Source organism: Primulina eburnea, chromosome 9, assembly GCF_022965805.1.
Source record: "Primulina eburnea isolate SZY01 chromosome 9, ASM2296580v1, whole genome shotgun sequence".
NCBI classification, from domain to species: Eukaryota; Viridiplantae; Streptophyta; class Magnoliopsida; order Lamiales; family Gesneriaceae; genus Primulina; species Primulina eburnea.
Window position 1 is genome coordinate 4,120,643 of NC_133109.1, and position 144,179 is coordinate 4,264,821.

A 144,179-nucleotide genomic window follows, 5' to 3' on the forward strand; every position below is an offset into this window, starting at 1 on the left:
GTCCATCAACTGGTCGAAATCGAACCACTCCATGAAAAAAATCAATAGTTGCTCGATTTGTTGTCAAGATATCCATGCCAACAATACAATCAAAGTCGTGCATTGAAAGGTCAATCAGATTCAGAAATATCACATTATCCTAATATATCAATACACAATTATGTACAACTTATTCAGACAGAATAATCTTTCCTGCTGGCGTGGCTATCGATAAAGTATCATACAGTTGAGTACACATAATATCATGAGATGCAACAAATGCATGAGATATAAATGAGTGAGATGATCCTGTATCAAATAAAACACGTGCAGGATAATCTCAAAGCATGCAAATACCTGCAATAACACTGCCAGAAGCTTCTTTTGCCTGATCCTCAGTCAAGGTGATCGAGCAAAACTTGCACTGTGGAATCCTTAATAAAAATATGGTTTTGTATGCTCAAAAATTAATCGCAAGTGGACGATGTCAAGTAATAGTATAATGTACGCAAGTACGAGTATCATTCCACTGAAGACTATATTTGACAATTATTATTTCGAGTTATCAAATCTTTAGCAACAAAATTTGAGTGATTGTTTTATTACAACTAAAATTAAATAAAACTCAATGACCAAGTTCAAGAATTAAATGCTGAAACATATAGGCTAAAACGATTAATTAAATTTCAGTGGAAAATTAATTTGTTGGGAATATCGGTTTACCTACCCCTCGTTAATTAACTAATTCGTTTGATAGTGATTTACGCTTCAGAAATGATTTCCTATTCCATTGAACACTCTCTCGAGCTATGCCAAACTAATTCTACTCAGTGAAGTAATGAAATGTCTTTAATTATTTGTCAAGAATGAATCGCATATCGATCAATGAAATCCCCTAGTTTTCACCCGACTGAACTATGAATATCGGCGCGTATCCAATTTCATATGTGATACGAATCCTCGTACGAATGAAAGGCAAGCACGACTATAGAAATCTCACCCTCAATTCAATAACAAACAAGGAACGATTATTTTGTCCCGATCTTTTGAAACAAGTAACGATTTTGTGATATTCACCTCTAAGAGATTATAACTTAGCAACAAATATCAACGATAAAACAATTGAATTTCAAACGAACCTTCAAAGAACTTGTTTTGACAATCCGTGCAAAGAACAATCGACAAACGCCACAAAGATGAAAATCTTTGATAAGTTTGATTTGTTTTTCTTCTTGTGAAGAACAAAGCTAAAAGCTTTGAAAATTGAGAGAACCTCAAGATTTTCTTATATCATTCAATGGTATTTCGTTCATAATGTTTACAATGATTAAATAGACAAAACAAAACAAGAAAGGTATGTGAAAAGGCTTAAATAAGATAACTAGCAAATTTGACACGGAAGTGCGCCAAAGGTCTGCGGGTGCGCTGCAGACTGGACCGCGGGTGCGGTACAGTCTCGGAAAAAAAATTAAAAAAAAAATTTTTTTTTTTTGCAAGACCGCGGGTGCGGCCCTGTTTTGAGCGCGGGTGCGCTAGACCTTCAGCAATTTCACTTGAATAACATTCCAAAGACCTCCAATATTATTCCCATGAATCCCAACCTCCTCTAATTTAGACATCCAACTTGTAGGACTTCCTTGATAGCTCATCACGAGTCCTTGAAGTGCATCTTTAAACTTCTTGCTTCGTCCCCTCGTTATAGGTCCTTCGGTATATTCTTTGTTGAACTCCACCACTTGCTTGAATATGCTTGATTCATAATCTTTTATCACAATCAAGCTTGAAAGTCTGAAGCAACAACACATCTTAAATCTTCCCCCAAACGTTTGCACACGGTGCCTAGCCAGATTCATATCATACTCTCCTTCTTCAAAAAGATTTGTCCTCAAATCTTGTTTACCTACACAAAAGCGAAGCAAGTTAATAATAACAAGAAGTATATTATCAACATGCTTACCTTTAAGCTCAATATTATAGACATTTTCATTTACTCGCTCCATCAGCACTAGAAACCACAACTTCACGGTCGCCTTCCAAATGTATTCATCAACCTCAACATACATCAAATAACAAATCACACCAAATGATAAAATATCACTAAGGATCACAAATATCAGATTCCTTCCCTTCTTAGACCTAGTTAGCAACATAACTAATTCCATACACTTGTTCGACCATATTTCACTAGGAATAAGATGTAATTGATGCAACACATAAAAATCAAACTTAGATGCCCTTTCCCCATATCCAATGCACCCTTGACTACACCACTTAACATATTTCTTCATATGCAACCAACACATATAATCATGTGTTTTATCAAAGATAAATACACCACTATATGCATCACCAGTACATAACTCATGTAATGAATTTAGAATGAACAATTTATCCTTCTCAAAATTGTATTCATTATTTTCATAAAAATTTTTACGTGCAATGCATGTTTCACAATTCCAATCAATATACCTTCTCATATGCAACCATAGTAAAATTTCATGCATCATATCTATGGCTCTAGTTACTTCATGGCTACCAATCAAACAAATGTCATGTGCCTCAATATCAAGTAACAACTCATGCAATATGTTATTTATCAAATCACTACGATATGCTTCACCATCATATAATTCATTCAATGAATATAACATAAACATTTTATTCTCCTTAAAAATACATTCATCGTGAACATAGAAATTATCATGCTCATCCTTGCGCATCTCAAAACCAACAAACAAGCATAAATCATGCAAATAAAACACACTAAATGTACTATCCATGTAATCATTTAACATCTCATGAAGATTTAAGCATAATGCATACAATTCATGGCCATGACTAAGTTTTATCAATTTGAAAGCTTTTGAGAAATCAAAATCAGTAACATTTGAAACTAAACTCGATCGATGCCACACCACTCTCACCTCCATGACTCCTCGACAAAAACGCTAATTCAAAGTTAGATCCTTTGTACATCACATTTTTGACACTCACTCCAAATTCTTGAATACAACACAACAACGAATTAAGATAAAGACGAAAGTCATACCTCATGGTTTTTGCGTTGGCAACTAACCTTACATCACCTTTCTTAGTTCCAAATTCATATGGATCATCCCATTGCATTCTCACACCAATAACACTATCTCGCCTCCTCATCATGACTTCATCAGATTCCTTCAAAGAAGAATTAACATCGCTCGGGATTGAACCGGCTATATCATCACAATGACAATAAACCACTTTGTACAAAGGTACTTTAAAGGGTTTATTCAAAAATACATAAGTCTCAACCTCACTCTTTTTAATCTTTTGGGCCTTTAATTCATTTTTCTTTTCTTTTTCTTTGGCCTCTTTTTCTTTTCTCTCTTTTTTATTTTCTAGGACCATCTCACTCTTTTGATCTCTCTTTCTTTCGGCCATTTTAATTTCTTTTTCACTCAATTCAATGAATTTCAATTGATTCTCAAGAACAACATTTGGATTCAATTGAACACATGAAATATTTTGTTTCTCAACAAATTTATGTACAATAACTTCTCCTTTCCTACTCTCCTCCTCCATAGTAGACAAATCACACATTTCTTTACCACTCAATGATTCACTTTCCACTATACACAATTTAACATCAATAGACTCATCAACTAGTGGAATACTATCATCAACAACTTTCTCAACCACAACCTCAAATTCATGTTCAAATTCTCCAACAATCTCAACCTCCACTTGAGATTTAAGTTCAACCAACGACTCTACTACTGTCAGCTCCTTACGTTGACATTGGTTAGTATCATGCCCAAATTTTAAACACCAACAACATATAATATCTAAAGTACTAGAATTTGAGTTTTTACTTGTACCTTGATATTCATATTTGCTAGCTTCACATCTCGACTGCTCCATTGGACTAGCAATGATTTTCTCTCCCCGGTTGCTATACCCACTACTCTCCTCACATCCCCTATCATCATCACGATGCAAATACAATGATCTATTCCCTCCAAATCTTCTACGTCGCCTATCCTCATCATATTGCCTATCATGTATTTCCTCTTCTTCACTCCGCCTATACCTCTCACGTAGAGGCTTAAACTCCTTCTCCCATATTTTATCCAACCCTTCTAACATTGTTTGAAATTGACGATCGTCAACCATTATACATGCAAGAAAAGGTTAGTATAAAACAATAAAAGAAAAGTTTCCTCACCACGAATCCTCACTGGTCACTCCAATGAAAATTCACTCGAATATTTTTTTTTCTCACTACAAAATACTCACCGATCACTCCAAAGAAATAAAACTCTCACTCAAGTGTGTTCACTCGAATTTGATAGTTCTCTCTAAGATGTGCTCAAGCTTTGTACTTGTATATCAAACCAATCAGACTCAACTCGTGGACACTCGCAACTGTCTCACTTGGACTGCACAAAACAAAGAACGATAGAATAACACAGATTTGAAAACAGAACAAAGGATAACAAAGGATAACAAAGATCTGATAACATAAACGAAATTTATGTTTTTCTTTTCTTATATATAAATATTTGACGATAGAAACAAAAAGGATAACACAGATCTGATAACAGAACGGATATTTTTTTTATTTTTAGACAGATCTGAAAATAACAACAACAACGATAACTTACTTGAATTCAATGAGCCAAAGCTCTGATACCAAATGATACGAAGCCAAGTACGAATGAATAGCAAACACGATTATCGAAATCGCACCCTCAATTCAATAACAAACAAGGAACGATTATTTTGTCCCGATCTTTTGAAACAAGTAACGATTTTGTGATATTCACCTCTAAGCGATTATAACTTAGCAACAAATATCAACGATAAAACAATTGAATTTCAAACGAACCTTAAAAGAACTTGTTTTGACAATCCGTGCGAAGAACAATCGACAAACGCCACAAAGATGAAAATCTTTGATAAGTTTGATTTGTTTTTCTTCTTGTGAAGAACAAAGCTAAAAGCTTTGAAAATTGAGAGAACCTCAAGATTTTCTTATATCATTCAATGGTATTTCGTTCATAATGTTTACAATGATTAAATAGACAAAACAAAACAAGAAAGGTGTGTGAAAAGGCTTAAATAAGATAACTAGCAAATTTGACACGGAAGTGCGCCAAAGGACCGCGGGTGCGGAACAGTCTCGGGAAAAAAAATTAAAAAAAAAAATTTTTTTTTTGCAAGACCTCGGGTGCGGCGCTGTTTTGAGCGCGGGTGCGCTAGACCTTCGGCAATTTCACTTGAATAACATTCCAAAGACCTCCAATATTATTCCCATGAATCCCAACCTCCTCTAATTTAGACATCCAACTTGTAGGACTTCCTTGATAGCTCATCATGAGTCCTTGAAGTGCATCTTTAAACTTCTTGCTTCGTCCCCTCGTTATAGGTCCTTCGGTATATTCTTTGTTGAACTCCACCACTTGCTTGAATATGCTTGATTCATCATCTTTTATCACAATCAAGCTTGAAAGTCTGAAGCAACAACACATCTTAAATCTTCCCTCAAACGTTTGCACACGGTGCCTAGCCAGATTCATATCAATATGTCTATGTAAATTGTAGATCCACGAACTATGCTACTCGATCCTATCACAAGCTATTCTCTAGAACTTACTCGCACTATAAGATTATTATTAAAGTTAGCTACACTTTAATAATTATAATGAAAACAATAGCACAATCAAGAAGAAACCAACAATTGAAATATGAATTAACTAAATTATAGTTTGGGACAGGATCCCCTTAAATCTCAACAAATATTGTTGTTTAGCTACTCGAATTCATAGTAAAAATAAACACAACAATGTTTAAAAGATAAAAACTAAATTATAAATACTAGATTTGATGAAAAACACGAAGAACGATGCCCGGAAATCTTCGAATCTTCAACTTCAAGCGCAAAATCCTCTCCAAGGCTCGTGGTGGCTGCTCAATAGTGTCTGAATACCCCCAAAAACGTCCCATCTCCCCTTCCATATCATCCATATCAAGAAATAAAGGAAGAAATCGGTCAAGAAATCTGTCCAAAATTACAAACGCGCTCGGGCGGATGGCTTGCGCAAATCTTGCATTTCAATTTTTCTTTGACGCGCCAGGGCGGACATAAGTTTATGACCGGGAGGATGACTCTCGCACAAATCTTTTTCTCACACCTTGAAGGCGCTCGGGCGGACATAAATGTGCGCCCGGGCGGATGACTCTCGGATTTTTCCCTTTATTTTCAATTTATTAACAACTCACCTGTATTTTCAACCAAGAGTCTTATGAGCAACAAGAAAACATAAATTATGCCAAAATAACACAAAATGCATGCTATGTAAACGATAAATGCAACACAATGAGCTATCACATAATAAGAAAAACACGTAAAATCCACATATATCAACCCCCAAATACTAACCTTTTGATCGCCCTCGAGCAAAACAAGCGACATGACAAAACAAAACATGACACAATGTAGTTCGACAGTGAATTCATAGTCATCAATTTGCCTCAGCGAAACTCGACATATTCCCTTATCAATCAATGTAAAAGCACAACTCTTCGCACTTTCCTTGATCAAGACATTATTTCAAATAAAACCTGAACGTGTATGTGTGTGTCGTTAGTCCTAGCATCATAAATGATAGAGGGATCCATTCTCAACCATTGTCAGATATTTAAATCATCATGTTAGTGTAAATCTTACTCTCATTTATTCTTCTGCACTCAGTAATCACCAGCAGCGCCTTATAATTTTTCTTCTTTTTTTTTGACTGAATTGGAATACAGTAATAAAAGGACTATGTTATAACCTTTCACTTCAGATTCAAATCCATGTGTTTTACATTTTTATCCAGGAATAGTGTTTCATTCTTTTATTCGGCTCCCCGGTACCTTACATCTCCAACTTTAGCCAGGAATAGGATTTCATTCTTTTATTCGGCTCCCCCACACCTTACATCTCCAGCTTTCTCTTTTTTTTTAAACACTGCTGATAAATACCTTCAAACATCTTTGTTCCCCACTTTAGTTTGTAATTTTCACCATCTTATCATGCATGCTTCTAGTTCTAATATTCGTGCAAAGAGAATTCAACGTTTTAAATAAAACATGTGTTTTTACCACAGTATGTGCTAAAGAAAGGCGATTACACGACAGACAGGGCATGTCTCATAACCTCTTAATCATCATTGGCTAACAAGAACTACTTCGAACACTGTCGGCTGACACACACCAATGCAAAAAACGACTAAAACTCAATGCCAACATATAAAACAAACAAAACACCAAAAATAAAAACACGAAACAACACCCATCCACCCCCAATACTAAAGTCGAGCAGTGTCCCCAATGCAATAGACGATAGAAAAAGAGACATAGAGTGAATAACTGTAGTAGCCCGAATCCCAAATTGGGTAATTAACGGATTATTGGTGATTAAGAAGGTTTAATGTGTAATTTTGACCGAGTCATGATCGGACGGACCGAAGATGGTTCGGTAGCAACGAAGTGTTCGGAAGGTCCGAAGTGAGTTCGGTGGATCCGAACATGAGGTGTCAAGAGTCGATGGACACGTGCATGATCGGACGGTCCGAAGTGTATGATCGGAGGATCCGATCATGAGCTGTCAAGAGCCATTGGACACGTAAGAGTTCGGACGTTCCGAAGAGGGTTCGGACGATCCGAACATGGCCTATAAATAGTGGTCGGATTTCCTCATTTTGACTCGCCAATTCAGAGAATTCCATAGCATTTCAGTCGTTTCTGACAGGTTCTAGTCTTGTTCCGAGATTTGGGCACTAGCGGGGAGCTGCTGGTCTTGTAGCAGAGCTGTGCTCTAGTTAGGAGCTAGCGGCATCAGCGGGCTAGCGACGGACGAAGGTTTGGAATTTTATCAGTATTTATCTCAGGATTATCTAGTTAAGTCTGGTAGATAAGTTTAGTGATGGTTTTCACTTGATGAATAGGCTTGGTTTAGACCTGTTGTCTGGTTGTTCCAGTGGATTAGGATTGCTGTGATAGAGGTACGAAAGTACTATCCGAGATATCCTGGTTGAGTATACATTCATATATGTGTTGCATGATTATGTGGTGCATTGATATATGTCATATGATGCATGCTATTATGTCACGTTTATTACTGCACGTTGCATTTCATGTTGAGCCGTATTCTCCTTCGAGATAGCCTTTACTGTTGAGCTGTATCTCTTTCGAGATAAGCTATATCTTGGGGCCGCTCAGCCCTGTCTTGTGGACGCATGGACACCGAGAGTACACAGTGGCCGACGGGTCGGGAGGGCTTCGGTGGTCCGGGACATTTTAGGTCCACGTCTGTCTTGTAGTGGATGCAGTGACCCAGAGGTTGGACCGCGCGGCACTATCCACTTGGCGCCTCTAGACTGAGCATTGTTGAGATCCTTTTGTGATTCCTGTTTCTTGACTACCCCGGTATCATGATCATAGCATGTGCATTTCATATAGGTCTGTATACTCATACTTTTGTACTGGGCGTTCTTATCGCTCACGTCCTCGGTTTTGTTTATTCTTGGACACCCCATTCCCTCGGGGCAGGCCTCAGGTTGGACAGCTCAGGAGGAGCAGGAGGAGGACGTTGAGTAGCTGGTTGGTTTAGTTTATCGGTATTGTTTTGATTCGATATGGTTGTATTGGGTATTTTTATTTTGAGTTATTCTAGACTTCGATTGAGTTGTATAATCGGTATTTTTGTTGACTTTTTCCGCTGTTATCTCTGATTATTGTTAATTAAGTTAATTGCATGCTTAGTTCTTGCCTAGTAGGTGATTCTGGAACGGGTCACTACATTTATGGTATCAGAGCATGCGTATGATTTTGGAATATAGATTCTGTTTTGGGATTTCCGTTGACCATTTTACTAGTTTCCCATTCTATCTTGTAGCGATGGCTGACCACTTTGGTGATGAGAGTAGTCAGGGGAGTGTAGGTCGTTGGGGCGACCAGGACGATCGTAGGCGGCATCGTGACCATCGTCATCGACGGAATGGTCCTAGGCGTTTTGATATGCATCGTTTCATGCAGATGGGGCCTAAGCCTTTAGTTGGCGGTGAGACTCCCGATGATGCTGAGGATTGGATAGAACGCATGGAGAGTTGTTTCCGTGCATTCCAGTGCACCGAGGAGCAGAAGATGGAGACCCTTAGTTTTCTTCTTGAGGGCCGTGCTCGCAGGTGGTGGCGATCGACTTCTGCGCCGATAGTTCAGTCGCAGGGTAGAGCGACGTGGGCCGATTTCCGTGCAGCGTTCATGCAGCTGTACTTTCCTCCAGCCCTTCGCCAGGCCAAGACGATTGAGCTTCTGAACCTTAAGCAGGGGAGTATGTCTGTTGATGAGTATCAGCAGAAATTCTTCGAGTTGTTACCCTTCGCTCCTCATATCAGTGGCAGTTCTGAGGCCAAGTATGATCATTTCCTTCAGGGCCTTAACCAGGAGATCTTTGATCGAGTCACTGTCTGTGATAATCCTACTTCGTACGATGGGTTGGTGAACCGGTGTCGCCAGGCAGAGATCAGTCTCCAGCGTGGTAGGGCTATTTTTTCTTCTAGACCTTCGCATACTTTGAGCCCTCGACCTCAGTCTTTCAAGAAATCTGGTTCTTCTTCTTCTGGATCTGGATCAAGGTCTAGCGGTGTTGTTCGCTTTGGTGAGAAGAAGGATGCTTGTGTGCATTGTGGGAAGAACCATCCATCGGAGCAATGCCGAGTAGCCGCAGGAGCTTGTTATCAGTGCGGAGAGATGGGGCATATTAAGAAGAATTGTCCTCAGTTGCGAGGTGGAGCAGGATCTGGTTCTGGATCCCAGACGACTGTTCAGCAGAGAAGGCAGGGTCAGGCAGTGGGTAGTTCGAATCTTCGACCTCGTGCCCAAGGTCAGGTTTTTGCGCTGAACCAGGATCAGCCTGGGATGTAATTGTTATACAGTTGTAATGAAGAATATTTGCAGTGTATTACAATGGTGTTTTATTCTCTTGCCTAGATTTCGAGGACGAAATCGTTTTTAAGGGGGGGAGAATGTAGTAGCCCGAATCCCAAATTGGGTAATTAACGGATTATTGGTGATTAAGAAGGTTTAATGTGTAATTTTGACCGAGTCATGATCGGACGGACCGAAGATGGTTCGGTAGCAACGAAGTGTTCGGAAGGTCCGAAGTGAGTTCGGTGGATCCGAACATGAGGTGTCAAGAGTCGATGGACACGTGCATGATCGGACGGTCCGAAGTGTATGATCGGAGGATCCGATCATGAGCTGTCAAGAGCCATTGGACACGTAAGAGTTCGGACGTTCCGAAGAGGGTTCGGACGATCCGAACATGGCCTATAAATAGTGGTCGGATTTCCTCATTTTGACTCGCCAATTCAGAGAATTCCATAGCATTTCAGTCGTTTCTGACAGGTTCTAGTCTTGTTCCGAGATTTGGGCACTAGCGGGGAGCTGCTGGTCTTGTAGCAGAGCTGTGCTCTAGTTAGGAGCTAGCGGCATCAGCGGGCTAGCGACGGACGAAGGTTTGGAATTTTATCAGTATTTATCTCAGGATTATCTAGTTAAGTCTGGTAGATAAGTTTAGTGATGGTTTTCACTTGATGAATAGGCTTGGTTTAGACCTGTTGTCTGGTTGTTCCAGTGGATTAGGATTGCTGTGATAGAGGTACGAAAGTACTATCCGAGATATCCTGGTTGAGTATACATTCATATATGTGTTGCATGATTATGTGGTGCATTGATATATGTCATATGATGCATGCTATTATGTCACGTTTATTACTGCACGTTGCATTTCATGTTGAGCCGTATTCTCCTTCGAGATAGCCTTTACTGTTGAGCTGTATCTCTTTCGAGATAAGCTATATCTTGGGGCCGCTCAGCCCTGTCTTGTGGACGCATGGACACCGAGAGTACACAGTGGCCGACGGGTCGGGAGGGCTTCGGTGGTCCGGGACATTTTAGGTCCACGTCTGTCTTGTAGTGGATGCAGTGACCCAGAGGTTGGACCGCGCGGCACTATCCACTTGGCGCCTCTAGACTGAGCATTGTTGAGATCCTTTTGTGATTCCTGTTTCTTGACTACCCCGGTATCATGATCATAGCATGTGCATTTCATATAGGTCTGTATACTCATACTTTTGTACTGGGCGTTCTTATCGCTCACGTCCTCGGTTTTGTTTATTCTTGGACACCCCATTCCCTCGGGGCAGGCCTCAGGTTGGACAGCTCAGGAGGAGCAGGAGGAGGACGTTGAGTAGCTGGTTGGTTTAGTTTATCGGTATTGTTTTGATTCGATATGGTTGTATTGGGTATTTTTATTTTGAGTTATTCTAGACTTCGATTGAGTTGTATAATCGGTATTTTTGTTGACTTTTTCCGCTGTTATCTCTGATTATTGTTAATTAAGTTAATTGCATGCTTAGTTCTTGCCTAGTAGGTGATTCTGGAACGGGTCACTACAATAACAAAATGAATGCAACATAGCTGAAACATGCAACAGAAACAGAAATAACTAAAATGATCTAAATGAAATGCAAGAAATAAAAAGAAGGGACAGAAGTGACTCCCCTCTCAATGATCATCCTCCTCATGCTCCTCTGGGGGAATGACGCCAGCTTTCGGCTCAGGTGCATCGGCATAGTGAAACTGAAACGGTGGCGGGAAAGCTGGCATATGGGGTGGCATGAGCGCCGGGTCAATACCAATGTGGCTCAGGGACAGATGCAGCATGACATCAGTAGCGGTCTGATATGTCTGACTCACAGCTTGCCACTGTAACTGATGGTCAGCGAATTCAGCAAATTATTCCATCTGATCCTGAAGAAGGCGACGTCGAGGTCGCAGGCCGGTGGTGGGGGCTGCTGTGGCAGTGGATCGAAATTCAAGCTGTCCCAAATAGGGCCAAAATGCGGGAAAGCCTTCCGCCGTACTGCCATTTTCTGTAGCCAGCTAGCATCATCAAGGGCCTTGGTCGGTGGCAACCATTCATCATCATCCTGAAAAACAACCACGGCGCCCGCACACAACTCGGTTATAATGTGGGGAAAGAATAACGCCACATTCGGATTGTGAATACTCAGCTGGATCTGTGAATGAATAATTTTCCCCACATTGATTGGCATATGGGTTATCAATGCGTAAAGCAACACTCCCCTCTCCCTCTGTACTTTGCTAGTGTGTCCGACTGGCATCAATCGTGTGGCCAAAAATTCATACCACATCACAGCTAGAACTAACAAATATTTCTCGGCGAAACAAGTGTACGATCCATGTGTCTTCCACGGAGACCCCGGATAGCAGATATTGCGCATCATCAAGTCTAAGTCGGGTTCTGCAACCCATGCCATATACACCGAATCATCCACAACCGATGTCTCAAGCATCCTATTAATTTCCATCAAACTAAGATCCAACAACTTCCTCTCACAATTGCTTTTTGATCGCTCCTCTCAGCCGAATTAGCTTAAAACTCCCTCACTACTGGCACCACCGTGGCTTGCGGTTGGCTACAAAATTTTTCCCATTTTCTATTCTCAATTTGATTTATAATAAAGATGTATTGCACAAGCTAGAAACCACGTTCTCGAATCGGAGCTCGATGTATTTTTGCATGTTCATAGCGTTCCCTAGCATCAGTATTCACAAATAACTGGGAATTGTGAGATGATGACGAAAAGCATCGTGACTTACCGGAGCTTTCTTAGGCGCCATCGTTAATGATTTGTGAAGAACAAGAAGCTCGGTGTAGGAGGCGTGTTGTCGGAAGTCAATGGTGGCCGGCAGCTTCAGCGGTGGCCGGAAAACAAAGTGGTGGTAGGAATTCGTTCAGCGGTGGCCGGAAAACAAAATGGTGGTAGGAATTCGTTCAGCGGTGGCCGGAAAACAAAGTGGTGGCCGGAAAATGGACTTCTTGATGCTTGGTGAAGGTGCTAATACAAGATTGTACCTGAAATTTGCACAAAACAAGTTATTTGAGTGAGATTGAGAGAGAAGGGGCGGAAAATCGAAAGGAGGCGGCTAGGTTTCGAATGGGGGAGAAGAAAAGAAAGTCTGTGTTTTAAAAATTTCCGCGACCCGTGCGGGTGGACATAAGTTTCCGCCCGGGCGGATGTGTTGCGGCTTTTTTTAAAAAATTTCAAACAAAGGGCGCTCCTGGGCGGACATAAGTTTCCGCCCGGACGGATATGTTGCGACTTTTTGAAAATTTTTGTAAAAGGGACGCGCATGGGCAGACATGCTTCACGGCTTTTTGTAAAAAAAATTTGAAAAGTGGCGTGCCCGGGCGGACATAAGTTTCCGCCCGGGCGGACCTCGTTCTCTGCACCCCAATTTTTTTTTAAATCGAAAAAAAGTAGAATAAATAAATAACGAGAATAGTAAAATAGAAATAAGTAGGGAGAAGAGGTAGTTCTCAATTTATAGTCGAGAGCAGGACTGTCGGTCAGTTTCAGTTTGGATTGTCTTGGAACCAGGAGATTCCAAGTTGTAGCTCAATTAAGCCACCCATGTAGTGCTTCAGTCTCTGGGCATTGATCGTAAATGTCCCATCTTGTAGTTCTACGGCTCCCGATGGGTATACTTTAGAAATCACAAATGGACCAGACCATCGTGACTTCAATTTTCCGGGAAATAGTCACAACCGGGAGTTGTAGAGTAAGACATTTTCACCTTCCTTGAATTCCCTTTCAATGATCCGCCTGTCATGAGACTTCTTTGTCTTTTTCTTGTATGACGGTGCGAGATCATATGCCAGATTCCGAAATTCCTCCAACTGATCCAATTGAAGCAGACGTTGTTCACCTGCATCAGTAAAGTTAAAGTTTAGTGCTTTTGTTACTCAATATGTCTGATGCTCTAACTCTACAGGTAGATGACATGCTTTACCAAACAATAACCTATATGGTGTAGTGCCTATAGGTGTTTTGAAAGCAGTCTTATATGCCCAAAGAGCATCATCTAACCTCACTGACCAGTCTTTCCAACTGACACCTACTACTTTTTCCAAAATCCGCTTGATCTCTCGATTCGACACTTCCACTAGACCACTCGTCTGGGGGTGATAGGGGGTAGAGATCTTATATGTGACACCGTATTTTCTCAAAAGTTTTTCTAAGAGTTTGTTGCAAAAATGGGTGCCACCATCACGAATGATTGCTCGTAGTGTCCCAAATCTGTTAAAAAAATTTAAAAAAAAAATTCAGGACCACTTGAGCACCATTAGTAGCATATGCTTCTGCCTCTATCCACTTAGACACATAGTCAACCGTCACCAAAATATACTTTTTCGTGAACGAACTGGGAAACGTCCCATGAAGTCTATCCCCCACACATCAAAAACCTCACGCTCAAGAATATTATTTAATGGCATTTCATGACGGCTAGAGATGTTACATGTCTGCTGGCATTTATCACAGGTAAGCACATAAGAAGGAGCATCTTTAAAGAGGGTGGGCCAATAAAAGCCACATTCAAGTACCTTAGATGCCGTCTTTGTTGGTCAAAAATGACCACCTACCTCACGGTCATGGCAATGATTGAGAATTTCACCAAACTCTTCCTCTGCAACACACCTTCGGTACCTTCGGATCATAGAATCTGCACATATTTTGAACAAGAGGGGTTCCACCCAAAAATAATATTTCACGTCCGAAAAAAATTTCTTTCTTTAGTGAAATGTTAAATTTGGGGGGGGGGGGGGGGGGGGTGTTGAGCTTGTAACAAGAAAATTTGAAAAGTTTGCAAACCAAGGACAATTTCTCACCGCTAACAGCTGTTCATCCGGGAACCAATCATCTATCTCATTGTTTTCACAATTTTTACTAACGTGCTCTAGCCTAGAAAGATGATCAGCTACCACATTTTCTACACCTTTTTATCTTTCATTTCGAGGTCAAACTCTTGGAGAAGTAATATCCACCTAAGAAATTGTGGTTTGGTCTCTTTCTGAGCAAGCAGATATTTAAGGGCAGAGTGGTCCACAAACACAATTACTTTCGACAAAACAAGGTATGAATGGAACTTGTCAAGTGCAAATACTACTGCAAGTAATTCTTTTTCAGTGGTGGAATAATTTAATTGTGCTTCATCTAGAGTCTTACTTGCATAGTATATAGTGTGAAATACTTTGTTCCGCCTTTGGCCAAGGACAACACCAACCGCAGTATCACTGGCATCGCACATGACCTCAAAGGGTAGATCCCAATCTGGTGCCACCAAGACAGGAGCCGTCACCAAGCGCTCCTTCAAATCCTCGTATGCCTGTAAACAGTCATAATTGAAATCAAAAGGCACATCTTTCATAAGTAAGGAAGATAGAGGTTTGGCAATTTTTGAAAAATCTTTGATAAAACGCCGATAAAAATCGACGTGGCCTAGAAAACTTCTAACTCCCTTATGGATGTCGGCGGTGGTAAGTTCTTGATAACTTCCACTTTTTCCTTATCCACCTCTATTCCAGGCTGTGATATCTTGTGCCCCAACACTATGCCTTCTTGTACCATAAAATGACACTTTTCCCAATTCAGTACCAAATTCGTCTCCTCACATCTCATCAACACCACATTCAAATTTTGTAAATAGTCATCAAAAGTTGCACCAAAGATAGAAAGTCATCAATCAATATTTCAAGAAAGTTTTCAATCATATCATGGAATATGGCAGTCATGCAGCGCTGAAATGTAGCAGGGGCATTACAAAGACCAAAAGGCGTACGACGAAAAGCAAAAGTTCTATAAAAACAAGTGAAAGTGGTTTTCTCTTGGTCCTCAGGTGATATAATGATTTGATTATACCCGGAATACCTATCTAGAAAACAGTAAAACTCATGCCCCGCTAGTCTCTTTAACATCTGATCAATAAAGGGAAGGGGAAAGTGGTCTTTACGCATAGCATAATTTAATTTCCTATAGTAAATACACAATCTCCACCTCGTGACCGTCCTTGTGAGAATAAGTTCGTTCTTTTCATTAGTGATCACTGTAATACCACCTTTTTTAGGCACACACTGAACAGGACTTACCCATGCACTCTCAGATATATGATAGATAATACATGCATCAAGTAGTTTGATAGTTTCTACTTTTACTACCTCTTACATCTTTGGATTCAATCTTCTCTGAGGTTGCACAAGAGGTGAGTACTTTTCTTCCATCAATATCTTGTGCATGCAGACTGATGGATTGATCTCATTTATATTTTTCACCTTCCATGCAAATGCACTCTTGTGCGCTTTCAAGACTTTCAGCAGTTTTTCCTCCATCACATCTGTCAAATGAGAAGAAATATTCACAGGAAGTTTATTATTCTCACCTAGATAGACATATTTCAGATGTGGAGGTAATGACTTGAGTTCCAGAGTTGGTGGTTCCTCTAGGCTTGACTTCTGAGGGATCAAGTCTCTTCGATCCCCCAAGTCCTCTATTTCATCTTCATGGGCCTCTTCTATTGATGGTTGGCATTGAGGTATGTCAATATTTTGGCTTTCTCTGCATCCAATTCGTCTTCTCTCAATTCAGTAGTGAGAGTAGCTTCCAAAGGGTCCCTAAGAGCATCATGTACATAGTTAGACATAAGATAATCAAAAGCATCAATTCTATAACAACTATCAGAATGCAGTGTGCTTAAGAACATTAAAAACGTCAAAAGTAATCTCCTCTTCTCCCACTCTCAATCTCAACTTTCCTTCTTGCACATCAATTAGGGCCTTGCCAGTTGCAAGGAATGGTCTCCCCAAAATCGAAGGCATCTCCATATCTTCCTCCATGTCTAGTACCACGAAATCTGCAGGAAAATTAAATTTATCTACTTTCACTAGCACATCCTCAATCACCCCTCGTGAATACTTGAGAGATCTGTCTGCTAGCTGTAAAGACATCCTTGTTGGCTTAGGTTCTCCCAATCCAAGTTTCCTAAACACAAACAAAGGCATAAGATTAATACTCGCACCAAGATCACACAAAGCTTTATGAAAAACAACATCACCAATCATGCAAGGAATAGAAAAACTCCATGGGTCTTTAAGTTTCGGTGGGATTTTGTTTTGCACCAAAGCGGAGCAACTTTCAGTTAGATTTACCATCATGTGATCCTCCACTTTTCTCTTGTTTGCTAAGATATCCTTCAAAAATTTAGCATAGCTAGGCATTTTCATCAAAGCATCGGCAAAAAGAATATTGATATGCAATTTTTTAAATACCTCAAGAAACTTACCGAATTGTGCATCAAGTTTTGCTTTTTTAAATGCTGCAGGGAAGGGATGAGGTATAACAATTTTTTATTGTACAGTGGGTGCTGGTGTAGAGTTAGAAGACTTGCCTTTTGATGACTCAGTTTGTTCATCCCGTACTTGAACTTTTTCTGTCCCTCTAGACTTTAAAATCTTTCCACTCTTCAACTCAATGGCATTCACTTGCTCTTTTGGATTGGTCTCTGTGTTACTTGGCAAGGTGCCCGGTTCCCTACTTGCTATCATCTTAGCTAACTATCCAATCTGATTCTCTAGCCCCTTTATCGAAGCATCTTGGTTTTGGAGTCTAGTTTCAGTGGACGAGATAAACTTAGGGGGTGCATTCAACGTGAGAAATTTATTGACTTTTTATGACTTTTGTAGATTTTAAAAATCTAGATGTATTCAATCAAGACTTTTGCGTACTCTATAGAAGTCTTGTGGTATTTAAAATAGACTTTCATGGAGTTTTAAAAAGTCAAGTGGTATTCAACATTGACTTTTATAAACTCTATAAAAATCTATAGGTATTCAAATTTTTCATGGACTTTTAATAACTCCATGGAATTCATTGACATACAAACATTTAAGTCTAAGGTACAACTACAAATTGTAAAAAAATTGTATTTGGTTCAGCCCAAAGATTTGAATGAATTTTTAAAACTTCTAACTCATACACAAGCTATTTATTTTTCTCTCTGTCGCTTCACATCACATCTCTTCCTATCTTCTCTCCTCTCATCTATTTCTATCACTCTTTCAAATTTTCGAAGTGCATCTCTATATATATTTTCATCTTTCTTTTTCAAATTTTTCATTTTTTAGTTGATTGTTCATTTAATAATTTTTTATTTTAATAACACGGGAAATTTTGAATTATAGAATTGATTTTGTGATTTTTAATTTATGATTTATACAAATTAATGTAATATTCAATAATAATAAAAGATGATAAAAAAATTGTTTCTTAATTCTTAATAATTGAATAGTCTCGTAACAACCATTATTTTTTAAATTCATTTTAGTATTTTCAATTAATATGTAAGCTATGATATTTTTATACAAAATTATATTCACACAATAATAAATAATATTATTTTCACATGTATATTATCAATTTAAAAAGAATGTTACATGTTAATCAATTAATGTATTTTAAAAAATTTACAAAAATGCATATAAATCCACATATATACACATGTAAGGATTAAACGATTTAACTTTTAAATAAGTAAATTTATTTATTAATATAAATATTGAAAATAATTTCAAACTGAATATGTTATATATGTCAATTAATTATTGGTTCAAAGAAATTAATAAAAAAAGTAATATGTTATAGTTAAGTACAAAATTTATAAAATTCTATTAAAAAAATCCACAAAAGTCTATAAAAATCTTGCAAAAAAGTCTACATAAATCAACATAAATCTGTTTATAAATCTGTGAGATTCCATAAAAGTCAATAAAAATTTATCAAATCCATAAAAGTCTATCATTTAAAAAAGTCATTAAAAGTCATCAAAACTCTGAATTGAATACACCCCACTTACAAAATTTGAGGTCTTCGGTAAACAATCTGGGTATAAGGAGGGTAAAAAAAAAATCTCGTCACAACACGCCGCCGCAACCTCCTCCGCCGCGCCGCGCCGCCACACCAAGATTTTAAATGCACGACAGCACAAGCACCGTTGTAGAGAGGGGGAGAGATGGTGGCGAAATAGCATTTTGTGGGCTTGCAACGAGGGGGTCATGTTTGCTAGTGTTGGGCTTTGACTGGGGCGACTCGAAACTTCTTTAATTGGGCTGAGCCCAATAAATATAGGAGCATCGGGCTTCAAAAATTATCCGTTTCATAAATAACCCATTTTTTAAAAACTAGGAAATATATAAATATTTGACAAAAGAAACATTGTATAAGAGCTGAAAAACCATATTTTTTTTCTCTTATAAATTTTTTTAAAGAACAATCCACTTTTTTGGGAAAAAAAATATATCATTTTAAGTAGGGTGTATTCAATTCAGAGTTCTAATAAATTTTGGAGTTCTAGTCAAATTTCATTATCAGCACTTAGCATAACTCTAACGTTTCTTATTTTAGGGTATACAATAAATAAGTTTATTTTCAAAATAATACACGAGAAAGACATAAGTCTCGGTTCTTTTACTCAAGCATACATAATATTATTACATAATAATCTTTTGTAGAGGAGGGAAAACTTGTTAGTTACGATATTACAAAGAAATATTACAAATTTATTTGAAAGAAAATTGAAGAAATAGTCCATGACTTCAATTTCATTATTTCTTGTATTTATAGAAATCTCTCTCTCCTTGGATTCAAAACCCAGACTTCAAAAATTGTATATAACTTTTTGAACTTGTGAGTTGGTGCTGACGGTATCTTGTAGTGAGTGATCCACTAGTTAATGGTCCAATATTCCATTAATTAATGGACATATAATTTTTTGGTGGTGATTCACATCCCACCTGTCTTTTAATTTATTTCTGTCAGAAAATCTTTTGTTTTTGAGGTTCCCGTGGAAATTGTTTTTTGTGTGGTCCCTCACCACTTGGTCTGTCTGTGCAAGATGTTTTAGATCAAAAGTGCAGTTTTCCTCTTTTAATAGTTTTGATTGACCTGTTGTGGGGACCCGGACGCTAATTCATTCCTTAATTATCTTTAGGAATGTGGCATCCCGGTGTCCAGATGTGGCATTCCTATATCTTTCTGTCTTCATCTGCCAGTGATTTAGACATTTCAATACAAATTCTGAAATAACTGATTTCATTTGTTTATATCAAAACTGTCTGTTCGAATTATCACACTTTTTCTGTTACCAGAATCGTACTGAATCTACTTCTGTGTGCATCTGACAATACCTGTCATTTCCAATTCGAAATATCCGACACCAACAATCAATTAATTATATAATATAAAGCATTACCTACCTGGTAATCTGATTGACACCCTGTTCTGACTATCGAAGTCAAGTTCTGAACAGTCTGATCAAATTTCTGAACTGTTGTAATTTTCAAAATCAGCTCTGAGTTGGCTTGAACTGTATATAATTCCCGACGATTCATAACAATTGATATCAAATACGGATTCAGAATAACAGCAATATCGGATCGGATACAAAATACTAATCATTTAAACTAATCTAGTAAACTCATAATACACAATTCCTGACATTTCTAAAATTCTGCCATTTCCAATGTCGTTTTCAGCCACTGATCACGGTCTCAAATGTGCTACAATCAATCAGTATATAATCTTTAGATATCACAGACTCTGAATACAATTTGTTGAAATCAAGATTTGTATCCGAACAATTCTGTATACAACAATCTCAGTTCCCAGAATATTCAATAAAAATTTCAACTGTCGATTCAATTCAATCATACGCTGCGAATATATCAAAATATCATAGATAAAACGAGCATAAAGTCATCAGAACACTTCTGAAAACAAGATTTATCAACTCCTACACATAACTGAAGTATGTTACCGAGAAACACATAATCAGATGTAACTCTAACTCTCAGGCAGTAAATCTTTTAACTGACATTTCAATTCTTTCAATTCAATCAACATCATTCTGTACAGAATTCTAAAATGAAACCCATACCTGATATCAAATCAAAGCTAAAATCGCTCTCCTTGATATAAGACAAACCCGGAGTTTCATTTGGAACACTATAGCAACTCTCCTGCTATTGACAGTTCATTCTGTTGGAAACTTAATTCCGGCGTTTGACAAAAGACTCAACTGAATTCAACAACTAAAAGCTACCAACTGATCGACTTAACTGAACCAAGCTTAACTGATATTTCAGCATATAATATTTCAGCAGATATTCTCGCCAGTTCATTCTCGCCAACTGATCAGCTGATCTTTCAGCTGTACACGTCATAAAGTGAAAACGACAACCGACAAATAGTACAGTCTTCTGCGAACTGGTAGTGGATCGCCGCATTTCAGAATGAGCAGTGTACGAATATCAGAGCGTGTCGACATGGCAAACAACGGTTCGAATATTCAAACATTATTTAATGTTACCGTTACAAGGGAAGCCTATAAATAGTCGAGGATAGCAGCTGAAGACATATCGATTATTATTCATCTCAGTTTACTTGCTGTTACGCTGCAAAAACACACTCAGAAATCAAAAGCTCACTCTTACCAGTTTTATCAGTAGTTTTCAGACTACATTATCGAGCTAAAGAGAGCACATTGTAATCGTTGATAAAATTATATAAGTTGTGCTAAGATCAGTTACGATCTGTCAAAAGTTGTATACTAAGAGTTTCAGTTTTGGCAAAGTGATAAGTCCATACTGAAGTGGGTCAGTACATTGTTTGTATTTGATCAAAGTCTTTTAGTGAATATCCTATCTTCGTGATAGAAGGGGTGACGTAGGAGTTATTCAAATCTCCGAACATCCAGAAACATATCGTGTTATCTTTACTTCAGTTTTTCATTCTCAGTTAGATACTCTATCATTCATTCAGTTTATTTTCCGCAACTGCATTTTCAGTTTAACTGATTGTTTTTTATCATTGGGATATCTGGTTCAGTTTGTAACAAAACTGAACTCTCTTCTTCAAAGAATTTGACAAAATCGAGAAGTGTTTATTCAACCCCCCCCTTCTAAACACTCTTAGTCTATTAACCGATCCTATCAAGTGGTATCAGAGCGAGGTTTATCCTATCAAAGACTATCTATACTCAACTTGCTCACTATGTCTTCATTCAACAAGATTCCTATGTTCTCTAGAGAGGATTTCGATGATTGGAAGATCAGGATGCAGGCTCATCTAGCTGCACAAGACGATGACATGTGGTATGTCATAACTGATGGACCCATGAAGATCTTGAAAGCCAATACAGCTGTAGCAATTACTGAAGGAGCACCTCACCGTATAGAGAAGCCAAGAGATGAATGGACTACTGAAGACAAGAGAAAAGCGAATCTGGATAATGTTGCAAAGGACATATTGTATAAGACACTGGACAAAGTAACGTTCAGTAAAATCAAAATGTGCAAGACTGCCAAAGAAATTTGGGAGAAGCTAATTCAACTCTGCGAAGGCAATGAACAAACCAAAGAAAACAAACTTTCAGTTGCTGTGCAGAAGTTTGACAATATCAGAATGAAGGTGGGAGAAACAATGCACGAATATGATGAAAGAATAAGTTGTATCATCAACGAACTAAATGCACTTGGAAAAGTGTATACAAATAAAGAAGTGGCATTAAAAGTGATCAGAGGATTACCCAAAGAATGGGATGTCAAAACTATGGCAATGAGAGAATCTAAGGATCTGAACAAAGTTGAACTGCACGATCTATTTGCTGACCTAAAGGCATATGAGTTTGAACTACAAACCAGAGAAGGAGAACCATCCACCCCAGCAGCAACTACGGCCTTAACCGCTGTAAGAAATGAACCAACTGGCTCAGTTGAGAAAGCTGCAGATCAAATAAGCAATGACGCTATGTCATTGTTCATCAGGAAGTTTGGAAGATTCATGAGGAAAAATCAAGGAAATTTTCAAAAACACTATCAAAGAAACAACTCCAGAGAAGAGTCAAGTGCATGCTATAATTGTGGAAAACCAGGCCACTTTATTGCTGATTGTCCTAAGCCTAAAAAGGACAGTCAAGTTTCAACAGAGAGAAAGAAGAAAGTGTATGAGCATAAGAAAAGATCTAAGGACGATAAGAAGCCTTACAGAAAGAAGCATGAAGTACTCCTAGCTGAGGATAGCAAAGCCAAATGGGCAGAGACTGACAGTGATGAGTCAGAAGCAGAAACCTCATACAGTTCTAGTGAAGAAGAGGAAGAAGTCAAGTGTCTGATGGCTGATGAGACAGAAGATCAATCAGACAATCAGCAGGTATTCGACTTTAGCTCAACTGATTTCACTAGAGAAGAGCTTATTTCGACTCTTCATGACATGGTCAGCGAGTATCAAAAGCTTGCTCTATCATTTGATAAAGCCAGAGCAAAGCAAGATGATCCCAAAGACAATAAAACACAAACTGATGAATCAGTTGATATGTTGAGTCTAAAAAGGGAAATTGCTGAACTCAAAAATAAAAGAAGCAAGGATCAATTAATGATTCAAAAATTGTTGCTTGAAAATTCAAAGCACAATGAGCTTATTCAGGCTTGGAACAAATCGTCTGATGCTTTAACTGTCTTACAGAATTCTCAGAAATCAGTTGATGATAAAACTGGTTTAGGATTCTGTAGAAAAGATGATTCGTCTTCCCAAGATACTCGACCAAAACTGAATATAAACAAAGGAAAATATATTCACTTTGTAAAATCAGTTATGGAACAGGAACAAGCAGAGCCGAGTAAACTGATTGAACAGCCATCTCAGAATATGAACAAGGGCAAGAGATGTGGCATTGGGTATAGCCCAAAGGGTGAAACTGACTCATGGAGTCAGCAACCAAAAACTTTCAGCAGAAACTATTTAAATGGGCACTCAAACTACTACAACAGTAAGCCAGTTCAGAAAAGATACCGGCTGAACAATCAGTTGAAAAAGGGCAAATCACATATTGTATCACCCACACATCACATACCACACACACACAAACAAGGAAGGACCATATGGAATACAGCAACTGGACGGTCAGTCAGACTGATCCAAGTTTGGATTCCTAAAGGACTAATCAACTTTGGACCCAAATAAACAAAGGGTACCACAATCTTATTTTGTATTTGACTGCAGGTAACAGGTACAAGCACTGGATCTATATGGTATCTAGACAGTGGATGCTCACGCCACATGACAGGAGATTCAAGGTTATTATCTCAACTAGTCAAATACACTGGACCAAACATCAGTTTTGGAGATAACTCGAAAGGTAAAACTGTGGGTAAGGATAAGCTTATCCATGGTAACTTCACCATTAATGATGTTTTGTTAGTCGAGAATCTTAAGTATAATCTGATAAGCATCAGTCAGTTATGCGATAATGGATTCTCAGTTCAGTTTGACAAACACTCATGTTCAGTCAAACGCTCAACTGAAGAGATCATTCTAACTGGAAAAAGGTGTGGAAACACTTATAAAGTCAGCTGGAATGATCAACCTTATGCACCAGTATGTCTTATTGCTTCAAAATCTTCGAAAAACTGGTTATGGCATAAGAGGTTAAACCACTTGAATTTCAAATCTATTGCATATTTGAGTAACCATGATCTTGTTACTGGACTGCCCAAAATGGATTTTATCAAAGACAAAATTTGCTCAGCATGTCAGTTTGGTAAACAAATCAAATCTTCTTTTAAGAACAAGGGTCGTAAATCTTCTTCCCGATGCTTAGAGCTGTTACATATGGATTTATTTGGTCCAATACCGGTGATGAGCTTAGGGGGAATGAAATACACCTTGGTGGTTGTTGATGACTTTTCAAGATTCACTTGGGTTTTATTTCTCAAATCCAAGGACCAAACTGCTGATCAACTGATTAAGCTTTTCAAAAGATTATCAAATGAAAAATCAGTTGGAATTGATAGAATCAGATCCGATCGAGGAACTGAATTTATCAATAAAACTCTTTCAAATTATTTAGAGAATACCGGAATCAAGCATGAGCTTTCAGCAGCTAGAACTCCTCAGCAAAATGGTGTAGCTGAAAGGAGAAATCGAACTCTCAAAGAAGCTGCTAGAACAATGCTTGCTGATTTTAGTATATCTCAAAGATTTTGGGCAGAAGCAGTGAACACTGCGTGTTATACTCAAAACAGATCAATGATTAACAAGAATCATATGAAAACACCTTATGAGATCTGGCATTGAAAGAAAAGCGTGGTTTCATATTTTAAAATATTCGGCTGCAGATGCTTTATACTTAACAATGGTAAAACCCATTTAAAAACTTTTGATGCTAAATCTGCAGAGGGAATATTTCTTGGTTATTCTTCAGTAAGTAAAGCGTATAGAGTCTTCAACAAAAATACCTTGAATGTTGAGGAATCTATTCATGTTGTATTTGATGAATCTGCTCTAACTGATAAGCCAACTAATATAGTTGAGCTAGCTGATAGACTTACAGACATAAGCTTGGATGATGATGATGATGATGAAGAAGACGTTCACGTTAATCAAAGCAATCTCCAAACACCTGAACCTGAAATATTAGATCAATCAGCTGAATTGGGAGTAAACCTTGACAATCAGTTAGTAGAGCCAACTAGTACGAATCAATTACCAACTGAATTAGCCCCAACTGAAACTGAGAACACTCAGTTACCCATTGAAGAAGTTGCTGATGAAGAAGCACCAAATGCTGAACTGAAATGGAAGAAATCACACCCTCCAAACCTGGTAATAGGTAACCCATCTGATCCAGTAAGAACCAGAAATCAGATGCTTAATTTATTCATTCATTCAGCTTTTGTATCTCAAATAGAACCAAAGAAAACTGACGAAGCTCTTGCTGATCCAAATTGGTTAAATGCCATGCAAGAAGAGCTAAACCAGTTTACCCATAACAATGTCTGGAACTTAGTTCCAAGACCAATTTCTAAAACTATTATAGGTACCAAGTGGGTGTACAGAAACAAACTGAACGAAGATGGTTCAGTTGTGCGCAACAAAGCAAGATTGGTAGCACAAGGCTATAGGCAAGAAGAAGGAATTGATTATGACGAGACATATGCACCAGTTGCAAGACTGGAGGCAATCAGAATATTTCTTGCCTATGCATCCTTCAAGAACTTTAAAGTCTACCAAATGGATGTGAAAAGTGCCTTTCTAAACGGCCAGTTGCAGGAAGAAGTCTACGTCGAACAACCTCCAGGTTTTATCAACCATAAACTTCCTGATCATGTGTATCATTTGAACAAAGCACTGTATGGCCTTAAGCAAGCTCCAAGAGCTTGGTATGAAACCCTTTCAAAATTCCTAACTGATCACGATTTTTCTGTTGGATCAGTTGATAAGACTTTGTTCAAATTTTCTAAGGATGATCATATCTTACTTGTTCAAATTTATGTAGATGATATTATTTTTGGGTCAACTAACCCCAAATTATGTAAGAAATTTGCCAAGTTAATGCAGGATAAGTTCGAAATGAGCTTGATGGGTGAGCTGACATTCTTTCTGGGTTTGCAAGTGAAGCAATTGGATTCAGGAACCTTTATCAGTCAAACCAAATATACCAAGGAATTGCTGAAGAAATTTGGCATGGAATCATGTTCAGCAGCAAGCACTCCAATGAGTTCATCAGTTAAATTAGATTCTGATCAAGGGGGAATATCAGTTGAGACGACACTCTACAAAGGTTTAATAAGTTCATTATTGTACCTAACTGCAAGTCGTCCTGATATTGTGTTCGCTGTATGCATGTGTGCAAGATTCCAAGCTAATCCTAAGCAGTCACATTTCTCTGCTGCCAAACGTATATTGAAATATCTTAAAGGCACGCAAAATGTTGGCTTATGGTATTCTAAAGACTCATCTTTCAGTTTAGTTGGCTATTCAGATGCAGATTATGCAGGATGCAAGCTTGATCGAAAAAGCACAAGTGGATCTTGTCAGTTTCTAGGAGACAGACTGATCTCTTGGTTCAGTAAGAAGCAAACATCTATAGCAACTTCCACAACTGAAGCATAATATCTTGCTGCTGGAAGCTGCTGTGCCCAACTGTTCTGGATTCAGCAACAACTGAAAGATTATGGTGTTGATGCAAAGGAATCACCGATATTCTGTGACAACACGAGTACAATCGCTATAACGTATAATCCAGTTCTTCACTCCAGAACCAAACACATAGATATCAGACATCACTTCATCAGGGATCATGCACTAAAGAAGAACATCAGATTAGAATATGTCTCAACGGAACAACAAGCAGCAGACATTTTCACCAAACCACTGGCTGAGACTAAGTTTTCTCACTTCCGCAATATACTTGGATTAATTGATTTATCTTAATTAATGATCATTGTTCGTAATTTGTTGATTAAGCTTTATTGTTGTTTTACTGAATATTTAAGTGAGTTGCTTATTCTTATGAACTCTTAACTGATGTCAGCAAGTGTGTATTGTTCTTATGGTTATGTTTCTAACAAATCATTGCAGGCAGAAATAAAAGAACAACGACGATAAAACATAATAAATATTTTATTAATAAGGAGAGGAGCCGGTTACAATGTCACAATTTTTTCCTCCACAGAATCTATCCACAAACTCATCCATGCAGCTAGTGCTGAGGAAGAGGTTTTGCAGAAATCATGGGAGGCAGCGATGCGGCGGAGGATCTCCAGCTCCTTCAGGAGAAAGAGCTTTTAGAGATAACCTTCTTTAAAAAGGTCCACCCCCGCAGGAACCTCTAGGAGCTCCCGCACCTCTCGAAGTTGGGCCCTCCGCCTGAAAGTGGAGACCCGCCCAGAGTAATACAGGAACTCCAGCTCCTGAATCTCTTCCCAGTAACGAAGGCTAGTGTAGAAGACTTCATCTTCTATGGACTGCTTCCTAGCTTGCAGAGTAAACTGAGCGTCACTTGAGCTTCCAGCTTCTGCCATTCTCTTTATCTTTGAAAAATTACTTGCTGAGATGAATTTTGGCTAACCCCTTCACTCTTATTTATAGGGCAAAACAAAAGGAGGGAAACGAAAGGACATCTCTCTGTGACGTTTGCTATACCAAGCACCATACTCATCATTAATATTTACTGTCTATTGCCGTCATTTTGCTTTAATAGATTAAGGGGGAATAATGGTTCAAGAGGTTAACTGAGAAGACAGTCGTTAGTAAATTCTCGACTGAAAGAACTCAGTCTTATCAACTGACCTATCAGTCGACTTTTTCACTAATCTTCTCATATAAGTTAACTAATTAAACCAATTTTATTCCAAATCAAATGACGTGACCGTCTGCTAAACTAATAATGACTCTTGATTTTCTTTACGTGGATTTATTTTAACCACTCAAATCGTACACACGATTATAGCACACGTACATACTTTGTTTCTTTCAAAAATTCTTTGGACTGACACGTGTCCAGAACTTGAATGGTCACGTACATATGTACTATTACCCGTCTCTTTTCAGTCTTACTTTTCGACTACTTCAAATTCTCCTTAGGGCAAGAACTACCTCATTCCTCGAATTTTCTTTCAGGAAATTTATCAGTTATCAATGGCAACTCAAATTCCCGCTTTCATGCTAAATGCTATGACCATCAACTTTGGATCTATATTATCCTTCGGCGATGCTGAAGTTCAGAAAGTATTTCAGAAGCTTGAAGTTGCTGGTCTAAGAACATTTTTGGGACAATCTTCTCAGGATATCTATCCCAAAGAACTTCAGGATTTCTACTCTTCTGGCGTGATTGATTCTGAGGGAAATATCAAGTCTACTATCAATGATCAGTTACTGATCATTTCTGAAGACTCTCTTGGTGATTTATTTCTTTTACCTTCTGAAGGTATGGCACAACTCTCAGATGTCAAGGCGTCTGATATTGAAGAGATGCAAGTCTCTCTTTCTATTGATGGACGAAAGATTAAGGTCTCAGATCCTAAGAAAGAACTGAAACATGAAGTTCAACTGCTGGCTGATGTGATTGCAAAAGGAATTTTGGCAAAAGCAGGATCATTCGCTGCTCTAACTTTAGAGAAATTTCAGGCCATTACCGTTATTATGGCTGGTCACAAATTTAACTGGAAGCATCTCATTTTTAATGTTTTGAAGAATATGTTTCTGTCTTCTAAACAATCCAAGGGTTTTGCGGTTCAAATCAGTTATTTACTGAAAGCTAAAGGCTTAGTGGCTGAGGACTCTGAGAGAACATCGAAATTTAAGGTGTTCAATGCAAAGAACACAATGCCAATCAAATCCAAAATGGACTTGACCACTACTCAGTTTGTGAAAATCAAACAGGAAATTGGGACTCAGTCAGCCGCTCCAAAATCAGTCAAGAAAACCAAAACGTTGGCTCAACTGAAGATTGCCAAAAGAAAATTGGTTTTGAGTTCATCAGAATCAGAAAAGACTCCATCACCTCACATTGTGAAGAAGCCAAGAACTCAAAGGGTTAAAACAACTTCTGAGGTAACCATTCCGACTGACAAAATGATTTCCTTCACTGATCAGCAACCTATAGAAGCAGTTCCTCTGCAGATTATTCCACAAGATGATTCAGCAAGTACAATAAAAAAATCGGTTAGGACGCAAGCTCCTGTTACTCAAATATCTCGACCAATTGGTGTGGCACCTGCCAGACCTAAAGGGATAAAGTTTATAGAACCGGTAGAATCAACTCGAACAGGACTGGAAATCCCTCATATCTTGAGTGGTGATAAAGGGAAGGAGAAATTAATTGTGGAACCCAGACCCACAAACCCAATTCAGACTCATATTGATCTCGTATGGGCAAAAGTGAACAGTTTTGCTGCTGCAAAGACTAAGTCCTATGACGCTTGGGTAGCCTATCGTACTGAAGTTTTTGCCAAGCAACTGAAGGAGAAGTCCGAGCTGAGAAAATTCATCAAGCTGGAGGCCTTCGTTCTCCGCACGGTCAAAGCTGCATCTATTGCTCAAGCCTTGGAGAGAAAAAGCTATTTCTTTGATCAGCTGAGAGCAAAGAAGTTGGCTCAAATTGTTGCTAAACTTAAAAACAACTACTTGCCAACTGCCCCTACTGCATATGCTGATCAAGCTGTAATCACTCAGCTTGACACTGATCTTATGGGGATACTATCTCGAATCAAATTTTGGGAGTCGGATCAAGAACTAGTGGTCTACCAAGGAGATTCAGATGATGACAATGAGGAACAAGTTGAAAAAGCATCCTCTGACAAAACAGCACCATCATCCGCCTTAGTTCTGGTTCCAACTGGAGAACCAGTTTCTGATAAGCTTCCTTCCCACCTGTTGAACAACTACTATATACTGAAGCTGAGCTATCTCTTGCTCACATTGATGAAGTGATTCAAGCAGTGGTAGAGGAGTCCCACTTTAGTGCACCAGTTAATGATCCAGTTGATCACTCTGCTGATCAAACCAATCCAAAGGTCACTATTACTTCAGTCGAAATTGTTCCACCAGACCAATCTGCTGATCAGGTCTTACAAATTGATATGCCAGTTGAATCAATCGATCATTCACTAGAGGCATCAGTTCAGGTTGTGTCACCATCAACTGTCCAACATCCTCCCTCACCATCTCAAGATCAAGAAGAAAAGACTGCTGATGAGACTCCGGTTCAAGGGACAATAACTGGAACTGATACTTCAGTTCAGCCAATTGCTGATACCAAGTTAACTGACCAAGTCTTGGTCATTTCTCAGCAAACAATAAGTGAACCAAGCACTTCTCATCAAACCAATCCTCCATCTTCAGCAGATTTTGATCTCATTTTTGAGGAAGTCCAACATATGCAGGACAGCATGAATCAAATAATTACTGCCATTTCCAAAATTCAAAATACGCAACTTTCGCACAGTGTGAAGCTAGACGATAATCAGGAATCCCTCAAAAGACTGAAGGATATCGAATCTGCTGTTACCGCTCTTTCTTTTGCAGTTAGTGACATTCAGAAGAATAGAGGTATCATATCCAGTCTGACTGCCACTCAAGAACTTATTAATCAACGCGTCAACAGTGTGGAATCGCTTATGTCTCGGAAAATTGATCTACTGCAAGTCACATTGTCTACTGCTATTGAAAATATGTCATGCTCTGTCACGGTTCTTTCTTCTCACGTTCGCAAGCTATCTGACAAGATGGAGCAGTTTGACAAAAAGGGGGAAGAGCAGAAGAATTCTTAGTAGTACAGCAGTATTGATTGTATCAGATTTCTATTATTTCAGTTGTTGATCTTATTTTATCTACTATGCAGAATTCAGTTATTTATTCCAAGTTTTGTCAAAACACCATAAAGGGAGAAATTGTTGGAAACTTAATTCCGGCGTTTGACAAAAGACTCAACTGAATTCAGCAACTAAAAGCTACCAACTGATCGACTTAACTGAACCAAGCTTAACTGATATTTCAGCATATAATATTTCAGCAGATATTCTCGCCAGTTCATTCTCGCCAACTGATCAGCTGATCTTTCAGCTGTACACGTCATAAAGTGAAAACGACAACCGACAAATAGTACAGTCTTCTGCGAACTGGTAGTGGATCGCCGCATTTCAGAATGAGCAGTGTACGAATATCAGAGCGTGTCGACATGGCAAACAACGGTTCGAATATTCAAACATTATTTAATGTTACCATTACAAGGAAAGCCTATAAATAGTCGAGGATAGCAGCTGAAGACATATCGATTATTATTCATCTCAGTTTACTTGCTGTTACGCTGCAAAAACACACTCAGAAATCAAAAGCTCACTCTTACCAGTTTTATCAATAGTTTTCAGACTACATTATCGAGCTAAAGAGAGCACATTGTAATCGTTGATAAAATTATATAAGTTGTACTAAGATCAGTTACGATCTGTCAAAAGTTGTATACTAAGAGTTTCAGTTTTGGCAAAGTGATAAGTCCATACTGAAGTGGGTCAGTACATTGTTTGTATTTGATCAAAGTCTTTTAGTGAATATCCTATCTTCGTGATAGAAGGGGTGACGTAGGAGTTATTCAAATCTCCGAACATCCAGAAACATATCGTGTTATCTTTACTTCAGTTTTTCATTCTCAGTTAGATACTCTATCATTCATTCAGTTTATTTTCCGCAACTGTATTTTCAGTTTAACTGATTGTTTTTGATCGTTGGGATATCTGGTTCAGTTTGTAACAAAACTGAACTCTCTTCTTCAAAGAATTTGACAAAATCGAGAAGTGTTTATTCAACCCCCCCCCCCTTCTAAACACTCTTAGTCTATTAACCGATCCTATCACATTCCCTGATAGGCTCAACGTCAGTAATCACTGAATACATAAGGAATTACTCCATTCCTTTCGATAATCCTCAAGTCACAAATAATATGGGTATCCAAGGAATTATAAATCAAAATCCTTACCGCATATTAAGTCCTTCCTCGGCCATTTCAGGTCCGAATCTTACCATCTCCTGGCAAGAATTTACAAAGGCTCTGGATTTGGTCAGCAAAACCATATCCATCATGCAGTCAAAATCCGACAACCCAAGTACAACACAAGCTATAATACCATCTAATCCAATCTCATTCTCATCCTACTGTAGTATATGATATTCACAGAATTCACTGATAACAATCTTTTCCTCCAAAAGATAAAGGACTCAATACTACAGTACACACAGACCCAACATATACAACATATATCAATGCAATTCAGTCAAAGATAATCGTATGGAATGCATTAGTATATATCGATACATATGCAACGTAGTCGTAAAATATCAGTACCTGCCACTGTATCATCGCGTGTGTCCTGGGTCTGTCTCTTGATCCTTACAACTTGATGATTCAGCTCCATGAAATCTCCGGAAGCCTTTCTGTGGACAAACTCTAGCAAAGTGTCCAGGCTGTCGACAGATACGGCAACTACCAGTCACTCCCTGGCATTGCTCTATGGGATGTCTCCCTCCACAAGTTCTACAATAAACTCCAATATAACTCGGGCTAGAACCACTGGAGCTAGATGAACCACTTGGTCTGCTTCCTAACTTCTTAAACTGCTTCTGTTGAACTTTCAACTGCTCTTTCTTTCCACCACTGCTGCTGCCAATCTCTATTCTGGAAGGCAGTTGTTGTGGTATCGGTGTTGGAAGAACATATAAAGCTTTCTTTTGTCTCATCAGAACGGTTTCTGCTCTCCTGGCTCGATTCAGTGTATCAACAAAGTTATTCGGTTGTTTCACTTTTACCAGTGTACGTATCTCCGGATTCAATCCCTGGATAAACTGATCAGATATAGCTATATCATTTCTAGCTACTTGAGGAGCAAAATGTAACAAGGTGAAGAACTGGGCCAAATTCTCTTCGATCTTCAACTGACCCTGTCTTAAGTTTGCAAACTCCGCACTTTTATCCTCTCTATAGGATAGAGGTGCAAATCTTAGATAAAATTCAACTTTAAAAATTTTTCACGTAATCACTGAACCCCTCTGTACCATAGCTTCCTTGGTTACAAGCCACCAACTCCTTGCGACTTCCCGTAGTTGATTCCCAACCAGTTTAACTCTACAATCATCTGTGAAACCCAGAAATTCAAACAACATTTATATATCCTCCAGCCAATTCTCACAATCAGCTGGTGCCTCAATAGCCCTCAGAACCGGCGGTTGAAACGACTGAAACCTTATCATCTGTGTTTCCATCAAAGTTTCAGACACATCCATCTGATCAGTCGATGTATTACCTCGTTCTGGAATTCTTCTAGGAGGAATATCTGATAATCACAGATGTTAGTAGTAACAGGAGACAAATCCGTCTCAATCCCAATCCTGATCAGCTTACCTCTGATCAAGAATTGGTTCTGATCCAGTTTCAAATAATACACATTACCAAATCAACTCAGATATTCAGATAACATGTATCTTTTATAAACAATAAAAACATACTGAAACCTTAACATATACAATGTAATTTCCACATTATAATAACTCAATAACAAGCTAGCAATCACATGCAAGGAAAGAAAACTCATTCTACCCCGCTCACTAGCTTCTATCTCAGTCTCAAGAACCTACAGTTCTAGGACCTAATGCTCTGATACCACCTGTTGTGGGGACCCGGACGCTAATTCATTCCTTAATTGTCTTTAGGAATATTTAATCATTTATAATAAACAGGGTTTAAATTTTTTTTTTTTAAAATGTACAGCGGAAACGTAATGTAATTAAATTCAAATTACATATTCAACATAAACATACAATTATTGTATTATCTACAATAATCTAACTAGGTTCAACTACACGTCAGTGCTGAATCCTAAGTTGCTTCTGAGCCCGGATCTCCACGCTATCTAGTCCAGCCTCGTTCTTTTCTTGACCCTGATTCTATCCCACCTGTTGCCATGCACACATACAAACAAGACAACAGCCGGATAACTCCGGTGAGAATTATATTCCCAGTATAAATCAACGAAACATGCAATCATATAAATAATATAAAAGCATATAATAAACATCCATAACATATATTCAAATCAGAATATAAATCTATCTCAAGAATAACTCCTATTCTAGACATGTACCATTATCAGGAACATAAATCAATATAATTGTCAATTAAACTCATGACTCCACATTTTAGACTAGACTCAATCCTAGCCTAGGGATCCCGGTGTCCAGATGTGGCATTCCTATATCGACAAACAGTAATAGAAAAGACTCCAGTTCTATCCAAGTCGATATAACCAAACATCCAGTGTCCAGACGCATCCGTCATAGACTGTGGTCTATCGCCAATAAACTATCTTGTGACATTGTGCAATGTACCCGTGGTTACCTGCCACTATCAGGTACTTCTGTCACAAGATTACTCGTCTAATGCATATTCCTATAAATCCATAGAATAAGCATTTGATCAAATCATTAAACACAATGATAAACAATTAATAAGTATGTGATTTAGGGAAACTCAAGTACATCCTACTTGAGTCGATGTCCCAATACACATTGACTTATACCTTTATCTTCTCGGTCGGACGAAGACGAAGTCTCGAATTCAAATCTGTCCATATCAATCTGAAATAACAATATCGAATAGATCGTGTCAATATACCGCTTAATTCAAAGCCTGTTCTGATCAATACACAATCAAAACATAATCTGATCAATATCGAATCAAGACACAATCTAATCCATATCGACGATATCACGATATAATCACAATCACTACTGAGTCTAATCAATATCAATCCAAAATCTCATGTCAAATCTGTACAGTCCCGCAATACCGGCAATACAATATTAGTACAAACAAATCAACAATTCATCTGATTCAACTCTGACTAATATCAATATATCCAGTGATACAGTATAAATCAGATATCAATTCCAGTACTATAAACTCGATAATACCATAATTCTGATATCAAATCGGTATAATTACAATCAAATCAATTCTGAAAAATTCATAACAATTTCATACGGTATCTGTTCTCCGATCTGACTTCGATTATACGATGTCTGATGTCACAAGCACACTATATATAAATTCTATTCAATTTTGACAACCCCATAATTTCAAAGCATGTCAAAACGTAACAAAACTTACGTCCAGTTGTAGCTGTCGTCGATAGGAACGCGGTACTGTACTCAGATTCAAAATCAGACGGACGGAGTACTCGAAAATCTCAAATCTCACGTGAAGCCTCCTCGGTGCTTCCCTTCTCGATTCTGAGGGAAATTGCTTGTATATACGTGTATATATATTCACATGCATGAATTAAGAAACGTGGCTCGTCTCTTAACGCAGCACGTCTCGCGCTCGGGCGGACATAAAGTTCCGCCCGGGCGTGAAACACTCGGCCCTCGCAAATTAAACAATCGCGCTCGGGCGGTCAAAAACTTCCGCCCGGGCGCGACAGATTCGGGTTTCTCCCATTAGACACTGGCGCTCGGGCGGTCAAAAACTTCCGCCCGGGCGCCACACCTTCGGCCCAAATTTATACATTCCATATTCTTTGCCCAAATCTGATCTCGGAATGCCCCGGGTATAATCACATCAATTCATAATCAATAAATCATCTCAGATTATGTTAATCAAATTCTCGGGCATTACAATTTGACTGTAAAAATGGTTTATAAACTAGATCCGAATCAGACCCGTAACCGTTTCCGATCGAACCGACCGGTTCGGTTTTAAAAACACTAACATAAATAATTGGAGTTATACTTTTATCAATTAACATACGTTTTTATATACAATTGGTATGAGAGTCATCATTGTTAGATCATCATTAATTACAAACGGTGCAACTATTCATAGCAAGTTTATTGGTAAAATAATTGTATCTAATCGGAGACCGACATGTATGTCACTTACATTTTTGTACAATTTAAAAGATTTAAAGTAAATGTTATAGTAGTTATAATTTTGATAAATCTATAAATGTTTGATCTTGCAATATTTTGGGTTTTTTTCACTATTTATTATATTTTTTTCAAAAAAATTATTTAGCTAATATGTTTTTAAAAAAAAAAAAATTAAAATAGAACCTAAAATTTTGATACTTACATATTCCGCCTCTATCATTGGTGGGAAGTTTCATTTTTTAAGAAAAAATTATTGCCTCGCCTTTGACAGAGGCAGATCACTTATGTACAAACGAAATGTATTTCAAAATATGTATATTTATCAGTAGTTTACGAACATAACAAGATCAAACAAGTTGTGAAGCTTCAAGTTCGTGTTATAAATAGTAAACCTGGCCATGGTTCATGTCTGAACCAGACTCAAATCAGACCTTGCATGTATTCAACAGACCGGGTTATCTCCGTGACCATAACCACCCAATCGCGGGTCGTTTATGATTTATGGATCCGAAACCTGGTGGGCTAACTCGTCGATTTGGCATTTTTTATATATTTTAAAAAAAAATTAGCATAAATTCTTGTTTCATTGTTTGATTTTGATTTTTTATAACGCAATTTTTTTTATATTTGATATTAGATTATTTTTATAAATTGTTCAATGCAATTAAATAAACATGATTAAATAATTTGTCAACATTAATAAAATACTTACTATATCTTAAAGTCTTGTATTTTCACCAGATTATTTTCTTAACTATTTATTGACAGTAGAGATAAGAATCTCACGAAATCTCAATAATAAAATAATATATCTCAAATCCAAAATTAAACACATTGAATTGGTAGGTTTAAAAATTAAAATAGTAATAACTTGCGGTAAATATAGTCAATATTTGGACACTCAAAGGCCAAAGCTCTTTTTACAAATTTCACGAGGAAAAAAAATTAATTAAATAAATAAATAGTCAATTAAACCAACTCCAATATCAAATCAATGCAATCATTTTTAAAAATGTTTAATTCTTTTAAAAGAAATAATTTTTAAATTTTGTAAAAAAAAATTAAATTGAATCAGGCGGAACCAGGACCAGGACTCATAAGTCAATCGGAATCGAACTAGGACCATCGGTTCCATAACCCGGCCCTTAACGAGCCACGAACGGGCCTAGTTAAGGGTCGGGAATTTTCTCATCGGACTAAATCTGACCCGTGACGAGGTCTATATATAGGAATGCGAATTCGAGCGTATGATAATCAACAATCAGACAAGTTGGGAAGCTTCACAATTCATGTTACACATATGGGTGCAAACGAATCGAATCAAGTCACATATCACGAAAATTTGAAGCTCAAATTCCGATCGAATTTGTTTTATATGAGTTTGAACTCGATTCGAAGTCCGAAAATTATAAAACCTTTGTTGAATTCGATTCGAATTAAAGCTCGAGTTCGAGTTCGGGTCGAAAGATTTGAATATGTTCAAAAACTATTTCTCAAAATAGGTACTCGAAAAGCTCAATATTTATTTATGTAATATATAATTACATAATATTAATAAAATACTAAAGCTCGCGGGTATCAAAAAAAATAATTTGAGCTCGATTTCGACTCGAAAAAAGTTCGAACATATTCGAGTTCGAATCGAATCAAATATTTTTCGAGCTAACTCGAAATGCTCGTGAACCGGCTCAGTTCGTTTACACTTCTAATCATACATAAGAGTGCAAAATCGAGCAGATGATAATTAATTATTTTAATTTTAATGTCAAACACAAATTCATTCTACATATTTCAATTTTCAAATTCAAACTTAGTCATAAACAAAAATGAAAATCGAATCTATTCATTTTAATTAACTCTTACTTAACATGAGCAGAAATATTTAATTATATAAAAAATTATATGTTATAAAAAAATATTTTCATGCACTGCCTAAGGAAATCCTTATCTTTTTATGTATGTCAAACAAACAAATTTATAGAGAGAATTATTTTGGTACAACTATTAAGAAATTGATACATGAAAGATTGTAAATAATTTAAGAGTGAGTCTCATGTGAGACCGTCTCACGGGTCATAATCTGTGAGACGGGTCAACCCTACCCATATTCACAATAAAAAATAATACTCTTAGCATAAAAAGTAATACTTTTTTTATGGGTGACCCAAATAAGATATCCGTCTCACAAATTTGACTCGTGAGACCGTCTCACATAAGTTTTTGCCATAATTTAATTGGTGTATGATCTATGATAAATGATCCAATTAAAAAAATAATAATTTTACTCTTAAATAAAATTTCTTTCAAGTACAATTATTGTTATTAAATCCAACTAAATACACATTATTTTTCAATGTCATTTTATTTATTAAAGTGTAAAGTAATTTTTTCGCTCCAATATTTTGGTTATCATTTACCATTTTCAAGTATCGATTTAACGAGTTTATACAATCTGCCCGCTACTAACGATTAATACAGTTACTTCAAATTTAGTAAAATTTTCTTTTTAATTCTTGCAAGAGGCTTTAAGTTCACATAGCGCTTGCCGAATTAAAATCATACGAGTGACACAGAAATGAAACTTTAACCGCTCAGCAATCTTGTAATGAATTTCCACCTCACTTGGTTGAAGAAACAAGGACCGAAAATTTACCAAAACCAAAAAACTAGACACCAAATATTAAGTCCATAATTTTTGACACCATTGATTTGGCAGGAGTGGCTATGGTGCCAGCAGATTGTCGAGCACTGGGATTGCCATTCTGGAGATAGTGTGGATAAGGGGAGACTTTGAAGCCATTTGATTCTGAAATCGTATTTGAAGGTGTATGTGTACATGTCATGAACCCTTGATTTTTAAGCCTCTCGTTCAGTACATGACGTTGCATTGGATCAACAGGCTTCACTCCTATGATAAGAACTCCATTTATTTCTGAGCCGTTTCTTCTGAGCGCCTTCTGAGCATCGGAATGATTCTGCGTAAATATTTGCAATGCATATTAGATATAACATTCACTGGCAGTTGAACTGAATATACGCTACTTTCTCAAGTACGAATAAAAGCAGTAAAGCGAATCTCGACATTTTAACTCAGAAGGCAAAAAGCTTATGATAATCAACTCGAACAACTGCCTAACGCTTTGCCCGTCTTACTCATTGTAACAGTATTATTTACACTCATCCATAGCATATAATCTAGGAAAAAAGGAGAGTGCACCACTGCTTAGTGCGCTAGAATAACATACAAAAATACTGTACTTGAGTGAAGTGTACTGGCTTTTAAAATAAATCAAAATCTACTTTGAGTAGATAACTATTATGCATTGCACGATGTCAAAATGTAGAACACAACTCAGATACTTCAACCTCAAAACAATAGAAGTAACCCTTGTTTTTACAAGAATAACAAGATATTTCTCATGCAAGGTTCTAAAATTCGTTAGGCGCTAGTCGGGCGCCAGACCAACGCCTAGCGCCTAAGCGTGGACTAGGCGCCGCTAATCAGATTCTACGGTATCAACATAATAAATCACGTACTAGAACTTCAACACAATAACATTAAATTTAAAATGCGTTCAAAATAGTCCCTACATAATCTATTGTGTCATCTCAATAAAATGAGAAAAAATTCAGATGGATTGCTTGTTATTGTTACTCTCCAAATCTGTTTGATTCCAAGAAGCAAAATAAAGAGAAAGAATTATGCATTAAGAGCCGTAATATATTAAGAGCCATATATTAGTACTGCATAATTAGTATCCACCAACATCCACATATATCTTAAGAGCCATAACATATTATGCATAATTAGTATTTAACCCGTGCGATGCACGGATGAATGAAACGAGGAGATTAAGATAACGATAAAACCAGAGGAAATTGCTTAATAAAATGGTACCAGAATCAGTGATGAAAATTCTTCAAATCTGTTTCATGTACTTGAGATAGCAAAGGCAGATATATCAAGAAATGCAAGAAACCGAAAGAAAAAAGAGGTAGAAGAAAGACATCGCTGCTGCTCCACAAGACGGGAGATGTAAATATTTCCCATCAGGCTTGCTTCTCGATTTCTTTGGTGCTGCGTTAGATTTAGGGCAACCTCTTTTCAGCTTTTAATTGGGCTTTAAAATATTAAAACCCCAAACAATTTTTTTTCAAAACAAATCAGGCCTGTTTAAGGGTGTCCAGCCAGCCTATGCCAGCCCAGGAGCGCCCAGGCCCGTCCAGGAGCGCCTAGGCCCACCCGGGAGCACCCAGGCGCCTAGGCTGGCCGCCTAGCACCTTATCGGTGCGGTAGGTCGCCGCCTAGCACCCAGGCGGGCGCCTAGGACGCATTTTAGAACATTGTTCTCATGAAAGGTTTCAAGTTTGTGAATCAAATAAAAGCCTTCTCACAAAAAGAATAGACCACTCAGATTTAAATTAAAGCTCAAAGTTATGTCAAACGGAATGCTAATACAACAGCAAATTCACCTAGACCATGTCGATAAGAGGATACATTTTCAGATGTGCATAACCAAGCTAAGCAGCCTTCATTCACATCAAGCCAGGGAATGACAAGAGTAGAAAGAAGGATAATTCATTCAAACAGAAAAGTGAAGCACACAGACACTCCAAAGAGCTAATGATCTGAAACTAATAACAGAATGTAAGTGTCTGCTGCAACTTTTCTACAAACAGTTCAACACAATCACATGTCTTCCCCAATAGTTACCTAAAATGTGAAACTAACTGTGCCAATGAATTTAAAAACATGATGGACAACAGACAACCTGCTCATCTAACAACAAAAAATGACTAGTTTAGCTTCTAAAAACAGTCTCGAGGAAAATGTATAAAGTATAACACAGCTAGAAAACATGTTGCATTAGTAATAGTAGGAAAATAACCTGATACAAAATGTGCATCCAATTAGCTTCTCTCGGCCCAGGAATGTGCTTCAGAATCACGCCACACTTTTCGAACTCCCGAAGAACAATATTGGTATCAGCTGGTAAAAATCTGGAAAACAAATTTTCGAACTTGATCACAACTTTAAACACTAAAAGGCAATGACAGAAAAATGATATTTTCAAATCTAGAATTGTTTAAACATCAACCTCAGTCTCCTTGTATACAATGGGGTGGACAAATCCATGTCATGCTAATTCATGTCAATTAATACTCTTTAAAAATTTGAAAAGATCAACAACGTACATATATTACTTAAAAATTGAAATTTAATTAACACAAAGTCATAACAAAGAGGTTGAAGCTACTTTGCAAGATATAAATAATTATAGTGACACAATTGATATTAGTGGAAGTTCAAAACAAGGGGCCAAAAGGTTCCATTTACCAGAATAACAAGATCACATAAAAGCAGAATTTGATCAATTAAGTTGAGCTTGATCCCAGGGAAGACAGACAAGGTACATATTGAATAACAAAAATCTCAACAAAATTTAACATACAGCATCTCGAACAACAAATATCAGCATATTATAAAATCAAAGTCCATTGTTTACCAATTGATATACAGTGCATTCAAGGTGCTAAAGCATTTTAATAATAAGTCGGCATCATTAGTAGCTATTATCAGATACACTTGCATGATAACCAAAAGATTATAATAAACTCCTAAGAACCTGATACATATAATGTAAATGCCACTCAAACATAAAAAAAGGACCAAAATCATACCCATAGACAGTAACCCAAACTTCCTCGTTCAAATTCCCCACAGGTACCAAACTTTTATTCAGCTCGGGTCTTGCAACCTCCTTAGGCGGTGGCAGCACTAACAAGGCACCAGGCTGAACCAGACCTTCAACAGGAGAACCCTTTCCTTTGTCCTCTTGCTCTCCGACACCAACACTCTTCGGAGGTGACCACCAACTAGAATTCATCACAGGACTCTGCTGACTCTGCTGCAGTGGCTGCTTGCTGGTTCCAGCATACGAAGTGCTTACCTCAGACTTGTTCTTCGGAGTTGAAAATTCCCTGCTCATACGCTGCCCGGGTGTTCTAGGATATGATTTTAATTCCGGGGACACTGCATATTCCAGAATCCCTGATTCAGGAGAAAAGTCAGACCGGTCCTCGAGAGTAAAAACTGGTGGAGGAGGAAGATCAGAGTTGGCAAAATTTTCACGCCACAAGGCAGAAACTGTAGCTGCATGGCCGGGAGTACTGAATTTTCCCCCAGATCGTCGAGATGAAACAGGGGATGCTAAATCTTGAAAAAACAAAGATTGCCGCCCAGATCTGGGGTTTCTTCGGGCACTTGTGCTCATCTCTCTTTATGGGCCCTAGATACACACAAATTTATAAAACAAAAAAATTAAACATCCTAGAAATAAGACCACCATAAACAATATATATCATGTTTCATACCAGCAGGTAAACCATGTCTACTATCATCGAACAACCAGCATAACAAATTTAGGTCATTTCCAAATTCTTATCCAAAATAGTTGATTCCATGTTGTTTAACATAAAGCACCAATTATCACAGATTCACTACAATAACTTTTTTAAGATGCACGTGAGAATTCATAACAGCGACCTACTTTGCTCAAACACAAGCGCAAGGATAAATCAACAAACTCGCATCCATAAACTCTTCTAAAGTACAACAATACAGAAACAGCTGCACAATGAGCTGAGTAGCTAATACTAATTGCTTAATCCACTTAGTAATCCGAAATAACCAGAAAAGACTATATGAAATTAAACGACCATGGATATAAAACATAAACTGAGTAATGCAACACATACATATACAAAAAATAAAGCTAAAATAAAGCTCAAATGGCTGAATTCCTCGAAACAATATTAAAAATAGAAATAATAATTCAAAATTACGAACGCAACTATACTAAATACAGAGGAAGAATACCTGAAGCTCGTATATTAGCTTTAATGCAGAAGAATGATTTGGATTTTCAATTCTTGGAGAGCAGAGTAGGAGGGAAATTTGAGGAAACCCTAATTTCTAATTTACACTTCGTTTGAAGTTAACGCGTGAGCTCCAGGCATGAGTTCTGTCTGAAATTTTTCAAAATTCGACGAAATGACTATATTAACCTTCAAAATGTAGATTAATGGGCCCAAATTAAAAATGGGCTTCCTTGACCTCTTATTTTGGGCTCCACACTTTTTTTTTGACAAATGAGTTCCCCACACACATTCTAATGCCTATTATAATTAAGCCCAAGAATTCTAACAAAATTTCGAATCTATTTTTTAATCAAGTCATTTGAAATTCATACAATTGATTTGAAATCCTTCCACCAATTCAAATATTAAACATATCAAGCTCAAATAATCTGAATCCACACCTCAAATGATTCGACAAAAACTTGTGTGAAACGGTTTTATAGGTCGTATTTTGTGATATGAATATCTTATTTGGTCATCCATGAAAAAGTATTATTTATTATTGTGAATATCGGTAGAGTTGACATATCTCACAGATAAAGATTCGTGAGACTGTCTCACAAGAGACCTACTCCAAATGATTTATTTTGGAGTATGAATTTGATCTCGAAGTTGAATATAAAATTAGATGTTAAGTCATATTTGACTCGATTGCTTTTATTGTATATTTCAACTCATATTAAATATTGAATTTGGCCTGCTCGGACTCTTACCAATTAATGTAGCTAGCTTTGAATTATAATTAGGAGTGCTGATATAAATAATAAATTAAATTATTTAATTACCAAATCGTGCTCAAATATTATTCAAACAATTGAGATTAACAACTCACAACATTACCTCAGTTGGAGCTGTCACCATGAAAATACACCTAATTCTGTACTTTGACCAACAGCCTAATTCCACTTAACTCAAAATTGAAGCCCGTAATATGTTAGATAAAATTTGTATGAGATGGTCTCACGGGTCGTATTTATGAGACGGATCTCTTATTTGGGTCATCCATGAAAAAGTATTACTTTTTATGTTAAGAGTATTAATTTTCATTGTGAATATCGGTAGTGTTGACCCGTCTCACATATTAGGATCCATGAGACGGTCTCACATAACACTCACTCAATATATTAACTCTGCTTATTTGTTAAAAGAATGAAAAAAAACTGTTAGAACAAGTGTCCAGGTTTCACCCGATTAATCTTGTGAGAGGACGACCTCCCACGTCCCTAGGTTCATCTTCCAGGTAACTCCAGATACACTAAGAGTAGACGTTCGAGATGAAATCAACCACGAATCATGTCATCCAGAATTGATTCTATTTTCCAAGTATATCGGGCTATATATTACAAATCTCGACAAACTCTATTATCTATCATTTTAATATATATATATATATATATATATATATATATATATATATATATATGTATACATGATACTCCATGGATGGACCCACTCCCACTAGGCCCAAACCAAATTTGGGAGCCTGTCCCATCTCCAACCAAGGTGGAAGATTCATGACAGTCCCAGATATTCTCCTATAAATATCAAGTTTGAGCGTATGATTCATTCACGGTATTATTTTTCAGCTACACCCTTGGCTGATCTCCACTTATATCATCGGTCTCTGACTTGAGCGTCGGAGGGACTACGTCGGGACATCTTCTTTGTCCCCTTCTAATGGTCTTCTTCATTATTTCAGGCTTAGGACAATTTTGAAACCTGCGTCTGGACTAGTTACACTTGATGGAATCAGACCCTAAATTTTCCGTGAGTATATAAATATATATATGTGTGTGTGTGTGTGTGTGTGTGTTGTGTTAAAATAAATAGTAAAAGATGGAAGGGGATGTTAGTCGAAATATGTACGCACAAACTGAAAGGTACAAAGAAAACTGAAGTAGTATTGCAATAAGCAAAACAACAGGACAGTGCAAAAATAAATCAAACCGAGGCCTGTATGAAATACAGTGTCCTTAAAACAGATTCGTCCCCTTCGGTGTGTGCTACGAGAATGAACGTGGACGTCTGTTTCCCAGGATACAACGGAAAACCAGTAGTTCCGTAGCACAAGGCACCACCACGGCGAACTGAAAAAGTACCTGAACTTTATCACGAGAGTAGAACAACAACAGAGGAACAGCAGCAGCCGAGACAACAGAACAAACGAAGCTTCGAAAATTTGGGAGTGCAGAGAGTGTGTTGGATTATTTGAATGACTTGAGGCTGCACCTACATATAGGCATTCATGTGGACGGTTACGGCTGGCCATTCGAAAGGTCAAAGGTCAGCAGCTGGAACACCAAAAAGTCAGCAGTTACAACACCAAGGGTCATTTCAGTTTCGAGCACCAACTGAAACACCAGTTGGAACGCCAGCTGTGCCAGCTGAAACTGTTCCACAATATAATTTTCCGAAAATAAAATTAGCAAAAGCCAGGTGAGCCTCGGTGGGAAATTTTGCCTTGATCGGTCCGACATTCGACGCGCCCAGGTCGCGCACGTACGCCTGCACACAAGTCAAGCCTTTTTCCACTGCAAATCGAGCCCATGATTTGCACCCCCCTTGCGCCTGTGCGCGCGAGAGAGAGCTTCTTGACAAATCATTGTTACACCACCATAAAGTGCAGCTCAATATAAGCTCACCAATGCTATGTTCATTTTCCAATGTGGGATTTTTCCCACTTGCCATTTATTAGACCTTGCTTGCTTATCTAATTTCCCATTCAAAGATCAAGCCCAAAGCCCAATAAACCTCTAAGTCCAACAGGGGAGACAACAATAATAGCAACCATTGATCAAATAACATGGAAAGATCCCAAGACATAGACAACAATGCCATGTCTTCTTAGGTACTTGTATATAAATTATCCAAAGCATCCTCCACATCACATAACCAACCGCATGTGGTACCACCCAACCCCCCCCCCCCCCCCCCCCCCCCCCCCGACTTCACATGTATGTAATCTCCTCCAACTAATAATATTCCAAAAATTGTATATGTGTATGTACGTATCTGTTTATGCATATAATATTTGTATACATGTGTGTGTGTATATATATATATGAATTTTTTTGGGTACTACTTGGAATTTATATGTGCACATACATTGTACCGGAAAGTACGTCAATATTGTCATTTGGAAATAGTCTAATTTCAAAAGGAAAAAAAAATTAATTTCATGTAATTGAATAAAGTTTTACCCGTTGAGAAAATACATATTCAACCTTCGATCTATGGTTAGCGAATTAAATCAACTTCTTCGACACATAGGAGTTTTTTTTCTTTGGATCTAAAAAAAAGTCGTCTCATTTATTAAAATTGCGAAGTGGACACACTTTATATAATACTAATAATTGTACGTGCACATTAATTAGTATTTTTGCTTAATATGAAGAATACACTAATTATATCATTTTGACTTTACGAATAAAAATACAAATATCAAAAGTTCATAATGTGATTGAAGATGATACAAATCTAAGGTCAAAAATCAATTAGTACGCGCGGTAAAAAAAGAAAAAGAAAAAAAGAGAGAGATAGTGAAGTGCATATGGATAATATTTCGATACTTTAGAATAAATAGGGAAAATTATATTTTTTGTGACGTAATTTGTATTTTTCAACTTTTAATCTTTTTATTAGTTAATTCACAATTTTAGTTTTTTTCACGAGTTTTGACGTGACGTAAGATATATTCACGATGCTAGGTGACACGTCATCATTTTATGGTTCGAAAATCCAAATCATAATGTTACAATGTCACTTCTGATTAGATATGTCAAAATGGGCTGACGGGGCGCAACTCGTCATTAGGCGGGAAGGACCTCTAAATGGTCAATCCAGTCCAACATGATGAAATAGCGGGGCGGGCCAGCTTGCCCCGTTTGGGCTCGATCCATCTTGACCCGCAACCCAAACGGACTCAACCCATTTGGCCCGCCTCCAAACGAGCGGCTATTTTATCAACTCAATCCGTTCAATTGTTATAGCGGGACGAACCAGACCTAACCTAATTTGACAAGTCTACTTCTGATGTTGAAAAAATTTATGCAAATTAGTATAATAGAAAAATCATGAACTGTCAAGAAACATGATGAAAGAGAAAAACATCCATATTAGAAGATAAAAAATGCAATATTTCAAGAATAAATATAATCATTGAGTCGGACGCTCTCTTAATTGTCGATGTCTTGTGAAATGTGTTTGTTTAACGTAAAAAGTAATGTGTAATAGAGGTACTTGTGTTTCAGTGGTAAGTGTTGTGTGTGGTATTATAACATCTAACATAACATGTAGCGAAAAAATTCAACACAAAAAACTTTACGTAAATTGTTAGGACCAATGGAATCCGGATATCTCCACACTGGTATGATATTGTCCACTTTGGGTTTTAACTCTCATGATTTTGCTTTTGGAACCACCCAAAAAGCCTCATACCAATGGAGATATCATTCAATCTTTATTAACCCATGATCTTTCTCTAGATCTTCCAATGTGGGACTTTGGTTGTATCCCAACATAAATAAATTAAGACACAAAGAATTATGTACAAATATGTTTGTGGTGCCTAATGGCAAGAAATTCACTAAAAAAATATTTTCAGTTTATACAAAAACAATGCTAATAAATAACAACACATCAAAGGATTAAAGTGCATCCAAACTATCTATTACCAACATAATCAAACAACTATAGATGAAATATAGTTCCACGAACAAGTCTCCAACAACTTTTCAAATATGTATTGTGGTTAAATTTCTTAAACATTCTACGACAACAAAACAAAAACAAAGACGTGTAACACATAGAGTGTACCTTGAGTAGATGTCTACAAAACATGTGTTGGTTCAATAATTGTCCATATTTGATAGAGCGATCGAATTATTATTCTCTATACGTAATTCATGATGTAATGTTACCTAATTTGGTTTAACATAGATCTACTGTTTTATTTAAAAAAAAGTTATACAAATCGAATTGGTTGGAATTTAATTAATATTTTAGTTATGCAATAAAAAAATGGAGCTTTCCCAAGTTGACTAGGATATTAATTGTGGGTCCTGAGGAAGGGGAAAATGTATAGGATTTGGTAGACAGTTATACCGCGACAATAAAGACCAAGCTTAATTAGTTCTGATTTTACTTAGACACACGTTATTACATTCTATTATGAATATCGGTAGAATTAATAAGTCTCACAGATTAAGATCCGTGAGACGGTCTCACATGAGACCCACTCAAAATGACAAAAACTTGTGTGAGACGGTCTCACGGGTCGTATTTGTGAGACGAATCTCTTATTTGGGTCATCCACGAAAAAATATTACTTTTTATGCTAAGAGTATGACTTTTTATTGTAAATATCAGTAGGGTTGACCCGTCTCACAGATTAAGATCCGTGAAGCGGTCTCACATGAGACCCACTCATACAAAAATTATTTAGAATGGAGATAGGAGGAGAAATGTTGATTTTTTGGTTGAGAGACAGAGGCCCTCCATGTGCAAATTCCCAAACTTTGAAGAAATAGACACAATCTCCCCGCAATCCCATGGCCCATTGCTCCCTGATAAAAGCTTTGCACCCATTCCCATGATTGTAAGCAACTACTTTCCAGCTTCGTGTTTCTTCATCGTCACTCTTTTTTCTATCTTTCAAGATTGCTCTACTCCTCGTCTGGTTGAGTTAATTATCATTAATTCATGTTTTTAGAGTGTCATAGGATTGGGCTGAGACAATATTTTTTTTATCGAATCAAATGTTTTTTAGCAGTTCAAGCAATATATCAATTCCATCGTTGTTCGTTGGAAACTCCTGCGATGAATTACATCCACGGTCTCAACTCGAATCTAGAGAATGCTTCGATCAAACACCGTCCTCGTAGCGCCAGTCATGTGGCGAGAACGAATGGGCTTGAAAAAGAATTCTTTTTTGTCAAGGTAAAAATTTGTGTGAGACGGTCTCACGGGTCGTATTTCGTTAACCCGTCTGTAATGATCTTATATTTCACCTTTCTTGTTATGAAATATTGTTACTATTGTGAGTATCGAGGCGCATTTAAATATCATGATAATGCATTGATTGCAAAAGCTAGGAATAAAATGAATCATAACTTCTACTTCAAAATTCAAATATCTAAAGCATGGTGAATTAGGGGAAAAAAAATTAGTAATCTAATACGTGCTGGCACACTCATTCTATCATGTGCCTCACGTCACGACCGTTGATAAAGTCGTGATGGTGAACGAAGAACTCATCGCAGCCGTTGGATACGTTGAAAATGGAGACTTGACTAAGCAAATTCTGGTTCTGCTGTTTTTGGAGATCCTTCTGCCTTCGGAGCTCGATCACTTTGCGGTGCGAATTCGAATGCTTTGTGGTGACAAAAGTCGGGCTCGCGGCGGGTCGGTACTCGGGCACGAGTCGACCCGATTTGAAGCGGACCCCACAGGCGTTGCACAAGGTTTTCGGGCCCATCGGGCCGGTTCGCCATTGTGGGGTCTTCTCTGAAGCGCAGTGAAGGCATTTCCGGCCTGGAGTGTCTGCGGGCTGTTTTTTGATAGACGGTGTCGTTTTGTGGGTCGGGGAAGGGGAAACGAGGAGGAGGCGGGAAGACCAGTCGCAGGGTACGGCGCGTGAGCGTTTGCTTCTGGCTTTGCCTGGGACTGAGACATCGGTGGAGAAAATTGGTGGCGAGTGTGTGGTGGTGACGGAAGAAGAAGTGTCGGTGGCGGCGCTTTGTGCGGCTGCGGCGGCGGGCGCTGTGGTGTTTGTGGGGATGAAATGGAGTTCCTCGGTTGAGAAGGATTCTTCCACGAAATTCGACAACCATTCTAGCTCAGCTAAATCATCATACTGTAGAGGGAAAAAATGAAAAATAAAAAAAATGTCAAATACGAATTAAAATTTTGTGGAAGAAATTTTCATTACTGTAATCGCGGCTACATCTTTTTGAAATTTAACATTTTGTATCAGGAAAAATCAACGTCGGTGAGTACAAAAAATTGTGAAAAACGCGCGCATAACTCATACGGAACACATTCTCCATGCAGAAAATCGCAAAATACTGGAAAATTATCGAAGAAAAGGGAATCTAAACAACAATTACCGGAACACAGAGTTCATTGCTGCAAAACTGCGACTCGTTGAAGCTGCGGCAGCTGACATTACCGTTAACCTGGCCGTCGCCTCCGGAAACCGATGAGTTACAGCTGTCAACCGCGGTGACGGTGGATGAATCACCGGAATTCCCTCCCAAGCTGTCGAAAAACACGTCGGTCACAGTTTCATCCGCCTTGGAAAAATCCAGCAAATCATCCACCATGAAATGAACACCATTATTGTTCAAATTTCCGTTTTCAACAGAAGAAAATTCTCCATAACTACCAACGAAATACTCCATGAATGTATGAATTCAATCCTCCGATTTTCTGTATAAATTTTAAGAAATCGAAATGGACAAAAACAGAGCAACGGTAGAGAGAATAAAGGGAAAGAGCTTCTTTTGTAGAAGAAGAGTACGTGTTTTCAAAGCGAGGGTGAGGAGGGTGGGCTTTTGATGAGTCAGACCAGGGGCAAAACGGGAAATATAAAAAAATATTATTTAAAAATTCACTTCAATACTAAATGAATAATTTGTACTTAAAAAATAAATAAATAAACTTTGTTACTTTTCTTTTATATAATTAATAAATGCGTGCATTCAATATCCATTTAACGGTAAAGTATATCCTACCCCTGCGGGCACTGCCCGCAGGGTAGATCTAACGGCTCGGATTTTTCCGAGCCAATTTTTTTTTTTTTTTAATACATGGTGGTGGGCCCGGATCACTCATGTGGAGTGATCCGGGCCGTTCCCTTCCCGTGCAGGCACTGCCTACACGGGCAGGGTGAAATAATCCCCATTTAACCTACCCGTTTACATTGTTTAAATCATTTTTATTAAGCAAAAACTTGTATGAGACGGTATCACGAGTCGTATTTTGTAATACATATATTTTATTTGGGTTATCCATAAAAGCTAAAAGTACTACTTTTTATTGTGAATATCTGTCCGGTTGATCCGTCTCACAGATAAAAATTCGTGAAACTGTCTCACAATAGACCTAATATTTTTATTTTTAAAATGATTCAATTTCGATTACACGGATAATTGCAAAATAACTAATAATCAAATGAAATTGTATTTCATATATAAAATTAATTAATTATAAAAAAATTAAAAATATATTTAATTTTACTTTAATACCCTTTTGTTTTTTCTTTTCTTTTCCTTGTTTTTATCATTCTATCCCTTTTGTTTTTACTCCTACTTTTTTTGCGAGAGACTAGCAAGCAAGGAATAAAATGTGGAAATTATATATATTAGTTTTTTTTATTTCTTTTTTTAGAATACTCTATTTTAATTCCAATTATATAAATATTTTAATATAAAATTACATTAAATTTTGCATTTCATGCTAGTGCATATAATATATATAGCAAATGTAATAAAAACATTGCACTTGATTCATGCATTATTTAGGTAAATCAATATAAAATAAATATTATATATATATTCTTATATGTCAGGTATGTATGTATAAGCAAGTATATTTAATTTAAATTTTTAATTTTCAAGTGAAAAATAATTTATTAATGAAAATTGATTGAGCAAAAAATTACTAAAAAAAAAAATTTCAACCTTTTACCCTTGAGAATCGATCTCCCATGTTTTGTCCACGAGACTACACCACTAATGTCCAAGTTTACAGCTTGATTCTCTCTCTAATTATTTTAGCCAGAAAAAATAGCACTTTGACCATTTTATTTTTATTTAATTAGTTTTTTTAGACAAACCCATAATTAATATTTACTCATGTTATTATATTCCTTGACCCACGTTTAAGCACGATGGGTACAGCTTGTACTTAATCTAATGATATGGTCACCGTTGTTTTTGAGTGTTTACCGTGTCGTCTTAAAATCCAGTGAAATTCAAAATATACGAGAAAACAGATATTGTTTGGGTTCAAAAATGGGTTAGCTACCCATAGTAGGATCAAACGTCGGAATAGGAGGTGGTGATCCCTATTCTTTATTTATGATAGGAGATGACATACCGGGGTGAAGAAGGTGGTTTCATATGGAGGGAATGTAGGATCCCTTTGGTTGTTTGTAATATTTGTATTTCCCGCATGTTTTATCTACAGGTTTTTGCATCGTTTCGTCTATCAGGCCGATTACAGTTTTAAAAGTTATCTTTCAATGACTGAATTACTTCAACATCATATTAGAACAAACGTTTGGTGTAATAAAAGAGTTTGTTGATTGATTTATTCTTGTTATTGGTGTCAATTTATACATTAAAAGTGTTGGTTCACCATGACATGGAATGAAAGGTCACTTTTGGCTTAGTTTGAATAGTTACAATGTCTATTATTTGGCCAATTTACATCACATGTTTCATTTAATTTCATGTGCATTTACCATTACAAGTCCCACATATGACATGACATATGCTCCAAATTAGGAGATTAATCTTTCACTTATATGAATCATTTAATTTCTAAAAAATTATTAGTTTTAGATAATTTTAATTTTCTTTTTCCGTGTTATTAGATATACTAGTACTCTAGAGCACGTGTTGTCTGCTTGTTCGATCGTAGTTTTGTTTTTAATTTATTTTTGTTTCGTCAATATTTGTAATTAGGTTGTAGAATAATTTTTTTTTGGCAAAAACTTGTGTGTGACGGTCTCACGGGTCAAATTTTGTGAGACGGATCTTTATTTGGGTAATCCATGAAATAGTATTGCTTTTTATGCTAAGAGTACTACTTTTTGTGGTGAATATGGGTAGGGTTGACCCGTCTCACAGATTGATATCCGTGAGACGGTCTCACATGAGACCTACTCTTTTTTTTTTTGTAGTTTGAATAAAAATAGAAATAATATTATAGTTATAAGAATATGAGAAAGACATATCACGAACCAATCGATGTAGAAATATGACTAAATATGTACAAGATTTCTTTATTCTTTTAAATATTTTTTTTTAAAAAAATTAATTTAAATCAAACTATTTTAGTTATATAATAATCTAGGGTAAATATTTTGTGAGACGGTCTCACGAATCTTTATCTGTGAGACGAGTCAACTCTACCGATATTCACAATAAAAAGTAATACTCTTAACATAAAAAATAATATTTTTTCATGGATGAGCAAAATAAGAGATCCGTCTCACAAAATACGACATGTGAGACCGTCTCATACAAGTTTTTGCCAATAATCTAACATATGTTCAATATATTATTTTTTTGTTACATTTGTTTCAATATTTATACTAAGTATTTATATGTGATTAAATTTATTTGTTATATCAATATTAACATTTTTTTTAAAAATAAGATAACTTTGTTTTACTTAAACATGGCTAATTATTTTGGGATGAATATATTGAGTCAAACAAATTAAACCGATATCTAGATTGAGAAAATTTCAAATGCCAATCATCCCCTTAAAATTTTTTTTTTCCTTTGTATAAAAAAATCTCACTATAAACTCTACATATCTGTTTTCTTTCCCGGAGCCGCCACTTTCCAGAAATTAAATATTGATATTATATATGGCAAAAACTTGTGTGAGACGGTCTCACGGATCGTATTTGTGAGACAGATATCTTATTTGGGTCACCCATGAAAAAATATTACTTTTTATGCTAAGAGTATTATTTTTTATTATGAATATGGGTATGATTGACCCGTCTCACATATTATCTCACATTAGACACACTCTATATATAATATAACAATAAAAAAATATCTCTTTTTAATTTTAGTTCGTGGGGCCCAGCTAACCACGTGACAAAGATGAGGTTGCTTTGTCAGCCATCATGTGATACAGTGATAGGCCTTTAAATAAATCAAATTGCTCTCGATTATTTTATTATTTATTATTTATTATTTATTATTTATTATTTCTTATAAAATAACGTAAAACGATTCTTCGTACATGCAACTATTTAGCACTGAATTTCTTCCTTAAAGGCTAACCTATCATGGGTCATAGTCCAAATGCTCTCAATAATTTGTAGTTTAATTTGTAGTTTTTATACGATATCAATGTCCCAAGACGAGATTTCGAATTCGAAACTCAATCATAAAAATCTACTTCTCCTATAAAAAAACACAAATAAAAAAGGCCATTTTCGATTATGTGAACTAATCTTGTCTAGAAAATAGTCACTTAAAGTAACACACTAACACTCAAAGATTGTCACTTTAATACTTGAATTTCAAGACTCTAGGAAATACCATCTTCAACCATGCACAATACCATCTTGAACAAAAGACACTTCCAAAAAAAAACCTCATGAATGAGACGGAATGCCAGTAACTTGGATGTAAAAAGGGAACCATGCAGGAAAATGAGACTGACAAACCCTATACAGTGACATTTTCTAAAAGGAGTGATCACCGCGGAGATGGACACTGGTAATTTATTACCGATAATGAGTTCGTGTTTTTTACAGAGTAAATTTTAGATAAAAAAAACTCACAAATACATATCCAGTTACATTTTCTTACCAATAGGGTCCAGTACGAACCAATATTTCTTGAACACATGAAGCTTAAACGAAACCATTATCAATTAGCAAACTTCGGAGTTCGGCCACTAGACAAAAACCTATTTTTGTGTCTCTGAGAAAAGATAGTACTGAATATGCGCAGACAAAGTGAATAAACAGCCTGAAAATGATGTCCCATCAATGTTCTAGTTAATTGCGTTGCAGAAGTCTGCTTCTTCAAGTCAAATTAGTCAATAAAAAGAAGTCAGGTGAAATATCCCGACCCTGAGTCTCAAGCTAGTTGGAATCGACTTCATAAAAGCAGTATATGGAAACAGGATATACCTTAAAGCCTTAAAAAAGAAGATCCGGAAACGATCTAGTATAAAAAAATATTAGGAACTAAAAATTTCATGAGTCGACTGTAGTCACCTGCTGCCACTCTCCGTCCACTGCTTCTTTCCAGAGTGTCACAGTGTTTTGCCCATCAGCCACAGCAAGTATGTTTCCGGTAAGCGACCACGAGACCCTCCAAACAGGAGTCTTGAAATCCTTCAAAACTTTGCCATTCCATTGATCACCTTCCTTCAGAGAAGTCCATAGTATTACCTTTCCATCTTGAGAAGCACTTGCAATTGTTGACTTGGGAAGTCCTAGGTTTGGTGCCCAAGAAACATCCCGCACCCAATCGCTATGCATGCTCAGAGCTGGGAAGCAATCCAATCTCCAAGTTCCATTGTCAAACTTCCACACTTTCACCGTATTATCACAGCCACCGGATGCTAGTTTCTGAACAGGATCGAGTAGGCCAGTGCCTACTAGAGCACCAGGGGTGGTTGATGGGGCCCACGAGACAGATGTTACACCAACTGGATGAGCCTGGTCTATACGTGATTTGTCCCATCCACCATCAGGACCTGCCATGTAAACTGATATATTACCATCCGAAGATCCACATGCGAGACATAGGCCAAGTTCATGAGGTGCCCAAGATATCGAATTGACAGATGCTTTGTGATCATCGAAAACATGAGCCTGTATCCACTCGTTTTGATTTCCTTCCCTCCAAATGACAACCTTTCCATCATACGAACAAGAAGCAAGAAGCGACCCAAATTTCGGATGCGCCCATGCTACTTGCCAAACAGGCCCTTGGTGACCAGTTAAAGTAGCAAGATGCTGAGATCCCGAGTTCGTAACTCCAATGATCTTGATCGTATTGTCAGACGAGCCCGTAGCGAGACGTTTACCATAGTAATCCATTGCCACATCATGAACAACATCTTGGTGGCCAGTCTCAATCTTTTGTCCAGGCATGCTTGATTTCCAAACAAGTGCCACCCACAAATTGGATTACTGGATCTTTTGCTCCTACAGCGTTGGCAGGCCTTCAGTTCACAGCACTTTGAACAAACAAAAAGCAGTCGAATTCTATAATAGCAATTAAACTCTCGAATGACAGGAAAATATAATCCAACCAGAAGGAGAGAGGAAAAGGTCACTCTAAAGCAATATATAAATTCATAACAGATTAATCTGAAAAGCAACAAAATGCACAACTACCCGATTAAACGATGAATAAAAAGAACATCAACAACCTAAGTTGAAAGTTTCTTCGGTACTCCTAGTTCATTTTAATAATTCTAATTCTATACATCTGAAAGAGTAAACTAAAATGAATAAGTGGATATGAAAAGCTAAGAGGGAACGGGGAGATTTGGAACCTAACAGCTGCTGTAAAGAGTAATTCATTTGGGATAATGAAAAAGGTTCAAAAGTAAATAGTTCCAGAAAAGGTGAACCGCGTTCAACCTAGAGTTGAAAATCAGAATTCTTGTCTTGGTTCATTTATTTAATCGTTTTCATTTTGCATATTGGAAAGACTGCCTCAGTGCCCGAAATTTGGTTTGTACTTCAATTATCTATAACTAAAGGAATGACCAACGCTCTTCGTGAAGGGACTGACCTTGTTGCTGGCTTATATGCTCCAAGTTTAAGGATTGAGGCTGCTGTGGATGCTTAAACCATAGACAATCAGAGTTAAGTTTCAATCTTGACTCTCGAGGACAAAACTGGTGTCCAAGAGGGCGGTATCATTACGTACTCAAATACATAGGGCCGAGAAAGCGCGGAAGGAGGTTTAGTTACAAGATTTAGTGAGAGAAGTATCAAGGTCCAAGTCAGGGAGTTCCATAGTTCATCACAGTGCAAGTGAAACTTGAAAGGGAAGGAGAAGATTAAAATGAGTGGGAGAGAAGTTGTTCTGTTCTCTGAGAGTTTTGTTACTAGCACTGCTAGGGTGAGGAAGAGGAAACCTTGTAAACAGTAAATCTCTGGGAAAACTAAAATTACCATATATGATATTTCATTCCAGTCATAGTTACTTAAGACGCAAGGTGCACTAAGGCGCACAAGTGCCCTCACACTAAGCATAAATCGTTAGAATTCACATATTTAACTTGAATTTAACTAAAATTTATATACATATAAATAGATTTCACATAATATTAAACAATAATTAAAATAAAAAATTCATTAACAAACATACATTGTAATGTTCTTAAGAACATCAATTACCTAAATGTTAACCCTCTTTGTCTTCTTAAAGAAAACGTTAGATGAAAAATTGGATAGGTCTTGGAATTAAATTGCGGTAAAAAAAAACATAAAGAAAAAGAGTGCTTGCTAATATATTTAAGTGTTTATAAAATAAAAAATAAAGAGAGCAATGCACTAATTAAAGAAGTAATATATAAGTACTGTAATTGATATTGCAAAGAGAAGAAAAAAATAAGGCTGCGCAGATTAGTAGTGGATCGAGGAACAACGAGAGGCGGATACCATATAAAATACTGATTTACATATTACATATAGTAGATTTCGTCCTAAACGCATAATAACTGGTACCTCTCGCCAATAACAACAATTCCAAATAAATCAAATTTAGACTCAATAAGCTAAAATAAGACCAAAAAGACTACGTCGTTGACTGCATTCATTCAAATAACCAGAGAGTTCATTTCAAAGGACTTTATAAACACATCAACTCACAATCCCATCACGCTAATTGCGAAACCCTAACCCGATAGTTGCGTTATCAATCGAGTCAATCACGTAAGCTAAAAATTCCCAAAATTCAACATCACTACCAAAACTTGTAGAGACACAAATCATGAACGTCAAGTAATGAAATCTAATCTTGCTGAATAGACTAAAAGTATAAAATGAAATTAATCAAGAATCGGTAAGAGGTAAAATCTCCCACCTGAAACGTAATTGCGAAGCGCCTCCGGTTGGACTTGTCACTCCACTCGAGCGACAATTCACTTTTTACGGGAATGGTGAGAGCAACGACGTCGTATGGCTGTTGACTTTTGTCTAAATTGAGCTCGTTTAACATATTAGGCCACACCACAAACATCGGTTGGAACGGCCCACTAAGGTTTCAACCCGATAAATTAATAATGTGTGGATTAAAAGTATTATTATTTAGAAGAGGTATTACTAATCAAACAATTAATTTATGAAGTGAATTTTTGATCCAATAATAATTATATAAGTATATCTATGTATATATTCAACAAAATATTGTATTATTTAGTTCAATAAATTTCCATGTGAAGAAATACAAAATTTTCTAATATTTACGAAAATCATTTATTTCGATCTAAAAGGTGTTCAAAAATCACAAATGAACAATGAGATGTGTAAACATGGAACTATAGTAGATAAAAAGTTATAATAAAAACATATTTTATGATAGTATGATGTTTAATAATTTTTATACCTTTAAATAATTTATTAATTGTATCATAAAGTTGTTTAAGGGTTTCAAGAAAAAAGTATTATCTTATTAGTTTATAAAATAATAAAAAAAGTATTTTTTTATCAAGTGAAAATATATCTAATAGAGATAATTAGTTCTCTAATGCATTAGTTTAGAAGATATCTTGAATGATCAAATGTTCGAATTTTTATATTAAACTAGTAACAGAGTCATATCACTTGGTTAAATGTGATTGGGTGGAAGTAGTAACTTGAGTCCAGATTTCCTGTTCAGATTCGATAACTGAATACGTTTTTAATTGAGAACAATAAACGCAAAATCAACAAGAACAACCGAATACGCAACACACAAGACTTACGTGGTTCGATCAAGAATATGATCTACATCCACGAGAGGTGCTTTCACTATATTGAATCATTATACAATGAACAATCGCAATGTAATCTCTCAAATCCACTATTTTCTCTTCTATGTATTACAAAGAAAACTCTCTGTGTTTTGAATGAGAAACTTGTTGCCTCTTGTTCATTTCTTCTCGGATGATCTCAGAACTTCTTTCGCATACCTTCTGCATGATTCCATCTGCTTATATATCTCTCCATACCTGAGGCAATCCTCTCGATGGCTATAAGCTGTGATCAAGTGCCAGTACTGATCTTGTTCAACCACTCATCCTTATCCAACCAACTTTTAGTTGTTTTAACTGATTCTTCAACCGTCCAATGGATAGCTGACTTGGTTGCTGACATACCACAGTGTTGCTCAGCTACAACAATCATCTTCTCTTCTCTCTACTTGGGATTTAGCATTTTCTGTTGTTGATTGATTATGTTGTTAAATCTATTGCCCAAGTGGCTATCTCTACTGACTGATCCTTCACTAGATCATGTCACTTATATGCATGCAGGTACCAGCACCCTCTCCCACTCATTTTGACGAGATAATCTAGAATGAGGCTCAACTTCAGGAGACTAGTCACCCCGCTTGGGCAATAGATTTAACAACATAATCAATCAACAACAGAAAATGCTAAATCCCAAGTGGAGAGAAGAGAAGATGATTGTTGTAGCTGAGCAACACTGTGGTATGTCAGCAACCAAGTCAGCTATCCATTGGACGGTTGAAGAATCAGTTAAAACAACTAAAAGTTGGTTGGATAAGGATGAGTGGTTGAACAAGATCAGTACTGGCACTTGATCACAGCTTATAGCCATCGAGAGGATTGCCTCAGGTATGGAGAGATATATAAGCAGATGGAATCATGCAGAAGGTATGCGAAAGAAGTTCTGAGATCATCCGAGAAGAAATGAACAAGAGGCAACAAGTTTCTCATTCAAAACACAGAGAGTTTTCTTTGTAATACATAGAAGAGAAAATAGTGGATTTGAGAGATTACATTGCGATTGTAAATTGTTCATTGTATAATGATTCAATATAGTGAAAGCACCTCTCGTGGATGTAGATCATATTCTTGATCGAACCACGTAAGTCTTGTGTGTTGCGTATTCGGTTGTTCTTGTTGATTTTGCGTTTATTGTTCTCAATTAAAAACGTATTCAGTTATCGAATCTGAACAGGAAATCTGGACTCAAGTTACTACTTCCACCCAATCACATTTAACCAAGTGATATGACTCTGTTACTAGTTTAATATAAAAATTCGAACATTTGATCATTCAAGATATCTTCTAAACTAATGCATTAGAGAACTAATTATCTCTATTAGATATATTTTCACTTGATAAAAAAATACTTTTTTTATTATTTTATAAACTAATAAGATAATACTTTTTTCTTGAAACCCTTAAACAACTTTATGATACAATTAATAAATTATTTAAAGGTATAAAAATTATTAAACATCATACTATCATAAAATATGTTTTTATTATAACTTTTTATCTACTATAGTTCCATGTTTACACATCTCATTGTTCATTTGTGATTTTTGAACACCTTTTAGATCGATATAAATGATTTTCGTAAATATTAGAAAATTTTGTATTTCTTCACATGGAAATTTATTAAACTAAATAATACAATATTTTGTTGAATATATACATAGATATATTTATATAATTATTATTGGATCAAAAATTCACTTCATAAATTAATTGTTTGATTAGTAATACCTCTTCTAAATAATAATACTTTTAATCCACACATTATTAATTTATCGGGTTGAAACCTTAGTGGGCCGTTCCAACCGATGTTTGTGGTGTGGCCCAATCTGTTAAACGAGCTCAATTTAGACAAAAGTCAACAGCCATACGACGTCGTTGCTCTCACCATTCCCGTAAAAAGTGAATTGTCGCTCGAGTGGAGTGACAAGTCCAACCGGAGGCGCTTCGCAATTACGTTTCAGGTGGGAGATTTTACCTCTTACCGATTCTTGATTAATTTCATTTTATACTTTTAGTCTATTCAGCAAGATTAGATTTCATTACTTGACGTTCATGATTTGTGTCTCTACAAGTTTTGGTAGTGATGTTGAATTTTGGGAATTTTTAGCTTACGTGATTGACTCGATTGATAACGCAACTATCGGGTTAGGGTTTCGCAATTAGCGTGATGGGATTGTGAGTTGATGTGTTTATAAAGTCCTTTGAAATGAACTCTCTGGTTATTTGAATGAATGCAGTCAACGACGTAGTCTTTTTGGTCTTATTTTAGCTTATTGAGTCTAAATTTGATTTATTTGGAATTGTTGTTATTGGCGAGAGGTACCAGTTATTATGCGTTTAGGACGAAATCTACTATATGTAATATGTAAATCAGTATTTTATATGGTATCCGCCTCTCGTTGTTCCTCGATCCACTACTTTCTCCGAGAGCTTCCTCTGATGCCACCTACATTTCTGTCTCTTCTAGACCCAACTGTGATCATTCCGGAGTTCGGCTCATGACCATTTGTGATGTGCCTAACCTCATCACCATAAATGTTGGCTGCTGAATCCCCGCTTAAATAAAAACATGCCAACTATTCCACCGGGGACATGCGATTTAATACCCTCTTCGTTGGCCATGACCTTGTTGCTTTCATCTACAGTAGCAAATGGACCAACTCCAAATCCTGAATATTCTCTTTTGCCAAGATCAGCTTATTCTTAACACCATCACCCCTCCATTGCCACTCTCACAATGTTACTAGCCTCTTGGACCACCCACTTCGAAGTTCGACACTTACAAACTCCTCCTATGGTTGTATTATGTCTCTCAAAGAAATCCTGGGCCATCTAAACAAGGGTGAGAAAAACATTATGGAGTACATGCAAACCGCTAAAGTGATATTGATGAGCATGCTCTCGAAATTCTTAGTGGTCTTGGTGACAAATGCTCTCCACTTGTTTTTTCCGGCAAAGATCTTGAGCACTTGTTTTCTTTGATGAGCTTCATGAGAAGGTCACCAGTTCGTATCAAGCCTAGTTGAAACAAGTTTAATGTTGCAATTTCAATTTTCCTATTATGTGTTCAACGAATGAAATCAAAGTTGAATATAAAATGAAATATTGGAATCATAATTGTAAAAAATGTGTGCCTTGCGCCTACGCGCCTTGGTGCAGACAGACCTTGCAAGAGGCAAGCCCAGACGCACGCCTCTTGCAAGGCGCAAGCCGCAAGGCTTGCTTGTGGAGAGAAAAGCGTGCTTCTGTGAAAATTGTTTGTGTGCAATGTTTGGACATGCTTTATACCCTTTTGTACTCCATCCAGACATTAAAGCATATGCAGGGTAATCATTGATGGTCCACAAAACTGCTGCACGCATTAAGAAAGTATCATTACTCGATGCATCTCGAGTATTCACGCCTTCCCACAATGTTTTTAATTCTTCAATTAGTGGCTTAAGGAAAACATCCATGTCTTTTCCAGGAGATGTCGGCCCAGGTATTAATAAAGACAACATCATATTTTCTGACTTCATACACTTCCAAGGTGGTGTGTTATATGGAACAACCATAACAGGCCACATACTATAAGTCGTGCTCATGCTGCCAAATGGATTAAAACCGTCTGTTGCCAAACCAAGACGCACATTTCTAGGATCCATTGCAAATGCTGGAAATTTCACATCAAACATCTTCCAAGCGGAACCATCAGCGGGGTGCCTTAAAACACCATCATCTTTTAGCCGCTCAGCATCATGCCATCTCATTTCTCTTGCAGTGTGCCTAGAACTATACAAACGCTTTAATCTAGGAGTTAGGGGAAAGTATCGCATCACTTTTCTTGGTATTTTTTTCCCTTTCGTATTTTTGTCAACCCATCTACTCACTCCACATACAGGACAATTTTGAAGCCCAGCATTCTCTTTCCAGAAAAGAACACAATCATGTTCGCATACATGAATTGACTCGTACCCCAATCCCAGTTCACTTAGCTTTCTCTTTGCCTCATAGTGTGAGCCAGGTAATAATGCTTGAGGAAATGCCTGCTTCAATAACTTAAGTAACATATCAAAAGATTTGTTACTCCATTTGTTCAGTACTTTCACATGCATTAATTTTACCAAGAAATTAAGCGCCGAGAAATTTACACATCCTGGATACAATTCTTTCTCAATTCCCTTCAACATATCATCGAAATTATCAGTTTGCAAACCTTGATGCCGAATAGGCTCACTGGATTCTCCTATCTCTACCGGTCCAGTCAAATCAGCCAGAACGTCAATCATTTCATCTTGAGCATCAATATCAGATAAAACTTCATGCTCTATCGGTGGATGTTCATACCGCTCACCATGGTAGTCCCACACTTTGTATGATTGTTGTATCCCATATTTTATCAGGTGTATCTCTACTAAGCGCAATGGCTGATACAGATGATTCAAACAAGTATTACATGGACATCTTATTTTCCCCTCTTCATTCACGTACTCGATAGCTCGTGTTACAAATGTCCGAACACCATTTTTATATTCGAGAGAGATTCTATTTGTCACACTCATCCCACTTTTGTCAATCGTCATTCTGAAAAAACTAGAGTCAACGAATATATACATTAAGTTTCATTCAATGACATGAAAATCAACAAGATTCCATACATTATATTATTGTCCACCTAACAAATACATCACATCCAAACAAATTATTTACATTACAATTACCATTCATAAATTTCCGAACCCTAAGGACACGGAGACTCTAATCAGACATCATCATAGCCTGCATTCGCTAAACCATAAGTTCCAACAAAAATCTCGTACACCATCAGCCATTTAAAAGAACAAAAGGAAAAGAATAAGAGATCACCAATTGATTGCATATCACGATTCCATATCTTGACCCCACCCACATTACATGATCCACATGGAAATCAAAGAATATGACCAGTGAAACTATGTCCCATATATTCACACTACATCTGACTAAGATTCTCTCCTCAAAAAATAAAATATAATAAAGAAACACTTACCATTTATATATATATTACCTGCACAAACTACATTCCCTCTAAAAACTGTGTTCTCTCTAATCTACATCACCTTTTTTCTTGATTCTGTGAGAAAACCCAAATAAAACAGCATTTTTGTTTTCTGGGAAGGATGGATCTTTGAGATTCTGCATTGATGGTGGCAAGTCTTGATTTTTGGAATCCAGAAAATCTAGAGTTTTAAACATAATCTCATCTCTGTGTAAGTGCTATGTTTTCTGCTTCTCTTTTATCATGCTCACAGTTTCAAGTTTTATGCTTGCAATGAAAGTTTATTATTTTTTTCCAAAGTCTGGTTGAATCAAAACCTTAAAACTACTGGGAAAGATTCGGTATATTCCTCCCTGTGGCAGAAAACAAGAAGCAAAACATGCTGAAATAAAAGTCAAGTGATAAAAAAAAAGGCTTCAAGATTAACTGTGTGATCAAAATATTTCTTGAATCGGGTTACTTTCATGTTTGGATGCAACATAAACCATTCAAGAAGCAACAGAGGATTTGACAATCAAAGAATGGGAAAATAAATTAAATATCGTAATCGCCAAAACATAAAGAATAACAACAAATACCCTTAACAGTAATCATTATCCCACTAATATTGTAATCATTTGCCCAATAATCTTCGGTAGATGGTTTGATATTTGAAATAGAAAGTGCGTAATTGTATACTAAATCTAAATGTTTAAAATTTGACAATCAAAGAATGGGAGAATAAAATTAGCAGCTTTCTTCACCTCAACAGATTCGATGTCGATGAAATCCGGCCCTGCCTCTTCTGTTAACAAAAGCTCTCTGAAAATGCGTCACTGGAAGCCACTTCTCGACAGAAGAAAAGAACGTGAGGATTCTAGGAGGCGGGAGAGATTTGGGGATTCTAGGGATTTGGGGGAGAAGAGTGAGATGATGAAAATACTTATAATAAATAATATAAATTATAATTTTATATATAACTATATATATATACATATATATATATATATATATATATATAATACATATATACATATATTACACATAAAAAAATTAAGTTATAAAATAATAAATTTTACCAAACAAACACTGAATGAGTCAAAATAATAATGAAATAAAAGTTTTTATCATACGTGGGAGATGTTTCATTATAAATGTAACAAGTTTAAATTTTTTAAAATAATTGGCACAAAAATCTTAACGTAAAAACTCTCATTACATTGTCCAACAAGTCAATTTTGTGAGCAATATTTTTTTCGATCCGACACATAAAAAATATTTTTTTATGTCAAACGTATTATTTTTTTATTGTAGATATGAGTCGAGTTGAGAACTTCACTATATAATATCTGATATATGTTAATCAGTTGGTCGGTTCGGTTCAGTTCGGTTCAATTTGACACGATGTGATTTCAGTTTCTTGGTTTTCGATTTTAAAAACTGAAAACTTCGGTTTGATTTGTTTTATACAAAAATGGTTCGATTATTTCTATTTCATTTATTCAGATTGGATAATTATTTAAATTAGTAATTAAATAATAATTTAAAATTTTAGATATTATTTTTTAACTTAATTTTTTATAAAACATTAAAATCTAAAAGCGAAATGAATTTAAAAAATATTAATTAACTAAAAATTAACAAACTTATACATAATTCACTAAAATTTATTTTATAATATATATATAATCTATATAAAAATTAAAAAAAGTATTAACTTAAAATTTTAGATACTTTTTATCTGTTCGGTTTTGACACATAATCTGAAATCTAATAATTTAAATTTCATTTTTAGCATTTGTATCCCAACTCAGATCTTTTACATTCCTTCACATTGGTTGAAAAATAAAAGCTATTTGGCGACGCACAAAAGCCAAGGAGTCGAAAGGACACTCCACGCGTTAGCGACGTTGAGTGTATGATGCGTCGCGAAATGTACCAATGAAATGACTTTCCATCAAATACATTCGGCAACGCTTGCTACACGTCGTGAAATGATTTACCGATTTTGCGACGCTCTCAGATTATCTTTCTGCGACGCTTCAGTTGAGTCATGTTGCCAAAAGACCCAGAAAGTTGGTGGGAAAATTTCCCGCTACGTATCAGCGATGGTGAGTGTGCTCTATGTCGTCAAATGCTTACATTTCGTGACGCGTTAGCTTTGTCTTGTCGCCAAATAAACCAAAATAAAGGTGGGAAAATGAAAACACACGATTCGCTATTGCAGCGACGCTAAGCACATTATGCGTCGCCAAATGGTAGAATAAGACGACGTTCAAAATGAGGTGCGTCGCGATAGATCATAATTCTTGTATCGATCCAATCGCAACTGATTTGGTATCGGTGGATGCCACACATGGTCTGGAGCCAAAGATCCATCCAACTGTGATTACCTATCTAGTATACTTGCGCTTCGTTATGCATCCAACAATGCAACCGCCCAATCAATTCTCAACTCTTTTTGTAATCTATTAACAGAGTGTGTAATCTTACATAGCTCATACCAGATGGCCAAGACATCACTACAAATAATTCAAAATCTTCTTTAGACAACTCTTTATTGAATTTATACAATTTGGTAAAAATTGGATTAAAAATAATATCAAGATATTCGGCCAATCCAACGAATTTAGATAAGCTGTTTGGGACCCACAATGGGCAGCTTGTCATTTCCCATCTTACCATCTCTGCTCCTTTTCTCTCTGGTTCTCTCTGTAGTGTAGACGATCGTGGATATTTTGCTTTCCAATCTATCACCGATCGAATACGAGGAGGAATAACTCTGAAAGATGAGATAGATGATTAGCATACACATCGGCCAAGCGGGGATTCAAGTTGGGAATTAATGCTGGGAGCTCTATTTCCTTGAACACGGCGTTCATCCTGATTGGATGATGCCCATGTTCTTTTCTTTTTTGCTTTTTACGTTTGGGTCTTTCGCGTTTAACATAATTTCGTGTTGATTCGTGATTTTTGATGTTTTATGTTCCGGAAAGGCAAACGTTTACCTTTTTTTTTAATCTTGTTCTTCGACCATATGATTTCCCTTCTTTTGTATGATTTGATTGATTGATTGATTGATTGATTGATGGATGAGTGGTCTCTCGTTGAGTCTGATGTGGGCTGGAAAAGGGATGAATTTAACTTATTTATCCTCTGTCCCCAAGTGAAAATCAACCACAAAGCTAGCTAACCATTTTTCTGAATCTGAGATGATCACATTTTTGTCTTATTTGCTATCAAATGTTTTTCAAGTTAAAATTTTTTGAAATAAATTATTTGTGGATTTGCAGCGACGCTTTTGTTGGTGTGGCACATGATACTTTCAACACCTTCCTCAGCCAGACTAGCTCCGGAAAGCATCCCCCAAGAGCAATTTTTGTTGATCTTGAACCCACAGTTATTGATGAAGTTTGGACAGGGACTTATCGCCTGCTCTTCCACCCAGAACAGCTCATCTCCGGAATAGAAGATGCAGCCAACAACTGTACTCGGGGCCATCATACAGGTAAAGTAGCAATAGCATTGTTATTTGCATAGCTAATAATTCCTGTTTTCACTGACATATTAACGATGACGTCTTTCTCACATGATTGATAGCTTTAGTTTAGGTAATTTATACGTATCTAATATCCAGGCTTAATATGGTGAATTTGATTGGCAATACACAATTTAACTACAAGCCAGTGCTAATGTGATTTTGTAATAATGGTGTATTTGCAGTAGGAAAGGAGGTGGTTGTTCTTTGTCTGGCTAGAGTGAGGAAGTTGGCTGACAACTGCAAAGGTTTGCAAGGGGTTTTTTTTTTTTATTTTTAATGCCGTAGGTGGTGGTACTGGTTCAGGATTGGGTTCTCTGCGTTTGGAACGTTTTTCAGTGTACTAAGGAAAGAAGTCAAAGCTTGGATTCACTGTTTACCCATCACCTCAGATGCCTTGAAGCAGTTCTTGATTCATTTCATCTGGGGTTCCTTCTGTGGACCTCTCTTCTTGAAATTATGTATAGAGCAATATGTCACTTCTCTAGAGATAATTTTTTTTAATTCGTTAGCTATTACAATCTGAACTCCTTGTATCGGTATTACCGTATCATCACGCTTTAAGTCCGATAACTCTTAGCATGGACTTTAAGACAGATGAATAAAATTGTAATTTCGGGTTTCATTCCAATTGGAGGTCTACATTGCTGTTGTGGAGCCTTACAACAGTGTTCTCGCAACTCATTCCCTTTTTTAGCATACAGATGTGGTTGTGCTCCTGGACAATGAAGCCATTTATGATATATGCCGAAGGTCATTAGACATAGAAAGGCCTACATATACCAATTTGAACCAATTGATTTCCAAATCATGTAATCCATGACTACTTCTTTACGATTTGATGGTGACGTCAATGTTGATATTACTGAGTTCCAGACCAACCTCGTACGATATCCTCGGATCCATTTCATGCTATCATCTTATGATCCCGTTATCTCCTCTGAGAAAGCATATCATGAACAGCTTTCGGTCCCTGGGTTCACGAATGCAGTTTTTGAGCCATCGAGTATGATGGCAAAATGTGATCAAGACACAGGAAATACATGGCATGTTGCTTGATGTACCGTGGAGATGTTTTCCCCAAAGATGTCAAAGCTGCTATTGCTGCCATTAAAACCAAACATACTGTTCAGTTTGTTGACTGGTAAGTAAATTTCTTGTAGCTTTTGGACAATGGTAGCTGATGATGGCGCTTAATTATCAATTTGCGTTTGTTGAACCGTCTCACTTCTAATTTATGATGTTGCAATGTCCACGAATAATTACAATGAGTTGTTACATAAGATTACCCGTTCTGAAATCGGTTGGCCCGTGGACTCGACAGGTGCCCAACTGGCTTTAAGTGTGGAATCAACTACCTACCTCCAACAGTGGTGCCTGGAGGTGATCTTGTTAAAGTGCAACGAGTAGTGTGCATGATCAGCGACAACATAGCAGTCGCTGAAGTTTTTTCACGCATTGACTACAAATTTGATCTCATGTATGCCCATTTGTTCATTGGTATGTAGGTGAAGGAATGAAGGAGGGGCAGTTCAACGAAGCCCGCGAAGATTTAGCGGCTCTCGAAAAGGACTATGAAGAAGTCGGTGCCGAAGGTGCAGATGACGAAGAGGAAGGCGAAGAATAGTAACAATGATGCATTGACATCTTTGAAGTACAAGTTTGTTGAATTAGTAAGGTTGGTTACTCTCCCACCATTTGTGTTATTATATCTATGAATATCATGTTGTGTATTGCTGTTTACCAACTTCTGTGTGAAAATTTCATGGAACTTTAAAAAATATTTGATGTATGGTTACTTGGTGCTGGAACATCATATTCTATGGTTAAATGCAATCTAAATTCATAGAACAAGGAAGTAAACAGGGTTCGGCTACTGATCCAGCCGAACTTTTAAAAATTGTACAAACTTAGCTTTTAACAAATCGAAAATTTTTATGAACTAACCAAATTACTAAAAGTTTATAAAATGGTTGATTCCAACTTTAACGAAACCAAACTAGCCAAACCGAAATAGCCTAAATAGTCAAGATAAACTGAATTAACGAATCAAATTTGTATAAAACGTCATTTTTCTGAGTGCGGCTGTCATTATGTTTGGTTAGTATGATAGAGAATATGACTGCTGAATAAATATTAACATAAAGGTAATGGTATAATAATGTGTAAAGGACGAGACTTTAGTTGATTACAGATGTTTGTTTCATTCCTTGTTTGACTCATTTTCTATGAATAATTTGAGTTATAAATCATCTTATTATTCATATATATTGATTTGTGATCCTTATTTCTTACATCTTTCATCTCATCCCATTTCATGAGCCAAATGGTAAGTTATTTTCAAATTGTTATCCCATCATAACAACCAACTGATGCTCGCTATATGAGCAGAAATAGTTTCAAAATACCACTTTACCGCACTAATAATCAAATGCTTCATCTCCAAATGTGAAAGAAAGATTTCTCAATTATCACAGATGATGATTTTGCTACCACCAAGTTAGGTGAAAACAGATCCTAGCACAAAATGTAGCCGAACTAGGTAAAGTCCTAGAAACCACAGAGGTATCGGAAAACTTTGCACGAAAAGAAACAGAGAGAAGAACCACATTGTTGTTTGACACATATAAAAAGATATACCAGTCGTCACCAGGGCGAAGCTATCTCATACTTCTGGACTCCCAAGTTCATGATACAAACCGTGGTTATTCCTGATGAAGAAAATGATTAAAAAACAATTAGTGTCAATGATCTCACACACCAAATATATCTGCAATAAAGTAGACACGTACACTTAAACTAACTCACCAGTATGTGTCTTCTGGACAAAAAGGAGTAGATGCTAGTGATCACGTTAGCAGAGGCATTGTTAGACCATTATAGTTGGATATTTATCCCAAATGTAGGAAATGTGAAATGAAAAGGCATTACCTTCCAAGTATAGGTTATTTTGTTTTGTTGGTGTAGACGTGATGGATGTACAGTTGCTGCTTAAAGCAGTGATGGATGCATCATCACCTGTTAGAGGAGACAAGTCCTCAAAATATCTGTATGGAGCAGGATTGCAAGCCAGATTGTCATCATAACCAGCTTCTCCAGTGATAACACTTTCAGTTTTAGTCATCATGGCATCTCGGTTTTGAGGATCGACTAAGTTTTGAGGACTTCCAAAGTTTACATCATAACCGGACATAGAAACATTTTCTTCAAAGTACCCTGGGTTTGACGGTCCAGCACCAAAAGATATGGGATATTGTGGAGCAACAGGATTGGAAACATAACCGGTTCTTAGAGTCGGTGATGACAGGATTGATGGTCCAAACTCGGGTCGCTGCTGCATATTCACTGTTCTCAAAGGTACTATGTTTTGTGGAGCAGCAGAGGGTACATCATCAAAGCGTACAGAATGCATTTTGATATTTTGTCCATCACAAAACGGCGTATTAACAAATCCTTTTGGAGATGGCTGGATTGACGATACAAAGTTGTGACACACATGTGGTTTCTGCATATCCTCAGCTTTCAATGGAGGTGCACTTGGGGATTCTTGCTGCCCTATACACCAAGTAATGCTTAAAACAGGAGATATTATTCATTATATATATATATTTGTGTGTGTGTGTGTGTGTGTGTGTTGAGTTACTGACTGAATAGATTTACATATTTTAGCCATACTATATTATGTGCATCCGCAATATAATCCTCAAATAGATAAATATTTGTTGGTTAATATTAATAGATTCTTTATATAATTGGAAAACATGATAAAGATATTTTCCAAGATTAATTCACATGTGTATAAATATATATGTTTGAAAATAACATATTTTTGTCATGAAATTATTAAATAACTTGCAATCAATTGAATTTAAACAATCACAGGGCAAAAGTGTCACGCCCCGAGCCCGCACTGACTGTACAATGGGTCCCTATAGCAACTACTTCGTATTCGTCATCGTTTTACGAAAATGATTAACCCAAGTTGCTATAGAAGTCCATTGTAAGTCATTATAAACTCATTTTAAATATTTGATTTTTTCGATGTGGGACAAGGGTATCACAAAAAGTACTTTCATCACATCATTTTACACTCTCTCTTTATTTTCTATACAAGATATAATAGTAGTAGATGATCTAAGTGTTGATATTTCCTGGAAACACATTTCAATTTCTATGTCAAATTAAATTTAATCCTTGTGCTGACTTTAAATATAGTCTTTCAAGTGTTAACATCAAAGGGACGACTCTAAATATAGTATTAATATATTGTATCGATACTTATAATAGAACTAGTAAATAAAAAGATTTACATGGAAAATGGAAAAGTTTGGAGGTATATAAATAGAAAAGTATCTTACTATTTAAAGCGGGTGATGGATCGAATGTGTGCATCGTGCATAACCTACTCACAATATACATCAAGGTCGTCTGTTTTTCAACAAACATGTTGAATTTCTTTATTTGTTTTATCAGCACCAATCTACAATAATAAGCCCGGAAAAATTCTTCGTTTTCTTGCTCAAGCCGGCGCCAAACTGCAGCAACACAAACCATAAATCAAATATCATCTCCAGTACAATTTCACTATTTAAAGTTTTTGGGAAGCTACATGTAGGCTAGATGAGATTAATTCTTGTCTAAAAATATCGTCTAGGACGTATAGAACGTCGTCATGACCTCATGGGCCGAAATATGATTTATTTGATTCCGATATCTCAATTTAATTAAGTTCAAATTGCAGAAAAACGATCAGAGTAGCTACTTATTTCGGTTATATACGGATGGATCTTGTGATCAAACTGGAGAGCATGCATGCACTCTGATTTGTTCATGCTACGCTGGATACACCCCTCTATAAGATTCTGCACCTGAAATTAGTACATACATGCAAGGACGAATCAAATGTTAGTATAACTCTTGACATTCGAACAAAATTTCATTTTCTTGAACAAGGAATATAGATATGATCTTTCAGAAGCCTTATACTTACTTGGTTTATCAATCGAATCAAGTCGGCACCAGACATCTTTCTTAAATTCAACCAGAATTCAGGTATCTAAGTATCCAGCCCCAAGAAAATAATTAATAGTTGCAAAAAGAATCGTAGCAGAAATATTCAAGAACCACATGTATATATACAACAACGCTTTTCAATCAAGAATTCCATATCGATCCGAATTAAAACCTAAAAAAAGAAAACGAGAACGAACAAAGAAGATAATCCGCCATGAACATGTAATGCACACGTAAAAATATATTAAAAAAGAAAAAGACAGTGACAAATGAAAGAATCGAAACTCAGAAACATATTTCTCTTGCCGAATCTGTCAAAGCCGTTTATTTCTGAAAGTTAGGGTTCAATAGCTGGGAAAAACAAGAGTTTTTTGGCGATAATCCACCACGAATATGTAATGCACACGTAAAAATATAAAAAAAAAAAGACAGAGACAAAGGAAAGAATCGGAACTCAGAATTATATTTCAGTTACCGAATCTGTCAAAGCCGATTATTTCTGAAAGTTAGGGTTCAATAGCTGGGAAAAAATTTGCTAGATATCGAGATATAGTTTAACGAAGTTTGAATTTAGTATGAATCCTATTTGAATTTGGATGGAAGAATTAAATTTTGGAGGGATTCTAAGTTGAGTTCGTGTTTATATATTCTTAAATAATTAATTAATAAAATTAAAAACTAATAATTTCGATCTATTTATAAATTCAATTATAGATTATAAATTGAATAAATAATATTATTATGTTCACATATCCAAATTGTGAGTTAATATTAAAAATCGATTGGACTACCACTGGTGTATCTTTGCGCACAAGGAGATTCTCGCCCCAAAGACTCCTAGTGGCACAAGGACTCTCCCAGCCGAGCCCACCTGACCCTAACCATCCCTGGACCACGCCCCGACCCATCCCACGCCCTAGAACCCAAGCTGCGAACCCCTCGAACCAAGGACAGCAACCTGCGCGTACACCTTGCTGCCATCCTCACGTTTTTCGTGAGCCAGGACCCAACCGAGCCACCTCCTGAGCCCAGCCCTTCCTACCCTCCCTGGAACTTCCTAAGGCACCCTCTAGACCACCTAGCCCGCGCCCCTACCGAGCCGCAGCCCCCTTGCACAGCAGCTGATCGGGAGTTGCTTGGGGAGAGTCCTAGCTTTCGTGGACTCCTCCCCAGCCTGAACCACGAGTCCTAGCAATGCTAGGACTCTTCCTAGGACCTATCCACGACCCTTAGGACCCAAACCCCAGACCTGGTCGAGACCCAAGCCCCCGTGCAACACAACCGAACCCTTGCATCTTGCACAACCAACACAAACTCACGCTTTCTCTTTTTCTTTTCCACGGTGGTTCCAGCTTGTTTCTATTTCGTTTGCAGCATTTTTTGTGTGTTCTACGACCCCTAAACTTGTGTAAAACTTTCCACTTAACATCCTAATTCATGGCAGCCCCTTTAGATACGTATAAAACATGTTTTTGGCACAAAAATCAAGCTTTAAAAATACCCTTCGATGCATAAACGAAAATATAACAAAGTGTCACTTGTTTTTTATGCAAAACATGTTTAAAAAAATACGATGGTATGATGGATGATTGAAAGAAAGAATATTATGTACTTTTGCGTATTTATCGCACGAATAATCGTTGCCGATAGAAGAACGACGACGAGGAGGGCGTTGGCTTGATTATCCTTTGGAAGCTTCGAAATTTCCTTTCAAAATTACTGTGTGCGCCGTGTATTTGTCATGGAGAGAAGTTGTGATTCAACAGGAGAGTGGGCGTGGGGTTGTACTTGTAGGGTAGGTTATGGGGTGAGTTTTGAATATTATATAGTTAATTAATAACTAAACAAGCTTAGGCCCATTAGTGAAGTTAAGTAGGTCCATTAGTGTTTAATTGAAATATAAAACTTATTTTGCTTAATAAATTGTTTGTGTGTTTAATAAAGTTTGTGAATTTAGTCGGGTTGCCAAAACGTTCATGTTTTCTTTTGAAAATCCAACATAGATAAAATTACGTCCTGACGTATAAAATCACATCAAACCCCCATATTTTCAAAAATAAGAAAAAGCACCACTCTTAATTTAAATAATTAAAAACAATTATTTAATAATTTTTTTTATTTTTCAGTCATCGGTCTCCGTTCCTCGATCGCAACTCGAATAACCTTTAAAAATACATTTTAATGCAACCATATAGAAAAATATATTTTAAACATGTCAATATGCACAACATATTTAATCCATACAATCAAAACATTTAATTGAAATACACAAAGAATTTAGGCAAAAATTTGTATGAGACGGTCTCACGGGTCGTATTTGTGAGACAGATATCTTATTTGGGTCACCCATACAAAAGTATTACTTTTTATGCTAAGAGTATTACTTTTTGTTGTGAATATGGGTAGGATTGACCCGTCTCACGGATTAAGATTAGTGAGACGGTCTCACATGAGACTCACTCAAAAATTTAATAACTTGCGCATGTGGTTCGCGTGAACCTTAAATTTTTTGGGCGTTACAGAAACAATACAATAGTTTAAATTAAATTAATTTTTAATAATATATACGCTTTTTATTCTCAAAATAATATACATACTTTTGTAATTTAAATTTTATTTATGATAAATTATACATTTCTATGGTCTTAAGTTTCGAAAATTACGTTTTATATTCACGTAAATATAAATATTTACACATATTCATCCCTTTTTTCCCTCATTGAACTCAAAGAATAATAGAAATTTTAATTTAAATAATGTATAGTTTATGAATAAGTTCTATAGAATTGAAATTATGATCCAATATACAGATCGCATATTATAAAAAAAAAAAAGATGTTCCAAAATAAAGATATGTCCCCTGAATTGAAGATAAAATTACAACCTAAATAGCCTAAAACCAAGAAAAAAAAAATTATACCATTATATAAAAATTATACCATTATATAAGAAAAAAATCTTATATAAATTAGGATTCTAATTTACACACAAAACATTTGTGCATAATTTATTAGTATATATAATAGCTAAGTTTTTGAGTCGAGAGAGAGAAGAATCTCAAATCTCAATATATTCTTGTTGAGCGAGAATCAAACTTAAGAAATGACAACTCACACATCACAAAAAATTTAGAATTTTATTGTTTTTTTAAATTGTCATACGTCAATAAATTAGAATTTCAAGTTTTCATTTTATTTCTTCATCCATTTCTTCATGTAAAATAAGAATAAATATTTTAGGCAGTATATTTATTTAAATTTTAAAAATGTTTTCATTATTACAACACAAAAATTGTTGTAAGACGTTCTCACGAGTTAATTTTTTTTGAGAAAGATCTTCTATTTGGGTTACTCACGAAAAAGCATTAATTTTTATGTCAAAAGTATTAATTTTTATTGTAAATCTGAACAATCTTTTGTTTTCCAAATTGCCCTAACACCAACATTTTTTTTTTCAAAATTGCCACAACTTAGTTTCAATATTACCCTTCTCAAATTGCTCTAAAACTCCCTCACTGTTTTCTATCACTTATTATTAAATTAAACATGAAATTAATCATTTAATGAATGAAAAAATTTGACATAAATTATTATTATAATTTTACACACACAATGTTTGTGCATAATTTACTAGTATATATAATACAATACAAAAAAATGATTTTCCGCAGCACGTCATCAACAACATGCATTAAAAGCACGCTGCGAATATTACTTTTAACGTCGTGCACCCATATGTGCGCTGTTAATATTGTTGCACTTGACAGAAATAACGGCTGCATTAAAAGCACGCTGCGGATAGTAATATCCACATCGTGCATTAATGTGTGCTGATAATAAATTATATAAACGACAGAGTGCAGCTATATATGGCTGTTAACAACCTATGCAATTTTCGCAACGCACAATAAAGGCACGCAGTTAATAGTATTATTAACAGCGTACATGTTTATGTGCGATGTCAAAAGTAAATCATTTAAAAAAAATCGTGTCTAGACATTAACGGCAGACATTAATAGCACGCCGTCAATATTATTATTCACGGAATACATATTAGCACGCTGCAAAAAATGAGCGCGGAATTGCAATTTTTAAATTAGCGATGGTTGAATTAAAAATCATCTCGAATAGCGACAGTTAACGGTTTAATTAAAAATCTTCGCGAATAGCGACGGTTAAACCAAAAACCGTATCAAATTGTCTATAAATATCCGTATTTTCGATACATTTTCCTCCAAACCACTTCACAACACTTAAACTTTTTTTTCTTTTAGACGATTTTAGTTTCGATTTAGGGTACGTTTTTTCGTTTCAATTTTTAGTTAATTTTTTAAGAGTTAAGATCATGAGTATTGTTATCATAATCAGATTGTAAGTTTTTTTAAAAAATTATTAAATTATAAAAGTAAATTTTTTATTTTAACAAAAAAATTAGCGACGGTTTTTGAATTGTTGCGAAATGTAGACCCATCGCTAATTTTAAAAACCGTTTTAAACAGTCTCTAAATTAGCGACAACAGAGACGCTTTTTAATTGTCACTAATTAGCAACGGTTTGTCATTTTAGATGTTTTATGAACATTAATGGCGTACATTGCACGCTGCGGATAATTGTATTAACGACGTACATATGCACACCGCGGATGATAGTATTAACAATGTGTACATGTACGTCATAGATAATCTTGAACTTTCAACAGCTTGCAATGTGCGCAACGGAAAGAGAATTTACGCGCTGCGAAAAACCATTTTTGTTGTAGTAATAGCTAAGTGTTTGAGTTGAGAAAGAGAAGAATCTCACTATATTCTTGTTGAGCGAGAATCAAGTTTCAGAAATCAAAACTCACACGTCACAAAAAAATAGGATTTTATTGTTTTTTTTCAAATTTTCATACATCAATAAATTAATCTCAATTTTTAATTTTATTTCTTCATCCATTTTTTTCATGTAACATAAGAATAAATATTTTAGATGCAATGAAATCTCCCAATGGTATTAATCATCTAATTCCTTCAATCTTTTTAGGGGTGGGCAACGGTCGGTTTGGTCCGGTTTTACTCTACAATGGTTCGGTTTTTCGGTTTTAAATATCTCTAGTCCAAAACCGAACCATTTTATTACGGTTCGGTTTTTTTGTAGTACGGTTCGGTTTATACGGCCGGTTATATACGGCTAGATAAAATTTGTTACGAAATAAAATTATACGTCACTTTATGCCTTTAAAATCTAAATCATAGTATTTTCAAACATTTAATGTGTGAGACTTAATTTTTTATAAAAAATTAAAGAAATATATACAGAAAAGAAAAGAAAACTTCGACTGGTGAGAAAGAAGAAAAACAATCCGATTGAAAATTAAGAGTTAATGATACTAAGTTCTTAAATCTTAATAGGCCCGGCCATTATACATAAAAAGTGTTATACTTAAAAATTATATGACCCATTATACATAAAAACCTTATACTTAACAATAATATGGCCGGTTCAGTTTTTCAGTTTTTTCGGGGATTAAACCGAAAACCGAACCGAAAAACCGAATTTCATAAATTTTAGAACCATAACCGACCGAAAAACCGATAAAACCAAACCATTTAAACCAAATTATTCGGCTCGGTCGGTTTTTTCGGTATTTCGGGTTTTCTGCCCACCCCTCAATCTTTTCTCGACAAAAGTTGCCTGAGAAATCCAAGTTTCATCATGTGAACTATAATAATATGAATTTGGAAAATTAGTATCAATAGGTCCTTCATTGCAAGTATCTATTGAGTGAATTCCCTTACGATGATTCATAAACCTACTGGAATTTGCATCATCTTTCTGCCATTCTCAGTATATTTTGGAACCATTGTGTCCCACCGAGAGTGTCAATTTTTTTATCACAAAATTTCCGTGTGTATGCCATGCTAGGCACCAGATGCTGACAAATGTGAAATCTTAATTTTAAACCAAATGATGGGAGCTCCAAATCAATCTTCAGAATTTGGGTCCAACACATACATACATACATATATATACATATATTTATAATATCTGTATTATAAATTTTTATGGTTGGTTTGTTTATTTATTATTTTTTTATGACGATATGTAGATACGTATTGGATAAATCCTAAAACTATCACAAATTTTAGTTATGTCAATTGCACTGAGTAAACTCTGTGTGGCAAGCTCATTTAAAAACATGTTTATGGAGAGAATCGATCTTCTAACTATTGCTCAAAGTGCTCACATACTCCGATAACACGGACACCCCCTCATGGATAATTTTGATGGTTTGTTAATCTACATAATTTTGCATTTGAGTTAATAGATTTCAATAATGATTCAAATTATTTTTCGAAAACTCATAAATACGTTGAAAAGAAAAAAAAAGGATTATTTTTTCCTAAATAAATTTAACCAATCCTATTTCAAATATTCAAATTTATCATTCCATTTTATATAATCAATTAAAATAAATTTATTCTATTTCCTAAACGTACTTATTTGTTTGGGAAAATTGTAATTTACAACATCTATATATTTTATATTTTGTATTTTATATGTTGTCCAAATTGAGTGTATATCTTCCAACTTTTTATAATTTCATTTATATTTCATCTTAATGTGATGCGACACTGCACACATGAACATCGAGTCAATTGCTATAATCGAAAAATGATCATGTTTGCAAAAGAAACAAAATTAACAACGTAAAACTAACATTTAACAAAATAAAAAAAATCTAAATTACAAACAAAAAAAATAAAATATATAAAACTAAAATTACAATTATTTTCGATCATGTTAATGTTTTTCGAAATCTCTTAAATTTGATATCCAAAAATATATTGTTAAATATGAAATTATTTTACATCAAATTCACAGAAACCATCCATCAAGCCGTTGGCTCCAATCGAATCGACGGTCAAAAATTATATTTATTTTTTGAAACTCAAAAATTATATTTATAAATATATCGATACCAAACAAGCAAAATGACGCGCCTCCTTCAGTATAAGCGAAATCTATTTCTTGTCAAATTCTTGGTGCGTTTCTTTAATTATCTGTGAAGCCCAACGGGATATCTAAGTATTGCTACTCTTCTAAATCATCTCTTGTCTACTTTTTTCACTTCAATTCTACCAAATTCAATCCAATTCCAATTCTCGGCACGCAATTTTCCTCGTTCTTGATTCATGGTTCGATTAATCAATATGCCCGTCTTTCTTTCTTGGAAAATCAGCGACGTTTGCGTACATGCAGTCAGGGGCCAGCCGAAAAAGTATTGATATATTGTTTGAACGGACTGGTTCTTGAAAGGCGATTTAGTAGTTGAAATATTGCATTTTTAAAATGATTACATAGAGTTCTTTATAGACAGTTCATGTAGATATGTACCACTACAAGAAAAGTGGGTTTCCGCGGCGTACAATATGCGCCGCGGAAAGCTATCCGCAGCGTGCATTGCACGCTGCGACGCACGCTGTAAAGTTGAAAGCCGTCTTAAGTTTGACACTATTGGCGGCGTGCGATTTACGCTGCGGTTTAGTCTAATAACGGCGTGCAGAGTATGCTGTTGATAGCTAAACTAATGACAGCGTGCATATGTACGCCGTTAATACACTATCTGCAGCGTGCAATGAATGCCGTTAATGATAAAAGAACATCTAAATATTAGCAACGGTTTGTGACAAATCCGTCGCTACATATTAGCGACGGTGTTTAAATGTAGCGACGGTTTGCAACTGTAATGACGGTATTTAAAATTAGCGACGGTTGTATAAACCGTCGCTAAAATCTGCGTAAAAATAAAAAAAAAATTACTTTTATAATTTAGTAAATTTTTTAAAAAAATACAATACACCTATAATAAATAAACTCATGATCTTAATTAAAACACTTAAAAATTAACCAAATTTCGAAACAAAAAAACGTACATAAATCGAAGTTAAAATCGTATAAGAAGGAAAAATTTTAAGTGTTGTAAAATAGTGTGTAGGAAAGTGGAACCGAAATCGTATATTTATACACAATTTGCGACTATTACCGACGGTTTCCCAAAAATTTGTCGTTTGTTATATTGCAATCTGCGACGGTTTAAAAACCGTCGCAATATTTATATTAGCGACGGTTTCTGTAAACCGTCGCTAATTGAAATTTCGTAACATTTTCCACAGCGTGCTGTCGATGCAAGCCATGAATGCATAGGGTATTAACAGCGCACATTTTGGCACGCTGCGGATAGTAAGTAATATTACTTTCCGTAGCATGCGTTTAATGCACGCTGTTAATCAGAGACGGATCTACGCTAGGGCTATACTGGGCTGTAGCCCAGCCCATTTTTTTTTATTTAGCGACGGTTTTAGCGACGGTTTTGTGAAAACCGTCGCTACTTTTGCGACGGTTTTAGTAAACCTGTCGCCGATGGGGATCGGCGACAGTTTTATCAAAAACCGTCGCAAATATTAGCGACGGTTATTGCTAAAACCGTCGCTAAATTATTAAAAAATAAAAAAAAAGTGGATCGGCGGTTTTAATTAGCGACGGTTTATTCAATAGAACATCATTACCACTTTGATGTTTTTAATGCAGCAATAGATTTCATTTTGATGGAGTTAAATACTCGGTTCAATGAGTAATCGGTGAAACTTCTTTCTCTTAGTATAGCTTTAGATCCTAAAAATTCATTTGACTCATTTAACAGTGATGATATTTGCAAGCTTGCGAAGAAGTTTTATCCTGGAGATTTCACAGATCAAGAAATTGTTGTTTTGAAGTATGAATTGATACATTTATAAACTCGATGTGATGCAGAATTTAAAGGTTTCTACACTTGTTGAGTTGTGTCAGCAATTGACCGAGAGTGGACGGTCAAGTGTTTATGTTATGTTGACTAGATTGATTCATCTTGTTTTGACATTATCTGTGTCTACTGCCACTATTGAACGGGCTTTTTCAACAATGAAGCATGTGAAGACGGAACTTCGCAATAAAATGGAGGATGACTTTCTTGCCGATTGTTTGACACTCTATATTGAACGAGATTTAGCTAAACATATTGATGTAAATTCTATTATTGATGAATTTTATGTTTTAAAATCACGTAAGGCACAACTTCGTTGAACGATATGATGTACTTTTTTTTAATAATATATAACTTATCATATTGAGTTCAAGCCCACCCCAACTCTTATTCCTGGATCCGTCCCTGCCGTTAATGTATATGTGATTAACGGCGCGCATGAAAAGCACGCTGCGGAAAGTATATAATATTTACAGCACACATAAATGCACGCCGCAGATATTACTTTCCGCAGCGTGCTTTTACTGCACGTCGTTATTTCTGTCAAGTGTAACAATATTAACAGCGCGCATATTGATGCACGCCGTTAAAAGCACTATTCGCAGCGTGCTTTTAATGCACGCTGTTGATAACGTGCTGCAGAAAATTATATTTATTTTTTGAAACTCAAAAATTATATTTATAAATATATCGATACCAAACAAGCAAAATGGCGCGCCTCCTTCAGTATAAGCGAAATCTATTTCTTGTCAAATTCTTGGTGCGTTTCTTTAATTATCTGTGAAGCCCAACGGGATATCTAAGTATTGCTACTCTTCTAAATCATCTCTTGTCTACTTTTTTCACTTCAATTCTACCAAATTCAATCCAATTCCAATTCTCGGCACGCAATTTTCCTCGTTCTTGATTCATGGTTCGATTAATCAATATGCCCGTCTTTCTTTCTTGGAAAATCAGCGATGTTTGCGTACATGCAGTCAGGGGCCAGCCGAAAAAGTATTGATATATTGTTTGAACGGACTGGTTCTTGAAAGGCGATTTAGTAGTTGAAATATTGCATTTTTAAAATGATTACATAGAGTTCTTTATAGACAGTTCATGTAGATATGTTATTGGGATTTATTTTGTTTTTATTTTTCTTGAATCCGGGACAAGGGGACTTTGATGAGAGAAACGGAGGAAGAAAAGCCAGCGGATGGCTGCGACAAATACAAACATAGAAGTGATTATGAATTAGCCAAGGCTGCAGGTCTTCCTGAAATTGTGAGATCATATTGGATCATAAAAGAATATTTTGTGTATAATATCTTGTATATATGTCATGCTACATTAGTGGAGATATTTAGAACTAATTTTGTTATAGGCAGATTTTTAGGAATCATTTGTGATTACGATTACTAGAGACATCTCTATATATACTTGTAATATATATGAAATCAGTATGAATAAGAATTCTCTTCTTCTCAATTTCTTCATGGTATCAGAGCAGTGATCCTTACAAGCTGCCCATATTTTCTTAATTATTGATTATGGCAGATGCTATTGTTACCACTGGAGGATCGAAGGATATTGTTGATGGTGATGTCAACATCTCTCAAAAATTGAGTTCAGTATTGTTGAATGAATTCAATTATCTTCCATGGTCGAGAGCAATTACCATTGCTCTTGGTGGTAGATCAAGGTTGGGATTCGTTAATGGCTCTCTTCAATCCCCTGAATCAAGTTCGCCAGAGTATGAGGCTTGGCTATCAAAGGACCAACAGGTTATGTCATGGATTCTTAATTCGATGGAGCGTAATCTTGCAGAAATCTTCAACTATTCAGAATCTTCTTTGGATCTTTGGACCGCTGTCCATGACATGTATGGCAACCAAAACAATTCTGCCAGGATCTTCCAAATTCACAGGGAGATTGCAAACCTTCATCAAGATGGGAAGCCATTCGTAAGTTTGCTAGGGAGCCTGAAGAGTTTGTGGAACGAGTTGGAGATTTATAAACCTCCTACAGTTGACGCAGCTGTCTTGCGGAAGAGAACTGAGGAGGACCGAATTTTTCAGTTATTGGCTAGTCTTAATCCTGAGTTTGAGGATTTAAGGAGTCATATTCTAATGAATACTGAGTTACCTTCCTTCAAGAATATTTGTGCGACCATTCAGCGCGAGGAAGTATGCCGAAAAGTCATGACACACTCTATTAATCCCAATCCTCCGGATGTTCGTGCGTATATTACTCGCTCGTCCTCTGAAGAAAAATCTTACAAGGGCAAACGCCCTGATCTCAAATGTCAGCATTGCCATATGATTGGTCACTCGATTAATCGTTGTTGGACACTTCACCCAGAGTTGAAACCCAAATTCTCCAAAGATCAGAAAGGCGGAGGATATCAAAAACGAATCCCTGATCATAAGGCTCATGTGGCTACAGGCTCCATTGAATCTCCTTCTTCTAATCCTGTTGCTTTACTTAATGATTTCGCTAATTATTTACAAGATAGGAATGGTCAGGGAGCTATCCAAGGAGGAGTTATAAATCAAGAAAAAGATCAGCCAGCTGCACTTCTTAGTCAGTTTGCTAGTTTTTTGGCTGATACAAATTCTGATGCCAACCAAGGTATTCCGATTGCTTTTCTAACTGCTCTCGAAATTGATAGTTTGCATGATGTATGGGTCATTGATTCTGGTGCCACAGATCACATGTCAAATAAGTTGACCCATGTTTATGATTTTTGTTCTTTTGCTACACCTTCTCTGGTATCTGTAGCAAATGGGAAAAGTGCTCTTGTAAAGGGTAAGGGCAAAATTAAACTTGTTTCAAATACTATAGAGTCTGATGTTCTATATGTTCCATCCTTTCCCTTTCAGTTGTTGTCCGTTCACAAACTGACATCTTCGCTCAATTGTGAAGTTATATTTACTCCTCACAAGGTCATCTTTCAGGACCTCGTCACCAAGGAGATGATTGGTGAAGGATTTCATTTGCATGGACTCTACTACTTCTCTCCTAATTCTCAGGTTACCAAGGGATTTCAGGCTGTTTCCTCTCCCTTTAATGAGCAACTTTTATGGCACCGCCTTCTCGCACATCCTTCAAATAAAGTTCTTAGCAAAATAAATCAAGTCTCACATAAAGGAACACTTGACTGTGATATCTGTCATTTTTCTAAGTCCTCTAGGCTTCCTTTTATCTCATCACAATCTCGTACTACTCAGCCATTTGAGATTGTACATTCAGATATTTGGGGGCCTTTTTCCTCCTCTCTAGATGGATTTAGATATTTTGTAACCTTTATTGATGATTTTTCTAGGATTACTTGGGTGTACTTATTGAAATCAAAAGGTGAAGTTTTTGACTTCTTTAAGGATTTTCACATGTTGGTTACAACTCAATTTTCAGCTCATATTAAAGTCCTTCGATCTGACAATGGCACAGAATATGTGTCTCATAACATGACAAAATATTTAATTTCTAACGGAATATTGCATCAGACTAGTTGTGTCAATACACCTCAACAAAATGGGATTGCCGAACGTAAAAATCGTGACATGCTGGAGAAAACTCGAGCTATAATGCTTCAAATGAATGTCCCAAAACATTTTTGGTCTCATGGAATTCTTACTGCAACCTATCTTGTGAATCGCTTACCCAGTCGAGTGCTGGATTTTAAATGTCCTCTTGAAGTATTGCAGGACAAAGCACCTGATTTGTCTCATCTCAAAGTCTTTGGATGCACTTGTTTTGTACACGTCTCAACTACTCACCGTGACAAGCTTGATCCTCGAGCTGTTAAGTGCATATTTCTTGGTTATTCTCAAACACAAAAAGTATACAAATGTTATGACGTTCTCTCCAAGAAATTATATGTGACTAGAGATGTCCGTTTTGCTGAACAAATTCCATACTTTGTTGCCCCTAGTCAGGGGGAGAAGCTGCCTGAGCCATTTCCTCTGCCTAGCATTGATTATGGTCATCAATCTACTCAAGATCTACATCCTAGCCAAGCTATCTCAGAACACTGTGATAATCACTTGGATATCTCGAGTGTTCCTTCCAGGGAGGCTATTGTAGAATCATCCGAGCAAGTTCCTTCCCATACACAAGGTGATCCAATATCTTCCCGACGTAATCCTCCGCGGATGCGTCAACCTCCAACAAAACTGGCAGATTATGTTGCTCATACAGTTAGGTACCCTATCTCTAATTTTCTGTCATACCAACGACTATCATCTTCGCATACAGCCTTCCTTACAGCTATATCAAACGCTCCTGAGCCCAAGAACTTCCATGAAGCCAAATCCCAGGCCGTTTGGCAGAAAGCTATGCTTGAAGAATTAACTGCTCTTTCTGAGAACAAAACTTGGACTATAGTGCCTCTTCCTCTGGGAAAACATGCAGTTGGTTGTCGTTGGGTTTTTAAAATGAAGTTCAACTCCGATGGTTCTCTTGATAGGCATAAAGCACGCCTTGTTGCTCAAGGTTTCACCCAAAAATTTGGTGTCGATTACAAGGAAACTTTTGCTCCCGTTGCCAAGATGACCACGATACGAGTTCTTTTATCAGTTGCTATTAATAATGGGTGGCCTTTGTTTCAGATGGACGTCAAAAATGCATTTTTGCATGGCGATCTCGAGGAAGAAGTGTTTATGAAGCTTCCTCCCGGGCATCCTCAAAGTGAAAATCCTAACTTGGTATGTCACCTCCATAAATCAATTTATGGTTTGAAACAAATTCCCCGTGCATGGCACGCCAAGTTGAGCACTGCTCTTGAAGCTCTTGGTTTTAAAAGGAGCTCAGCTGATTCGTCCCTTTATGTCTTGCGTGGCTCAGTTGACACACTTGTGGTATTAATATACGTTGATGATCTCATTATTACCGGGAATAATACTGATTCTATTGCTCAGTTAAAATTGAAACTTCAGCATATATTTCCAATCAAGGATCTTGGTTCATTGAAGTACTTTCTTGGAATTGAAATGGCTGCTTCCAGCAAAGGGCTGTTCCTTAACCAGCGCAAATACATTTTAGACTTACTTCAAGATGCTGAAATGTTCAACACCAAACCCGTTGCTACACCTCTTGACAGCAAATTGAGGCTTACACCTACACAGAAACCCCTAGACTCACCAAGCCATTATCAGAAACTTGTTGGAAAGCTCATCTACTTGACTATCACGAGACCGGATATTACGTTTGCTGTCAGTCTTGTTAGTCAACATATGCATGCCCCAACCATTCAACATCTAGGCATGGTAAAACGAATCTTGCGGTATCTGAAAGGCACGATTGGTCGTGGAATAGTAATGACCCGTAATGGTCACACTAATATTATGGGATATACCGATTCTGATTGGGCTGGAAATGCACTTGATCGTCGTTCTACTACTGGTTATTGTATGTTTGTGGGTGGTAATCTGGTGTCTTGGAAAAGTAAAAAACAACATGTGGTCGCCCGATCTAGTGCTGAAGCTGAGTATCGTGCGATGGCTTCTGCAGCATGTGAACTCGTATGGCTTAACCGTCTTCTTATAGATCTAGGCTGTCCTAGCTCCATTCCTATGAAACTTTTTTGTGATAATCAGGCTGCTATGCACATTGCTTCTAATCCCGTGTTCCATAAAAGAACCAAACACATTGAAGTGGACTGTCACTACATTCGTCAACAGGTTCAATCCAAATTAATTGACACTCAATATGTGCGCTCTAATGATCAACTAGCTGATGTGTTCACCAAGGTGTTGACAACTACTCAGTTCCACCGGATTTTGAGCAAGCTTGGATCCATCAATCTTCTGGATCCAGCTTGAGGGGGAGTATTGGAGCATAAAAGAATATTTTGTGTATAATATCTTGTATATATGTCATGCTACATTAGTGGAGATATTTAGAACTAATTTTGTTATAGGCAGATTTTTAGGAATCATTTGTGATTACGATTACTAGAGACATCTCTATATATACTTGTAATATATATGAAATCAGTATGAATAAGAATTCTCTTCTTCTCAATTTCTTCAGATCATAATATCAGATTATGTTCCAAGATTTTTATGAGTTTGTTATCTTTTGAGTTGTAGTGTTGTCGTTTTTTGTGCTGTCACATGCTTGTTGGGGTGAAAACAAGTAAAGATAAATTATACGTGCATTCATGATTCCGAGTTGAAATCTATAATGACTGCTAGGAAAGTGATTTCGATTTTTAAATTGTTAAACGTTTAATTCTTAGATAAATTTTCGGAACTATGCCAGCTGTTTGAGATTCACGTTTGAAGACGAGTATAAACGCTTATATATGTACATTTGACGTATGAACCATCTTTGTTTCCTGGTTATCTTTATATGTTCGCATGTATGGGCCTTTTTATATGTAAGAACCAACTAATTTGAAGGGAGAGCTACAATTTAGCTTAGTTTTGGTAAAAAACGTGCAAATCTTTTTATTGTTTATTTTTCAGTTTTCTGGTCTTTAGTTTTTTGGGTGTGATATCCTGTGACACAATGTGTCGAAGAGTTATTCACACACTTAAGAAAAACAATCTCTTGTGTTCTTCTATAACCTATTGGAATTGAAGACAGACTCATCTTTAATCCATTTCATGACTCGGTCATTACAGATTCAGATTGATGATTCGCTGACGTATAAAATTGAAAAGAGGCTAGGTAAAGGAAGTTTTGGAAAGGTGTATGTTGGTCGTGCGATAGCTGGTGGTAGCATTTCTAGAGGAACTGGTCGTGAAGCTGCAGAAGTAGGCATTCTAGGTTCATTTAATTCTGCTGGCTCTCAATGTAGACATATATTCTCCATCATATTGAAATACCTCTGCTTGAACTTAACAGGTGGCTATAAAATTTGAACATCATTTGAGTGAAGGATGCAATTTTGGCCTGCCTTATGAATGGCAGGTTTACTAGTAAGAATCTTCAACCTATTCTGTTGTGAATTCGTCTCATTGATTTTGCAAGTAAATATGTTATGAATTGTGACGAGCACAGTAAGATGAAGGAAAGTCCTGGTATACCACGAGTGCACCATTTCGTTCGGAAGGGTGACTATTATATGATGGTATGTTGATTACAGCATTTATCTGTTCTTCTTTTGTCTGGTAATATTGTTTTAGGTTTTCTTCCTATATTCTTCCTTTTGGTTTCTCAATTTGAAAGTTGAAGTTGGAGAATTAATTTGCAGATCATGGACAAGCTTGGACCAAGCTTGTGGGACATTTTTTGCAGTAATCCCCGAGTGTAAGTGTAACAATGCTGTGGTTTCTCTACCATTTCCAACAATGAACGTTCTTGGTTGTTTTTTTTAATTGCTCAACTAAACTTTTATCTTGCAAAATCCAGGATATCTTTTACAATGGTGGCTTGCATAGCTGTCGAAGCTATTTCTATACTGGAGGGGATGCATTCCAGAGAGTGAGTTTTCTTCACCATTTGTGCAAGTCCGGGCGAAATTTTGGGGGTTCTATGTTTTATTTAGTTTTTATGTTATTATGATTTAGCCTGCGTGTTCAAATTGGCAAGTGTTTTTTATAGTTATTTTATGCCAGGTTGTCAGTTTGCAGTTTGTAATTTCAGAATTTTAGTATGTCTTCTTTTCTATGTCGATGCAATGTTTTTATTTTTATGTTTACTCCCTCCCTCTCCAGATCCACCAACAGCCCAAAAAAAAATATTTAAACTTCTAAGTGAAAACACAATGAGTTCATTCTTCAATGTCTAAAATTTGAGTTTTGTCCAGATAATCAACCCTTCAGAATCAATAAATACTGAGCCATAGTTTCAGATTTGTTTTATTATTGCTTGCATCTTCTCAATTACTCACAAGTCACAAAGAGTAGTGGATGCTTGTTGTTGAACTGCAGACTTTCAAGACTTGAGGTAGTGTTATTGATATGTTTAAGTTAAGGAGACTTTTGAAAATGCATCACATAACTTGATGTGTTCCACTTTGAGAAGTGAAGGGAAGTTTGACTTGCATTTGATCTACCTTATATTCTCTTTGAAACTCTTAGGTGCGGTGAATTGGTAAATCATACAAGCTTTGATCTTCTTTTTATGCGTCTTTCTCACGGATGATGATGTGTAGATACTTGCATGATGAAACATAATTGATCTTTTCATTAATTACTTGAAAAAAACTGACAGGTTTGTCCATGGAGACGTGAAGCCTGCAAATATATTGCTTGGTCCTCCAGGGACCCCGGATGAGAAAAAACTATACCTTGTAGATCTTGGTTTAGGTACCTGATTTTGTTTCTTGTCGATTCATTTGTATCTCTTGCAATACCTAAGAATCTATTGCAAGTACTTTTGCATCACCAGCCTCTAGATGGAAGGATGCCAACTCTAATTTGCATGTGCAATATGACCCACGACCAGGTTTGTTCAGGTATAGGCATCCAAATAACTTGAAACTTGTAGGGAAACCTCATTGTTTCTATCCATGGTTTTCATCCCTTTTGTTCGGGACACTGTTGTTGAAATGTGTTTTTTATTGGCTGTTAGGGGAACTCTCCGTTATGCTAGTGTTCATACTCATTTAGGTCAAACTGCAAGCAGGAGAGATGATTTAGAATCTCTTGCTTACACACTCATATTCCTTTTGCGGAGGGGATTACCTTGGCAAGGATTCAAGGTCAGTGTCCTGAACTACCCATGCTGTTACTTTTTTGTGTCTATCTTCTCATTGTTCTCATCACATAATCTCTTTCAAACATTTTTCTGCTGTAAAATAGGGTGATAATAGTGAGTTCCTTGTTTGCAAGAAGAAGATGGAAACTTCACCCGAGGAACTTTGCTCTTTCTGTCCACAACCTTTTATGCTGTTTATGAAATATGCGGTAAATTTGAAATTTGACGAGGACCCTGATTATGCTAAATGTATCTTCTTGTTTGATGGAATCGTTGGGGCAGAGCCAGATAGCAGACCAATCAACATCGAGGGTGCACAAAAGGTGCTTGCTGCTTAATAATGGACTAAAAGTTTTCTTTTTATGTTTTTTGGATGATACAATGTGCGAGTGACATGTAGTTGGCTTACCTGTTTGTTTTGTCGATGAAGCTTATAAATAAGGTTGGTTACAAGAGAGATTGGCTTGAAGACGAAGGTGATGAACAACCTAAAAATTATCCACTGTATTGGCTTGAAGATGAAGGTGATGAACAACCTGAAAAGAAAGTTTGCTTCGGAATACCTGCAGTACAGTGGATAAGCGTTTATAATGGTTGTAAACCCATGCACCAAAGGTATTTGACCCCTTCATTCTCAGTTCAATTTCTTCAAAAGTTTATTTTGAGTTTCAGAACATCTTGTTTCTGTTTGTTGTTTTCTCGACAATATTTTCTAAAACTTTATTGAGAACGAGAAGTATTTATGTATTATTTTTGAACTGAGATATATTTTCAGATGGATATCAAATGATGTATATTGAAGTCGATTTGAGAATTATGTAAGATAATGGATATATAATTTTTTCAACAGTATGTTTGATATTTGAAGTTTTTAAATATAGAATCTTTGATAAAACATAAATAATATTAGAATATTTATTGGAGGGGTGAAGAGGATGGAAAATCAGTTTTGGGGAGGAAAATGAAAATGGGAATGCAAGGTTTTCTTTTATTTTAACAAATGGAGAACTAATCCTGGAAAATGAGAGCAAACATTACCTATATAGTTAACATTATACTTCTTGTGACTTTCTAGAGGTGATTTGTTTAAACATTGATTTTACCTTTCAGTTTTTATTTATTTCCTTTTTTTTACTTTTCTAATATCGACTTCACGCTTGATTGGCTACATTGAAGATGCCATTATGATGTGATGGATTCAATGCTTGTCCACCACATTGTAGAGGGAAGAAACCAAGGCTTATTCATCAGAGCCGTAGCATCCTGCGAAAATCTGTGGGCACTTGTAATGGATGCCAGTACTGGCTTCACCGAACAAGTTTGCAGGCTATCTCCTCTCTTTCTTGACAGGGTACACACTAACTTTTGGTTTTTTTCCCAAACCGTCCAATGTGTTTTATAATGCATTGATGTAGAAAACTATACTGCTTTCACTCTCTTCTGTTTGAAATTTTAGGTCATACTCAAGTTTTCTACAAGATAACATTTTGTAATCAAATTTGATATTGTCAAGATTATGATACATATTTGGTATGGTGCTATGGTTTTGGATATATTTCCTTTTATCTATTAAAATATGTGTTTTAACCTATGAGAATAAGTTTTACTCTCTAAACATTGATCAAGCTAAGTAAATTGTGTTATGTTCTCTATTCAGTGTACATCTCTCTATCCTTCAGAATTCAACACTGCTAATTTTTGGGTTACTGTAGGAATGGATATACCAACAATGGGATGAGAATTTTCACATCAGTGCAGTTGCTGGAGCCAAGAATGGTAGTTCGTTGGTTGTGATGTCGAAAGGTAACTTAGTGTTCGTCTCTGAATATATTATTTTTCCAAACGGATCTCCTAAATTTTTCGAACTTGACTCAGGGACGCTTTACACGGAACAGAGTTACAAAATATATGATTCATTTCCATATAGGTGGGTAAGCAAAAAGTGGAGTGAAGGTTACAAAGTTACGTCCATGGCCACTTCAGGCACTAGATGGGCAGTTGTTATGTCTCTTGGTGCCGAATTTTCAAACCAGGTTTCCCCATGAGCAAGGTTTAACATCCTTATTATTAATTTCGTGCAACCTAGACTGATTGTCCCTTTCATTCTGTAGGTACTAGAGCTAGATTTCCGGTATCCTAGAGAAGAAATTCGTCACCGCTGGGATAATGGCTACAGCATAACTGCGGCTGCAGCAACCAGTGATCAGGCAGCGTTCATTTTAACTAGATCAATTTTTAATCCTATGGATGAAATACAAGAAACGTCATGTACATCTACCTTTCCATGTTCCAATATCGCGGTTAGTTAGCCTTAATCTAGAAATCCCTTTTTTTCCGCAATCATATTTTTATATGTTGGAACTCTCATGACATTAGGATTGATTGCTCTCCTCCTTTTTTCTTTTTTTTTTTTTTCCGGGGCTTGTTAAAGGATATGTGGTTGAGAGACCTGTATGTTACGTTGATTTGTTATGGTCGTACAGTTTCTAATAATCGCCATGGTTAAGATCCTTGCTTGATTGGAAAGACCGGAGCTTTAAAGTCGAATACATGGTCGATATATGCAACGAAAAAGATGAAAAAAGTTCGTTATTCTTGGACTACATATGTAGGTTTTGTAAAATCTTGGTTACTGAATAGGTTTTATAGGTTGGTAGATGAGTAGAGAAAGGTGATATTGGATCTTGTATATTCTTTTTGTGCGTCTTGCTAAACAAATGTGTACATAGTTCTTATGGTAGCAGCTTTGTTTCTTTTAGAAATCTTAGATTGGTAAATTGAATGCCAATCTATTCATAATAATAAATCATCCAAAAAAAAACATTACGAAAAATGTTTTATTGATTTTTCAAGAGACGGTCTCATGAGTTAATTTTATGAGACAAATCTTCTATTTGAGCAACCCACGAAAAAATATTACTTTTTATGCCAAAACTATTATATTTTATTGTAAATATAGGTAGAGTTGATCCGTCTTACAAACAAAGATCCGTGAGACCAGATCACAAGAGACCTATGATGGGATATCTATGAAAACAAACTGCTCCACTCCTTAATTAATGTAATGATCACAGTGACTCTATCTGAACAAAATATTGTAAACAAAAACTAAAAATTGTATAGAAAGAGTGAAAAATAGAGCAAAAGTGGCTTGTTGGGCGAGTGAAATGACCACAATTTTGTCATCTTGGAAGAAGTTTGGAGATGGTGAGTAGAGGAAACTCATTGAAACGCACTTTTCTTGATCTTCACCTTTGAATACGGTCCTTCCTATTACATGTTTATATTGTCCTCTACTCCAAGCCTAAATAAAAAATCAAAACAGATCATTTATTATAATTTTCATCTGGCACGTTTGTCTCGTGTCGGATTTGGTCATATTTATTGTTAAAATTGAGTTTCAGTCTCGTTTCTTTAAGATTTTGATAATTTAATCATTCTGATGTAACACCGTACACATGAACGTCATATCTGTATCAAATCAACACCATCTTAGAAAAAAATACACGTCACACTCATCTCTAAGCTGAATAAACTTGCACAAAATATTTATCAATATAATATAACTTTTTATGTAGCAACAAGTCGCGGGGTAGACTCAGCAACTCGTGGGAAGAGGGAATGCACTACTTGCATTTATTTTCTAATATAATTAATCCAATCCCTATAATAAAAGTTTTTATAAATATCAATGTATCTAATTTTTTCAATTTTCTAAAATTCCATTCTTGTTAATACTTTTAGCAATACAATTTATTAAATTTCGATACAAAAAATATTAAGTACTACTCTAACATATTAATTTAATTTAGATCGCACCGCTCTGGATATAGCAAAAAAACTAAAAAACATGGATAAATAAATAAAAAAGTGTTACCTGTAATTTGTCACCAACAGTGATTACTAAAGAATCTTTATTCGGGCTGAAGGAGTCCCATCCTTTCTTGGAATATACATGAAAATCAGTGGATCCGTTGCATAAGTGCAAACACAATGCATGAGGGGATTCCGATCCCTTTATCAACATTCTTATCACATCGTATCTCAACGACTGCTCCGGCTTGTCACGCGAGCTCGTTTTCCGGCTGTGTTTGTGTATGTAACAACCCTTTTTGGGGATTGTTTCTTGCTCATTTTTATGGCAAATGTTTTTTAAAGTGTTAAGTTGAATAAATTGTAGGATTTTGGCAGCTACCTCTTCAATTTGGCCAGACAAATTCTCCATATGTTTCCTGTAAAAGACGAGTAAGTTTTTTGTGAGACGATTTCGTAGATTTATATAAGTGAGACGAATCAACTCGACCCATATCAGTCTTATAAGTTAATATTTTTTTTGCATAAAAATTTATATTTTTTTATGAATTGAGTTGAATCGAAGATCTGTCCCACAAAATTAATCCGTGAGACAATCTCACTAGAGTTGTTCATTCTGTCACAAATAATATATGACCATAAATAATATTTCAATGTTATATTTCATATATATTGTATGCATCGATAAAAAATAATAATTATAATTTGCGTATTTATGGTAAAAATAAATAATATTAAATGTACCTGAAATTTGAATATTCGTTAGGCCAAATTTCCTCCATTTCCAAGCTCGACATCTCCTCTCCACACCAAAAGAACTCTTCTCCTTCCCTAATCTCGTCGTCTCCGTCGATCTCCTCGAACCCGTACGACCTCTCCGGTGACCTCGCCATCGCTCTCTTTTTCTCCGGTGGAATCCCAAAAAGTCCATCCCCCAAATCCATCACCAGTTCGATCAATTCCCGGGAGATCCCATGATTAATCACTTCCAAGGACCCCAGTTCAGCTAGCGGTCCCAAAATATCCTCCACGTATTCGGTTCTCATGGACGCCAGATCCTGAAAATCTAGCTTCGGAGCAGCTCGAATTGAATTTTTACGAGGGAAGACCTTGTCGGGCAAGATTAGATCAGGGACTTTAAGCGAATGCTCGATGAACTCCGTCAAAACCTCCTCGTTGTTGAAAGATGAACGCCGGCCGTACGCCACCGGAGAAGGCGGAGGCGCTCGGAAATTGACAGCATTGTTCATCTGTAACGTTTCTGGCTTCATAATCTCCATTCTTAGAATTTAATTCTTCAGCAAAAAAAAAAAAACCAATTTCGAAAACAATATGCTAAAAAATATAATTGCTTTCTCGATTAAATTCTGAAATCTGTATCCTTTATTTATATAACGAAAAAAAAAGCAGGAAGGAGGCAGGAATGATTGAGATGTTTGGAATTTGAGCTACATTTTGGAAAATGGGCATCATAATTCAAAAAAAAAAAAAAGAAGAAAAAGTTGGTTGCTTTAAATTTACCTTTGCTTTACAGAAATTGAAGATTATGGTAGTAATTATATCTTGTTTGCTTTGGGGTACCATTGCCAGCTGACACTCTCCAAAGCACTTTTTTTTGTTGTTGTTGCAGAGAATTCTCTTACATATTACAATCATTATTATAATTTTAATTTGAGTAATCTAACTATATTTGACATTTCTTTTTTCAATTCATATTTCTCTTTATACTTGTTTCGCGTTTTAAAATTGTCATATATTTTTTATGACGTGAGAATCCGCAAACACTATTTTTTGGTTCACACGTCTATTCAATGTATGAGATTTATTGACTTTTGTAGATTTTAAAAGTTTAGATGTATTCAATTTAGACTTTTGCATATTCTATAGAAGTCTAGTGGTATTCAAAATAGACTTTCATAGAGTTTTAAAAAGTTAAGTAGTATTCAACATTGACTTTTAAAAACTCTATAAAAGTCTATATATATTCAAATTTTCAATAAACTTTTAATAACTTCATGAAATTCATCAACATACAAACATTAAAGCCTAAGGTACAATTATAAGTTGTCAAAAATTGTATTTAGTTCAACCCATATATTTGGATTGATTTTTAAAACTTCTATACACAAGCTATTTATTTCTCACCCTGATGCTTCACATAATATTTTTCCTTATCCTTTCTCCTCTCATCTATCTCTGCCAGTCTCTCAAATTTTGAAAGTGTATCTCTATATATATTTTCATATTTTTTTAAAAAAAATTAATTTTTGGCAAATTGTTCGTTTAATAATTTTATATTTATATATCATAGGAAATTTTGAATTCCATAATTGATTTTGTGATTTTTAATTAATTATTTGTACAAATTAATGTAATATGCAATAATAATAAAATATGTTAAAAAAATATCGCTTAATTCTTAATAATTGAATAGTCTCGCAACAACCATGATTTTTAAATTCTTTTTAACATTTTCAATTTCAATTAATATGTAAGTTATAATATTTTTATACAAAATTATATCTACACAAATATTCTTTTCACATCTATATTATCAATTTAAAACAAATTTACAGATTAATCAATTTATTTATTTTAAAAAATTTACAAACATGTATACAAACTCACATTTATACACATGTAAGGTTAAATGATTTAAATTTTAAATAAGTAAATTCATTTATTAATATAAATTCATTTATTAATATAAATATTGAAAAACTATTTCAAACTGAATATGTTATATATGTTAATTAATTATTGGTTCAAAGAAATTAATAAAAAATAATATGTTATAATTAAGTACAAATTTTTTAAATTCTATAAAAAAAATAAAAAAAATCTATAAAATTCTTGCAAAAAAATCTACATGAATCCACATAAATCTTTTTATAAATATGTGAGATTCTGTAAAAGTCAATAAAAATCTATCAATCCATAAAAATCTATCATTTGAAAAAGTCATCAAAACTCATCAAAACTCTGAATTGAATATACCTCACTTACTAAATCATTGGACTAATAGTTTGGAAATCATGTTTGTCAGATAAATCATATAGGTAAATCATGTATGACTAACTCTTGATATCATGTAAAATTAATCATATTTGATAGATGTTCATTTCACACACACACACACACACACATTAACCTACAACTCCTTGTGTAAATATCAAATTACACCAAAATAATATTACCATTATACCCTTCATTAATTAATAATTTTAAAAATCAGAATTGTTCATTTAGTAGAATGTACATGCATGCAACACATGCAGAAGAGAGCAAGAGAATTGGATCTCAATGGTAGGCATTGAATCAATTCAGAACACACGTGAATTCAGTCTCGTTTAATGTTGAACCAAGTATATCGGTTTCATTAGTGAATATGGTTGGGTTGTTTCAAATGGACCCAAAATTATTTTAATCTGATTTATTTGAATCCGATATCGAACTAGTTCACGACCAGTTTCTTGTAGTTATAATAGATACATGTAAACTATATATATAAATATTGATAATTAATAAATAAACTAAGAATTTACAAGATACTTATATGTGTTTATTTAAATACACAACGGTTTTAAAAATTAATTGCAATTTGATTTCAATCCCTTATGATTCCGAAGATTAATACACAAGGGCATATTTTTTAAAAATATGCCCTTATGATTCCGAAGATATTTGTCCCATTATCAATTTTTTCAAGCAATTTCTGCTGATACTCGTTCTCCAACAAATGTCCGCAGGGTGTCACACCCCGAACCCAGGCCCGCGTCTGCGTGACTATACAATGAGTCCTTATAGCAACTACTTCGTATTCGTCATTGCTTTACGAAAATGATTAACCTAAGTTATTAGAGTGGGTCTCATGTGAGACCGTCTCACGGATCATAATCTGTAAGACGGGTCAACCCTACCCATATTCACTATAAAAAATAATACTTTTAGCATAAAAAGTAATACATTTTCATGGGTGACCAAAATAAAGATCCGTCTCACAAAATACGACCCGTGAGACCGTCTTATACAAGTTTTTGCCAAGTTATTATAGAAGTCCATTATAAGTCTATTATAAACTAATTTTAAATATTTAATTTCAAGATGTGGGACAAGAGTATCACACGGGATGGTTCAGGCTGATAGCAGGAATATGCAGGACAATGATTATGGCAAACACCAGGGGTGCCCTGACTCTTCTATAGTTACAATGCCATTGCAGTAAACGAGATGTTTTCTTCAAGATGGATGAACAAAATGGTATTGTAAAACTATATAATGCTTGCAACCCTTTTTTCGGTTGCTCAAACATAACATAATGAAATTGAAATTTCAATTATTGGTCCCATGCAGGCCTCAGACAATATCTCAAGACTGAGTGTGGCAATATCGAGAAACTTCAATATTTTCCAAGAAAAGAACTGGGTATTATTGGATATGTCTTGCTGCCCTTGTGGAGTTCATAATACTCTTTAATGCACATTTTCCCTAATGTATCTTAACCGTAAGTTCTAACCCTCTACTTAATATGCGAGAGAAATAAATTGCCCGTGATGATTCACCAATTTCGTAATCGATGAATTTGCTCTAGGGAAGCCACAGGCAATCTTATCCAAAGAGCAGGCGAGGGAGATGGAAATAGGCCTTGAAGAAACAGATGATGCACCAAGACTTAGAACGACAGAGTAAAAGAAAGATTCCCTTCTCCATTCTTTATCTGCATCTGATGGAAACAACATGAGTAATGTTTGCCAATCATACATCATAACATTAACATAAAATCATTTGATTAGACTGATATAATATATGCTCATGCAAATTTTTTTTCTCCTTTTTTCATCAGTGGAAATGGCAATCCGGCACATGAGTGGTCTTTCCACCCCATATGGACTAATAAGAAACGAAGATTCAAGCCTTTATACAGTAAGAGGTGTTGCCCCAAAGCGAGGAATGGCTCTGCCCTTCACACCTCTTGCCGTGTCCTTTCTTACCCCATTATTTTCACAGAAGATTAACAGTCTCTATATCACCACAAAACTGGCCAAAAAATCAGCTGAAATATTTATTGATCTCTTCCCAACCAACGTGTTCTTTACCTCAGGAAATGAAGGCCCAAGGAGTCACAGAGGACAAACTTCAATTGATTCTTGAAGTAACTGGTGCGTTTAGGCCCGAAGTTTTGACTGCATTGATGGGTTGTAGTGGAGCAGGAAAAACTACAATAATGGATGTCTTAGAGGGACGAAAACAGGTGGTTAAATTGAAGGTGATATCAGAATATCTGGATTCCCAAAGAATCAAGAGACCTTCGCCAGAATTTCTGATATTGTGAACAAACTGATATCCACTCACCTCAAGTAAATATTCCCGAATCTTTGATTTACTCTGCGTTTCTTCAGCTTCCTAAAGACGTTAGCAGTGAACAAAAGACAGTAGGTGCTTCTGAAATCCTTCACATAGTGTGTATATTTTTGGGGAAAATAATTGAAGTATGCAACAAATTCAATCATGTACTATTTCTATTCTTTTCAGGATTTTGTGGATGAAGTGATCAACCTAGTTTTAGCTAGACAATCTCAAGATTGCAATCGTTGGGATCCCAGATGTTACAGGATTGTCAACAGAACAGAGAAAACAATTGACAATAGTTGTGAATTGTGGCGAATCCCTCCATTATATTCATGGATGAACCAACCTCGGGTTTAGATGCAAGAGCAGCAGCTATTTTCATGAGGACAATGAGAAACACAGTGGACACAGGGAGAACTGTGGTTTGCACAATCCATCAACCTATTATTGATATCTTTGAAGCTTTTGATGAGATAAATACAAGTGTTCCCTTTATTCGTTACCCCTACATTGTATGTCTGCCAATTCCTCTACACCAATCATTTTCTCTATGTATCAATCTAAATTTTCTTTTATTTTGATATCTTGTATGTTAATATACATCAGTTACTTCTCATGAAAAGAGAAGGCCGAGTAATCTACGCTGGACCTTTGGGCCGACATTCACAAAAAAACATAGTAAACTTTGAGGTACCACATGCATCACATCCTGAAAGCCATTATCTATCACAAAAAAACATTTTTTTAAAAAAAAATCTGCCTCTTCCCACCCCAAAATATTGTAGGTAATTTCTGGAATCCCGAAAATCAAAGAGAAGTATAACCCAGCAACTTGGATGCTTGAAGTAAGCTTGGTGGCTACAGAAGCCAGACTTGGAATGGTTTTCGCAGACTAATACAAATCAACAACCTTATATCAGTATGTGAAGAAATTAAACTTCAGCTCTAAATATCTAAGGACCCATAAGTTACTTGAACTAATGCCACACACTTCCATGTCTCTTCCCAGGAGAAAAAAAATACTCTAGTAAAAGATTTGAGCACACCAGCTCCTGGGGCAAATACTCTGTACTTCTCAAAATCTCTGGCGATCCATGATAAGTAATTTACTGTTACATGCCCTTCAAGGTATTATCTGTGAATTCGACTTTTTATTTCACTGACCAAATATTGAACTGTTGGCTTTCCAGTATATAGTTTTCTAGTGTCAATTAGATGAATAAGTGAGTGACATTTTTTTCTTTTCTTAAAATAAGAACACAAAAATTCCTTTCAGACTGTGTTACGGGTCAGTTTTGTTCTACAATACTTTATTTGGGTCTCCATGAAAAGTATTAATTTTTTATGCAAAAAAATATTACTTTTTATATTAAATATACACATGGTATGAAATTTTTCCGGACTGGACATTACAAGAAAAAATTGAATTAAAACCAAGATATGTATCATAGATAATATGGAGGAGATAAGGGAGCAACTATTCTCCCATGTAAACTGCTCATAATCATCGGTTTATGAATCCCTGGGCAGCCTCAAGGAGAGTGATGAAGGCTTGACTGGGAAATTTCCGGTCCCTCCTAAATTCAGCTCAGATATGCCTAACATTTCCTTTACTAGTTCTTTTCGAACAACTGGTGCTGGCTTATGTATTAGCGCACGAGACATCCCGGCTTCATCTTCGTTATCAGAAGATGCATTTGGTGGCCATAGTTGGAATGGCAAGGGCATAAAAGCCGGTTTGAGGGTCAGCGCTAGCAAAGGCAATGAACTTTCGATACCTGCTGTCACGTGAGATGATGAAACAATGTGTTTTTCATTGTCCGTGTTGATCATTCGAGATTGGCTGCTGCATCGTTCTTGTGTTGATGATGAGAATGCTTCCTGATATTTAAAACAAATCAATTACTTTCACAATCGATATAGAGTACGTATGGCTATAGAATCACTTAGCTATTAGGCAGAATTTTTACAAGGGAAGTGACTACGTGACATTTGAAAATAATGACGTGTCACCGAAAATTATATACGTGTCCGATGTCACATCAAAAAACTTAGATGGAAAAAGATTACAATTGACAAAATGTTCCGGAAAAAATATAAATTTCCTTTTTCATGATGTATATTTTTGGGGTATGATGGTCCAAAAGCATTGTTTTTCCATCTTCAAAGAAAAGTTAAGTAAGAAGCTTCGAAAACTACACCTTTAGGCTTCCTCTATTCGTCTCTTTTTTTAACTATAAATTTATAAAAGTCCAACAAGACATCAGGTTTTCCAAGACACATTTATTTAAAAAGCTTTTCACAAGTAAAGATTTTCTCAATTCAAACGAACTCTAGCAGGGATTTAAAGTTAGGGGGAGGAGAAGCTAGCAACACAAACCATGTCTGGTGCCATGTCAAAGAGGCTGCTTCGTTTCTTTCTTCTAGCTGTATTACTCTGACGAATGAAGTACTTCTGTGCGTGGCTAGCTACTTGAGTTGGCGTTCGCGAAGGTACGTAGTTTCTTGATATGCCCCGCCAATCACCCTTTCCTAACTTTCGCAGACCGCATAAGAATTTTCTATGTTCTTCTTCTGTCCAAGGGGTACCTAGCACCAAAAAGAAAGAAAAGAAAAAAAAAATAAGACAGATCACTTATTGATACTTAAATAAAATGGAATTATAACAGCTATGTGTTCGAAACATTACATTTACCATGTCCTACAATATAACCGAACTCATTCCTAACATGGTTTCATTGATATGGACGACAATCTGATATATCATTGTTGTAAAGAGATAGGACATTTTTTACCATCCAAGCATATTAGAGTATGAGAGGCTATATAATTTAATCTTTAGTTGAAAGCAAAAACTTTGCATACACTAAACTTACATTTTCTGTTTGTCCGATAGCAACATAAAAAGACAAATACATTAAGAGTCCAAAACCATCAAAAGAGTGGTAGTCTTATGTATTCTAAGACTACGGTTGAGGAAATGTAAAGATTTTCGCATATACAGATTAAATTATGACCAAGAATATCCTGTAATATACCATCAATGCATCATTACAGAACAGAGATGTCACGCCCCGAAACTCGGGCTTGACACCGGCGTCGCTTATCAATCACAAAAGCGAAAAACGACCAGCATCGTAGCACAGTATAAACCGAAACCAGTTTATTTTCATAAATTCGCAAAATTAAACATTGTCTTTACAACTGAAAAAAATTACTAAATTGCGGAAGCGTTTACAAATAAAAGAGATTTAAAAAAAATTCGGAATATCCATCTTCGAAAATTTAATAACTTCACCATCCCCAAAATTTCTCTTGCTCCTCTTCCTCCACCTGCTCTTCGGATTTATCTGGGAAGGTTGTAAGGGGTGAGTATTTTGAGAAATACTCAGCAAGTGGGGGCCGTTCGAGTACACAACAATATGTATATAACTTCGAAATACACACACACGCCATGCATATCTTGACTCATATTATATTCACAACATTGACTTGACACTGAGATTCCTCTACTTTCAATGGTTTACTGACGTCAGTCCCTAATTTTTATTCCTCTAAGGGGGCGAGGCCGAATCGGTTATATCCCCATCGTATGAGGGTCATATCATAGTTGGGATTCCCTCCCATATCCAGTTGGATCCTCACAGTGTCAACATAAAAACTTATGCACAATCATAACCAGAAGAGGTAGAAAAGAATTGTACTCGACCGAAATTTCAAAAAAACGAAAATGCATACACCGAAATTACACATTTAAAACAAGTCCACTTACCTTAGATCTGTGCTGAAAAACGTGAAAAGCGTATGGATCCCTACACTGGAATTTCGAAAATTCCTCCTCGGCGGCGGGACGGCAGCGCTTCGCTACTCGGCTGAGCAAAAACTCGAAAAATCCTAAGGAACCTAGGGAGAGCAAACTCGAAAATTTGGAGTAGAGAATGGTGTGAATTTCGAGTTATAGGGCCCTCCTATTTATAGGGGTTGGCTGCTATCTCGATAGACATTATCCGCGCGTCAAATCTTCATCCAGAATCGTGATCAAATCTATATCTAAATCGTGATCAAATCTACATTATTCTATATCCTAGATTTCGAAAAGATATATATCCCAAGGAAAATTTCGAAATTCGTGCCTTGCCTGGTCTGTAAAATTTCAACTTATGTGTCTAATTCCCAATATTCGGTAGACATTTTATTCCCTAAAATAATAAAAATTATATTTCTTAAATCCCAAAAATTCGCTCACTTAAATCCAAAATTTAGTGGTATTTTTCCACAAATAATATTTGGATTATTTTTCCTAAAATCCTGATAGTTATATTTTTCCCAGTCTGTATTTATCGCGTAGACTTTTCCCTCTATCTTTGATTTAATTTTCGAAAATTCCTTGATAATCCTCCAATATATTTTCGAAAATCCTATGCTAAAATCCTCAAGATTTCATTTTCTTTGATTGAATTATCTTCTTGCTTAAATTTTTATCCAGGTATATTAAATCTTAGATCTATATCCGGTATAATTCTGTATGTCCAAACTTCGAAAAATAATATACACGATGTAAAAAAAAAATTTATCCATTCCAATTCGAAAAATCTTTGCAAATCCTGGTACAAAACATTATCGTGATAAAATAAAAAATCCGGGATTTTACATCCCTCCCTCCTTATGGGAAGTTTCGTCCTCGAAACTTGGGTTGGCTTGGTCTAAGAAAAGATACGGGTATTGGTTCCTCATATTTTCTTCCAACTCCCACGTGGCTTCTCTTTCAGTGTGGTTATACCATTGCACCTTGACGTATGGAATGACTCGTCGTCTTAGTACTTGGTCCTTGGAATCCACAATTCTGATGGGGACTTCTTCGTACTTCAGCTCTTCTCCCAAGTTACTTTCGATTACGAGTGGCTCTACTTCTAACACGTGGCTTGGATCTGAGATGTATTTCCGTAGTTGGGATACATGGAAGACGTTATGAATTCTGGACATGTTTGGCGGTAGAGCCAGTCTGTATGCCAGTGTGCCCACTTTTTCCAAAATTTCAAAGGGTCCTACATAGCGAGGGTTTAGTTTCCCAGCTTTACTGAATCGGACAACTCCCTTCATAGGCGACACTTTTACATAGGCCTTCTCGCCAACGTTGAATTCTACTGGCCTTCTTTTCAGATCTGCCCAACTCTTTTGTCGATCTTGAGCTGCCTTGAGTTTCTCTCGGACTACTGTAACCTTGTCTATGGTTATCTGTACAAGCTCAGGTCCAACTATGGCTTTCTCTCCCACTTCATCCCAATATAGGGGTGACCGACATTTCCTTCCATACAGAGCTTCATATGGAGCCATCCCAATACTGCTGTGATAGCTGTTATTATAGGCAAACTCGATCAATGGCAGGTGAGTGCTCCAATGGTTACTGAATTCTAGGGCGCACGCTCGCAGCATGTCTTCCAAGGTTTGAATTGTTCTCTCAGTTTGTCCATCGGTTTGAGGGTGATAGGCCGTACTAAGAGTGACTTTCGTTCCCATGGCCCCTTGGAAGCTCTTCCAAAAACGCGAGACGAACCTCGGGTCTCTATCAGACAGGATGCTCACTGGCACCCCATGTAGTCTCACAATGTTGTCCATATACAGCGAAGCCAACTTCTCGAGATTGTAATTCATACGAACGGGTAGAAAGTGTGCAGTCTTTGTGAGTCTGTCTACGATCACCCATATACCGTCGTGGCCTTGCCTGGACTTCGGCAATCCCACCACAAAGTCCATGGAAATATGCTCCCATTTCCACTCGGGAATTTCCAGGGGTTGCAGTAATCCTCCAGGTCGCTGGTGTTTGCTTTGACTTGCTGGCATGTCTGACATCTGGAGACGAATTCAGCTACATCTCCTTTCATGCCGTTCCACCAGAAGCTATTCTTGAGGTCCCTGTACATTTTCGTACTGCCTGGATGGACTGAGAACTTCGACTTATGTGCCTCTGCCATTATCTCCTGACGAAGATTGTCACTGTCGGGCACACACAGTCTTCCCTTCATCCATAGGGTTCCTTTGTCATCAACCCGATGATCTTGAGACTTTCCTTCTCTGACTTGATCTTTTAGTTTGGTCAGTGTTGGGTCTTGATCTTGGTTTAATTTGACGATCTCTCGCAGACATGGCTGGGCTGAGAGGGAAGCTAGAGTCACTTTTCCTGGGCCCTTCCGACTTAGCGCATCAGCCACTTTGTTTGCTTTACCCGGGTGGTAGCTTATAGTCAAGTCGTAGTCTTTCAGTAGTACAATCCACCGCTTCTGCCTCATGTTTAGTTCTTTTTGGGTGAACAGATACTTGAGGCTCTGGTGGTCTGTGAAAATCTCACACTTAGCACCATAGAGATAGTGCCTCCAGATTTTTAAGGCGAAGACAACCGCTGCTAGTTCCAGATCATGAGTAGGGTAGTTCTGTTCATGCAGTTTCAACTGCCTTGATGCGTAGGCGATCACTCTTCCCTCTTGCATTAGTACGCATCCCAAACCTTCCTTAGAAGCGTCACTGTATATGGTGAATTCCTTGTCTTCAGTGGGTAAGACTAGTACTGGCGTGGATGCGAGCTTTTCTTTTAATGTCTGAAAACTTTTCTCGCAACCTTCGTCCCAGATGAACTTGGAATTCTTTTTCGTGAGTTTAGTCAGTGGTATGGCGATTGAAGAGAAACCTTCAACGAACTTTCTGTAATAGCCAGCCAGTCCAAGAAAGCTCCTGATGTCTGTGGCGTTCTTAGGTCTTGGCCACTCTGCAATTGCCTCGACTTTCTTGGGATCCACTGATACACCTGCTTCTAAGATCACGTGCCCTAAAAAGGATACACTTTTTAGCCAGAACTCACATTTCTTCAACTTGGCGTAGAGTTCTTTCTCCCTTAAAGTCTGTAGTGCGATGCGGAGATGCTCTTCGTGATCTTTTTCATTGGAAGAATAGACGAGAATGTCGTCAATAAATACCACTATGAACTGATCCAGGAATGGTTTGAAGACTCTGTTCATTAGATCCATGAAGGCTGCAGGCGCGTTGGTCAGTCCAAAAGGCATCACTGTGAACTCAAAATGCCCATATCTTGTCCGAAAGGCTGTTTTGGGAATATCTTCCGCCCTGGCCTTCAATTGATGGTAACCCGTCCTCAGGTCTAGCTTAGAGAATACGGCGGCTCCCTTAAGCTGATCAAATAGGTCGTCTATTCTCGGGAGAGGGTACATGTTCTTGATAGTAATCTTGTTCAATTCTCTGTAGTCGATACACAGTCTCATGCTCCCATCTTTCTTCCTTACAAAGAGTACTGGTGCTCCCCATGGGGACACGCTAGGTCGAACTTGCTTTTTGTCCAGCAATTCCTGGAGTTGCTCTTTTAACTCCTTGAGTTCAGCTGGTGCCATCCGGTAAGGTGCTTTGGAAATTGGTGCTGCACCTGGAGTTAGATTAATTTCGAACTCGACTTCGCGGTCCGGGACTGTCCCTGGGAGTTCTTCTGGAAAGACATCCGGGAACTCACATGCTACTGGGATGTCTTCTATCCTCAGTTCGACTTCTCCTTGCACCTCGCTGACCATAGCTAGGTAGATGTCTTCTCCGGATTTCATGGCCTTCCATGCTTGTGAAGCGGAAAGGAGTGATTTTCGTTTCTTGGATTTACCGTGAAACACGACCTCTCCCTGACTTGGGGTTCGGAGTTTGACTTCCTTTCCTTTACAATCTACTATTGCATTGTTTTTGGCTAACCAATCCATCCCTAAGATGATGTCGAAATCGACCATGATCAACTGTATCAAGTCGGCGCTAAAAGTCTGATTATTGATACTGATTTTACAATCTCTGTGAATTTCGTGGGTTTCAATGGCCCTACTTGTAGGCGTAGCTATTCGAAAGGGCTCGTTTAGTTTCTCAGGCTTACATCCTAACTTCTTAGCAAATCTTTTAGACATAAGCGAATGGGTAGCACCATAGTCAAATAACACATAAGCAGGCACTTGCTGAATAAATATGGTACCTGACACGACATCGCTTGCGTCGTCCGCTTCCTCTTGCGTCATAGCAAACACTCTAGCATTAGGCTGATTCTCTTTTGGTTTGTTGGGGTTAGCTCCCACATTCTGCCCAGTTCCCCTGTTGGGCCCAGCTGTTTGATTGGTGGCGGTAGGACATTCAGAAATTCGGTGTCCCGGTTTTCCACATCCGAAGCACGCGCCACTGGCCCTCCGACATTCCCCAGGATGTCTGAAACCGCACTTCGGACATGGCTTAGGTCCTTGGTGGTTGGCTGCTGAGGGTTGCCTTGAAGACGTTCCGCCTGATTGGTTCGGTTTCCTGAACTTCTGTCCACCCTGTGCAGACTGACTGGCAAGAGGGCGCTTGTTCTTAAACTCTCCCTCCCTGTGGCGTATGTCTGTTTCAGCTCGGATAGCTGCGCCCATAAGATCTGCAAAATTGGCGGCCTGATAAACTGCTAGGGCTGACTGAATTCGACTGTTCAATCCTCTCTTAAACCGGTGCAGTTTCAAAACTTCATCCGCCATGATTGCCGGAGCATACGACCCAAGGGCATTAAACTGGGATGTGTACTCCACCACTGACATATCGGGGGCTTGAGTGAGATTTTCAAATTCACTCAATTTCTGCAATCTGACTTCCGCCGGATAATACTGTCTCAGAAATGTTTCCCGGAAGTTCTGCCATGTAACTGGTCCTGTAGCGATCATGGCTGGTGAGACTGCTTCCCACCACTTAGCTGCTCTGCTTTCTAGGAAAGGCACCACCACATCCACTTTGAGTGCCTCAGGGACTTCCAACAGTCGCAGTTGAGTCTCGACATTCTTCAGCCAACTCTGGCCAACTTCAGGATCGGCATCCCCTTCGAAGGTCGGGCACCTGTTTCTGCGAAGGGACTCATAATGGAATTTGACTCCATTCGGCGGTGGTGGAGGAGGTGGTTGATTAGCGTTCGGGTTTACCAACCCTTGCAGTGTGGTCGCCACTATGGTGGCTATAGCCATCAGATCAGCTCGGCTTAGGCCGACTGCAGGTGGGGGTCCGTTCTCTTGTCGATTTTCCTGCCTATTTTCCTGCTCATTCTCCTGCCTGTTCTCGCGATCGGTGTTAGCGTAACGTGGGTTGCGGTTCTGTCTTGGAGGTCTGCCAGCCATTTCCTACAATCGCAAGTTCTAAGAATTTGTACGAGTAGGTTTCATGCAATAGATTGCGCAGAAATAAATTTGAAATCAATGGGACAACTAAAAGATTTTATTGATTTCTCAAACAGGAAAAATAAATGAACATGACCAATCTAAACGAAATAAACAAATGTACTGAATAAAAGAAATGTAGCAACAACGGAAATAAACCACTAAAAACAAAAGATGGTCCACTAAAACTCTCTAATCAGCTATCTCGCCATTCCCCACTGCCACGTCGGGTGGGGCTTCTTCATCATCGGATTCTGGCACCTCTGGGTCCAAGAATTCTGCAAGATGCATCTGGAGGTTTTGATTTTCTGATTCCAATTCCGCAATCTGTTCCTTGTGGGTCAGAATCTTTCCTATCGCAATATCCAACTCACCTCTTGCGTGCGCGTAGTTTGCATCCTTCTTCTGGATGATCACCTTTTCCTTTGCCTTCCGTTCTTCTACCTCCTTGATTAACTTTTGGTTACACTCCGATAGTTGCATGACCACGTCCCATGACTCGTCAATCCTCAGCTTATCTCTCTGTCGTGCTTCAGTTAACTCTGTAGTGCGCCTATCCATTTCCTCCCTTGCCTGCTTAGCTTGACCCAATGCTGTGACTAATGAGTCTCGAAGCTCGGAATTATGTTCGTTGACGAGCTTGAACATTTCGAAGACCTCATCGATTCTTTTCTCTTTTACCTCCAGCTTGGTCATCAGGTCCTCCACCTGTTGTCTCCTCTTGAAGTTGGTAGCCCTCATCCTTCTGATGGTCTTCTCATGGTTCCTGAGGGCCCATCCGTTAGAACTCCTAATATTCTGGGTGTGCGCGTAAGATTGGTGACCATCCAACTGAATCGATTCGATGAGAGCAACCGGGGTCACTTTTTTACGAGCGGTGAGACGCGTACGAGTCATTTCCTGGGAACAATAGAGAAGGAAATGCTCAGAATATATAAAATAGGACAAAATAAAATATCAGGGTCATATAGAGTCAATAAAGGAAAATAAATAAAAATTTTCGAAAATTTCCAAAAATGGAAAGTTTTGAGATAGACATATGGATTCGAAGCATATGTCGAGAGGATTCCAGAACAGTTGACGGAATCGAATTCGAAGTTTCCTACAAAAAGTTATAGGAGTTACAAAACTTTCCTAAAACGGCAAAATCGAGGTTTCGGAGGCCTAAACGAAGGAATTTCGCGATTTTTCGCTGGGGCTCCTGATAGGGTGGGGAGTCTTGATCGTTGGGCCGTTTCGGAGGGGGTAGAGTTGGCCGTGACTTAAAATTCCGCCGAAATTTTTTTTTTTTTTCGACTTTTCCCACCCGGATTATGAACCTGGCGGCTCTGATACCACTTAAATGTCACGCCCCGAAACTCTGGCTTGACACCGGCATCGCTTATCAATCACAAAATCGAAAAACGACCAGCCTCGTAGCACAGTATAAACCGAAACCAGTTTATTTTCATAAATTCGCAAAATTAAACATTGTCTTTACAACTGAAAAAAATTACTAAATTGCGGAAGCGTTTACAAATAAAAGAGATTTAAAAAAAATTCGGAATATCCATCTTCGAAAATTTAATAACTTCACCATCCCCAAAATTTCTCTTGCTCCTCTTCCTCCACCTGCTCTTCGGATTTATCTGGGAAGGTTGTAAGGGGTGAGTATTTTGAGAAATACTCAGCAAGTGGGGGCCGTTCGAGTACACAACAATATGTATATAACTTCGAAATACACACACACACGCCATGCATATCTTGACTCATATTATATTCACAACATTGACTTGACACTGAGATTCCTCTACTTTCAATAGTTTACTGACGTCAGTCCCTAATTTTTATTCCTCTAAGGGGGCGAGGCCGAATCGGTTATATCCCCACCGTATGAGGGTCATATCATAGTTGGGATTCCCTCCCATATCCAGTTGGATCCTCAAAGTGTCAACATAAAAACTTATGCACAATCATAACCAGAAGAGGTAGAAAAGAATTGTACTCGACCGAAATTTCAAAAAAACGAAAATGCATACACCGAAATTACACATTTAAAACAAGCCCACTTACCTTAGATCTGTGCTGAAAAACGTGAAAAGCGTATGGATCCCTACACTGGAATTTCGAAAATTCCTCCTCGGCGGCGGGACGGCAGCGCTTCGCTACTCGGCTGAGCAAAAACTCGAAAAATCCTAAGGAACCTAGGGAGAGCAAACTCGAAAATTTGGAGTAGAGAATGGTGTGAATTTCGAGTTATAGGGCCCTCCTATTTATAGGAGTTGGCTGCTATCTCGATAGACATTATCCGCACGTCAAATCTTCATCCAGAATCGTGATCAAATCTATATCTAAATCGTGATCAAATCTACATTATTCTATATCCTAGATTTCGAAAAGATATATATCCCAAGGAAAATTTCGAAATTCGTGTCTTGCCTGGTCTGTAAAATTTCAACTTATGTGTCTAATTCTCAATATTCGGTAGACATTTTATTCCCTAAAATAAAAATTATATTCTTAAATCCCAAAAATTCGCTTACTTAAATCCAAAATTCAGTGGTATTTTTCCACAAATAATATTTGGATTATTTTTCCTAAAATCCTGATAGTTATATTTTTCCCAGTCTGTATTTATCGCGTAGACTTTTCCCTCTATCTTTGATTTAATTTTCGAAAATTCCTTGATAATCCTCCAATATATTTTCGAAAATCCTATGCTAAAATCCTCAAGATTTCCTTTTCTTTGATTGAATTATCTTCTTGCTTAAATCTTTATCCAGGTATATTAAATCTTAGATCTATATCCGGTATAATTCTGTATGTCCAAACTTCGAAAAAAAATATACACGATGTAAAAAAAAATTTATCCATTCCAATTCGAAAAATCTTTGCAAATCCTGGTACAAAACATTATCGTGATAAAATAAAAAAATCCGGGATTTTACAAGAGAACCTTTGGCTTGGAATCACCGACAACTTACAGCTATAAAAACCTGTGATTATTATAGGAATGAATCTGACAAAGGTGCAAGAGAATGGCACTTAGGTTCTTTAGAAGTTTGGTGAGTTATTCTTTTAAAGACGAAAGTACATATGCCAACTGATACGACCAAAATAGATCTTTAAGTTCTATTTTCGCGGAGGTCTTCGTATGTTAAGATTGATTGCAACCAACAAAAACATCTTTTATTGCTATGATTAGAAAATTTTGGCTGGTATAACGACCCTATATGACATAACAATGTAGTGAGATCCTCAAATGTATGACTCTTGACTAAAGAACACAATCAATGAGAGACAAATCCCAGCAACCATTCGAAAGATTAGCAACATCCCAATAATATCAACAAAGAAAACAACAGCTTAAAAGCATTGCAATTATTCTTACTCGATCGAAATAAAATGAAAGCAATATGACCTTTCCCCCATCCAGAGGAAGGCCCAGTGTGATTGAAGGTGCAAATAAAAGCAATTTCCTAGGAAAAGAACATCAGAAAATTTTCATATTTAATTGTATACTAACTAAATTAAGCTGCTCAAAGTTCTTGCACTGATTTTTTTGGATATATTTTCACATTCAAACCGCAAAATAAAAAATGAACACACAGTTAACCAAATTAATATTACATCAGAAGTGAAGAAGAAACACTGAAATTAAGTGGGAAAAAATTGGATAATTCATGAATTTGTGTTTATTCAAACATGAAATTAGCTAAACTTAACCACACTGCAAAGCGCAAACATTAAAAAATCAATCGCCCAAACATGCAATGCTTCGAAACACTTTATCAAACTATCTTCTGAATACATTCAAGAATTCGCAACATACCCCGGATTTGATTCGCATGCAAGTCCCAATTAACAACGAAAAATGTCAAGCAATTAACCCAATGAATCTCACATGCAAAGAGATCAAACCCTAATAAAATAAAGACCTCTCTTCCTTTGAGCTCGATGAAAAGCAGCATCAGCAGCAGACCCATGAGCCGGATCATCCGAATGATAGCCCTCCGGCAGATCCACAGGCGCAGGAGCCGAGGAATTTGAGATCAGACTTCCCATACTCGCACTCTTCTTTGTGAATGATCGATCCGTCAACCTCACCCCGAACAGCTTGACAACATCTTCTCCACCGACGATCTCGGTGGATGCTTTCGTCGAACAGTTGCGGCTGTTGTGACTATTGCTGTTGCATTGCGAATTCGAACAACTGGTCATTATATAAAAAATAAGACAATTTATGTGTATGTATATATGTTGTGTATGTTTATGTATCGATAGATTATAGATAGATGCATGCAGATGTTTGCGTAGAAGTGTGATGAAGTTGGGTGGTGGTTCTTGTTTGCATGTGAAAAGGTTAGAGGAAAATGGGTGTATTTTTTTTATTTTTTTTTTTAAAAGTCAACTATAATTTTTTTAAAAAAACATAGTCAACTATATTTTTAAAAAAATGATATCTCAAGTGTATTTAATTTGCACTTTGAAGAGTTCATTTTTAAAAAAAAATAGTTTAAATACATTTTAGAAGGTCATTTTTTTTTAAAATAGTTGACCAATTTTATTTACAAATTTACTTGAGAAAATTGTGGGAAATAGTGATCTTCGTAATCAAGATTAAGGGTATATTTCAAAGGTGATTATGATTGCCTTATGTTTTGTTAACCCAATTTTTTTTTTACAATTTTGGTCTACTGTCCCGTTACAATATATGAGTATCTTTATCTTTCATTTAGTAATTTTTTGTTGTAATTTTAATTATTTTTTTCATGAAAACATTTATCTTTCATTTAATTTTTTTTTTTTTTTTTGTAATTTTAGTGATTTTTTCATGAAAACACTTACACAACATTGGATACTAAACGGTTATGTTAATGTCACATCTAGGGGCGGATCTAGGATTTTGGCATTGGGGGGGCCACCTTTGCGACGGTTACAATAAACCGTCGCGGAATTTGCGACGGTTTTTGTAAAACCGTCGCTAAACCGCGACAGTTTCTATATAACCGTCGCTAAAAAATTTTTTTTAAATATTTGGGGGGGCCGTGGCCGCCATATAGCGACGGTTGTTGATAAAACCGTCGCGCATTTTGCGACGGTTTCCGTCACAACCGTCGCTAAAAAATTTTTTTAAATTTTTTTGGGGGGGCCGTGGCCCCCGTTCGCCCTACACTAAATCCGCCCCTGGTCACATCAGTGACAAGCAAGAAAAGAATTAAAATTTGCAAAAAGAAAATGGATATTAAGAATAAAATTTAATAATATAAATGATTAAAATCATTAAAAAAACAAATATAATATCAAAAATTATAATTTTTCACATATATTATATTGAGAAATTATAAATGATATGGTGCACTTTGATCTATGTAGGACGATGTCATTGATGCTTGGAGGAGCGAGGTACTGGGTAAATTTTATCAATGAACATTCTCGGAAAATTTAGGTGTGAATTCTCAAAAACAAAGACCAAGTAGCGGAAACATTCAACGATTTTCTGAACTTGGCTGAACTACAAACATGCATAAAACTCAAATATATTCGGACAGATAATGGAGGATAATACATTGGAACATTTGATGAGATATACAAAAAGAATGGAACCAGACATCAAATGACACCACAACTCAACGAATTAGCTGAGATGATGAATAGAAGAACTTTGGCAGAAAGAGTTTAAAGCATGCTCTCACATGCAAAGCTGACTAAGGAATTTGGGGGTGAGGTCGTGGTTGTTGCTACATATATATTGAATCGCTCACCTTGTGTTCCTATAAATTATGATGTCTCGGAGTAGGTAAGCCAAGGAAAAGAAGTTTTCTATACTCATTTGCAGGCATTTGGTTGTGTTGCTTATGTTCATATACCAAAAGTTTGAGATATAAGTTGGATCTCAAAACAAAGACGTGTATTTATAGGCTATGACAATAATCAACTTGGTTACAAGTTTTACGTTACAGATCTCAAAAAGCATATAAAAATTCATGATGTCGTATTTCAAGATATTGAATTTTCGAAGACAACGGGAAAGGAGATTTCATGATCTGAACAAAATCTGGAATTTGGTCTTCGACGGTAAATTCACAACCGGTTGAAGATGAAGATTTTCAGAACGATCATGAGGATGATGTTGAGATTCGTGTTCACAGTGAACCACCAGCAGTAAGTTCTCGTGGTACATTGACAACATGTTTTGGAAGTGAAGTGAGACCCTCAACCAGAGATTCCTCAAATGATTATATTCTACTAACTGACGGGAGAGAACTAGAGAGCTTCGAGGAAGCTATATTACCAGTGAACATAATGATAAGTGGATGAAGGCCATGTAAGATGAAACGCTATCCTTGTACGAGAATCAAACATTTGAGCTGGTGAAGTTGTTGAAAGGCAAGAAAGTTTTGAAGAATAAGTGGGTGTTCAAGTTGAAGCACAAAGAACACAATAGTCAACTAAGATTCAAGACCACATTTTTTCATGGGGATTTAGAGGAAGAAATCTACATAAAGCAACTAGAGGGGTTTGCAGAAAAGGAGAAAGAGGACATCCTGTGCAGATTAAAGAAGATTTTGTACGGTCTCAAGCAAGCACCAAGACAGTGGTACAAGAATTTGAATCTGTAATAACTCAACAGGGATCAAGAAAACCAATGCAGACCATTGTGTGTTTGTTGGGAATACCTCTGATGATCATTTGATTATGCTTCTGCTATATGTACATGACATGTTGATTGTTGGCAAAGAAGCTTATGAAATCAAAGGTTTTAAGAAGCAAGACTTTTTTTATGAATGACTTGGGGCCAACAAAAATAATTATTGGCAAGGAAATCAATCGAGACAGGTATGCCAAAAGACCTGGTTGTCGTAGGAGAAATATATTGAGAAGATACTACAGAGGTTCAACATGGACCAGGACAAAGCGGTTGGATGTCCTCTTACCAACAACTTCAATTTGAACTTAAAGCAGAGCCCTATTACGGAAGACGAAGAAGAAGAAATAAAAAGTGTTTTCCATAGCATCAGCTGTTGGAAGTCTGATGTAAGCCAAAGTGTGAGAACCCGAATTTCCAGCATTTCAGCAGCTATGCAAAACTCCAGCAGAAGTTAATATTTCCAGCAGCTAGCAATCTTCAGTAGCAAAGAAAAATTCCATCAGAAGCTAACAATTCCAGCATCAGCTAATATTTCAGAAGTTGATATTTTCCAGCAGATAGAATCCAGCAGCGGAAGAACGAGATTCCAGCAGACAGGTACTAATCCAACTCATGACTTGTAACTAAAGTATTTAAAATGGAATCAAGGCTGTTAAATGAAGATTATGACCATTAATAGGGTGTCTAACAGTCAGATTTTGACCTATAAATAACACCTTCAAGTCTCTGAATTGGTGTTACACAAATCTTGAGATTATTACTTAAATTTTCGAGCTAAGAGAGTGCCTTGTTCGAGCTGTAAAATCCAGTAGCGAGAACAAACAAATTTCTAGTAGACTTCAACCGAAACTCTAGCAAATTACTGTAAGTGAGATTATACATAAATATCTTGAAATCAGTTTGATAATTCTGTTTTAAAGTACAGTTTCTGTATGTTTAATTCTGATATATGATTTTGAACCACTGAAACTCTCTAGTGAACTAATGGTAATATATATTCTGAACATCTCTGAATTCTGATTTCTGATTCTGGCATCATCCCTTAGAGGAGAGAACGTATAGGAGACTGATATCAATTTAGCCATGAAATTCACTAACGTGCTCAGTGCTTATTAATTCTGATTTATGTTATGAAACATGTGAATTCTGATTTCTGTTATGAAAGTAAGAAGTGTTCTATATATTCTTGTATTACTGTTTTTGTTGAAAACGATTTCGAAAACTGGGAGTTATTCCCGCCCTGTTTACTGAGTGACAACCATATCACTCACCCACCAAACTCATCTCAGATAAGAACGATGAAGAAAATTTAGAAGAAGAAGAAGAGCAGATTCAATTCTGGGGCTGGTGAAGAAGAATGTTATTTTCAGTTTTAGTTTATGTATTCCGCTGCATCTGATAAGGCATTGTATTTCTGGTTTTTACATTTCCGCTGTAAAAAATTATTAATTAAGTTGTATCAGACATGGAATATTCAGTGTTTATGAATAAAAAGACTGGTTTCTGAATTTTGTACTTCTGAGGCTTGTTGTTTTCGAATGTAAATTCGAGAGCAACGCCGGTGTCAACTAACCCTGTCCGACGTGACATTGAAGTGAAGAAGAGCAGATTCAATTCTGGGGTTGGTGAAGAAGAATGTTATTTTCAGTTTTAGTTTATGTATTCTGCTGCATCTGTCACGTCCCGGGACGGGGGTTAGTTGACATCGGCGTTGCTATCAAATTTAAATTCGAAAACAACAAGCCTCAGAAGTACAAAATTCAGAAATCAGTCTTTTTATTCATAATACGAAATAATTAATTGTTTGATACAAACTCGAATCACTAATGTTTTACAGCGGAAATGTAAAACAGACACAACATTCCTTCTACAGATGCAGCGAAAAACATAATCTAAAACTGAAAGTAACAGTCTTCTTCTTCACCATCCCCCAAAACTGATTTTGCTCCTCTGCTTCTAATCTTTCTTCATCGTTCTTATCTGAGATGTTTTGGTGGGTGAGTGATATGATTGTCACTCAGTAAGCGGGGGCGGGAATAACTCTCAGTTTCGAAATCATTTTCATACAGAAACAGTAATATGAATAATATACGAAAATTCTTATTTTCATAACAGAAATCGGTATTCAGTATTCTGAAATCAGTAATCAGTATTCAGTAATCAGTAATAAGAATTTAACAAGTAAGCACTGAGTATGTTCGTGAATTTCATGGCTAAACTGATATCAGTCCCCTATATGTTCTCTCCTCTAAGGGGTGAGGCCAGTAATCAGTAATCAATAATGTTCAGAATATATATTCCTACCATTAGTTCACTAAGTTTCAATGCTTTGAAATCAGATATCAGGAATCAAGAATATACTTTGCTTTAAAACAAAAATCATCAAACGGTTTTGAAAATATTTATACATAAGCCCACTTACAGTAATTTGCTGGAGAGTTTCGGTTGAAGTCTGGAAATAGGCTTGCTCTCGCTACTGGTTTCTACTGCCCGAAAATAAGTACTCTCTTATCTCAAATATTTCAAGTGATAACTCAAGAATTGTGTAACACCAATTCAGAGGTTTGAGGGTGTTATATATAGGCAGAATTCTGACTGTTAGCCTCCCAATTAATGGCCATAATCTGTCATTAACAATCTTTATTCCGTGTTAAATGCTTCAGTTACAAGTCATGGGCTGAATTAGTAACTGTCTGCTGGAATTTCGTGCTGCTGCTAGATTTTATCTGTTGTCTGCTGTTGGATTCCAATCTGCTGGAAAAATGTCAGCTTCTGCTGGAATTTTGCATTGCTGCTGGAATGCTGGAAATTCGGGTTCTCACAGCATATGTTAAGGCATTGTATTTCTGGTTTTACATTTCCGCTGTAAACATTATTATATAAGTTGTATCAAACATGGAATATTCAATATTTATGAGTAAAAAGACTGGTTTCTGAATTTTGTGTTTCTGAGGCTTGTTGTTTTCGAATGTAAATTTGAGAGCAACGCCGGTGTCAGCCAACCCCCTGTCCCGGGGCATGACACAAAGTATGTACTCTGCCATGTTTAGCTCATTTTGTAGGTGTAGTGAGTGATTCTTTTCAAAACCAAGAAAGAAACATTGAGCTACACTAAAATGAATATTCATATATTTATGAGGCACCTTTAAACATAGATTGAGTCTTAGAAGATACAGACTTAAGCTTGTAGGCTACACAGATGCAGATATGGCCAGATATGATGACCAAGATATTGTCGAAATGGAAGCCAGAATATTGTAAGGTTGTTGCACGTTTGATCGAATTCACAAAATGGTCATGAGGAGGAAAATTGCTAAGAAACAAGCCATTTTTCAAAAAAGCCAACTTTGAATTCAAAGCACGTCATTTTTTATAAATAATTAAAACATGGTTTGAGTTAGTATAAAATATTAGTTTGATTATGTATGCAATGATGTATAATTTTTTGTTTTCGTTCTCAAACCACGACCTATAAATACTCGTCAATTATTCATTTTTCATCACACCAGAACATAAAATTATCTCATCTACAATCATAAATGCGGAAGTGAGATAAATAATTTAATTAAGATTTCTTAAGGAGTGCTTATCCTTGAAAGAAATAACTAAAAGAAAACTAGTGTTAAAATCAGATTGTTCCGAGTAAAAATACTTTGTATTCTCAATTTTCCTGTATTTTTTGTTATTAATAAAGAAGTGATCTCATTTAGAGGTTTGGAGTGGACGCAGCTCAATTTAGAGGTGAACAACTATAAATATTGGTGTCTATTTTATTCATGGTTATTACTTATGATGTTCCGCTGCGATATTACCTCGTTTATTTCTCTCATATCCCAACAAATTCTAGACAACTAATTAAAAGTTTAAAGTGAAGAACATTGATATTTTAACACTTATATGCATGTGAACAGATAATAAAACGGCTGAGACACTCTATAATGTTATTTTGTTAGATTTTTTTGTCTTGGTTTCTTATACTTTTTCTTGAAATTATATTGCAGTTTATATCGATTCGTACCGGAGGAAATTAACTCCACTTAGGTGATCCTATGTCACTCCGTCTTATATCTCTTCCAAATGAGAATCAGATTGGGGAGAATTACATTCTCGCATCCGAATTCTATTACTTTTTGCTAAGAGTATTACTTTTTTATTGTGAATATCGGTAAGATTGACCCGTCACACATATAAAGATTTATGAGACAATCTCACGAGAGACCTACTCTGCATTCAGTTCATGTACTCCAATTTTAGGTATACATATGTTGTACATTGTAAGTTTAATCACGTGTCATTGTCGAAGTTCATTTTTCTTGATTTTATTACACTGATCAGCATCAACACCACATCACCCAAGTGTCGTCCCATGGAACAACAATCAATTATTACATATCAAAAGTCCTTTTCAGTTTATCGTATCTTTAAAACTTTGGTAATTCTAATTTTTTTTTCTGTGTGAGTATCAATATGACATAATACACCACACTGTCTTATCGATACACATTAGTATTTAAAATTTTCAGATTTTTAAATAAAAACATTTAATTTAATAATAGAAATTAAACCATAGGTTATATGATACAAATTCTTGAAAATTACGTTCTCGTGAAAACCCATGATTTTTCCTCATATTCCCCTTTTTAATTTGATTCTTGATATCTGATATTCCGTCCCTTTTTATGCGAGATTCTTGTGTTTTATCAAGGCAGAAATGAAAGTAATTATATACTAACATACATAGTTTTGATATGCTGCACACCTATCGTGCACACTTATTTGAGCATCGATGAAGTGTCACTCACCCATCGGATGTGATGAAATATAGAAAGTTTGTGCATCCAATGGGTAAGTGACACCTCATCGGTGCTCACATAGGTGTGCACGGTAGGTGTCCAGCATATCAAAACTCTATTTATACAAATGGAAAAAATAAAAGAATTAAGTTCAATCATGTGCCACAAAAATGAAAGCGAACAAATGCTCATTCTTGCAGAGAACGTGGCTAAAGAATTAAGAATGATTGGAATTTGGAAAGAAATCTTTAAAGCCAAACTTCATTGCATTCATCAAAGCCACATATATTATAATTTCGATTTATTCTCAATTAGGTATGATTCTATGCTTCCAAAAAAATTTATTTTAAAATAAAATTCATATACTAACATTTTTGAATTCACATAGGTAATGTTGCATTATACGTACATTGATTCAGATTTTATACCTATGAAAAGAAAATTTGAACTTAATGTATACAGAAAGTATGCAATTATTTATGATCATAAAAAATGTCATTATTTAAAACTCGTGCAAAATAACGTGATACATGTATAGGGATGATAATGGGTGGATCTAACCACCTTGTCCGTTAAAATTTTGAATGGACAAAAACTTGTATGAAACGTTTTCGCGTATCGTATTTTATGAGACCGTCTCACAAGAGACCTACTCTTTTGAAGAACTCATATTCGTCCTGCTCTGAACAGGTGAAAATTTAACTCATACTTGATTCGACTAATACCCGAAGTTCAGAAAATTTATTTTTATTTTATATTTTGATATATTTAATTTTTTTATAATACAATCATAAAAAAATAAACAAAATAGTTGGAGTTAATGCTCTTATCATAAAATCAACTCGATCAAATTAATTAATTTTGTAGAATTATGTAAGTTAATCTGGCCAGCTTCTACTTTACATGTGACAACACATTCTTTTTTTTGTTTTTTAACCCAAAATGTCCGTTCATTTAAAAATAAATAAATAAACTTTAAGGTAATGGGTTCGCTTCTTTCTGTTTAATTATTCCCTTTAAAAATTCCCACATTTAAATTTTGTGGGAATTTAATGAATGATTTTTATGAAATGTCATATTTATTTAGATAAGTAATTTTTTCATATAATTCACTATAACTACAATATCTCATTCATTTTAAAAAATTAAAAAATTCAGATATTATCTCTATAAATCACATATTTAATATAATTACATTATTCAAAAAATAATGAAAAAATATTATGAATCAACTTGATCTATTAATAATCATGGTCATGATTCATATACGTAATAGTTGTTATATTACATACACATCGTGTGTGCGTCATTTGCTAGTTATTATTTAATTATAGTCGAGGCTCTTATACTAATTAATTTCTATTTAAAATTACAATTATATTCTCGTTATATGTTGGGATCGAGTTAGAGTTTAGAGAGAAGTGAATAATCTCTTTAATTTTTTCCTCTAAATCACTAGATTTAACGTGACTGGTTTTGATAGTGTTTGTTATGCAAGACCTGTTTAAACTTTAAATAAACGGTCGGACCATTACCAAAAATGGTCTGATGGTTCTTTGGATTGTTATATACTAAAATATATAAAGTCGAAAAGATAAATAAATAAAGTAGAGTCAATGACATATGATATATTGAAGTTCGAATATAATGCAGAATCTTTCTAGGTCTCATCTTCTTCCACTTTGGAAGGACTTTACTAGAAGATTTTAGTTTTACAAATCCTATGTAACAACCTGCTTCAGCCTTAGGTCTTATCTATTGTCTAAGTTGAAATTTCTAGTACCTCTTACAACGGTTGAAACCCTTACTCAAACAATCAAAATACCACAAAGGTATAATAAAAGAATGAATCTTAAGATTCAAAGTGTTTGCAACTCTTTGAATTGTTTTAGGCACAAAATGGTCAAGTGGTTGTCTTTAAGCTCTGTAAGATCCTTGTATATTTAATAATATCTTGAAAAGAGAGTTGTTGAGAAATAGATGGTGTATATGAGAAGTGTGCTCAGAAATATTTGAGTATACATGTTTTTTGAATTTTTGCTTCGAATGTGTTTTATCTTATTGTTTTTCTTTTTGAATTCTTGCTTCCATTTTCTATATATAGTACTCGAGTTCTTTTTACCATTCAACGATTCTTTATACTGTAGTTCGAAAATATGGATACACTGTCACATACTATAGCTTTCATTAAATGCTATTTGATGTCTTTCTCGTTTTTACGCCTTTAAAATCCACTTATATAAAAGTTGTCAGACCAAAAACTGATGGAATGCCTTTCGTCATATAAGAGTTGGTAGGATATGTACAATCTTTGTATTTTAAGCATATCGTCCGATCTATTGACTTGCACAAGTATCCTTAAATCTATCCAGACTCCAGTTGTAAATTGCTATAATATCTCTCTTTGGTATACCAAAGACATACATTATTAGTGCCTTCAAGATTTTTAAGAATTATTTTAGTGTCAATGTAATGAGATTGTTTGGGAGCTGCTTGAAATCTAGCACAAAGACAAACTGCAAACATAATATCTAGTCGATTAGCGGTTAAATATAATAGTGAACCTATAAGCCCAAGTTAGATATTCATATGCATTAAATCCAAGCATTTGGTTGATGAGTTACACCATTTGCTTATAAAGGTAGATCTCACTTGCTTGTCCAACTTCCATGCAATGAAAATCTTATTTTTAATAACAATGCAATTGGGCATATATGTCACCAAACCTTGGTTACTCAGATTGACAATAGATTTAAAATTTAGCTGATTCGGCCTCTTGTGCCACAATCAATGCTTAACACTATTATGAGCAACAAAACATGCAGGAGAGGGAAGTTGATTATATTTCCAACTTATTCTATAAATGTTTTGTTCTCTTAATCTTGTTAGCATAATATCATCATTACTAGATTTCACTGTGTAAGTGTGTTGGTGAAATTCAACAGAGTAACCATTATCACATAACTGACAAATGCTAATTAAATTATATTATAAATTTTCAACCAATAGTACATTCTGGTGATGACTTTATATGTAAAATATTACTCTTACCAATGGTTTTACGTTTAGAATTATCACCAAATGTGACTCTCGCTCTTTTACATGCAGTTGCTTCTGGCAGTAGTTTTTTGTTTCCAATAATGTACCTTAAGCACCCACTGTCAAGGTACCAAATTAACTCTTCGACCATTTTTCTCTTGTACCTGTCAACATACAAAATATTTTTCGTACACGTATCTTATTTGGGTTCAGATCTAATTAATATTTTCGGGACCCACACTTGAATCACTCTAATGGGCTTAATCGTGAATGTGTCCATAAATTCTAATGGTCGGTTAAAAGTGTGTGATACTCTGTGCAGTGTTCTAGATTTAACTATATGTTGTTTGGGTATTTATCCTTGATATTCAATCTGTACCTCTTTTGCATTGGTCTGCAATTGAATTACTATCTTGGTCTCATATCATTTTTTTAACACTTTGTCTATGATGTGATGGCATATTCCAAGACCAGTTGGGATACGAACGATTTCCCTGTCCATTCACATTTGGTCTTGGCTTTAGCCAAACTTAGAGTCATGAGGTTTATTGTATCACAATCCTCTATGCTTAGCTTTGTTCTCATATGACATTTTCTAGTCTGACTGTATTTCATAATTATTATGTTCATATACCGTACTGGACCCGACAAAGTTTATCATATTAGACTTGAATTTCTCCAAATGCGGTTGAGTGCATGTTTCAGAAAATCTCATCAATATCCGCTTGGTTCTGAGTCAGCCATCGAGAACTGGGCTGGATCATCATCACTCTCGCTTGAGTGGGATGCTAGATCCAGAAGACTCACTCTCTAGTCCGTCCACTTACTCTTGTTCCTCGGCAACAAGAACCTTTTGGTCTTTCTTCTTCTTGAAAGATTTCTACTTATTATTCGATAGTTTTCTCTTTAAAGGTTTTTTGCAATCTGCCATAAAATGGCTCTTCTTGCTACAATTAAAACATGTTTTGAATATTTTTTATGGTCTTTTTTATAAAATGATATAGTAAATTTAAATTGATTCCTTTGCATAAATTTACTAAACTTTTTAACGAATAAAGACTTGACCTCATTGCTTAATTGCTCAGCCAACTTCTTGTTTGAGGTCTCTTCGACCGGAATAGTAACAACTGTTGTAGCCAGAGCCATTGTTGGTTGGGAGGTAGATGGATTTTTCTCAGTTCGAACTCCAAGCTTAAACTCACGGGCCTTGAGATCAGCAAAGAATTTATGCAATTCCAGCTTGTTTATATCCTTAGATTCTCGCATGAACACGGTCTTTACATCTCACTATCTGGGTGTTGCCCTCATTATCTTCAAGGAAATTTTAGGATTAGAATATTCATTACCAACAGATGTGACCTCAATAATGATATTTTTAAACCGTTCATCAAACTCGTTGAGAGATTTTCCGTACTTCATTTTGACATTTTCAATCTTTTGGATGGAAATGATCTGCCTATTTTCCTTAGTTTGATCATTTCCCTTCCATAGTTGAGTTAGTTTCTCCCATATTTCTTTAGCTAAAGAACAAGTTTTTATTTTGCTGAACATATTTTTTTCTAAAGTTTTATAAAGGATATCTTTGGATACATTGTCAAAATTGGCCTTCTTCTTGTCATATGCATACCATTCTGACTGGTGTTTATCCACCATCTATGGAGTGCCTTTAATAATAACAACAAATGTATTTGGCATTAGAATGTTTATTGGGCGATAAATGAAGACATACCAAATGTCATCATTCAAAGAAGCTAAATGTGTCCACATATGAATTTTTCAATCATCATTGTCTTCATTTGAAAATATTGGAATCTTGTTGAAAGATTCCATTTTAGTGTGTGTGTGTGTGTGTGTGTATAGGATAAAAAAATTGTCCTGATACTACTTGTTAGGATCGGGTTATATTTTAGATAGGATGAATAAACTCTTTCAAAAAAATTCTCTAAACACTAGATTTAACGTGACTAATCTTGATAGTGTTAGCTGTGAAAAACCTGTTTTTCTCAATTCTAAAGAAACGATCGGACCACATATAGTGCGGAAAATGGTCTGATGGTTCTTTGATTGTTATATACTCAAATATATAAATTCAACAAGATAAATAAATAAAGTAGTGTAAATGACACATGGTATATGGAATTTCGAATTCATAATCCTTATATGTCTCATCTTCTTCCACTTAGGAATGAATTTATTAGAAAATTTTGGTTTTACAAATCATTTGTAACAACCCGCTTGAACCTTAGGTCTTAACGACGTACTAAGTTTAACAACAGTTGATACTCTTATTCATACGACCAAAACACTACAAAGGTAATAAAAGAATGAATCGTAAGATTCATGGTTATACAACTTTTCGAAATATTTCTTGTAGAAAACAGTCAAATGGTTGTCTTTAAGCTCTGCAAGATCCTTGTACATCTGATAATATCTTGAAAAGAGAGTTGTTGAGCAATATGGAGTGTATATGAGAAGAGTAATCAGAAATATTTGAGTATACAAGATTTTTGAATGTTTGCTTCAAATGTGTTTGATCTTACTGTTTTTTTCTGTTTGAATTCTTGCTTGCATTATCTATATATAGTATTGGATATGAGGACTCAAATTTTTTCAGTAAATCGCATAAGCAGTAAAACTTGATATTTTATGTCAAACTTACCAATTGAAAGCCCAAATTTAGACTTAAACTTCAAGCTCAAAAAGATCAAGCAGTTAGCTCCAAATATATCAACGCGATGCAAAACAGCAAGGGCCGAAGTATAGCCGCTCGTGGAAGCAAAACCCCAGCTCATGAACTCAAGTCTCAAGCTCGAATTAGCTCCATTCATGATGTCCTAAGATGACCACATTTGTAGCCAATAGATGAGCTAAGATTTGGACATAGTCAAGATGTAAAAAATGACCATTGAGTGCACCGATGTGACTCTTGGTTGTGGATAAACTTTGACCACATGGAGGCTAATTGTACCATCATCATTGTGAATTTGGAAGTCCAGACTCAGCTGATACGGGGGAGACCTAAAAGTTTTTTTTATACCTATAAATACCCCACCATATGTTATGAATTGACACACCAAAATCCCCACAAAAACCCTTCAAATTTCGTCCAATCTCAAGCAAGAAAGAAGTTGTTGTGCTCGTCCAATTTCGGCAGCAACTAGGCAACATCCAAGGCATTATTCTGCGTGGGAATATTTTCAAAACCATATTCAAGGAACTACCCAATTCGCGTCCAAATGTTGTCCATGATCGATTGACTTTTCATCCAAGAATCAAGCAAGATCGAATCGTATATTTGAAAAAACTGTAAGTGGGCTTATGTATTGCTTTAAAGTATGATATATGATTTAAAATTCAATCAATTATTATATGTTTTCCTCGGTTCGTATTGCTACATGATATGCCTTGTTTTGATAAGTTTCGATTCGATGAATCAATCTATCTATTTCGTTCTGATTTGATCGTCCATTTCATTCCATTGCGTAATGTTCTTTCATTCCGATGTGATACATCTGTTTGGTATGATTCGAATAATGGTGTATCAGGAAAGCATGTGAGAGAAAAGACTCCAAAGAGATCCCATATGCGGAAAAAGACCTTAGAGGGAGTCCGTTCACAGTAAAATTCCACAGAGGCAGCCTAAGATCAAGGATAGCCCATGATCATTATAATGTGACTTGTTTCGATAAGATCTGATAAGATTCTGTTATGATACGTTCTGATTTGTTTAGGATTCTGTTCTGATATGTTATGTGTCTAATATGATAAGTCCTAAATTATGTTCAAATTGTTCTGTTGAATTTGTCATGTATTATAATATTTTTAGAAGAGCATGGACCGAAGATGGCTTCTTGTTTTGATAAGAAAAGGGTGGGAGCTTGTGGAGAGAGCGAAATTGTAGGATGTTTAGTGATGTATTTATAGGCTAAGTGTGGTTGATGGTTTCCCCCACCATTCAGCCGAATTTTGGAGCCCAAAACATGTGCATGAATGTGGTTAAAACTCTATCCATGGTCAAAAATCTATCCACACTCAAAGGTCCCTTTGGTTAGTCAAATGGTTACTTCTTGCATCTTCACTGTGTCTTATCACTGCATTTTGGTTGCTCTTAGGACCACAAGATTGAGCTCCCTCTAGCTAGGAAAAACGAGTCCATGAACTAGGGTTTTTCTTCCCTGAACGACCACACGTCGATCTTTGCGGTTTGGCATCTCTTTGATTTCTTTTTAACTAACTTCTTTATTTTTTTGAGCTGAAATTTTAAGTCTATAGCTAGGTTGTAAATTGATAAAGTTGAGCTAAGATATCGAGTTTTTTTTTACATCTTACGTGATTTGTTTCGAGAAATCCGAGTCCTCATAGAAGAGACGGAACAAGATCAATTTTGATGCTGGTGAAAGAAATCAAGGGTTATGAAGACCAAGTCCTTGACTTCATTTATAGTTTATTCGTATTAGCTTCTGCGTTTCACTTTTCTTTGTAAGAACAACTACCCATTATTTGTGTTTCGCATATGTAAAGACGATGTTTTTTTATGAATTAGACTCATTTTGGCTATTTGTTACGAGGCTCATTGTTTTCAATGAAATTGTTAAACAATTTCAAATGTCATCTACGTCTCGGTCCCAGGGCGTGACATTGGAATTTTTTTCAACGTTTAACGTCTATTTGTACGGTAAGCCGACAATATGGACACATCGATGTCACATACTACAACTTTCATTAAATTCTCTTCAATGTGTTTCTTCTTTTTGCGGCTTTAAAATCCACTTCATATAAAAGTTTTCAAACCGCAGACTGATCAAATGGTTTCTGTTAGATGAGAGTTGATAAGATATGTTCAATTTTTGTATTTTAAGTTATCATTTGATTTGTTGATTTGTTGACTTGCACAAGTTCCTTAAATATGTCAAGCTGTAAATTGTTTTAATATCTCTCTGAGCAGTCCGATCGAGTAATATATTTGTCTTTTGCTACTGTTGGCTAATCAATGAAGTGGTTGAGTAGCTTTACTGAGACTGGTTAGCAAACTTAGTAGCTTGCAACCGTTTACCCAACTCTTGAAGCAGGCAACATGTTTGTGTCTTTAACAAAAAGGTCGAGTACCTGTAAATGCACGTAAAATGAAAACTTTTTTTTCATTTAATAAATTATTGTTTGTTATCATCAAAACTAATGGATATAACATTATTTAACTTTATTGATGAAACAACAATTTTTCCTAAAATAGTTTTTTTTTTTAAAAAAAAATCTTCAATCCTATTTTTATCAATATTTTTTAATTCAATCATATATCTATATATAAATTTTAAATTTTTAGATAGTATATCATTCATAATAAAAAAAAAATTAAAATCGTTAATTTGAAAATAATAAAATTTATCAAGTTTAGATAAATAATTTAAAGTTTATAAACATGCAATGCGTGCAAAGAGACACTAGTATTGTATTAAAACATACTAAGAATGTTATTCTAAGTATAGCTTAGAGTCAGCATCTTAATTCTTTAACTTTTAACATGTTAAAAAGATATTATAGTTTCAAATATTAGTCGGAACTTATGGGATTTATATTGATTAAATTATGCAAAATCTCATATTTAGGCTTTTATAGTTGTTTAATTCGATAAGATCTGCCATGTTCTGATGTTCTTGAACCAGTGTGAGTGAATATACATACAGATATATATCTGTGTATATATTTGATAATGGAGATTTTACGAGTAAGAGTCATTCCAGGTTGGAATTCTCATCAACATATGATCAGACAGCGATGGAAAAGGGGAATCAAAACCTTTAATTTTGCCAGGACACCAATAATCTCATTCTGATCCCATTCCCCATCCTTTTGCCTTTTGCTGCTTTAACAAAGAATCAGATGTGACCACAGCCTTTTCTGCAGCAGTAATACAAAGTGAAACAGTGATTTATTGGAATTTAATATAGAAAAAAATGAATTATTTGGTGTATGATACATGATGATCAAAAGATCGATCCCGCGAAAAATTGATAGATATATATAATTTATGTATTGCGATTAACTATATGTTTTTTGATATGTAAGTTGAGCCTAAGGCTGAGAAATTAATGATCATCGAAAAAGTACTTACATTATGCGATTGATGATTGATAGCTTACCATGTTTCTGTGTTATGTTAATTTTTTAAATGAATTTTTGTTTGAGTTTTTGTTTTTCTACATTGTAATTTTTTTTTTAAGAAAAAACCACAGGAAAGGTATATTCTAGGAAAAAACTCTCTTTTAGAGACAAAAAGTAACTTTAATATCGTAAATTTCGTTCCACGCACTTGGGATTTTTTAGAAGTATTTATGCTGTAATTGTAATTAATATATACTTGGGGCAAATGGATAAATGAATATCAATTTTTTTATTATATTTATAATATTATATATATATATATATGAAATACATACACACACACTTATATATTAAACGAGACAGACTTTTACTAACCGAAATTGATAAATTAATTATATAATATCACTGCATCAAATCATGCCAGCTTTAAAATTTCAATATAATATCATAAGATCAAGACTATATTTAAAATACCAAAAAAATTACACCAACTCGGCATCACCACCAAAATCTCCGTGTTACCCCAGAACTTTTTGGGATCTTGTCTAGTCTACATACTATAAAATATATCATGTGGTACTATTATTATATTTGAGAAAAAAATTGTTATGTATTATGTATTGTAGCTTCTCAAATCTCGTCAGATAATCATATAACATGTGACGTCATATACATAAAATTGTTTCTCTTAGACGACGTAATAATATAACATATATACGACCAAATTAATGCAATCAACACATTATTTATAGCAATGTATCAGAAACAGTATATATGACAATATTGAGTCATACTGACTCTATACATTATCAACTACAAACTTCTTTGACTACACATATATAATCATTCATGTCTATCATGTCTTAACACTAGTCATGTAATATGTTCAACAGAAACAACTCTCGAAGGCTGAGCATACACAATAATTATCATCGTAATAGATAATAGTTATATTAACAACATAAAATATAATCGAAATCATAATATGAATACTCTCATCGCTAGCTGTTTCTAGACAATCAAGTCATCTCATTATCAAGAATGTCACTCTCATACTACTGCAACAAACAACATCAACAATATGTCATACATCTACTCTGGCGACAACAATATCGTCAATATGTTGTTACCCAACTACTGCGACAACAACATCAACGATACATCACACCTGTACTCTGGTGGTAACAATATCGTCGCTCTCCTACTACTGCAATAAACAACATTAGCTATATGTCGCACCCTTACTTCGGCGACAGAAATATCGTCAAGAAGTCTCCCAAGAAACAACAGTCAACATCAAATAAACAACAACAAATATAATATCAAATCATTCATTCTCATTGATTTATTATCGTTCAAAAATCGTACACTGTGGGTAGTGCTTCCAGGATTCTGGCATTAAAAAGTCATCAAAAATTGTATTAGTACGAAAAAATTTATGCAGCAGATCAGTTGTGTCTTGATCCTTAACAAAGTAAACTGATAGTTTCGAGGAATGCCTTTTTATCGAGCTTTACTGATTCAGTTGAGTAATGTCAATTGTTCATTTGAGTAAATGTTGCTCTTGATAACTTGATTCGACCATTTAAGTTTTTATTAATCATCTAAAACTTAATTGATCTAACAAGCATCATGTTAACACTCTACCAAAAATAATTGTTAAAAATGCAATATAGGTCATATATTACACTGAGACAAGGCCGATCCTAGCAATTTTTGGGCCCGAGTCTAACTTTTTTAAAAAATTCTCTCATCATGTGTTCATATTTTTTAGTTCCATAACAAATTTTTCGAATTAAATCAATATATTAAATTAATATAAAAAATAAACGAATAAAAAGATCAAACATGTCCAAAATGATAACTAAAAAATCACTTATAGAGCAGATTTATACATTTCGCCAAACAGATTGTAGACAACAGATGGAATTGTCGGATACTATAGAAATACTACTGGTCTAGTGCTAAAATTTTTGTGCTCGATGAAGCAAAACAATCTTATACGAGAAAATAAAAAACGAAAACCAACCTCCAAAAATAGTCAGATACGGTAAAGAATATAGCGGAAGATTCGTTATTCTCTAGAAAGATCGAGAAACTTCATGGTTTAGATTAATGAATCTCGATTCTAGGAGTGTTTGTGCCGCTTGCTGGCGACAAGAAGCGGTAGCGAACGTTTTTTTTCAATAGGTTCTCTATAGTCAAATATTTCATACGAACTAGTAGTGTTTGGGCATAAGAATTGCGCGAGCTAAAAGATAGAGTCAAAAATATTTTTGTCCACTAATTAAACATTGAGTAGGCAGAGCAATTTTTTTCTTTTATGCGGGTTAAGAGTTAAGAAATACTAGTTACTCTGCACACGCGATGTGTGTGTACAGTTTTTTTTATTATTATCGATGGACTAAAGTGAAATTTGACAAATTATGGAGGGATTAAATTGATATTCGAATTGTTGAAATAAAAAAAATAAAAATAAAAGTGTGTGTTGAAATTTTTTTTTAAAAAAAAAAACTAAAGTGTAATATTATTATCATATAAAAGCAAAGTTGGAAGAAAAAGTTGGTGTCCTTCCTAAGTGACTATCATGTCCTCAACTTTAATAAAATAGAATAGATACATGAAATATTAAATTGAAATTAACAAAAAGAATAATTTTTATTTTTATAATAAAAATATGGAGATATCAACCTACCAAAAGTAGTTATTATAATATTCATATTTTTAATAATATAATTGCAAGAAATATTGAATATTTGACAGGAAGACGATGACTTTGTTATGAAAAAACCCAAAATAATATATTTATGTTGGAAAAACATATACTAATATATAATAAAATTTTCAAAAAATTATGGGCCCCATAAAATAAATGGGCCTGAGTCAATGGACTCTTATGCCTCTACATAGACACGGCCCTGCACTGAGATCTGAATTTTATTGATCAAATTATCAAAGTCTAATTCCTACTACTTTACAAGATAAATTTTACTATGTCTCATTTGCATTACAAAATTTACATCAAACTATTTATTTTACAATAAAACATATCGAATTAACCGATGTGCATCAGAAAAGTAAGTTGTAATACACACACTAATTTATTATATTTAATTAGGATTTGGGAAAGAATTTATAATTTTTAAAAGGTAATGTATTATTTCTTTTTGTATTTAAATGTATTTTGATCTTTCTCAATAGTAAAATCACTTAAAAAGAGAGGATTCTCTTCTCCAACACAAAATTGTATCCTCTGTAACCAATTTTTTTGGTGGAATTATTATTATTGGAAACAGAATGAAATGACAATGAAAGAAAGCTAGGGACATGACATGGACCATTCTCAAAAGATCATCTTTCAATCATTATTGGGACTTCTCTATTTTTTATTGGGACACACGTGTCCCTTACAAATTATGGATTGTATATGGACAGGTTTATAGTTAGATCCATATCCACATCCAAGATTATTATCAACCGTTCATTCGAGTAGTTAATCAAATCTATCGTTCAATATTTGATTCAAGTTCTTTATTAAAAGATTATATTAATTTATCGTTTTTATGTTATACATCGTTCATCATTCAAACTAACGATGATAATGAAAAATAAAATCACGATAGAGAAAAAGAGATAACATTATATGTAGTGAAAAAGCGATTAAAAATATATATTATTCAATTATTGAACAAGAGATATAGCCAGCTAACTGAATGATGAAAAAAATTCGTTTTTGTAAAGGAAAATTTGTAGTTATTGATTTTTTTTGACTTTCTATGATTTTGGTCGTGTTGTTGTTGAATTTCAATATTTCGCTTTATTCATTTTTCGACATACTGCTGAAATGACATCGATACGACGCTAATATATGCAATGTTACATAAGTCGTTCCGATGAAAAATATTTAAATTACATAGAAAAAAATTAAATCAGTTATATTCAAATTAGATAAGATAGCCACCACCAAACCTAGCTCATGGTGATGTCCCTTCCTGAATTTGTCCCTTATCAGTGATTTGAGGGTTTGATTCTTTACATGTAGCCAAATCATAAGCCCATTGGCATATTCCTATAAACCACATTTTTCTTTTTAGTGCAAAAAGATTCTCTTATTTTTTTTACCCAACATTCACTTTGGTTATATGCATATATTGTTCCAAAAGGTGAAATCGCTCACCTTAGACGCCCCTCACTCTCGGCCCGACAGGAATATGAGAGGAGGTAAATCATGGTGACTCAGCCAACCAGCAACAGCTAGACCTTATGCTACGCCGCGCACAAGGAGCTCCCCCTCATTGGAGGGAATTTAACTCCCACACTGCCGCTTGCGAGACTCGATCTCTGGTCATTGTTCCAAGATTTACTGCTGCTGACCAACTGAGCTAAGCCCATGCGGACGGTTATATGCATATATTATTATATGTGTAGGGGATATACACATGCATACAAAGATAGTGTACAAACTTTTGGGCCAAGCAGCTATATAAACCCTAATTTGCTTCCATTTCATTCCCAACTTCAAGCAACAAAAAACACATCTCAAATTATTGTTCTCTCCATAGTTTCTTAATTCAGAAAAATCTTCAATAATTTGCCATATTATAATTATTCCTTTGAGGAATGGATAGACAGCTAGCCAACATGAAGCAATCCCTGTTTGATCAGGCAAATTACATTACTTCTTCTTTTTTTTTCCTATTACTTTTACTTGATACATTTGGATTCGTACTTAGGCATGGAAGATGAATATATAAGAAAAATCGTCGACTCATCGTTCCGAAAATCTTTATTACTATCATGAAGAGCCAAGCCAAATCTCACATTTATTTTTGTAAGTTAGTAAAGAATCATTGTCGAAACTTGAATCGTTCTTTGTGTATGTAGGGATATCTGGATGAGCAATTTGTTCAACTGGAAGAGCTGCAAGATGATGCAAATCCCAATTTTGTGGAAGAAGTTGTTACATTGTATTACAGAGATTCGGCTCGATTGATCCAAAATATTGACCAAGCTTTGTGAGTATATCGTAATCAAATTAAGTATTTTATGCTATTTTATTTAATTTTATTATATATATATATATATATATATGTATAGTTCTATTCTTGGAGATTATTGATTATACTTCGTTTTCATGTTAATGTCAGGGAGAAGAATCCGCTTGATTTTACTAAGTTGGACAGTTACATGCACCAGTTCAAAGGCAGTAGCTCAAGGTAAAAAGAAAATAAAATAGAAAAAGGAATATTAAAAAAAGACTTATTATCAAGTAGACATTAAAATATAATAATAAAAAAGAGTAATTTATAAGCTTTTCTCCTGACATTTGACACTGGCCGGTATATTCTTTTTTGTATCCAAAAAAAAATATTTGAAATTATATCGAGACGAAGGGATTTAATATATTTTATTATACAGAATATTTAATATTTTAGAAAAATTATTCATAAAAATTTAGTTCTAACTTTTCACACAAAGTTCCACTCTCGTACCAAAATGACAACCATTTTAAAAAAAAATTGCAGCATTGGAGCCAAAAAGGTGAAAATTGAGTGCACACAATTCAGAGACTACTGTAGAACTGGAAATGGTGAAGGGTAATTCAATTTCCCTCTTCTCCATCTGTTACAGTTTTTGAATTCCCTTCAGACAACAAAAAACAAAGTGTTTTTAGGATCTAATTTCTTATTCTTGATTTTTATTTCTTATATATATAGCTGCAAGAAAACTTTCCAACAACTGAAGAAAGAATACGCCACTCTGAAGAAGAAGCTAGAAGTTTACTTTCAGGTAAATCCCTTTCTTTTCTCCTTGTTTTAGAGTTCCCACACACATGATACGCTCATACAGAAGGATAAGCCCACAAACTCTCTTCACTAAAATATTCAGATTTCATATCATTCATATACAAGAAAGAGTTTTCTGGTCCATTAAGTTTTTAAAGTTTGATTTTGGTACACTAACTTTTAATTTTCTGTATGACGTCGGAAAATACTGACATGTCACTGGAAAATATTGATACGACATCAGAAAATGTTGATTTGACATCGGAATTTAATGACTTGTCAGATATGACGTTGACAGTTTCTTGAAATATAAAATTTAAACCTCCCGGAAAAATACAGCATGAATATCGTGCCCTATGGACAAAGTTCAATTATTCACCTATTCGCAAGGCATTGATTTAAAGCTTATTAACGTGTTCTCGTTTTGATTCTATGTGTGCGCAGTTTGCAAGACAAGTTGGTCCTATTGAGAAAGCATGTCGCTCAAAGTAATGAAGAATCAATGCAAATTTTTTGCATAAATATCGAAAATTGCTCGTTTCATTACGCATTTACGCGTCGATTTTAATGAAAAGGGAAAAAAAAAAAAAACGGTGTGTAATGTTTTGGGCACGCGAAGCCTAAGTAGTAATGGAGTATGTATGGAAGGGAGCAATGCATGGTTTAGGTAAATTTTTAAGCACTATTTGAGAGGAGATAGTTTGTTGAAATTCCTGCTTTTAATTACTCTGTAATTCATATCAATATTTTTTTAAACATATGGTAGAATTGAATAATACTCATGACAAATAAAAATAATAATAATAACATTAATTTAAATGAACTCAATTCGGGTTTAGGGAAACAAATGATTTTCTTGGTAAAATTTTAATTTTAAGTAACATTTAAGGTTATGTTTTATTTTATTAATTTTATGCGAAATAAATTGTCTGTTTATAGACATGCACAATCAATGACGTCGCGATTATAAAAATAAAGAATATATGTAATTATTCTATTTATGAAAACTTTTTTTGAAATAGATGAATGTATAGAGATGTTTCCAAATAACCTATGTCTACAAAATATATTGAGAATTTATTTATAAAAAAATTGATATAGTATCCAACTAGGTCGATAGTTTACCGTGATAGTGTCGAATATAATTTCTATGGTCCTAAGGTTGTGTTACTTCAAGTGATCATATATAGTTTTATATAGACAAATTATATTATGATTATTAAAATTTGAAATAGTGATGGATAAATAATAACGTATTTATTTCGATTAATTAATATTGAGATTAAATTTATGAGTTATTAAAAAATTAAAGATTTACCCTACAATAGTTAAAAATAATATTAAAATCTTTTTTATGTAGTAAATTGTGATTTTGGCAGAAATAAATTATTTTTTCAGTATTTTTTTGCAAATTGTATTTCACGGTTCTACTATTATAATGTTACCATTTTTTAGTTGATAAATAATATTATGGTAAGAATTATGAGCACGTAAAAAACACCGAATCATACCCTAGGAAAATTATTATTGATGCTTTAATTTATTTATTTTTGTTTGTTTTTGAAATGGTGGGTTTCTCATGTATTATTTTTGTTTTAGAATATTTCAAGTACCCATAATTAAGCTTGGGTAATTAACCAATAACAACATCAAGTTGTTTCGGATCTAGCCGCTTTTAAACGTATTTCAGGTTTCGCACCACTGGACTAGATCAAGCCGTTCAGACAGGGCCTAAAAAGATCAAGTTGTTCGAGTTAAGAAGTCAAGACACAGAAGTATCTGAACTTAAGTTGTAAAGTTATCATATGCCAAAACGGAACTGACAGCCCAAAGTATTCAAATCGTTGAAAATAAAGTTGCACTGCCACCAGTTAGAAAAGAGTTAAATCTAAAATTATATTAAAGTCAAGCAGTACAATCAGTTGTTTCCAACAGCTAGAGCAATTTCAAGCTGCAAATACAGTGTCATCATCTTCAGTCCAGCTGGCGGTGATTTGGAACACCAAGCATGTCCGTCCTCTCCTCTTCCATATGATTTCCTTCATGAAATATCAGAATCTTTGACTAATACTATATTAGATCATCTTATGTATCACCTGGTCTCACTCTCTCAAGACGTATAGAATTCAAAAACTATGTTCCTAAGGTGCACTTCGATAATTTCAAGACTCAAGTAATCAAGAATTTTTTGCTATTGAATCTCAGTTTCGCCTGACCAAAGGTTATCAGACTCAAATCAAAAGTCAAATAGTTGCCATGAACACTGAACTTTCAGCTCAGATCTCTCAAAGTCAACATAATCTGGAGACTGAAATGAAAGCTCAACTTACTCAGTTCAGACAACATATGGATGAGCGGTTCGACACTAGCAGCATCCATTTGCAAGAAATTATCGAGTATATGCAATGTAGTGATGCCAAAAAGAGGGAAATGCTGGTGAACTACAAAAAATAGAAGAACAAAAAATCTCGAGCTGAGAGAGAAAAATATGAAGTCTAAGAGATTAGATGAGAATAGAAAGAAAAAAGATGATGGCAGAAGAAGAGAAGGTGGCAGCGGTGGAGGTGGAAATCACAAGCATGGTTTACCAAAACGGGATCGGAACGGCCGGAACGGACGTTCTGGAACTGGAACGCTGCCTACCTTGACGGAGTTCCGGTGTTTGGAGGTATATGATGTGGGTCGGCGTTCCGTGCATGAAGAATGGCGATTTAACGGGAAAACGGAACGGGCCAGGCGCGGAACGGAACCGGAACGCAATTCGCGACGGTTTTGTTACGAACGGTCGCTAGTAGCGACGGTTTTATGTATGTAGCGACGGTTCTATTTAACCGTCGTCGATTTATATCGACGACGGATTTAATATAACCGTTGCTATATTTCGCGACGGTTGAAATTACACCGTCGCTAATATAAAATCGGCGACGGGTTTATAAAACACCGTCGCTAAATGTAGCGACGGTGTTTCATAAAACCGTCGCAAATTTGAATCACCGATTTAATAATGCACGTATTACATCAAATAATCTATTTAAATGATATTTATTTTAATTTTTATATTTCTAAATATTTTCCAAAATTTTTAATTTTTATATATTTATAATATTTTTTTAAATACCCGTTCCGCGACCGTTCCGCGAAATTTCATTGTAACTGGAACGGTAGCATCCGTTCCGATCTCTGCGACCGCGACTGCGAACCATGATCACAAGAGATAGATAGGTTATTCTATTTTTTGTGTAGGTGTATTAAGATTAATTTTTATTCTTGCAGCTATACAAACAACAATTCATTTGCTCAATAAAAGACATTATCTTCTATACACCTTACTGTAACTTTTTAGCGAATTTGCAGCCTGGTTTCTGTTATAAACCAAAAGTGGAAAATTGCAAGAATATTTCTATTACCATAATTTTTGTGATTGAAAAGAATAACAACATCGAGCTGTTTCATGTCAAGCCTCTCTTATATTGTATTTTCAAATTTTCAGACTGTTGGATCAGTTAAGTCGTTCAGATAAGAACATTAGAAGATCAAGTTGTTTCAGTAAGAATTTACGAAATCTAGCTGCAACATATCATCTATCAAATAATCATCAATACACATGTGCAAACCGTTGAAGATTCAACCGCACTGTCACTGGTTTAGAAAAGAGTTATTTTATATAGGATATTGAAGTCAAGCCATTCAAATGTCTACTCTATATAAAATGATTTCACAGTATCCTACCAACTCTCGAATGACAGAACGTTACATATTTCGGACATGGTGTGCCAAATTTATGAAAAGCAAGAGCTTAAAGTTGCAAAAGAAAAAAGAACATTACATTAGAATTTAATGATATATAAGACGAATGAAAATGAGATGTTCATTTTATTGGGTGATAGCATAGATGATCGTTGAAAAGAAAATATGACTGTTTGAGTTTTTTAACTATAATATGCATAACTTTGAAGAGAAAATGAGGGACTAAATCCAACAATGAATTTATCTCAAGCCTGAATATTTCAAGATCTTCGAGCACACATGATATTTCGATCACAAGATGCTCACTTACCATTTTCTTATCAGTTTATATCATATCATCAAAGATTATTTTGTGTTACACCAACAACTCAAGCTGTCAAACCGATCGTTGGCTACTGTATTATTTTCTAGTGAACCGAGAGTTCTTAAATATCCAGATTTGCAAAATTTTCAATAAGAGTTTCAGACTATGCAGTGATAAGTCTTAACTGAAGTGGGTTACTTCAAGATGTTGTAAAACCAAATTTTTTTAATTGAAGTCTTCCTAAGTGGAATAATATGTAAAAAATGAGTTTTATCTTCGAACATCCATAGAATACTTATATTTTACTAGGCAAATTACATTCTTACAAATCTTATTTCAAGTTGTTTCTTATTAAATTGTGAAATATAGTACATCACTAGTCAAGCCAGACCGTTCTGCAATTACTCACTTTTAGTGGTCCGACAAGTCTAGCCGTTCAAAAATATTTTTAACAGCTTAAAAACTGTTAAGAACGGTTCAAAGTTTAGAAAATTTTAAAAAAGTTTGTTCACCATCTCTCTAAATTATAATCAAATCTCATTGTTTTTTACTTTAATTATGAATCAGATTGACTTATATCATAGAAATAAATTAGTTCATCTCACCAAAGACCTGCTATTTTGAAAAAAAATGTCACTGTATTTAATGCGGATTTCAAAACTTTTTTTCCATTTGTAGTGTAAAATTGGGAAACTTTGACCAGTTTTGGTGAAAAACTTCATTTAAAAAGAGTTGGTAAACGTATTTGTTCATTTTTATATATAGTTTACATTCACACGTCCAAAAAAGTGGAAAATTCACATAATATCATTTGTAACAATTCATAATTCTAAATCGTAGCACCAAATATATATCAATTTGCATTTTTTGTTTGGAATATCATACATTATTGCAAAAAAAAAAAAAGATACACTTTGTTAAATTACATTATTCAAAAAAAAATATGAGGCCCAAAACGTAAACTAAATATACATTCAGAGTCATCCTAAGAAACATGTGCATTTAATATCAAATTCACATTGATTGCCTAAAACATAATCTTGCAAACTTTACATCTCCTTTTCTAACGTTGACTTGACTTCATTTACATCTACTGAAATCACTATTCTTAAATAATGTAACATACAACAATTGATCTATTAGTTAACACTAAAATTATTAACTAATTATATATATACATATATATACAATACAAAAAAATGTATAAAATTTTATTTCTTAAGGTGAACTCATCTTGTTCAAGCGAGGTAAACTGAAGTTGTCATAAGATCTGCTATATTATACAAAAAATACATATTAAAGTATAATTAAAACTAGTAAAAGATGAACACGTGTTGCATTTGTTATTATTATTATTATTAATTTGATCAAATAATACTAAATAATTAATATGAAATTATTTTCAATTTAGAATAATTGTTCGATTTAAAAGGGGAGTTTTGTTTAGATTTTTTTTTTATGTAAAATATGGAGTGACTTGGGATGTTTTTAGTAGGGTAAGAAGGGTAATTATAGAATTAAATATTTTTATATCTTCTAAAGTAGTTACTCTAAAGATCTCACGCTAAATAATATAGTATAGATGCATGAAATTTGAAAAAAGAAGTAAAAACTCATCCATACCAGAGAGAATGAGTGTAAACCACTTATGATAATGATGATTGATGGGGAGGGTTAGCGATGGTTTACAAAATTTCGTCGCAAAATCCCATCCAAAAAATTCGAATTACCGACGGACTCCGACCATTAATTTTTGTCACTAAATAGCGACAAAAGTTATGGTAAAACAGTCGCAATACTTGTTATTCTCTTGACGCTCCGATCCTTACGAAAAACTTTCACAATATAAATAACAGCGCGTGAAACTATAATAGAAGTAGCGATGTTTCAATATATCTTCGTTAATTGCGACGGTTATGTAAACCTTTGTTATAAATATCGACAGTTTCATAGTCAATCGTCACTATTTTACCACGATTTCATAAAAACATGGTAATTTGCCAACTATATTATTAAATTAATGGATAATTATGAATTAGCGATGGTTTTTCCTTAAATGTCGCAAAAATTAGCGACATTTTTAATGCAATAGCCTGCTTTTTTTGCAGTGAGCATTTATTGTATGCTCTTGTTAACTCTATAAAAATTCTGATCTGAAATACGTTATTACAATGACAATATCCAAAAATTCTAATTACAGCAAGAGTTTACACTCCGCCATTACAAACCTATTTGTTATGTTCCATAATTCCAATTTTGGATAATATTTTACAATTTGAAAATATTTTTCCGGCTGCTTAATTATCCACTATTTTATATTTATTAAATGTCCTCATTCTATCAAATATCGTGCAAGTAAATGGAAAGTACATACATATGAAACTCATCGTGAATAATTTGTTAGTCTAATTTGTATCTTTACCATGATGATAATTTTATTGGGAACATTTTTGTGGTCTCTAATCAAACTGTTAGATTTTCTCAAAATCGTGTTACTAAATGTGAATGAATGTTTTAAAAAAATATGCGGAAAAAGATTGAATATCATCTCCCGCCATAAAATGATTTGTAGATATTAATGTTTTATAATTATCAACTGATTTGAAGTCTTCTAAGTACTTCAATCCCTCTGCATGTGAAATACTGTTTTTTATATGAGATGTGTACTTTCAGACCTCAAATTCTAATATTTATAATAGACACTCTCATACCATAAGTGAGCAGTTTGGGAGCACGAAAGTTTAAAAAAAATGCACATTTATATATATTCAAAAGTTTAAAGTTGAGACTACGTCTTGCAAGTTTGCAAGCATTTATATGTGCTTCTTTCTTACTCTCCACGTTAAGTTTCCACGTTCGATAAACAAATTTACGTACTCATCGATAAAAACAATAAGATACATTATTTAACGCTTATGATTTATCAATTATATATCAGAAAGATCTCAACCACAACAACATTTGCGTCAAAATTGTCAGTATTAAGATGACATCGACATTATTAACATGCAACAAAATAAATTATCATGAATATTCAAATAATTAAATACAATTCTAGACCGGTCTCATATTTTCCGACATTTATCATGCATTTTAATTCACATTTCAAGGGAAAATTTATCCAACAATAACTGTGTAGTGTCTGAGTGTGTGTGTCTGTGTGTGTGTGTATATATATATATATATATATATATATATATATATATATATCACAGTATTTCCTTGCAAGGTCAAAGAGCCGTCATTCACCGCCGTCACAAAATCATTGTTTATTACAAATACAATTTTTCCCTGTAAATCTCAGCACCTGCAAGCTATTACTGTTGTCTCTCAAATCTGTACATACAACATATATATGTATGTATGTATGTATACACACCAGCAAACTCATGGGATATCTGTGTATGCATTTTTCACTCTAATCAAATCAATTTGGAATTCCACCTCCTCAATTGATTGATTGATTGATTGTTTGTATTTCTCTGCTAGGGTTCTTTGATAAAGAATCGGGGATTTGAATTTCAAGCCTCATCTACGCCAATTGAGGGATTAAGTTCTCTTTTTTGGGGATTCAATTCATCCTTTGGTTCATGTTTTCGATCTTTTAGGTGGTTTAGTTTTGAGCCCTCAGAGCAAGCCTCACAGTGCAATTTAAATCTGCTCGTTGTTCCAAGGGTGTTCTTTCTTGAGTTCTTCCTCCAATTCTGATTGAAAAGGGTAAGTGAATTCATTTTTAATGCTAAGTGCTCAAAATTTACACCGGCGTTTAAATTTCATTTTCCCCCTTTTCTACCCCTAGTTTTGCATGTCTACGTGATCCCCTGTTGGCACGTATATCTGATGTTAATTTGATATTTTCCCGTTCATTAGGGTTTTTATATCATAAATTGAAATTCAGCTGACAAGATTGTTCGCAGAGGTCCGGTATGGCTTCTTACAGGCCGTTCCATCCGCCGTCTCAGTCGGCATTTGCTCCACCACCGCCTCCACATCCAAATCAAAACCCACTGCAGTCTTCAGCCGCTCCACCGCCATCACTTGGTGGAAATCAATACTCACAGAATTGGGGTCCTTACAGCAGCAACGAGGGTTCCAATGACAGACAGAATTATTCTCTATCAAACCCTAGCTCCAATTACCAACATTCAGGGTATGGATCATCGTCTGCACAGCATCATTTTAACCCTCCCTCTCGAAACCAGCAGCCACCCCCACCTCAACAACAGCCATTTCAATATCAGCCTCCTCCACCACGGCCAGAATCTTCTTCTTACCCTCCTCTGCCTCCATTGCCTCCTCATCCTGCCCCAGCTCCTCCAATATACTACCCATCTTCTCAGCAGTCTCATTTCAATCAACCTCAGCTTTTGCAGCCGCCGCCTCCACCACCTCTTCCTTCTTCTCCTCCTCCGCCTCCGCCTCCATCACAGCCCTCATCGCCTCCTCCATTGCCTTCTGGCGTGCCCCCTGCAGGAACAAGCAGGGAGAATAGGCATGCACGTTCTGAGGCTCCATTTAAGCAAGAGCACAAGCCCCCAGTACCACCAAATGCAAAAAAATTGAGTGAGCCTCAGGGTTCGCGTAGGGTTGAGACAGAGGAGGAGAGAAGGTTGAGGAAAAGGAAGGAGTATGAAAAACAAAAGCAAGAGGAGAAACACAAGCAGCATGTGAGGGAAACTCAGAATAAATTGCTGCAGAAGACCCAAATGTTGGCCCCTGGGGGAAGGGGCCACGTGTCAATTAGTGGATCACATATGGGTGATAGGAGGAGCACTCCCTTGCTAAGTGGTGATATAATTGAAAACCGACTGAAGAAGCCAACAACATTTATCTGCAAGATGAAGTGAGTATATCCGGCTGGTTTTCCTGTGAATGAGTCCTTTAGTTAGTTAATTGGTGCAATTAGGGTAACTAATTGCGCGCACAAATCAATCAGATTATGTTTATGACGTTTCCTCATTCATATGATCTGGGAGGATCGATTTACCTCGATGGCGTATTTGATTTTGACAATCTAACCTTATGCATATACATTAGTCTTCATTTGGTATCTAAACATTTAATTGGCATGCATTTTACGCATTTAATGAATCGGATACGTTACACTGATCTGCGACGATGGCGTATTTGATTTTGTCGATCTAACCTTATACGTATACATTTGATTAAGTTCATTTGGTATCTAAACATTTAACTGCTATGCCATTTACGCAGTTAAGGAACCGGATACGTTCACTGATTTGCCGATTTGCGACATCTTATAAAACATCCACGACAAGCCAATACATGGAACATAAGTAACAGTTTTTTATACTCTAAGCACAAATACATTTCGGGTCAAGTGTTAGAGACTAAATTTTTTATCATACCTTTGTGTTTAGGAGTACGTGGCAAATTAAATTTACTAGAAAATCTATTTGTGGGATTTGAAAGTCTGGTAGTGGGTTGTTTGATTTAAGTTATGAGACTGGCTTATAAGTCTTTAATTTGCTTGAAAATTTGGAATTTTTTTTAAAGTGGAATTATGTAGTATTCTACATCTTGTGATACTATCTATAATTCTATTTCTGGCTCGTACTTTTAACCCAGATAAGTGTATTACTATTGTTTTAGACTTTTAGTAG

General features: G+C 35.8%; 8 protein-coding genes, 1 long non-coding RNA gene and 1 pseudogene across 16 annotated transcripts in view; 4 read left to right on the forward strand and 6 right to left on the reverse strand.

The window, feature by feature from the left end:
* Nucleotides 1–38,755: 38,755 nt before the first annotated feature.
* Nucleotides 38,756–43,195, reverse strand: LOC140841136 (nuclear pore complex protein NUP35-like). The gene is made up of 4 exons (XM_073208341.1): nt 43,060–43,195; nt 41,862–42,469; nt 41,069–41,180; nt 38,756–39,154 (listed from the first exon to the last, which is right to left on the reverse strand). Exons 2-4 carry the CDS (start codon nt 42,452–42,454, stop codon nt 38,846–38,848), a joined length of 1,014 nt encoding a protein of 337 aa, XP_073064442.1. The 5' UTR covers nt 42,455–42,469; nt 43,060–43,195; the 3' UTR covers nt 38,756–38,845.
* Nucleotides 43,196–49,175: 5,980 nt separating this feature from the next.
* On the reverse strand, nt 49,176–50,617 carry LOC140841137 (GATA transcription factor 9-like). Its single transcript, XM_073208342.1, has 2 exons — nt 50,207–50,617; nt 49,176–49,953 (listed from the first exon to the last, which is right to left on the reverse strand). Exons 1-2 carry the CDS (start codon nt 50,498–50,500, stop codon nt 49,291–49,293), a joined length of 957 nt encoding a protein of 318 aa, XP_073064443.1. The 5' UTR covers nt 50,501–50,617; the 3' UTR covers nt 49,176–49,290.
* A 4,203-nt stretch (nt 50,618–54,820) lies between these two features.
* Nucleotides 54,821–64,771, reverse strand: LOC140841138 (protein transport protein SEC13 homolog B-like). 3 transcript variants are annotated; one of them, XM_073208344.1, is made up of 2 exons: nt 64,596–64,771; nt 54,821–56,016 (listed from the first exon to the last, which is right to left on the reverse strand). In XM_073208344.1, exon 2 carries the CDS (start codon nt 55,960–55,962, stop codon nt 55,057–55,059), a length of 906 nt encoding a protein of 301 aa, XP_073064445.1. In that variant the 5' UTR covers nt 55,963–56,016; nt 64,596–64,771; the 3' UTR covers nt 54,821–55,056. The 3 variants fall into 3 exon arrangements, with proteins under 3 accessions (XP_073064445.1, XP_073064446.1, XP_073064444.1); XM_073208345.1 differs by lacking the exon at nt 64,596–64,771 and adding an exon at nt 57,911–58,038; XM_073208343.1 differs by lacking the exon at nt 54,821–56,016 and adding an exon at nt 60,501–63,407.
* Nucleotides 64,772–66,470: 1,699 nt separating this feature from the next.
* On the forward strand, nt 66,471–71,057 carry LOC140841139 (tubulin alpha-3 chain-like; annotated as a pseudogene).
* Nucleotides 71,058–71,457: 400 nt separating this feature from the next.
* On the reverse strand, nt 71,458–74,152 carry LOC140842172 (uncharacterized). Its single transcript, XR_012120316.1, has 4 exons — nt 73,995–74,152; nt 72,360–72,425; nt 72,132–72,237; nt 71,458–71,904 (listed from the first exon to the last, which is right to left on the reverse strand). It is a non-coding gene; the product is annotated as an uncharacterized lncRNA (long non-coding RNA).
* Nucleotides 74,153–79,638: 5,486 nt separating this feature from the next.
* Nucleotides 79,639–92,588, forward strand: LOC140841140 (casein kinase 1-like protein HD16). The gene is made up of 18 exons (XM_073208346.1): nt 79,639–79,757; nt 82,258–82,429; nt 87,775–87,906; nt 87,998–88,071; nt 88,154–88,223; nt 88,347–88,402; nt 88,505–88,576; nt 89,309–89,403; nt 89,486–89,552; nt 89,669–89,798; nt 89,899–90,117; nt 90,225–90,270; nt 90,319–90,409; nt 90,971–91,145; nt 91,507–91,597; nt 91,670–91,827; nt 91,906–92,094; nt 92,226–92,588. Exons 2-18 carry the CDS (start codon nt 82,331–82,333, stop codon nt 92,298–92,300), a joined length of 1,839 nt encoding a protein of 612 aa, XP_073064447.1. The 5' UTR covers nt 79,639–79,757; nt 82,258–82,330; the 3' UTR covers nt 92,301–92,588.
* A 139-nt stretch (nt 92,589–92,727) lies between these two features.
* LOC140841141 (protein LATERAL BRANCHING OXIDOREDUCTASE 1) lies at nt 92,728–95,073 on the reverse strand. Its single transcript, XM_073208348.1, has 3 exons — nt 94,352–95,073; nt 93,672–94,026; nt 92,728–93,098 (listed from the first exon to the last, which is right to left on the reverse strand). The coding sequence occupies exons 1-3, from the start codon at nt 94,885–94,887 to the stop codon at nt 92,874–92,876; spliced, it is 1,116 nt and encodes a 371-aa protein (XP_073064449.1). The 5' UTR covers nt 94,888–95,073; the 3' UTR covers nt 92,728–92,873.
* A 5,269-nt stretch (nt 95,074–100,342) lies between these two features.
* LOC140840670 (transcription factor KUA1-like) lies at nt 100,343–112,356 on the reverse strand. The gene is made up of 3 exons (XM_073207841.1): nt 112,074–112,356; nt 101,337–101,545; nt 100,343–100,837 (listed from the first exon to the last, which is right to left on the reverse strand). The coding sequence occupies exons 1-3, from the start codon at nt 112,354–112,356 to the stop codon at nt 100,469–100,471; spliced, it is 861 nt and encodes a 286-aa protein (XP_073063942.1). The 3' UTR covers nt 100,343–100,468.
* A 20,863-nt stretch (nt 112,357–133,219) lies between these two features.
* LOC140842173 (histidine-containing phosphotransfer protein 4) lies at nt 133,220–135,227 on the forward strand. Its single transcript, XM_073209990.1, has 6 exons — nt 133,220–133,383; nt 133,603–133,733; nt 133,866–133,934; nt 134,244–134,315; nt 134,436–134,508; nt 134,949–135,227. Exons 1-6 carry the CDS (start codon nt 133,339–133,341, stop codon nt 134,994–134,996), a joined length of 438 nt encoding a protein of 145 aa, XP_073066091.1. The 5' UTR covers nt 133,220–133,338; the 3' UTR covers nt 134,997–135,227.
* A 6,533-nt stretch (nt 135,228–141,760) lies between these two features.
* LOC140841142 (protein PAF1 homolog) overlaps nt 141,761–144,179 on the forward strand; it is a 6,792-nt gene continuing 4,373 nt past the window's right edge. The window contains exons 1-3 of one of the 6 annotated variants that reach the window (XM_073208354.1): nt 141,761–141,848; nt 142,045–142,272; nt 142,473–143,398. In XM_073208354.1, coding sequence (XP_073064455.1) covers nt 142,482–143,398 — 917 coding nt within the window. In that variant the 5' untranslated portion in view covers nt 141,761–141,848; nt 142,045–142,272; nt 142,473–142,481. Of the gene's footprint in view, nt 142,273–142,425; nt 143,399–144,179 lie in introns of all 6 variants that reach the window. The other 5 variants (XM_073208349.1, XM_073208352.1, XM_073208353.1 and 2 more) reach the window with 5 other exon arrangements.

Excerpts from the sequence above, each read along its gene's own strand:
- LOC140841136 (XM_073208341.1), bottom strand. The coding sequence starts at position 42,454 with ATGAGCACAAGTGCCCGAAGAAACCCCAGATCTGGGCGGCAATCTTTG. Across the intron at positions 41,181-41,861 it reads GTTTGGGTTACTGTCTATGG|ATTTTTACCAGCTGATACCA; the intron begins GTATGATTTTGG and ends TTTGTTTTCCAG. Across the intron at positions 39,155-41,068 it reads GGATGCACATTTTGTATCAG|AATCATTCCGATGCTCAGAA; the intron begins GTTATTTTCCTA and ends ATATTTACGCAG.
- LOC140841137 (XM_073208342.1), bottom strand. The coding sequence starts at position 50,500 with ATGGAGTATTTCGTTGGTAGTTATGGAGAATTTTCTTCTGTTGAAAAC. Across the intron at positions 49,954-50,206 it reads GCAATGAACTCTGTGTTCCG|TATGATGATTTAGCTGAGCT; the intron begins GTAATTGTTGTT and ends TTCCCTCTACAG.
- LOC140841138 (XM_073208343.1), bottom strand. The coding sequence starts at position 63,397 with ATGACGATTGACAAAAGTGGGATGAGTGTGACAAATAGAATCTCTCTC.
- LOC140841140 (XM_073208346.1), top strand. The coding sequence starts at position 82,331 with ATGAGAGAAACGGAGGAAGAAAAGCCAGCGGATGGCTGCGACAAATAC. Across the intron at positions 88,403-88,504 it reads TTTTGCAGTAATCCCCGAGT|GATATCTTTTACAATGGTGG; the intron begins GTAAGTGTAACA and ends TGCAAAATCCAG. Across the intron at positions 89,553-89,668 it reads CCACGACCAGGTTTGTTCAG|GGGAACTCTCCGTTATGCTA; the intron begins GTATAGGCATCC and ends ATTGGCTGTTAG.
- LOC140841141 (XM_073208348.1), bottom strand. The coding sequence starts at position 94,887 with ATGGAGATTATGAAGCCAGAAACGTTACAGATGAACAATGCTGTCAAT. Across the intron at positions 94,027-94,351 it reads AACGAATATTCAAATTTCAG|GAAACATATGGAGAATTTGT; the intron begins GTACATTTAATA and ends CGTCTTTTACAG. Across the intron at positions 93,099-93,671 it reads CTGTTGGTGACAAATTACAG|GCTTGGAGTAGAGGACAATA; the intron begins GTAACACTTTTT and ends TTTTTTATTTAG.
- LOC140840670 (XM_073207841.1), bottom strand. The coding sequence starts at position 112,356 with ATGACCAGTTGTTCGAATTCGCAATGCAACAGCAATAGTCACAACAGC. Across the intron at positions 101,546-112,073 it reads TCGAGCTCAAAGGAAGAGAG|GTACCCCTTGGACAGAAGAA; the intron begins GTCTTTATTTTA and ends TTTTGGTGCTAG. Across the intron at positions 100,838-101,336 it reads TTGACATGGCACCAGACATG|GAAGCATTCTCATCATCAAC; the intron begins GTTTGTGTTGCT and ends TTTAAATATCAG.
- LOC140842173 (XM_073209990.1), top strand. The coding sequence starts at position 133,339 with ATGGATAGACAGCTAGCCAACATGAAGCAATCCCTGTTTGATCAG. Across the intron at positions 133,935-134,243 it reads TTCAAAGGCAGTAGCTCAAG|CATTGGAGCCAAAAAGGTGA; the intron begins GTAAAAAGAAAA and ends AAAAAATTGCAG. Across the intron at positions 134,509-134,948 it reads AGCTAGAAGTTTACTTTCAG|TTTGCAAGACAAGTTGGTCC; the intron begins GTAAATCCCTTT and ends ATGTGTGCGCAG.